This window comes from Magnolia sinica, chromosome 12 (genome assembly GCF_029962835.1).
Source record: "Magnolia sinica isolate HGM2019 chromosome 12, MsV1, whole genome shotgun sequence".
In the NCBI taxonomy this organism is placed as follows: Eukaryota; Viridiplantae; Streptophyta; class Magnoliopsida; order Magnoliales; family Magnoliaceae; genus Magnolia; species Magnolia sinica.
This window is the reverse complement of record NC_080584.1, coordinates 1,488,992-1,633,170: the sequence shown is the minus strand read 5'-3', so window position 1 is coordinate 1,633,170 and position 144,179 is coordinate 1,488,992. Positions and strand designations below refer to the sequence as shown.

Sequence of the window (144,179 nt, the reverse complement as noted above, 5' to 3'; positions counted from 1 at the left end):
TCTTGTGGGCTCCAGCACATGATGGATGTGTTTTATCCACACCGTCCATCCATTTTTCAATATCATTTTAGGGCTTGGTGCCTAAAATGAGACATATATAACCTACAGGTGGACCACACCACAGTAAAACAGTAGTGATTGAATGTCACCATAAAAATCTCATCGGGCCTACTGTAATGTTTATTTGACATACAAGGTCCTACGGATCAGATGAAGGAAAATAAAAAGTATAAGCTAGATCCAAAACATTTGTTGCCACCGAGAAGTTTTTAGCGGTGATTGGGAGTTCAGTAAACACTGTTTCCTGCGATGTGGCCCACTTGAGATTTTGGTCTACTTCAAATTTAGGGTCGTTCCACAAAATGATCTGAAAAAATGGATGGACGGCGTGGATGAAACACATACATCATTGTGGGGCCCACATAGCACTGACCAGTCGCCAGTGGCGGCTTCACCAACCATCCGCGTCCTCGGTTCGCACCCTTCCCGACCATTGACTTGATTCGATGCGTAGCGGTGAACCATTCCCCAGTGCGGCTTCGGTGGATCCCTGTGGACCCACCCTGATTTATTTTGCCTTACATCCATGCCGTCCATCCGTTTTGACATCTCATTTTAAGGAACGATCTAAAAAATGAAGCAGATCCAAATCATGAGTAGACCACACCACAGGAAACAGTGCTGATTGAATACCATCTTAAAAAACTTCTTAGGGCTTCTGGAATGTTTATTTGCCATCAATCAGCTTGCGCCAAAACTTCAGTTGCCTACCATAAATTTTTAATGGTCAATCACTCCTCTTACCTGTGGTATGGTTCACCTAGGGCCTGTTTGGCCGGGATTGGAAGCTAGATCCCGGGACTGGCCAGGCGTGCCAAACAGACACGTGATCCTTATCCCGGGATATAGCAATCCCAAACAATCCACTGACATTACGATCATTACCTTTAAATCCCATCCAATGGGCGTGTTTCGACAAGCAAAATTGCCTGGGGCGTGTTTGGTTTGAAGGATTGAAAGGGATTAGAAGGTTTAATACCGGGATTGACTGGGCGTACCAAACAGACCGGAAATAGCAATCTCGGGATACAGCAATCCCGTAGATCTTGCACCAATCCACTAACACAACTATTATTACCTTGAAATCCGTACAATCCACTCTAATACCATCCAATCTGCCCCGCCAAACAGGCTTATCATTTAGATCTACTTCATTTTTCCATCACGCCCTAAAATTAGCAGGAAAAAACCAATGGACGGGGTGGATGTACAGAAAATACATTACAATGGGTAGATCTACTCACCTGGGTGGATAGGATATGTAGGAACTGCGATCCTATTTAATCAAGACACAGATTTCCTACGGAAGCCTTTTGCACGATGATTGTGAGAAATTTACCTCGTTCATTTATTTTTTAAGCATATTTTTGCACCTGAGTTAAAAAGTGAGTAGACTGCAGACCCAAGTAGTCAGAAAAATGTCACAATTGAGCATTCACAATTGTTACTAGGCCACATAAGTTTTGAATCATTCTAATATTCGTTTTCGGTTCATCCCAATTTACAATAGTAATGACGTTGTGAATGGTCTATACGCAATGTCAGTATCAATGTGACCCAAGGAAACTTCAACTCTAGGAATCTTCCTACCTGCCCACCTTTTATTTCTTTTGCACGGCTCACATTAGTCTTGGATTTGCTCAATTTTAGTATAGTATTTGAAAATGCCCGGCTCACTTTAATCTTCAATCCTGCTAATTTTTGGTCTTTCAGGTGAGGGTTTGATTTTCTCCTTAACTTTATCAAACCTACATGGATGTAGGTGATTGCGTATATCCACATGGACTAGTCTCATTTTTTGTCTTTTAGGTGAGGGTTTGATTTCTCCTTAACTTTATCAGATATACATGGATGTAGGTGATTGCGTATATCCGCACGGACTAGTCTCAATTTTGGTCTTTTAGGCGAGGGTTTGATTTTCTCCTTAACTTTATCAGATAGACGCGGCTGTGGATGATTGCGTGTACCGCATAAACTAGTCTCACGTAAGGCATGGGCTGTGAAGCTCCTTCTTGGCTGCTGCAGTCCTACTTTGGTTTCGTATAGCTATGGGTCGGTGCCATATGGACCCCACCACAATGCATGTGTTTTATCTATGCCGTGTATGCATTTTGAAATATAATTTTAGACCTTGATCCCAAAAAGAAGGTAGATAAAAATCTCAGGTGGACCACACCATGAGAAAACAATAGTGCTTGAATTACACCATTAAAAACTTCCTAGGGTCAACTGTGCGCTCCACTTGAGATTTGGATCAAACTCAATTTTGGGCTCATACCGTAAAATGACATGAAAGAATGAATGAACGGCATGGATGAAACAAATACATCATGGTGGGCCCACAGAGCAGTGATGGCAAAATGAGTAGCCGATCCATTTCCAGACAGAAGTGGGATGCCTCCAAACCATGGGATATGAGATTAGACGACGATACCTGACATAGTATAACTATTACATTGTTTTTTAATTACATCCCACTTAAATCCATCTAATCCCATGCTCCAAACACCGCCATAGAAACAGATGGACGGCGTGGATAAATAACAAAGGCACGAAGGTGGGCCCCACGGGCACCTGACTGAATGATGCGATGCTTAGATCGGTCACGTGCAAATAGCTGGGTGTATACGGAAGACAGTTCCTGCGGCGGCCAGTGGAAAGCAATCAGCATCCGCACTTATGGGAACGCAGACGGGGATTTGGTACTCCCTCCGGACCATTCCAAACTCAGCACGTGCAGGGTCTCTGAGGGACAACTATGATGTACGGATTCTATCCTCACCGTCCATAAATTTTTAAACATCATTTTAGATTCAATATAAAAAATAAGATAAATATAATTCTCAAGTGGACCAATAGAGAGTATTAAACACAAACCGTTGAAGATTTCTTAAGTAACACAGAAATTTTGAATGAATCTTATATTTATTTTTTAACATAAATCCGGAACCATGTGATCTTGTGAACAGGTTTGATCGAAAATAAAAGTAACGGTGGGACGTGGGAGGGTTTTGATCTGTTGGTGTTATTATAACAGCCGCTTTCTGTGGTGTGAGCACTACGCTATAGTGACGCCCTCGGTGGAGGAAGCGGATTGGATGGTGTACCTCACACCAGCTTTATAGCTGCTGTATCGACGCCTGCAAGTTACGTGGGTCTGATGATGGTGCATGTATTATATCAGACCGCCCATCCACTTGGAGAGCTTCTCTTAAGACTTTGGACGAAAAGTAGGATACATCTAACTATCAAGTGGGCTACACTGCAAAAAGCAGCGGGCGATAAAACGTCTACCATTGAAATCCTTTTTAGGGTCACAGGAGTTCTGGATAAATATGGTTTTTTAGAAAAATTTATTCCTCTTCATTTAGGTCTTTTTGACCTAATGAGCAGATTAGATGGAAAATAACGGTTATGGTGGGCCCTACGAATTTTTTAACAGTGAGAATCATTATCTCCGCTGCAATTTGTGGTGTGGCCCATATAATCTTTGGATATGATTCATTTTTGATATAATGCCCTAAAATGATCTCTAAGAATAGATGAACAGTGTAGATATAATAAATACATCACTGTGGGGGGACATGTAACTTTTATTTCCATTGAACGGAATTAGATTGGCTAGTGTACCTGGCACCAACTACATATCTAGTGTATTGACATTAGCAAGTTCCGTGGGGGACATGAAACTTTTATTTCCATTGAACGAAATCGGATTGGCTAGTGCACCTGGCATCAGCCACATAACTAGTGTATTGACATTAACAAGTTCTGTGGGTCTTATCATGAGGTATGTGTTATCCAAACTGCTCATTCATTTGGTGAGCTTGTGTTAAGTGTTGTCACGAAAAATAAGACAAATATAACTATCAAGTGAACCACACTGCAGAAAGAAGTGGGGTATTGAACTGTCTACCATTGAAACCCTTTTTGGGGTCATAGAAGTTTTAGATCAATATGAAATTTGTTTTTGCTCTTCGTTCAGGTCTTTGTGACCTTATGAGTAGATTAAATGGAAAATAAATGTTATGGTGAGCCCTATGAATTGTTTAACGAGTAAAATAATTATCTCCTATGCTGTTTGTGGTGTGGTCCATATGATATTTGAATATAATTAATTTTTCGTATCTTTAAAAAGATCTCTAAAAATAGATGAACGAGGTAGATATAATAAATATATCACTGTGGGGCTCACGTAACTTTGATCTCCTTTGAACCATTCCTACAACTCGGACCTGGAGGAGCGTCAGTGCTCGTTTTCGCAAGACACGTACCTACAACAGCTATATAGGTGGTGTGTGGTGCACCAGCCAATCCGCTTCTCCTTTAAAACGAGTCATCATGAGTTTATGACCTTTTCGCTGGTTCAACAGATAGTGCAGACAACGTGTGGCTGAAAGATGTGAAAACACGTTACGCAGCTGAGATTTTTCAGAAAAATCTCGGGCGATCCGGATAAACTCCTGATGATGCCTTCTGATGTTACAAAGCATTTAGGGAGAAAGTATTTACCGGAGAAATGTAACAATACATAAGCCTCATATGAACTAAAAACACGGATGGAAGGGAGATTTTTCAGAAAATCATGGAAGCGGATTGGCTACTCCCCATGAAACCAGCCCTGTGGCTAGTGGTCGGTGCTCTTTGGGCCCCACCATGATGTATGTGTTTCATCCATTCTATTCATCCATTTTTACAGATCATTTTAGGAATTTATAGGTATATAAATCTCATGTGGACCACACAGTGGGAAAACAATAGTGATTGTATATCCATCATTAAAATCCACCTAAGGCCCACTATACTATTTATTTGACATCCAATCTATTGATTAGGTCATAAATGTCCAGATGAAGGGTAAAAACAAAGATCGGCTTGATCCAAAACTTTTATGGCTCCCAAAAGGTTTTTAATGGTCCACACCCATTCAACACAGTTTCCTGTAATGAGGTCCACTTAAGATTGATATATATATATATATATATATATATCTCATTTTTAGTCTCATATCATAAAATGATCTGGAAAAATAGATGGACGGCATGGATGAAACACTTACGTCATGATAGGGTCTACAGAGCACCGACCACCAGCCATTCTGTTTCCGAAAATCATAACGAGTGACAGAGTAAGTACAAGAACTTGAGTCGGGATCCTCTGTTATCTAGTCAACATGGATTTCCTGTCACCCAAATCTTCATTGCCAAACCATTAGGGTAACATGAGATCCCAATTGACCAGATAACAGAGGATCCGGACTCATGGTTTTAATATCGTTGATGCAATGTCCCGGTGGAGCTCACATAAGGTATGGGTATTGAAGCCCCTTCTTGGAATCAGCTCTGGAGTAAGGGTATATACGATTCTACTTTGGATTTTATGTGATTAGTAGTCAGTGCTATGTATTTTATCCAAGTCGTATGTGTTTTATCCATGCCATTCATCAATTTTAAAATTAGAACTTGATCCCAAAAATGAGGTAGATATAAATCTCAGGTAGACCACACCATGAGAAAACAATAGTGATTGAATTACACCATTAAAAACCTCCTAGGGCCAATTGTGCAGTCCACTTGAGATTTGGATCAAACTCATTTTTGGGATAATACCATAAAATGATATGGAAGAATGGGTGGACGACATAGATGAAACAAATACATCATGGTGGGGCCCACAAAGCATCGACTAGTAGTGGCAAGATGAGTAGCCAATCTGTTTCCCAAACATGAAGTGGGATGGCCTCAGAGAGCATTAGATGACAATCCCAATCCCTAACATAGTGTAATCATTACATTTTGGTAATTCCATGGAAAATCCACACCCTCAAACATGTTCCGTATTTCTTTCACATGGGCAAACCCACTTTGATGCATGTGAGTGTAGATACCCATTTCAAGATGATAAAATAATTGAGTTTGAACTAATGAATGGTTAATCAAAACTCTAATATTAAAAACTTAAACCCTAAGAATCTTAATCCTAACTCCTAAATTTAGTTAACCTAATCAACTAAAATTCTAATTTTAAATTCTAGGAATCCTAATGCTAAATGTGTCAACTTAATCTTAAGCCTTAGGAACTTAAAATATTAGAGCCTTAAGTCAATTTGACAAATCAACTGACTCAACCAACTCGTAAAGTCAACTCATCTAATCAACCAAGTGAACTCGCTGAGTTAACTTATCTGCTCATCTCAATCAACTCTCCTAGTTAAGTCCAAATCAAAGCCCAAAAGCAAGCTCAATCAGACTACAGTGCACGTCATTAATGCGGTGTCTTTTACAACAGAGCCTCCACACGAGTGAGAGAGGCTGCCTGCAAAAGTCGAGAGTCCAAGTGGGGATTGACGGCAACTAGCTTATCGCCAACCATGTGGCAGGGGTGACGTCCCTCAAGCATGTGAAGCCCATCTCTTACAACTTTAAGTATGCGATTAGTGTTGATTTACTTTGGTGCCCATCCCTTTACCTAATTTTATCCTTTTACCACCTCATCTAACTCGTGAAATAACGCTATGTTGCAACCTCCAATCTTAGCCATTCAACTACCTTTTTCTTCTTAACTTTACAGTAATTATAAGAAAACTCGGTTTGTTGGCTATAAATAACCTACTACTCTTCTTATTTCAAGCATACAGGAATTACCAAGTAGTATAGGAAAGCAATCACTACATCTAGCCATCCCTTCACCAAGGACAGTGAGACTGAGAATAAGAAAGTGAGTCCAGCCATGGCCTAGCTTAGCTTAGCCAGAGTCTAAGTCTCTTGAGCTACCTAAGACCTAATTATTCAAGTCACTCAATCTAGCCTTTGCGATACTACCGTCCATCTAATCATTGAAGCATACATAAGTTTTATCTAAGTATGAGCATTAGTATTATGCAACACTAATTCCCTTCTCAACCCCCTACTCCTTAAACACATCATCACTGCATTACATTTCATCATTTTCTCGTATTTGATTGGTGGGGCGTATGCTCTGTGGCGTGCTGATATAATTGAAACTTACCCACCAGAAACCTAGCATGTTAACCGTCGTTTTGGGATAAGCATCAACATAGCATGGAGCATTCCACACATCACATTCTACATACTTTGCACCTTACACTCGGTTGGTTCGAATGTATACTCTGCTACTTGCAAATATATACAAATTCTGCTCATTAGAAATTTGGATTGATTAGCCACCATCATCATTACATATACTACATCTCTTATGTGTGAGAATTAATCTTATTCCTCAAAAGTTAGTCAAATCTTGTGAAGTGAAGACTATACATCTGTACAGGTAAAACAGTTGCCTAATACCTTTCATCTTTGTAACTGTGATCCCTTACTCAGAATATCTGAAACGCAAACTCAAGAATCATCTTAGCGCTAACGATATTCAGATTCCCAATACTATGCGTTCCTACAGGGTCTAATCAACTGAAGATTCGAATTAGTTAATGGTGACTTTAGTCAAATATATATAACATTCTCTTACCCCCCATAAAAGCCCCCGAGTGAGGCAACTCGCGGAAAGCAAGCTAATCCCCCCACCTAGGGTCCAACGCTACAGTGAGTTATATTTACACCGCCCATCTATTTTGACATATCATTTTAGGGCATGATCTAAAAAATGAAGCATATCCAAATCTTATTTAAGTGGACCACACCATAGGAAAGAGTGGTGACGGAATACCCACCATTAAAAATTTCTTGGGTCAACTGGAATGTTTACTTTCCATCCAACCAGTTGATAAGTCAAGAAAAAAACATGGATGAAGAGATCATCCAAATATTTAGCTTGATCCAAAACTTTTGCCATCCATAAGAAATTTTCAATGGTCAATTACCATTGTTTCCTATGGTGCGGTCCCCTTGAGATTTGGATTGGTTCATTTTGAGCATCATGAGCTATCAAAACAGATGAGCAGCATGGATTTAAGGTACATACATCATAGTGGCCCCACAATCATGGATACACCCAAGCCGTGCCCATTTGTGTTTCCCTTCATTGGGTCCACCACTTGTGAACAAACTCGGATTCGGTAGTGACCCTTCCACTATGAGTAATGGTTAGTGCTATATGGGCCCCACCATGAAGCATCTCTTTTATAATCTATTTTGCCAACTAATTTTAGAGAGTGAGCTAAAAATTGAGAAAAATCCAATTTCAGATTGCCTACACCACAGAAAATAGTGATGATCCAATTCCTACTATTGAAAATTTCATATGGCCCACTGTAATGTTTATTTACAATCCAATCGTTGATTAGGCCATGCAAACCTGAATGAAGGGAAAACATAAATATCACCTTGATCCAAAACTTCTGTAGCCCTCAAGAGGTTTTCAATGGTGGGCATTCAATCACTATTTCCTGTGGTGTGGTCGTTCTGAGATTTAGACCTGACTCATTTTTTGTCTCACGCCCTAAAATGAGGAGGTAAAATGGATAGACAGTGTGGTGTGGTCGTCCAGAGATTTAGATCTGCCTCATTTTTGTCTTATGCCATAAAGTGAGGAGGTAAAATGGATGGATGGCATGAATAAAACACATGGATCATAGTGGGGCCCACAAGGCACTGACTACAAAATATTAACTTGATAAAATCATTTGCTGATCTCAAGAAATTTTTAATCGTGAGCGTTCAATCCCTACTTTGTGGTTCACTTGCGCCTTGGATCTACCTCATTTTTAAGCTCTATACTTAAAATGAATTGAAAAAAATGGATGGACGGCATGGGTAAAACCCATATATCATGATGAACCCCACCGAGGCCCTTCCTGTTAGGGAAGCTGATTGCGTGGTGTCCCATTCACCACCCACCTCCTTGACATCACCAAGTTCTGTGGTTCATTTCATGATTTATGTGTTATATCCGAACTAGTCATCCATTTTCCAAGATTATTATAAGGCATGAGCCCAAAATGAAATAGATTCAAAGCTTAAGTGGACCATACCACAACAAGCAGTGGAGATTGAATGGTTACCTTTGAAAACTTCTTGGGGCGAAGGAAGCTTTGGAAATTTCAAAAGATTAACGATCGATATTGAAAAATGACGATAGAACATTGCTAGCATGCTTTTGGGATATCGAACGGTATCTGAATCAGGCGATTCTTGTCCCATTTGAAAGCTTGTCAAGTTACCTTTCCAATGACACCCTCATCCATATTTCTAGTGGTAGATTGAGTGAAAGATACCTTGTTTCAATACTAAGGTCTTGGTATCGATTCCCTAGTGGGGGTGGCTACCAGTGAAGTATGAACTGTCAATGGGTGTATTAACAAGCAAACAAAAAAATAATAAAAAAATACATTTCCAATTAGTTAAAAATCGTCTAAATCTGACCCCTGAAGAGAGAGTTATGAAAGTTTCTATCGGACTAAGATAAGTAGGAAAAATTCAAAACCGACGGTTATGATCCTACTTTTGGATCCCCAAATGGTCTTGAAATATGACGATTTTAATCAGGATTAACAAAACACTAAAGTACCATTCATATGACCCTAAAATCGACTGAATATGACATCAAACGAGGGAGTTATGAGCATTGTTGTTGGATGACACAATTTCAAAATATTAATGATCGAGATTCAAAAATGACAATGGAAGACTTTTATTGTGCTTTTGGGATATCGAACAGTCTCCAAATAAGGTGATTCTTGTCCCATTTGAAAGCTTGTCAAGTTACCTTTCTAATGAACTAAAAATCATATAAATCTGACCTCTAAAGAGAGAGTTATGAGGGTTTCTATTGGACTAAGAGAAGTAGGAAAAATTCAAGATTGACAATTGTGATTCTACTTTTGGATGCCCAAATGGTCTTGGAATTCGACGATTTCAGTTAAAATTTAAAGAGCACTAAAGTACCTTTCACATGACCCTAAAATCGACCCAATCTGTATTCAAACGAGAGAGTTATTTAAATTTGCCTTTTTTTTAGCCATATCCTAACATAATTAGCCAAAATGGATGAATATGATGAATTTCTCACAAACATTATAGTGGGCCCCACCTAACTTTCCACATTAGGAAGGTTTTAAGAAAGGCTTTCCCATCTCATACCAAAAGAGAAGGAAGACATATATACTTAGCAACCATCGAAAGCAATCTCCATGCTTAATATATTTTCTACCATGGGGTAAACGAAATTCTTATGGTAAGAAGCTAGATGGGGCCCACAATAATGTTTTCTAGAAATCCATCTTGTCCATCCATTTTGTCAGCTCATATTAAGACATGAGTAAAAAAAATAAAGCTGATATTAAACTCAAGCGGACCACATCACTAGATGATTGAATGCCCACCATTGAAACATTCATGAGGCTAGAAAAGTTTTACATGATGCTAATATTTTGTGTTTTTCATCCCAGTGAAAATAACCTTACGAGCGGTTTGGATGGCACATAAACATCAGTGTGGACCTCGAAGAAGTTTTAACGGTAGGCATTTCCCTCTCCATTGTTTCTGTCATGTGGCCCACTCGAGTTTTAGATTAGCTTCATTTTTGGTCTCATGTTCTAACATAAGCTGGAAAAATATATGGATGGGGTGGATTTGTCGAAAAACATCATGATGGGTCTCACCTAGCTTCAGATCTCTGGCTCAACTGTCAACCATCCAGGTAGAAAAGCAAGATATTGGATGGCCATGATGTCACTCCCAGTGTGGAATGCCCTGAGATATGGCCTATGAATGATGAGGCCCATCAGATCAATGGTCATGATCGTCAGACCATGGTCCCACTTCTACACACTCAGAACCAGCAATGTGGGTGGGACCCTGACCATAGGGCCCACCTCGATGTATGCATTATACATGCACACCATCTATCTATTTTTCCAGCTTTTTATTTTTATCTCATCGTCCCAAAAATAAATCAGATACAAATTTCATGTGGACCACACCACACCTGGATGTATGCATTATATATCCACGCTGTCTATCTGTTTTTCCATCTTATTTTTATCTCATGATCCCAAAAATAAAGCAGATATAAATTTCATGTGGACGACACCACAAGAAACAGTGGTCATTGAATACCCACCATTAAAAACTTCCTAAGGTCTATCCTAATGTTTATTGACCGTTATAAGCTTGATCCAAAACTTTTGTGGCCCACAAAAGGCTTTTAACGGTCAATAACTACTGTTTCCTATGGTTTGGTGTACATGAAATTCACGTGCATCTGGACTATGCCCTGAAATAATCTGGCAAAATAGATGGACGGCATGGATATACAATGCACACATCAAGGTGGGCCCTACGGTCTGGATCCCACCTACTTTGCTGGTTCATGGGTGGCAGCCACGGTTTAAATGATTTTTTTTATAGCTGTCCATTTGTTTTTATATATAGGCTCAGAAATCTAAGCGGTTCAGCCCAGCTGATGGAAAGCTCAAATCTCACGTACGTGTTTTATATAGGCACGTGTGAGCACTTGCTTTGGAACGTACCTGGCTTCCCATACAGTTCAGATTTGTGGGCCCACCATGATGTATCTGTACCATCCAGTCACTCATCAGATGAGGCCCTCCATTGGGGGGCCCACCTAGATTCAGATTGGCCACATTAATAGGAAAAATGTAAAATTACTCCTATAACTCTAATTTCATGCAGTGTGGCCCATCTGAGTTTTGATCCAGGCTTTCTTCTGTATTTTCACTTCATCCTATAGAGTTACACCTAATTAACGGCTTTGATGAAAGATACACAGGACACCATGGTTGTCCACAGACATGCTATGGTAGGCATCACATCCCCATCCTTCCCTGTGGTGGAGCCCACTTGAGTTCTGGATCTAGGGCTTTAAATCTGATTAAAAGAATGGCACTGTAGCCCCCACAAAAATCAGGTGTCTGACATGCATGTCTTGTAAAGGATTCTGGTCCATGAAATTTCCAGGGATAGAATCCTCTGCTACTTGTTTTATGTAGCCTAAAACGCCTAGGACCTGTTTGGATTTGCATAATCCAATTGAATTTTTTTGCAAAATCTCTCAACAAGGGTCTCACGCGGCTTTTAGTACCGATCTGATGTGTGTATTTTTATTTATTTTTTAACACACGTGCATGCACTTACACTATAGTAGGATTTCACCATTATATGAACATGCATTGATAAAAAGTTTATAAACTTCCTTCACAGTAAGATATACAAATGTTTGTAAGATGACGAATAACCATTTGTATTACACCCTTAAACCCTAGCTTTCTTCTTACAGAATAGAACTCAGATTAGAATACAGAGAAACCAGACAAAGAGAGCCCTAGACATCCCTCTTCTGCGTTACTCATGATGAGAGAGAGAGAGAACAATGAGAGAGAATTCCTCTCTCTATATCACATGTGGGCCCCAACTTATGGATAATATAGGTCAGCTATTGGTCCGTACTAGAGGATCTTATTATAGCATTCAACTCTTCTTCATCGGAAATAGATTGGGGATTGACTTCCCAGCTTGAAGGATCTACATTGACAAATTAGGAACTTCTTCATCACGCTGAGGTAGATTTGAACCATTCTCCAAGAACTTAGAAGTATAGAAGAATGATGTTATCAAAGATGAAAGATCTTAGGATTCATTAAGAATTGAATTTTTTTTAAAAAATTGTTTTTCCCTTACAAAGCTAGTGCACATATAGGTTGATCTGAATTAAGAATAATGGATCTCTTAATCTATACGGCTCATGTAAACACTCACATATCCCAACTCATTAATGACTCTATATATATAGAATGACTTAAGAATAACTAAAAATTCATCTTAAAATCTACTAAGTAATCATGGAATAAGATGGCCTTAAAATTCATAGAACACGGCTCGCCCTTGACCAATGGCCATTATACCTAAACTATGTTCCCAACTACAATGGAGGAAACTCTCTTTTAATTCAAATACATGTATTTATAGGTCATACCTATATGTTAGTCACAACATTAATAACATGTCCACGTAGAGCCTATCATCATGATCTACTGTCTAAATCATCAATTCAATAGATAAGATGAAATAATGATTATAAAATTTATTTATTTTTCTGTAAATTATCCCTATCTTTTTTCTTTTTTCTTTTCCTTTTTCTTTTTTGAAAAGTTAGCTTATTATTACACACCCGGCGGAATAGATGCCAAGACTTCTGTTGAAACGAGGTATCACTCAGTCTACCACTTGAGCCATGGATCAATCATGCCATAGGTGAGTATATATTGTGGTCCTGCTCTAAAAATAAAAACTGACCCACTAACCACAGAAGTGGATTATGTGGGTGTGACACACATTGCTGACATGGGTGGTGTGTTAGCTTGACCAAGTTATGTGGGCCCACCATGATGGATGTGTTATATCTAGAATGTCCATTCATTTTGTCAGATCATTTTAAGACATGATCCAAAGAATAGGTAGATGGAAAACTCAAGTGGACCATACTACAAAAAGCAGTGGGGGTAGTGATGTTGAGCCCACCATGATGTGTTTTTTTTTTTTCCCATCCATCGCGTTCTTAATATCACATAGACTCAGCTGAAAAGAAAACACAATTATCAGCTTGATCCAAAACTTTTGTGGCCCAGGAAGTCTTTAATAGTTGGCATTCATTGAAGCGATCCTCCAAAGTACCCACCGTAGCAACAACAGCTCATATAAACACTCACATAGGGTAGGTATATACATTGAGTCATATTTGTGCGCTTGATGAAGACTTTCTATCCAACTCATTAATGACTCCATATATATATATATATATATATATATATATATATATATATATATATATATATATATATATATATATATATATATATTTATATTTATATAGAATTGCATGAGAATAATGAAAAGTTTGTCTAACTTGGAAAATAATTATCATAAAATTTATTTATTTTTCTATAAATTACCCCTATCTTTCTTTTCTTATTTTATTATATTATATTATATTTAATGTTACCTTATTAGTACACACTCTCACTAGGGAATCAATACCAAGACCTCGTGTTGAAATGAGGTATCTTGGCTCAATCTACCACTTGAGCTCGGATCAATCATGTCATAGGTGAATATATATTGTAGTCCTCTATAAAAATCAAAACTTACCCACTCACTAGGGAAGTGGATTGTGTGGTGTGACACACATCTTACCCACTCACCATGGAAGTGGATCGCGTGGTGTGACACACATCGATGGGCGATGTGTTGACTTGACCAAGTTATGAGGGCCCACCATGATGGATGTGTTATACCTACAATTGTCCATCCATTTTGCTAAATCATTTTAGGGAATGATCCAAAAAATAGTCAATGTAAAGCTCAAGTGGACCACACTACAAAAAGTAGTGGAGGCAGTGACATCGAGTTCACTATGATGTGTATTTTCCATCCAACGCATTCTGTTGGAAAATAATATTTGGATATACCGAAAATGAAAAAAAAATTAAAAAAATTAAAATTTGTTTCACCAGGCTGAATCATGTAAAATGATACACTGTCTTTAAAGCGTGATTCGCCCTCTTATCAATTGCTAATGGGTTACAGGCGAATTGTTTTTAGGATAAGACAAGTCTGCCTGGATCCAATTACGATGGATTCACTATAGAACGTAATAGATTTGTTCTGGCAGAATCAAATAGTAGAAATGTTTACAATATTCTAAAGTGGAGATTTTGAATGTATTTGATGGGAGAGATGATGTTGAGATGATGAGATTTTGGACTGGAATGGTCCAGTTTATATAGGCACTAGATAGTAGATCGTTGGTAGGTGGCTATCAATGGTTCAGAACGTTTGGAAAACATTTCTAACCTTAACCATTAATTCTAAACGTTTCTGGTTGTCGGATCACAAGATTTGACCATTGGATCATCATGGCCCGTCTGTTTTCGGACCGCTATGGCTTTCAAGGTAGCTAACCATTTTAAGAAATTGTTAAACGTTTAATCCGACCGTTCTCAGTCACCTATAAAGCCTTGGCCATTTCAGACCTACTGTACCTAGGCTTTTACCAGACTTATTGCACCGTCTTGCGACGGTTCGCATAAGGTCGCGAGGGAGTGCATGTGCGAAGTTTGCCAACTAGTGCTACTACAGCCACACTGCCCGTGCCTGTGCTCGAGCTCAAGCGCGCGTGCATGCGTGTGTTCCAGTGCACCAGAGCATCTCTATCTCCAAAACATCCAAGTAAGAACACTCCTCACAAATCCACATATAAACCCCAAAAAGTTTTCTACCATTTCTAATATAGGACTAAAAGCACACCAATACCTTTGGATTTGAAATTTCCGAAAAATGTTTTGGCGGCAAAATCTCGAAATTTTGAAAATATGAATTTTTTAAAAAAACCATAAATTTCAACACGTACTTAATATCACACGCACTCGGAAGAAAAGAAAACACAAATATTAGCTTGATCGAAAACTTCTGTGTCCTGATGAAGTCTTCAACGGTTGCTATTCAATCTCTACTGCTTTATACTGTGTAATCCACTTGAGCTTTTCATCAGCTCCATTTTTTTTGCTAAATGAATGATCGGTGTGAACATAACAAATAAATCATGGTGGGGCTCACGTAACTTGGTGACGCCAACCATGACTTATGAGATTTGGATGTACCATATTCTCGGTACTTATGTGGAGATGGTCGGGGGAATATGCAACATCTAAATCTCCACAGTACAGGTGGCAAGCTAATGACTCAATCAGGACCGTCCATCGTTTTACCCCTGATTTGTATAGATAGAATTTCCAAATACAAGAACATTCCATCATACTATCCATATGAAAGGTTTGAGATGAAAATAGTTAATGGCCAAACATTCATCAAGGGAAATTGGAGAAATTTAATGAACATGATTTTATAATCGATGTAATTTTTTAAATATTATCCATCTATAAAGGGGTCCACTAGATGGACAGTCCAGATCTATATATATCCCTGCCACGTGTACTGTGGAGAGATGGCTCTACCATATTGCCATTCTTCCAGCTCTACCGTATCATCTCCCACAAACCGTCCTTTTCGTTTATTCATTTCTACTCGGTTCCACGGTCAGATAATACCGGCATTGTATTCATAAAAGGCCTACGGCTCTTTGGAAAAACGCGGTTTTCAACTTCCTGGGAAGTGGGCCCCACAGGACTACTTTCTCCATGACCACATCTTGGGTGGACCATGCCAAAACCTTTCAGATAGAAAGATCCTACCCACCCAATATTTCAACTTTTTAAAGTGGGATTTGAACCGTCAGCATACTTCTCTTCCTGACCGTCCATTGATACACCACAAAATGAAAGGTTGAGATTTTTATATCATGAAGAATTTTTACATATGGTCCATCCATGGACGTCTGTAAAAGAATAACGGTCTTGATCACCAATAAATGTGGGCCCATTTCAAGAATCAAAGTCCATGTTGTAGTACTGTACAAATACTCGGCCGAGTAGTGTAATTCCTAACGTGTTTTGGGTGAGTGGTAGCCGAGGAAAATCGATCTTGGTAGTTGGTGGGATATGGTGGACCATCTTTTTCATAATTACGTAAATCAGATTATGCAGATTGCCACATACAGATGGATGTCCACCTACTTAAAATACACTGGATTTTACCTGGGAAAATATCAAATGCAACTAGTTGTACCGTATGCTTACCATACAACTAGTTGCTTTGTGCTTGGAGGGCGATCCGCTCATAGATCTGAACGGTCCATTTACTATAGGGGTCTACACGAACTGAGTTAGCTCGGCTAGCTCACTGGTCTCGGCTCAAAAAAGCTCGATTCAACTCCATTCGAAGCTGAGTTTGAGCTGATTTTTTTAGCTTGGAAAAATTTTGAACTGACTTCAAGCTTGCCCCGAGGTCGACCCGGCTCGAATTGAACCCTAACTCGATTCGAACTCGGATTGATCTATTTCAATGACTTAGTTACTTTGATATTAATGTTGCTCACTAAGTGTTTGATAAAATGACCTAAGGAAGTATTGGCTAATACCAAGAAAGTATGTACATGAAATAAATACCATTTTTACTTGATTTTCATGCTGCCTTAAGGCATTCGAAGAATTACTTATAAAGAGCTGTTGTTGTTTTACATATATTTATAAATAAAAAATGGATTGCATGTGTCCATTAAAATGCCACGGATGCTCAATTTTGGCCCGAACTCAGGTTGAATTGGCCCGAGTTGAGCCAAGATGGCCAAGCAAGCTCAACGACCGAGCCGAGTCCAGCTAAGGCCAACTCAACTCAGATCAACTGGGTGTACACCCTAATTTTCTAGGTACCACGGTCTCCCCATGATGATGCCGAATTGGGGCTAATTGAACGGTGTGGACCCATCGGATGTCAATCATTTTTGTTATAGCCGTCCTTTTTACAAGCTGAAGATCGGACGGTTAAGATCATCCAATGAAAGCGTTTTTTGAAATAATAAACATGAAGATCAGACGATTAAGATCATCTGTCGAATTTTTTTTTTATTTTTTTTAATTTTTTTAAATGTAAGCATGAAGATCAGACGGTTAAGATCATCTAACAAAAGCTTTTTTTTTTAAAAAAAAGATAAGCATGGTCCACCGTGGGAGGGCCGTGTGGAGTACATTTTCAAGTTGATGATTGGACTTGTTTTTATCTAATCGATCTTGGCCGTTTTTCCTGGGTACTAGTGATTGGATGGTTGAGATTAAGTCAGCTGAAATAATTAGATAGACACTTCCAGCTAGACGCGTCAATTTCCAAGTATGAAAGGCATCACACCCGTCCAAGAGGTGGACCCCACCATGAAGATCGATTGAGACGTCAAAGCTGGCACAACGATTAGGCAGGCCAGCCTGTGCAAAAACAATGGGTAATAAGTGTACTCGGCTGACGTTTTGCTCGGGCTATCATCATGGTCGGGCCCACCTTTTGAACGGCTCAAGTATCATACACGTGTGGAAATTTGAATTTGGCTTTATATGATCAAAGTTCATTGATTTATGTATCTAGACTTCATATGATCAATGTTCATTGATTTATGTATCTAGACAACAAATAAAGTCTTTAAGAATGATTATTTTAGCCATCTGAAAGGAGAGATCTCTGTTTTGAAAATGGACGGTCAGCGTACCCTTTATATAATCCCAGCTTTGAAATCAGAGATATTTTTAGCCGTGGTACATAAACGGCTGTCCATCAGTTTTTTCACCTCAATTTAGGGTATGGTCCTAAAAATGGAGCAGATTCAAATTTCAAGTGGACCACACTACAGGAAACAATGGTCATTGAACACCCACCGTTCAAAAATTTCTTAGGGTCCATCATAATATTTATTTGTCATCTAACCTGTTGATAACGTCACACAGACATGGATTAAGGGAGGACACAAATATCAGAGTGATCTAAAAACTTTTCTGACCCACAAGAAGCTTTTAATGGTTAATTACCATTGTTTTCCTGTGGTGTGGTCCACTTGAGCTTTAGATCTGCTTCATTTTTAGGACCATGTATTAAAATGACCTGGAAATATTGATGGACGGAGCGGATATACACCTCATACATCAAGATGGGCTGAACTCTCAGGGACTCATCCACTTAGATTATACAAAGGTTACAGGACCGTCCATTTTCAAAGCAAAAGATCCAAATTCCAGACCGTTGAAATAATCCAATATGAGATATTTTACTCGTTTCCTCTCCACCATAGAAGGTGAGGGACATTGTATAAACGGTTCGCATCATCGGATGACGACCAAGATTCAAAGGCTAAAATCCTAACGTATCACATTTGAATACGTCGCGGTGTATTCGAGGAAACCTCTCTCAAATAAATACACCTTCTGGCGATCCGAGTCGTTTATAAGACGTGTTACACGTGGGAAAAATGTGGGGTCCACCGTCGGTTGTTTTGAGGAAGTTTATCGAAGATAATGAAATAAGAGTGGGTAGGTGGAGTCGTGTAGGGCCAAGATTGCTCAGATAACCTAACGGGTTACCTTTCATTTTCTTCGGTCGCGGCCTTTCGGGCTCGAGAAAGGGTCAATTGTTATGATGCTCAGGAAGCGTATGACGCATGATACTCAGGCACTAAGATATTGTACACGTGGTGCATTTTAACTTAAACTAAACCGATGAAAATATGAAAATCACTATCAATAAGTGAAAGCCCAAAAATTAGATTGATTGATAAATTCTAACCTCTGATTCGTGGACACTTTTTGTTGAAATAGGACCGTTGAATAATTTTCATTTTTAACCGTCTAATAAATGTCCAATCTGATAGATTATGAAATAATCTTTATATTTGGTACTTGATGCATCTAAACGTGAAATCATAGATTGACCAGTTTAACTTTTCTTACGTTTATGCCACGTATGCAATATCTAAGTGCATGCATATCATCTATCACAGTCTCGCAGTGTATCAAACTTTTCTTCTAGAAGGTCAACTCACGTCTTGTATGGTAGAGATGATAAACCGGAGTTTGGAGAGGCATCTCTTTACCGTACACGTGGCAGTTATATGCGTCAATCTGCACCGTTCAACTAGTGGGCCTCATTATCAATGGCCTATTTATCACAAATAATACTTATTAGATGATCATACCCATAATTTCCCACAGTTAATGTTGACAATTAACTGTTATTCTTTACTACCGTTGCTTTTTAAAGCCACTGTTCAGACGGCTAGGATCATCTGATCTACCTCTATCTTGAACCAATAAAAATCCATTGTACGTCCCACTAGATGAACAATCCAGATTGACAAGTGACGGTCCCAAATGTAAGACGGCAAGATGGATCTATAACATCATCTAGCTTTAGGAGGTGGATTGGGTGGATCGGTGACTGTGAGGCCCAAATTTATGTAGTTTTCTTTCAATCCGCACCGTCCATCTGTTTTTTCAGATCATTTTAGGACACGAACCCAAAAATGAAGCAGATCAAAGTCTTAGGCGGACCACGCAACAGGAAAACAGTGTTGATTTAAAGCCCATCATAAAAACTTGGTAGAGCCCACCGTAGTTCTTATTTGCCATCCAACTCGTCCTTACCTTCTTTTTTTTTTTGGTTAGCTTGATGGTACACACCCATTCAGTACACACACTCCATGTTAGCCACCCCCACTCGGGGATTGATACCAAGACCTAAGTGTTGGAACGAGGTATCTGCACTCAGTCTGCCAGTTGTTCTATGGACCTGGTTGTAACTCGTCCCTAACCTACCACCCACGATGGAAACCTTGTTCACGTGCCAAAATAGCATTCACACGTGTACTGGCTCTACCACCCACGGTGAAAACAATGTCTGCGTGCTAAAATTAGCATCAGCACGTGTTAGCCATCAAAATCCACTCATCACTCAATCATTAGAACAACTGTAGATTTTTTATTTTTTATTTTAAAAAAAAAACAGATTATACGGAGAATCCATCGTTTACTAATAGATTATGTCTCTCGTGAGATCAGCACCGCTGATTTAGCCTATGATAGAAAACGTTTTTGTTGGTATCATCTGTTGCTCATCATTTTTGTTATTTTAGTAACATGGTTAGTGTCGAAATGGACAGATGCACAATATATAACTATTATTGGAAGACTTCGGCCACTTATTTAGTCATATGTTGAATATGTGAATTGAATCGGGCCATATTAAAAAAGTAGAGTTCGTCTTCAAATGATGTGTTATACCCTGGACTTTTGTAAACAAGCATTTTTCAGTACAAATAAAAAAGAAATGGAAAAAAAATAAATTTCTTATCATCAATCACAGAAAACAGCTGTAAAACACATTTTTTGGATGAGAAACTACATTTAGTGTATGAGCATGAACCCAAAATGAAGCTAAGATTATCAGCTGCCTAATTAATGCTACGGATTAATGAAAAATAAAAACCTTATACTAGAAAATATAGTTTACTTGATAGAAAAGTATATTGGTTATACTAAGGAATGTAATTAATTGATACTTGAAAGGACAATTAACTGATAATGTTTGTATTTGATTGGATTAGTATAAAACGGTATTTCCTTACTGATTACTTTATTATTTATTGTTTTACCAAACTATACAGATCCTTCCCACATTTTGAAGGTTACCTTTACCACTTCGCCTTCTTGGCTCATACTTTTGTCATTGTCCCGAGACTACTTGGACATAATTACTTACCGACTGCTATTATAGTTTGCTTCGCTTGATATGCTCTATTTATGCTATTATATAATCTTTTTCGTATGTTTCCGTAAGTCTTTGATTATACTATGCAAATCTTTTCAGATTACACATAACTCAGTCTGATTGGCGGTCAGAATGACCATCATCAACAATTTTTAATATTTAATATTACTAATCAGTTGTTTGCCATATGATCATGACATCTCGCCTAATCCGACCGTTTATATTCATGGTAGCCCACCTAATCTGTTTTGTTAATTCACTGTAATGATTTTGATATAGTGTCATCAATGAGAACAAAATATCATGGCCCGGTGCCCACTTTCTTTTCTTTTTTCTTATTGTTTATGTATGAGCTTCAAGAATCAAAACCATGATCAAAGATCTGAACCGTTCATTCATGATAGTTTCCGATAAAGCAATCTTAGACAGTAAATGGAAATGATGGGACAATCCAAACCATGTAAATGAATATCATACAAAGCCATTGACATGATTAATGATTTTCATACTCAAGCGCACCGTGATGATCGATACACATGCAATCATGACTTGTACACGTGGCATACACAGGAGCCAGTTAACCCCTCCAAATGGTGGGCCCCACTTTAGATGGGTCATAACCCAAAAATCGACTGAACTGATGTTCTAAATGGGTCAATGTAGAGATCAAATGGAATCAACGGTTGAAGTGCAATTAACAAATGTTGCCTGATCATAGGTTAAGATCATCCAATTAATAAGCTTGTCCGGTCTATGACCCACCTTCCATCAATCAAACTGAGGCTGACGCGACTAATGATTCTACGCGTAGCTTGCATTGCCTATTCTTTCCTCAATCAGCCAGCTATCAATCATGACCGTCCATCCGTCTATCCATAATTTGCACGTTTTAGATTAAGTTAAACATGTACCACGTGTTAATTTTCTAAGCTTCCATGCATGAACCATCACATTCTATCAAAGCTTCAATAACACATAACAAATGGTGGAGAAATGTGAAGGATAGAAATGCTCGCGTCCATCCCAATGGACCAAAAAAGTCTCCATGCCCCAACAACCAACAATGACATAATTCAGGTGGCCCCATCTCAGTCCTCAGATGGGCCACACACATTAATGAGGATTACCTTCGCAACCGGCTACATGATATAGACACTGACCAGATCTAAATCTCAAGTGGACCCCACCACATGAAAACAATGGTAATTAAATGTCTACTGTTAAAAAAGTCTTAGGGCCTATTGTAATGTTTATTTGACCCATTGAATAGGTCATCCAAAGGGGCATGAAGGAAAAAAAGAAAAAGAAAAAGAAATTCAGCTTGATCCAATTAGGTCATCAGATGGGCTTCTCTCAAGAATGGATTGCATGCTATACAACCCAACTTTTAACGTGTGAAATTTTTTTGCCCCACCATAAAATATGTTAGATCAACACTGCCAATCATTTTTTTTCCATATTATTCTAAAGCATGAGCCCGAAAATGAGGCACATACAAGGCTCAAATGGACCACACCACATAAAGCACTGGGGATTGAATGACTAACATTGAAACCTTCATAGGGTCCACTATGAGGTTTATTTGTCATCTAACCTCTTTGTAAGGTTACAAAGACCTATATGAAGGTAAAAAAGAAATATCATCTTGATTTGAGCCTTCAATGGGCATCCTATTCCCACTGTTTCCTTATTGTTGCCCCCACTTGAGCCTAAGTTCTGCTTCTCTTTTTGTCTCATGCCTTAAAATGTATGGAAAAATGGATGGACGGTGTGGATCTAACACATATGTTATGATGGGGCCTACAAAAGTTCCACATGTTAACACTTCTAGTTTTCTTCTCGAAATTTCTTGATGTGCAAAATTTAAATGGGCCTCATGATGACATATTTCTAAGATCTACAAGTTTGAAAAATTTTTAGGGTTGTAAAGGACTCTAATTAAGCCGATATTTGTGTTTTATATTCATCCATGTATGGGTGACCTTATTAACAAGTTAGATGGCAAATAAGCCTTGGGGTTGGCCTTAGTAAGGTTTCAATGGCAGTTTGTTCAATCCCCACTGCTTTCTATGGTGTGGTCTACTTGAGCTTTTGATGTTCCTCGGGTTTTGACTCATTCTTTATAATTATCCAGAAATATTGATGGATGGTGTGGATCTAATACAAAAATCATGGTGGATCCACAAAAGCTCTCCACATTAAAAGTTATGTTGTGCAGCAAGCAATCCCTTGGGAGAGAGAAATTCGGCTTATCAAATATGTTGGCAGTAAAAAAGAAAAGCATAAGAGGCCATTAATGTAATCCCTCCTCTTACAAAGCATTGCCCGAGAATATTAGAGTTTGCAGTAAGAATCCTCTTTTCTTACTTTCAAAAGACTTTTAAGAGTATGGGTTTTTGTCACGCAAACCTGAGTGTTTTTTTTTGTTAGCTTGTTAGTACACCCCACCGTCAGTTGACACTTCAGTACCGTTGGCCACCCCTACTAGGGATCGATACCAAGACCTTTTTGTTGAAACCAGGTATCTTTTTTAGGCTTTTTTTAGGCTGAATCAGCCAGATTGAGCGCTTTTCGAGGCTTTATTATGTACAACTTGCGCATGCTTCCTCCCAAAAACCCTAAAGAGTAACATTTTTATACTTAGATCAGAAGCATCATCTGAAACATGATATGTTTAGGGGGTGCATGAGGGTTTTGAGGGTGAAGTTTAACCCATTGTTATTTAAAGTTTTAGCTATAATGTTTCGATTAAATGCGCTTGATACATGGTTGTACACGTGACATTGGTATTACATGTCATACACATGATAATTGTATTTCTTAGAATTACGATTGGGATTACATGTACAACCATACTGCAAAAATTTCCAAATGTTGTTTAAATGTCTCCGTCTAACAGAGATAGATATAATTGCCGCAAGAAAGGACATGTCTATTCATGAAAAATATAACTATATTGAATGTGAACAGGTATATAAATGTACTAAAGATATATAAGAAGTGTTTATTAGAATGACACAATGTTTCTAATTTTAAGTTTTATGTCTTCAATGTGATAGTCCCAAGAAGATAAAAAAGCTCCCAAATGAAGCTATTCATATAGCTTCATCATTTCATCCCTGCCCTCTTTCACTTGTCCTCTCGATATCAATTGTAAATCATATCAATGTCAACTTTTAAATATTTGTTCAACCTTTGAATTTGGATTTATGAGTTAATTCTATTACGAAGATAATTTGTCATCTCATATCTTTCATATTTGTTAGAATATCTTGAAAATGACATAAGAAAATTGTGTGAGTGTAAACTCTGTGGGGTCCACCATGATTTATGTATTTTATCTGCTTCATCCATCTATTTAACCAGATAATTTTAGGGCATGCACCAAAAATGAAGCATATCCAAGTAGACGACATCAGAGGAAACCATGTGAATTAATTAAGTGTCGACCATTGAAAATTTCTTGGGGACCACAAAAGTTTTAGATCAAGTTGATATTTGTGTATGTATCTGTGATCTTATTAACAGTTTGGATGGCAAACAATGCTTACTTAGTAAGATATGCTTCAATTTTGAGCTCAAATCCTAAAATGAGCTGGAAAAAGGAATGGAATGCGTGAATAAACCACATACATTCATGGTGGGTCCAACAATGTTTACTAACTACCATCAAATCATTCACTCAATACGGAATCCAAATTAAAAAATGACAATACATCTATTTTAAAATATTGACCATTCAAGTTAAGACTAACCCACAAATATAATACTTCCTCACGGATTTCTTCATTTCCTCCTTTGCATATTTCTTATTTTTTCAAGACCACATTGGATTTATGTGCTCTTTCGATCTAAATTTTGGAATACATTGGTATAAATCTAAACACTCATCTCCAAATAAAAGTTTACTAATTCCAAAGCTATATGACGTGTGTATCTGAGCCTTCCATAAAATCAAGCTAATTCTTACATCGTTGTCGCCCGCATGTGGATGTGAAGGGCTCCCAAATACGTGTGGAATTCACAAACCTTGGTGAATTAAGATGGTAGGTGGGAGAAAGATTTCAGTAGTTTAAAGTATCCAAGAAAAGGGAGTAAGAAATCATGTCTGCCAACTTACTAAGATTTTAATCCACCAAGTGTTTTTGGGCCCACTTGGTTTCAAACCATTATGATCATACATGTTTTTTGTGTACCAAAGGTGTTCTTCATGCTTGGAGAAATCCAACGGCTAGATATTGATCTCAGGTATTTGGACCTCAAGGGTCAGATATCGCTTTTGCCTGATAACCATCATGTGGGGCCGCGTAAATTTCACACGTCAAAAAATTCCCTTGCTTGTTGGAGAAAAGAAAATCGTAAGTGTTGACATGTGGAACTTTTATGGGCCTATCATGATGTATGCATTAGATCCACACCGTCCATTCATTTTTTTCATTCCTTGCAAGGCATGAAACAAAAAACAATGAGGATCCAAGGCTCAAGTGGGCCACACTACAGGAAAGAGTGGGAATTGGGATTGTCTTTTCCAATGCATGTTATGTCTTAACCGTGCGTCCAAGTTCTACTTACAACCCTCAACTCTCCAATGATTGTTCTCTACAGGGATGGGACACTCCAACAACTGTATCAACAGCTAAAACTACTACTACTTAAGTCAGACTTAGGTGAATCTAACTATCAGGTGGGCCACAGTTTGGGGAACAATATCCACCACTCAAAAAAACCTTTAGATTTATTTGTGGAGTGCACGATCGTTAGATCATCCTGATTAGTGGTTTACATGAGCATCATGCTGAGATGAACCTATTGGACGGGTTGGATTTCATAAACACACCATGCCCGCCCCACAATGCTCAGCTTTGTTACTGTTTTTTTCAAAAATAAAAAAACAAAAAAACAGGCCAGTAGGCAAAAAGCACTCTGCCATGCGGATAGATTGTTTGGTAAAATAAGAAGTGAGGAATTCGGCAGTAAAAGACAAGTTGAAGATAAGAGAGGACCCACTATAATGTATGCGTTTTATCCAGGCCGTTCATCTATTTTTCCATCACATTTTAGGGCACGAGCTAAAAATTGAAGCATATCCAGAGCCCAAGTGTACCACTCTCAAGGAAATTGAGGATAACTACGTCCACCGTTGAAAACTTCCCATGGCCCACCTTGATATGTACTTTCCATCCAACTTGTTCATAAGGTAACGCAGAAGTAGATAAAGGAAAAAAGACAAATATCAGTTTAATCCAAAACGTGTATGTCTCCGAATTGTTTTTGGTCTCAAACAAACCAGGGGGTAAAGGGAATTCCCTCTTGATTTTTGGATCATGCTAACTTGTGGAGGGGCGAGTTTTGGCTAGTCACGTTGCTAGTTGCTGTGGGCTCCACCATGATGTATCCGTTTTATCCGCACTGTTCATCTTTTCTCTCGGATTATTTTAGGGCTTGATCCAAAAATTGAGGTAGATCTAAATCTCAAGTGGACCACACCACAAGAAAAGAGTAGAGACTGAATGTCCATCATTAAAAACTTTCTAAGGGCCATTGTATTGTTTATTTAGCATCCAACCTGTTGATTAGGTCATACATACCCAAATGAAGGGAAAATAAATAAATACCAACTTGATCCAAAACTTTTTTGGCCTATAAGAAATTTTTAACAGTGGGCTTTCAATCAACATTATTTCCTATGAAGTGGTCCACTTGAGATTTTGATCAACCTCATTTTTAGCCTAATGTCATAAAATGATATGAAAAAATAGATAGACGGCATGGATGAAAACCATATATCATAGTGGGCCCACAGAGCACCGACCAGTAGCCAATAGTAGCCATTGACTATTGGCAACATCAATAGCCAAACTGCATCCGCTTGTGGGCCCAAGGGTTTCATGAGGTGACTATTCCAGTGGACCATTCAAATAATTTACCCCACGTGAATCACGTGTCAAGAGGTACTCACAAGTTTCCATGAAATCTTATCCTCATTTGTTTTTTTGGGTTAGCTTGTTAGTACACACCCATGTCAGTACACACACTCCATGTTAGCCACCCCCGCTAGGGATGGATGCCAAGACCTCAAGTGTTGAAATCTTATCCTCATGTGTGGTTGTTGAAATTTAACGGTATTACGTGATGTGATCAAGAGCACATGTCAGAGAGTCAGGTGGGCCATTCTTGTATGGCAAAAACAGATGGTTCAAAAAAAAAAAAAAAAAAAAGGCTTACCACGAGGATACATGCGAATTGTTTTTATGATAAGACAAGTCATTTTCTTAAGGTCCTGCGAGCAGTAAGTTCTAAAATAAATGTAAAAGGAAAAATTGTTCAGAGAGGTCATATTGGATTCTGATTGAATCTATTGGACTAGTATGATTCTAGACATGGAGGGTCCAATTTATATTGCATTTGGGTCATAGGTCGATGATTTTGGATTCATTGATCTTACCGTTTCCAGCAACATATATAGCCCGATCCACATCTTGCATACGGTCGTGATGGGGTGACCACTCTGCGATATGATACACACATGCGAAGTGAAAAGTGTGTAACTAGCGCCCCTACAACTACATTACCTTTGTCCACGCCTACGCTTGAGCACGAGCATGCATATTTGTGTTCCAGAAAAAATACTCTACACTCAGAGACTAATAAACTACAAGTTTTCTCCCACTTTAATGTGAGACTAAACAAAAAAGTAATATTTCCTTTATTTTTTCAAATTCATTTTATTGGGAAATAAAAAATAATAATTTAAATTAATTGTTTTAAAACCAAAATTTCAACATGGCTCATCTTTCCAATTCATTGACGTTGCATGCACTTGAGATATGAACACTAGGGTAGGGTAGCCGGAGAATGAGCCACCATCTAACTAGTTGCATTTTGGTGGTGCAACTTTCAACTAGGACACGGGCTCAGTAGGGAGTGGATTAGCTGCAGCCATGACCTCACCCAAGTCAGTGCAGCCCTTGCTGTGGGACCCACCTTGGTGCATGTGTCATATATCCTTACCCTCCATCTATTCTTATAAATTATTTTAGGAGTTGAGCCCAAAAATTAAGCAGGTCCAAATCTCAGGTAGACCGTTCCATAGGAAAGAATGGTGACTGACCATTAACAACTTATAATTGCAAAGTGGATTGTGGACAATTCCATGGCCAAGATGGACCAGAAAAGATCCAGTCGGCGACATAAGTGATCCAGACCATCAGAACCTTAAAACGGGCATATCTCGCAAACCGGAATGAGATAAGTCGGGTCGCCCATGCCGAATTTGCGAGATTCCATCATATCAATGGTCGAAAATCGATTTAATTTCGGTTTTACTATTTATAGTAAGTTTTAGTTTGATTGTAACTCTTCATCCATTGGGCTTTAGGAGTTGTGTCCAACATGAAAAGTGCTTAGATAAATTGTGAGAATAGCATAGTCGAGCCAAATAGGATGCTTACTATTTTTGGCCGAAAACCATAAGGTCTAATGGAAATCATGACCGTCTATAAATAGTAAGTTTATTATTTACAAAAAGTCACAATTTATGAGAGTTTTAATTGTAGTTTGATTCCAAAACTTCTCCCTAGGGTTTATGTCTTTATTTAAGAGGTTATAAACTTGTTTTTGATCACCAAGCAATTTATTCTGAATTTTCTTAAATTATTTCAAGTTTCATATTTTCCTCATGGATTCAAGATCTCTCTGTGAGGAGTCCAGAGAAGTTCCGTAGATTTGGTGTAGTTATCCCCCTAATGAAGATGGTGCTCGACATCAAAATGGCATTCCCTGCATCAATAATGATCCACAAAAGTTTTGAATTCAAGCATGTGTTTATTTATTCCCTTCATTCATATTTATATGACTTTATCGATAGGTTGGATGGCAAATTAACACTATATGGTCAAACATATGAATGTCGTGGATATACAGTACACATATCAAGGTATACCCAATAGTAAGAGTTGTGAGGCCAAGGCCGCACCTATTCCGCCCTTCATTAAGTGTGCCCTCACAGCACGACCAGGATCCCTCAGCATGATTTGATTTGACATTACCTTATCACGCATTTGAAAGTACAGGCCATCAAATCAAATCCTACAACATCATAGTGAAAGGAGTTCCATCCATCCAAGTGAGGCCCGCTCTATCTATTTTCATGCAACAAGTAATTAATTGCCCTTTCATCATTAGAGGTAGTTAGGCACTCAAGGCATTGAAATAATTCATTGATTGGTAGGCTGCTGTTATACATAGCCATATCAAGTACATCAGCATAAAGCTTTCATACATGTTTTACATATAGTCAATTAAATATAGAGCTAATTCAAAAACCCGATAAAAATTGAAGTAGTTGGAAGAAGGTAGGCCACATATACTCCTTGGTATTTCCGAAAAGGTAACTTATTCTCTCTTTCCCCATCTCAAGTTGTGTGAAGTCGACTATGTTGTTGGTACATTTAATTTATCTCGAAAGGTAGCCCCATCATGAAAACAGGATTCCCAAACCATCGGATTATCGTGTGGGACACACCATAGAAAATAATGAACAATCACCCAAAAGCATTCATGTCCTTATGAGTATCATCTAATGGTTAGATTAACCTGACTTTTGGACCATCCCATTTTTGTTGTGATGGTACCATGGTGTAAGGGTGGGATGGCATACAAACACTATGATAGGGGCCCATTGGTGCACCAATTAGTTGGACGTGTAACAAGTACGTGAGCATCTCTCAATGTATACACATAAGTGCTCCATGCATGGAACCTGCTCTCATGGGAGCTTGTGATGACTTTTTGACAAGTGTTGTGGGCACAAAACTCAAATGACACGGGTCCCCTCGTATCACCCCAAAGGCCCAAAACTCAAATTTTGGTGGACAGAATAAAGAGAGAGGCAAATCAAGGGAGGAAATCCTACGTAGATTTTTGGGTCATGCTAACTTGTGGGGGACACAGTTTGGTCAGTGACGCTCGAGTTATTAGCCTGGGCTATGTTAGCCCCACCATAATATGTGTTTTATCCATGCCATCTAACCATTTCTCCATATCAGTTTTGGCCTTGATCCAAAAAATGAGTTAGATCTAATTCTTAGGTGGACAACATCACAAAAAACAGTAGTGATTGAATGTCTACCATTAAAAACCTCCCAAGGCCCACTATAATGTTTTTATGACATCCAACCTGTTGATTAGGTCATACAAACCTAGATGAAAGGAAAAACAAAAGCAAATATCAGCTTGATCCAAAACTTTCTTAGCTCTCCAAAATTTGTTAATGGTGGGTGTTCAATCAACATTGTTGCCTATGATGTGGTCCACTTGAGATTTGGATTACTTCATTTTGGGGCAAATGCCACGAAATGATATGAAAAATGGATGAGCAGGTGGGATGAAATGCATAAATCATGTTGGGACTTATGGAGTAGCGTACTCACAACTTTTGATATTTGTTTTATTCTTTTTTCTTTTTTTAGGTTAGCTTGTTAGTACACACCCATGTCATTACACACTCCTTGTTTTGTTTTCCGGTTAATCAATCACATAGGCACTCGATCTCATGATCTCATGAACTCCATGTTGAAACTTAAACGGTACTATATGAGGCAAAAGGCATACGTCAGAGACTTAGATGGGCCATCCTTGTATAACAAAAACAGATGATTAAAGAATAAGAAAGAAGGAAAAGCTTGCCAATGGCTAAAAGGTTAGGACTGTCCAATTACTGTGATTTGTCCCACTCGATGATGGTTTCCACATGTGTGCTGCAATCACATGAAGGCATGGGAGGCGTATATGTATATACCATGTGCACCACTTTTGTACTTTGGATCAAATCACTGCCGTCCATGACTTTTATTTATGGTTCACATAATGAATAGAATGGCGTGATTTTTGCATCAGGTATGCTACGGAAGGGCCCATCTTTCCAACGGATTGGATTTTCTATGCACTTGAGATATGAACACATTAGGCTAGCTGGACAATAAGCCACCTTCCACCTAGTTGCATTTTGGTGGTGCAAGTTTCAACTAGGACACGGGATAGGTAGGGAGCAGGTTAGGTGCAGCCTCTGCCCGACGCAAGACGGTGCATCCCTTACTGTGAGGCCCACCTTAATGAATATATCATACATCCATGCCGTCCATTCGTTTATACATAACATTTTAGAATAGTATCCTAAAAACGAAGCAGATCCAAATTCAGGTAGACCATATCACAGGAAACAGTGGTGACTGACCGTTAACTACTTGTAATGTGCCACGAAAGTTTTGGATCAAGCTGGTGTTTATTTTTTCCCCTTCATCTAAGTTTACGTGCACTTTTCACCATATTAGGTGGCAAATAAACAATATAGTGGGCTTTAAGAATTTTCTAAATGGTGGGACGGTAAATCGTCGCTGTTTCTTATAGCACGGTCCATGTGATGCTTGGATGTTGTTATTTTTTAGCACATTTTATAAAATAATCTAATAAAATAGATGAATGACATGAATATAAAATATACATGACAAGGTGAGCCATATAGTAATAGCTACACCATCTTAGATGAGGCTAGGGCTGCACCTAATCCACTCTTGGCCATCCTGGCCGAGATCCCTCCCCATGATTTGATTGAAAAGCACCACATATATATATATATATATAGCATGTTTGAAAGTTCCATGGAGTCGTTGAGTCAAATCCTGCAACATGGCAATGGAAGGAGTTCCATCCGAGTGAGGATGCACCCATGTATCTATTTACGTGCCAAAAAATATATGCTGCTCGATTTGTTTTTAATTATGTGGTCATGTGAGAATCGATATAGCGGCTTGATCCAAATCGATCAACTTTGACCCCGAGTTTTAAAATAAGCAGATACATCTAATATGAACATATATGATCAGATTCTAAGCACATCGGTCGCTTACTTAGCCAATTGCAAAAGTTTATAACGAATAGTCGATAATAGGAGGGTGGGATTCTTCCTCTAAAAATAAGTTACTTTATACCTTACACAAAAAAAAACTTTCAGAATACTAGTGCAAATAAAACAAAAGGAAAAACTCACAATCAATCACTAGGAGTGACTACAAGAATGTGTCTATATAAAGAATTGCTTGATATTTGATAAAGAACAAATCTAGTGTATGAGCATAAACTTAAATTACAACTAAATATTATAATTAAAAATTATTGTTGTTGGATTATCGTTACTCCTAGCATTAGCTAAGATAAAAGAATTTGATAAATAAGTTTGACTGTTGATTTATTAGTTTTAAGGTTTGATGATGTTTTTCCACCATATTTGTCTGTTATTTATAGAGCTCTTTTGCAGCTTGGTCTTTCAGATCATTCCTCCATTACAGCAACGGTTACAATAGTTGAAAGGCCTCTTTCTATATACTTCTCCTGTTACACAACCATTCATCTTCCAAACACTTCTTGTCACTTAAGGTTTTGTTTTGGTTGTCATCAGTCGCCCTTCATATCCTTAAACAACTTAATTGCACATCTTGTACATCGATCATAACATTTTATCGATCATCTTTTGACATTTAAAGTAAACTTATGCCAGCTGTAATCTTACGAAAAGTCCTCCAAATCTTTAAAGATCTTTTTTATCCACTTCCTATTAAATGCCACATGTCGTTTCCCTATTGGTTTTCTTAGAATTGCCAAAATTAGGGTACAACATTGCCCCTACATTGCTTCGCCTTTTGTGAGAAGGTGATAGCGACGTTGTTCTATTGTTCGATACCATAAATGCATTCGACCGTTTATCCACTTGTTACTTCCCCATTGATTCTACTCGACTAATGTTGTATCAGGGGATTTCTTTGTCTCATACCTCTAAGTTGTCCATACGTCACGTCACATAAAAGTGTATCTTATGAGGAGTCATGATTTCATCTTCATTAATATATACATACCCTAGTCGGTATATAAGCAATTCTGAAGTTGGTGCATGAGCTTTCTCATCTCCTCCTTTTACTGTTATAATCACTTCCTAATCTTCCTTCTTCAAATTATCACCATGGCTGCATCTTTTGCTTCTTCTACTCCAAATTTTCATTTTGAATCTTTCATCAAGGACCTTGACATCTTATCATCTAGTGTGATGAATGATTTCCTCTTTAACACCCCAACTGATCCAGACACATCAGTGTTAACACTCGGTCTTGCTTTCCATCCTATGGTCATTTATGAACACCTTCGCAAAATTGAGCATAGCTTCCCAAAGTGTTTCGATGAAGTTTTGATTGTTCAATCGGATGGCTTTTCAAATACCCCTAATGCATTCAAATCTCAACACACAGGGCCGAAACCAATGAATGATTGGGCTGAGTGTTTTGCTCATGTGGAAGCACAACATGGCAATACATGAAAATAATTAGAAATTTATTAATACATTAAACTCTTTTTGGACAACTTTTCAGTCAATCATTTCCTCCTTAAAGCAACGCAGACCTTCTGGAGGCAAAGGACCAACACATTTCATTTCGGGTATGACCACATGGGTCCATTGATCATGGATATATATTCATCCACTCACATTTTCCCTTTTGTCAAGCCTGTCTACCCAGACTTCGCTCTAAAAAATCAACATTCCATTGTTCTCCCAAGCAAGACCAGTAGGATGTACTCCACTTTAATGGCACTTTAGTGGAAGTCTCCGGATGAAGCAAATGAAGAAACACACACAGCAATTTTGTTGATGTAGATCTGCTATTTTCCGTTATGTTGGAGCTCTCAACAAATTACTAAATAGTACATTCACCTGGCAGAGGCCTATCTATCTAGCTTACTAAATAGTCATCAACTTGCTATTGCCCCTTTTCTAGTTAGTTATCTTTACCGCAACATGTATGAAGCTACTACTAAAGAATTCTATTAACCTGTTAGGCCTATCTATCTTGTCTAGATGTGATTTTATGAATATTTTGGAGCAAAGCTAATCAAATCTACCCCAACGAACCAGCTCAACTTAAGCTGAACTGATAAAAGACCACTACAATAGGTCCAATCAAAATGACTCGGACTACTGTTTCAATTTCAATGCTCATAATTCCTTCAACCATTTCAAAGATTGCGGAACTTGTTCGCCTCAGGATACCTAAATCTGCTTTACCTGCGGCATCTTGCCAAACTGCTTCAGGTGTCCTTCTTTGGTTAAAATAAATGCAGATCTTGAGGAATATTAAAAAACTAAATTTTAGTACACTCAATCGAAGTATCCAACCTACCTAAAGAGTGGATATTCTGAGACGCCATGCAGCAAGATGTAGGGTACGCTAGGCTAATGACCAAAATGTCCCTTCTCTACGTAACAAACGGATATCTGGATTCCGAGGGCAGTTTAGGTTTGGCCCAGCCTCACCAAAGACGGTGCGGCCTTCTTCGTGGATATCACTTTGATGTATTTGTCCCATATCCACACCGTCCATCCGTTTTACATATAATTTTAAGGCGTGAGAAAAAAAATGCAGCAGATCCAAAACCCAGGTGGACCATATTATAGGAAAGAGTGGTGATTGAATGCTCTAGCATTAAAAACTTCCTAGTGCCCACAATAATTTTTCTATAATATTTATTTTCCATCTAACCTATTGATAATGTCACATGAAATTAGATAAAGGTGTAGAGAAAATATCAGCTTGATCCAAGATTCTTGTGGCCCACAAAAAACTTTTAATGGTCAGTCACCACTGTTTCCTAAGTTATGGTCCACCTGAGATTTTAATCTGTTTAATTTTTGGGCTCATATTTTAAAATGATCTGGAAAAACGGATTGACGGTGTGGATATGGAATACATGCATCAAGATGGGTCCTACAGTAAGGGCTGCGCCGTCTTGGGTGGAGCCGTGGCCGCACCTAATCCGCTCCCCAGGTTGCATGGCCACCCCAGCAATGTCACACGTGAAGCACGTGATGCACGTGGTAAGGTCGCTCATGTTGGGCAGCTTGAGGAAGTGCATTTCCTCATCAGAAAGGACGGTAGCATCAGGACAGGGTTATACGCCTGGGTTAGTTTTGCACCGTTGAAAAATGGAGGGGACTCATCCACCTCACGTAGCACTGTTGCAAGGCTATCCGAACCATCCAAATTCCGGGTCCCGTTGTGGATTGCGCATATTTCTAAAATCACACTGGTCAAGCCATCCTTACCATCTAATTAATAACCATCAAATGGTTAATATCTGGACAGTTAATATCATCTGTCAGTGTTATTTTTAGGTTGTGCTAGCTCCTATTTGGACGGTCTGAATTACATATGATTATGCCATGACCCATGAGTCTCTTTAAAGAGCACATTAAAAAAATAAAAATAAAAATAATGGTAGTTAGTTAGTTGGTACTCGGTCTCTGTATGACACCTGATACACAGCCGCTCGGAAATTTTTTTGATAGATTGACTTAACTCATATTAAACCAAGTAAATTGTGTAAATCATAATCTCCAAATCACAGTTCCAAAAGAGATTCGTCCAAGCATCCTGCATCTGAATTGTAGACACCTGTTTGTTGAAATAGGATCTTTGGAAACACTTCATTTTTAACCATCCAAATAACTGTCCACAATCTGATCGTCTGAAAATCAAATAAGCAGGGTGATGGTATATCTAAACTGGGTCCCATAATTAATTTGGACAATTTATTTATATTCCAAGTTTGCAATTTCTAAGTTATTTGTAAGTGGTTGTATATCATCCGTCATACTCTGACCGAGTATATATCTAAGTCTTTTTTTTTTTTCAAACGAGACAAAACTGTCGTAGGAATAGCCCATCGCGACAGACATGAATAAAATAAAATGAAATTGTCTGCGACACCAATCAAACAAGCTCTATGGACCCCACCATGTTTAGTATATAAATCCACTCCGTCCATCAGCTGAGAAGCATCGTTTCAACTGTACATACAAAATAACAGCCTGCCAGACCTTGAACTTTTAATTTCACACGGTGTGGCCCACGGAATATCTGAATCAGGCTGATTTTTGCCTTTTCACTTCATCCTGGTGAGGGACACCTGATTAATGGGTTTGATGAAATATACACACCATAGTGGCCCCACACACAAATAAGATTAATGGGTATTATTCAGTTTCAGCCGTCCACTAAATGTCCAGAGATGTAATGGGTAAATGATCCAACAAAAGTAATTTTTGGTTCATAATATATTTTAAAATGTACAGATAATTTGGACGGTTTAGTTTGAATTACTTGTGTGCCACGTATGCAATTTCCCAAGTAATTTCTAACTGCCTGCATATTAACCATTACACTCAGCCAGAGTATCAAAGCATTTCTCTAAAATATTCGCATTTATGAATATTCCATCTGAACCAATTATTCTTCGTACCCATAACACATCAAGATCCATGATCTGAGGCAGGCCCAAGTGGGCCCACATATCCAATTCTCTCTTTAATATACTGGGGCCCACGTAGATATTTTGCACGAGGAGGTTTTGAGTTGAGCAGGACCAGATGGAAATTGGATTGAGTAATAACTCAGTATGGTAATGAGTCAACTTCGGTGGGCCCACCATGAATGTATATGGTTTATCCACGCCGTCCATCCATTTTTCCAGCTCATTTTAGTGGTTGAGCCCAAAATTGAAGCATATCCAAAGATCAAGTGGACCATACCACAGGAAAAGGTGGGAATAGTGATTTCCACCGTTGAAACCTTGCTAGGGCCCATAGTGATTTTTGTTTTTCATCCAACTTGTTCATAAGATCACAGACATGGATGAAAGGAAAACAGAAATATCGGCTTGATCCAAAACTTCTGTGGCCCCCATTAAATTTTCAATGGTAGACGTTCAATTCATACTGTTTCCTGTGGTGTGGTCCACAAGAGCTTCGTATATGCTTCGATTTTTGGCCCAATTCCTAATATTATCTTGTAAAATTGATGGACGGAGTGGATTAAATACATAGATTACGGTGGTTAGTCGGCACGCAATCCTCTTCCGACCAGATGCAAGTTTCAGTATGAAATGTTGCAGCACGTGCCCTCTCTCTCAGGTGCTTTTCTATCTTACCATTGCATCCCCCACATGAGAGAGAGCATGAGTCGCGTGTATGGCTCACGTGCCATCCCTTCTCTCTCACGTGCCATCTCCCTCTCTCTCTCTCACCACTGCATTCCCACGTGAGAGAGAGAATGAGCGTGACTCGCGTGTATAGCTCACGTGGGTCGACGTGACTCTTTTCTTCTGAACTAGGATGATAGTCACAACACTATTTATGAAACAGTGGTGACTCATTCATCATACACTTCCCACAATGTACATAAATCCGGACCATCCAATTCTCAGAACACATCTTCACAGCCCAAAAATTTGGACTTATCGGACGGTCTTAATGATCTGATTTCAGCATCATAACATTTGGACCACCAATCATCATAATTCAAATGGTCTCTTTTGTAGCCATTAATTCAATGGTTAAGATCATCTTAACGGTAGGATTTTTGGATTATAGTCCATTCATGGTGGGCCCCATAATCTGATAAGATACAGAGATGCTAATTGTATCATAGATGGGCCACAACCATTTTGAATTATATGGGTGAACTAACAGTCTAGCCATGATTATGGTGTGAACGTGCCCCACGTGGGCTGTGTATATATCCACCCAACATATAAGATTCGAAAATCTGGCAGTCCACGAGCTGCCATTGAGAAATTGTCGACGTCGCATACTTCTAACCATAACTAAACCGTGCAAATCATGGCCCATTATTTGGATGGGTACAAAACCAATAATTGCACTGACGACGTGTTGAAAATGGCTGGGCGGAGGAATGGACCGTTGAAATTGAAAACAATCGAAGGTCTTCCACACGTTGAGAATGGATGATTGGAGGAATGAGCGGTCGAAATTGAAACAACCGAAGGTCAGAAGTCAACATCTACGTCCATGTGATGCAGCGATCGGGTCGATCATACTAGCTTACAATTATTACATATCTATGGCGGTTCCCATGACCTGGACAGATTACATGAGATAAATACATGCTTCGAAAATCGGCACCTGAATATGAGATTTTGACGACGAATTACTGGATATTAATCTAACAAAATATATATATATATATATATATATATATATATATATATATATATAGAGAGAGAGAGAGAGAGAGAGAGAGAGAGAGAGAGAGAGAGATGCTCCCCTGCGCACCTTCGCACGTGCGCACCTTTGCACATGTGCCATGGGTGTCTAATCTGAACGGTCCATGTGATGCGGAATCTCATAAAACCGCATGTGACAAATTTTCACCCCGATCTAATATTCTGGTGGGCCATAGCAAAGAGAAATGCAAATCAAGGGAGGAAACTGTTTTCATTTTTCATGGCCCATCAAAGTTTTAGATCAAAATAAAACTTGGGCCTGAGGGGGTTTCAGGAGGTGCTGCTTCACATGAACGGTTCAGATTTTGGATCCACGTCATGTATGATGGGTTCTCAAAAAAGTTCGTACATAGTATGTACGAACGGGTTCGGAGGTGAACGTTTCCGTGTGTGTGTGTGTGTGGGGGAAATGGTACTGTATGGTCGAGCGCATGAAATCCTAACATACGGTTGAGTCGTGTCCCGTTTTCCATCGTTGGATGATAAATTTGAAAAATATACTGCCGGGATAACAGCTTTTAATGAAAAGGAAACCGGTGAAACTAGTGGAAGCATTTTACTCACCCGCGGGGAAAGAGATCAAGCATTGGATTGCATGGTGCAACCTTAGTGGTGTGTTGCCATTAGACCCACGATGATGAATGTGTTATATCCAGACCGTCCATCCATTTGCCAAGTTTATTTTAGGGCACATTCATGAAAATGAGATAGATCGAAAGCTCAAGTGGAACACATCACAGGAAGCATTGGGGATTGAATGCTTATCATTGAAAACTGCTAAGCCCATAGAAGTTTTGGATCACGTTGATATTTGTTTTTTTCTCTTCATCTACGTTTGGGTGACCCTATAGACAGGTAGTATTGCAAATAAACATCATGGTAGGACTTAGGAAGGTTTTAAAGGTGGGTGTCACGGTGCCCCACTGCTTTCTGTGGTGAGATCCACTTGAGCTTTAGATCTTCATAATTTTCAGGCTCATGATCTAAATTGACCACGCTAAATAAATGGACGATGTGGAGATAGCACATACATTATGGTGGAGCCCACATAATTGGTGACGTCGTCGCAGCAACTAAGTTGGTGGTGCGTTGCACACCACGCAAGCTGCTTACAGAAAGTAAGGGAGCGGATTAGGTGTTGTCGGGTAACACCTTTGTTACACTTGCTGTGTGGGGCCTACTTTGATGTTTTTTTTATATATCTATTCCCTCCATCCTCTTTATTATAAATTCTTAGGACGTAATCCTAAAACTTAAGCAGATTCAAATGTCAGGTGGACGACACCACTAGAAACAGTGATGAATAACTATTAAAAGCTTTTTATGGGCAACAAAAGTTTTGGATTAATCTTATCTTTACATTTTCCCTTCATCCATGTCTGGTTGACCTTATTAATGGGTTTGATGGAAACAAAACGTTACAATGGACATTACTATGGACCTTAGGAAGTTTTAATGGTAGGCGTTCAATCACCACTGTTTCTGATAATGTGGTCCATCTGAGATTTAAGTCTTCTTCATTTTTGGACTCATGCCATAAAATGATCGTGAAAAACAAATGTACGTCATTGATATAAAATAAATGGATTAAGTTAGCCCAAGAGCTAGGGCCGCACTGTCTATGGTGAGGCCAGGGTTGCATATAATATGCTCCCACCATGTCGAAGCAGAAAACCTCATGTGCCAGGGGTGAATTTCCCGCGAAAGGGCAGGAAGTTCTTGTGAACTTAGGTGGGGCCATCGTGATGCTTGTGAGAAATCCACCCATTCATCCGTTTTATGAGCCCGCTCCAAGACATAAAACAAAATTGATCCTGATCCAACACTCAAGTAGACCATGCGAGAGGGAATACCTGGGGAAAAATACCTACCGTTGAAACCTTCTTGGGTTCGAACTTGATGTTTACATGACATCCAAACCGTTTATGAGGTCATTTCCATTGGGATGAACTGAAAACACAAAGAACTGAGCCTGATACAATTTGTTTGTGTACATATGAATATGTCAACTGTGACTGTTCAATCCCCGTTGTTTCCTATTGTATGGCCCACTGTAGACTTGGATCCGGCTCATTTTTTGTTACAAAAACTAAAGCAAGGTTGCAAAAAGGATGGATAGGGTGGATTTATCACAAACATCATGATGGTCCCACCTACTTACCAACACAGGAACTTAAGGCCAAAAGCTTTTCAGGATATCTACGCTCGTCTACCACGTCCAATGACCTCTATGTTATTGTGTTGCCGTCGTGGCCCAACCATGATGTAAGTGTTATATTCACACCGTCCATTCATTTGGTGAGATTATTTTATGGCATTAGCCCAAACATAAGGCAGATTCAAATCTCAAGTGGACAACAACACAGAAAACAATGGAGATTGAGTGTCTACCATTGAAAATATTGAAAACTTCTTAGGGGCATAAAAGTTTTGGATCAAGCTGGTATTTGTTCTGTCCTTTCATCCAGGTCTGTGTGACAGTATGAATAGGTTGGATAACAAATAAACATCATGGTGCGTCCTAGGAAGTTTTCAACGGTGGTCATCATTGTCCCCACTACCCTCTATGGTGTGATTCATTTGAGAGCTGGATCTGCCTAATTTTTGATTTCATGATTTAAAATGATATCTCTAAAATGATAAACGGTGTGGATATCACACTAACTCGAGAACTTTCCCAATAGGTAGTACATGGGTAATGTCGGTTCCGCCAGTTTTACCTTTGTTTGTGTAGCTGGCATGCATATGGTATACTTTCCAAATTTATCATCCAACGAGAGAAAACAGGACATGACTCAACCGTATGTTAGGGTTTCATATGCTCAACCATATAGTACCATTTCCCTATATATATATATATATATATATATATATATATATATATATATATATATATATATATATATATATATATATATATATATATATATTCTCGATAATACTTTGAGAATAACTTCAAAATAAATCTTCCGATAAATTCATTTTAGTGAAATCAAAGCGAAGTAAAAATAACCAAATTAAAAAAATATAAGGATACAACCCAAATATTACAGTTCAAAAAGTGGTGATCACCCATATGAGAATTATAAGAATTACAATAATTGCAAAATGAACAAAAGAATAACTACCCCGAGGAAAAAGTAAGATATCTATTAGGTGATCCAAGCATATCATCGACTAGTACTATTCTTGATCTATTTACATATGTCAAATAGGATGTGTTAAACGCCAACATAGTGAAAAAAATATTTGCATGATTGTCACTTTGAATATTTTAGTGAATAGCAGGTTCACAACGAATATATATACATGTAGTACACTTAAGCATGTTACATTTAATGCATAGATACTAAGTTACACATGTTATCAACTTAATTACCATGTGCAAGTAATAATGACATAACAAACAAACAGTTTCCTAATCTATTTGATAAGTATATTAATGTCATGATGAAATGATGCATGCTCCTTACAATTCAACACTCTCTAACAAGCGACTTCCATGCCTATTCGCAAATGCTAACACTCTCCTACAAGCGACTTCAATACCAAATCAAAACGTATCATAGGATATGCGTGATTAGCCAAGTGATTATTACTCAGTTCATACAGCAGGTTAGCGAATCTAGGATATCATTGTTATATCATGAGTCGTTATCCGAATCATGTATCTCGTTGTAGCATGCGAAGGCTCCTCACCAGCGTCCCTGGATCCAAATTAAGGGATCAATATAGTACAGGTCGTCACCCAATACCAAGTATGAACCATCAATTCAAAGGTGTGGGCTTGCCACTAAAAATTAAATCAATACAGAGGAAATGACTCATGCATCACTCAATTTCATTCACGCATGTTCGTTCGAATGGTACCTTGGAACGGAACTATCGGCCAGATAATTTCACGGGGGTTGTTTGAACAACATTCTATCACCTCTATCAGTGCTCGTTGATCACTACAGGGAGGCTCGTTACCCCAACATAAGCCAGCAGTTCGAACACGGTGTCCCATACCACCATGCTCGGCTCGTGAGTGATAAGGGTCGAATATTGCATATCAGACCCCGATTATTGCCTGATTTTACGTAGATGATAATGCTTAACGGAGTATTTTAAATGTGTTTTTATTGCAGAATGTAATCAGGAGCGTGGACTGAAAAAGAGTACTAAGAGCGTGGATTTGACACTCCAAAGTCACCAGAGCAAGGGACGCACTCTAGAGGACCAATATTGAATAATTTACATACCAGGGATCTGAGGAAATCAAGCCATTCACATTAAAATGACCTGAAATTAATCCAGAATGCAAGATCACGGGGGTTCCGCCATCCGATTGACCCGAAACTTCATACATGGCCTGGGAGCCATAAATTAACCATACATATTAAATTTTGGCCATTGGATAGCTCGAAAAGTGGGCCAAAGGTCAGATCAACCCCTTAATTCGTTAAGTGAGGCCCACCTGGTCTCTGGATATGATTAAAATTTGGTCTCAACCCCTGATATAAGGATACAAACTGAATAGATGGATTGGATTTCTCAGAAACATTATAATGGACCCCACACCGTGGTGCGTGTACACCATGTACATGCAATCGCGACGTGCACCACACCGACTAAGTCGGTCTGCAAGCGCTGACCCGCGACTCATTTCAAAAACGGAAACTTCCGTTTTTCGTTCCTGCGTAACCTACGGGCGGTCCGTTTTGTGGAAGCTAGTGGGCCACCATCATGGCCCACGGGAACGATCCAAACCGTCTGTAATGTAGAGGGGGAAAAACCCATTGAACTCATGCTGACCGTTTGTGCCCATGCATACACACGTGCTTGCTATAGAGGCCACAAACAGGTGTCTTGCAACATTCAAAATGGTTGCAGCGTGATTGCTTCTCTGGGCCACGTCAATGGACGTTCAAAACCATCCATATTTGAACGAAATTTCGTCCTGAATCCAATGTACGGGGTGAATTTTCCCGAAAACACTTCTGTGGGGCTCACCGATCATCGCAGCGTCATACGTGCGTAGGCTTACGCACGTCCGTGAAAGACGGACTTCCAGGCGGTTGTGGCCCACCATATTTGATCGGATGGAAGATCTGATCCATCCATCGTATAGACCAGCCAAAAACGTCTCAGGAGACGTTGATTTTACGGATAAAGTACAAAGAACAAAGGACTTATAAAGCCCCAAAGTTGGCTGCGAAAAGGGTATGCGGCTGTTGCTGCGACAGCCTCTCCACCGATTCCAGCCTTTCCACCGCCCTTCCAGCACCTATAAGAGGAGTTTTGGACGTGGTAAGGGGAGGGAGAGCTTGAGGATATCCAGGGAGAGCTTGGTTGGACATATAGCAAAGCAAAAGAGAAGAAAGGGGAGCCAAGGAAGAGATCAAGAGAAGAGAAAGAGAAGAAAAGAAGAGAGAAGGATGTTTTTATTTCATCAATGTTATTTTTCTTACTTTCTAATTGATCACATGGATAGCTAAATTCCTTAGCTAGGGCTGAGATGAAGCCTCCAACTTGAATGATCCTTGTTTGTTAATTTAATCTTAACTTGATTGATTTGTTTCTTTCTTTAGTGTACTTGACTGGAATTTCCGTACTTCTCTATGCTATGAGCTTAACCAAAGTCTAGTTATGGATGTTATTTGGAATATTATTTTAAGTGCTTGTGTCTGACCATGAACAGGTTTCCTATAGGGGAAGAAATAGGAATCTACATCTCTTCATGCCTGACCATGGATGGAAAGATGTGATCCATATGCTTTAAGGGACTATAAATTCTGTGTGCCTGACTAAGGACATAGTTTGTGATTTATTTAATTTATATCAATCTGAATAGGGTGAATCAACAGGTAGAACAAGGTTTATGATAATTAGGGGTGGATTCGAAAGTGTGGATTCGAAAGTCCTAGCCTTCTCCTTGATTAAATTTTCCTTATTGCTCTCAGTTATTTTTCCATTGATTTTTGTTTAATTAGTTTACTCAATTACTAGCTCAAATATTTGTTGGATTAGTTAAGAAGAGTCTTTAATTTTGAATTGTGACAACTAGTCCTTGTGGGAACGATCTCGTAATACGTACCATATTTACATCTGATTCGTATACTTGCGAGTTTAAAATCATTTAAATCAGATTGATTTAAAAATAAAACATCAAGTTTTTGGCGCCGTTACTGGGGACTGTTTCGGTCCAATTGGATTTAGGATTCTCTCTTATCATAATTCATAGTCTTAGGATTTTACTAACTGTAAGTTAAAGTTTTTTTTTTAGAAACTAACCTATTTCCTGTTTTGTAGGGTCCTGACATAAACTTCTAATTTGGTAATCCCTTTCTAAATTCTCTACTTTTTCTAATTTCTACTTTTAGAATTAGGGTTTTATTTTTTAGAAATTTTCTAATTTTAAGCTTGCTTTTTTAGAAATTTTCTATTTTCTAATTTTAGATTTAGATTCTTCTTTCAAGTAACTTTCTATTTTCTAGTTTTAGAAATTTTTTCCTTTTTTAGAAACTAACTTAGCTTTTTATTTTTAAGATTAGAAACTTTCTTTTTTAGAAATTAACCGTTGCTTAGGATTTTTCTAGCATTATTTTAGAAAATTTAATTTATTTTTGTTTTTATTATGTTTACAGGAATTAAGGAAGGAAGCTGCTAAATAAGATTGTCTTCAAAATGAGGAGCTCCCAAATCTTCAAACATCCATCATCTCCTTTTCCGGGTTCTTCCTTCCAATTCTTGTTTACATAGCTTTCTCTTGTTTTTAGGAATTCATAATTTTTATTTTTATTTCTCTTAGGTTACATCTTAGTTTAGTTTTCTTTCTTACATTACAATAACATAGTTTATGCTAGGATGTAGATCTCTGAACATAGAACTAGCACCTTTCGATCCTGAAATAGAAAGAACCTTTCGTAGAAGATTTAGAAACATCCTATTTGAAATGGCGGAAGAGAATGGAACTAAAGCTCTTAGAGATTATTCAGCTCCTGTCCAATTCAATGCGCCTTCATGTATAGTGTTGCCTGCCACTACGGCAGCACACTTTGAACTTAAACCTGAGGTCATACAATTGTTACCCTCCTTTTATGGTTTAGATAAGGAGGATCCATATCATCATGTGAAAGAATTCTTAGACATTTGCTCCACCTTTAAGTTCCAAAACTTTTCAGACAATTCGATCCGTTTGCACCTTTTTCCTTTTTCTTTGAAGGATAAGGCAAAAGTATGGTTGAATTCTTTAGGAGTTGGGTCTATCACTACATGGGACCAACTGTCTAAGAAGTTCTTAAACAAGTTCTTCCCCGTTCACAAAACTAATGCTCTCCGTAGAGAAATTACGAATTTCACACAAAAAGAAAGTGAACACTTTCATGAATGTTGGGAAAGATGGAAGGACTTACTTCTTAAATGTCCACACCATGGTTTTGAAAAGTGGCAACAGGTTCAATACTTCTATGACGGTCTGACACCCCAAAATCGTCGCATGGTTGACGCCACCAGTGGAGGGTCATTCATGACCAAAAGTGATGTCGAAGCGTGGAATTTCTTTGAAACCTTGTGTGAAAATTCCCAGCAATGGGACTACTCAAATAGAGGTGAAAGAAGTCCCCAACCACAGAAGAAAGGTGGTATATATGAGGTAGGAGTCACGCCAGATCTTTATGCTAAGATTGATAGCCTGACAAAGAAAGTGGATGCTTTGATGATGAATAATGAACCTCCACAAACAACTCAAATTGAGTCATGTGCCATATGTTCAGTCCCGCCCATCCTACATAGTCTTGTCCATCTAGTGCAGCATTTTCAAAATTTCTCTCTGAACAAGTACATGTCATAAACACCTTTCGGAGACCTGGGAATGATCCTTACTCAGACACCTACAATCTAGGGTGGGCTCGGCATCCAAATTTTTCTTGGGCAAAAGGACCACAACAAGGAGGACCATCTGAAATTTCTCCAAGGCAACCATACCCCCAAGTTGGTAGTCAACAACCTCAGCAGTTTCTGCAGTATCAACAAGTACCTCCACAATCTAGAAAACCATCTCTCGAGGATACACTCAATCTTTTTATGCAGAGTTCACTTCAATTTCAAAAAGACACCCAACAAACTTTACTAGCTAACTAGCAAAGCGTACATGCAAATGATCCATTGCCAAGCTGGAGGTACAGTTGGGTCAACTTGCTACCACATTGAGTGAGAGAGAGAAGGGCAAGTTCCCTAGTTAACCTGTGGCAAATCCAAAAGGACAGTATGAGATTGGCTCTAATTCAAACCAAGAACAATACTATGAGCAAGCCAAATCAATCATTACCCTTAGGTCCGGTAAACAGATCGAGAACAAAGTAGAGATACCTAGGGAAGAATCAAATTCCAAATCAGAAGATCAAAATGAAGCGGAGAGACATACTAATGCATCGAACTGACTCTCCGGGAACTATTCATGTGCCATCTTGTGTGCCTAAAGCACATTTTCCTCAATGTCTGGCACCAGTTAAGAAAGGAAACAACTTTAATGAGATATTGGATATGTTTAAGTAAGTGCAAATCAACATTCCATTGCTTGATGCTATCAAGCAAGTTCCTGCTTATGCTAAGTTTCTCAAAGATTTATGCACTCAAAAGCGTAAGATGAATGTTCATAAGAAGGTCTTCCTTGCAAAGCAACTCAGCTCCATGATTCAACACAACACCCCTCTTAAATTTAGGGATCCAGGAGCTCCTACCATTTCTTGCGTTATAGGAGATCATAAGATTGAGAAGGCATTGCTTGATTTAGGGGCGAGCGTCAATTTGTTACCATATTCTGTGTATGAGCAGCTAGGACTTGGTGAGCTAAAATCAACCAAAATAACACTCCAACTAGCTGATAGATCTATCAAGGTGCCCCGTGATGTTATTGAGGATGTGCTAATCCAGGTTGATAAGTTTTATTTTCAGTGGATTTCATCGTTCTAGATACTCAGCCTGTCCAGAATCCTACAAGTCAAATCCCGGTTATCTTAGGACGTCCATTATTAGCTACATCCAATGCAATCATAAATTGCAGGAACGGAGTTATGAAGCTATCCTTTGGTAACATGAAGATTAAACTCAATGTTTTCAATGCTGGACAACAAATGTCAGACTCGGATGATATATTTGAAGTGAACATGATTGAGAGTCTAGTGCATGACTCTTTCCTTGAATCTTCCGAAGACGCTCTTGAGACTTGTTTAGCACATTTTGGCATAGATTTTGACATAGAAAGTTTCATCCAAGAAGTCAATGCATTGCTTGACTCTAATCTGGAAATAGATACAACAAAATGAAAAGCTATAGTGGAACCTCTTCCATCTTCTGAGTCTAAACTGGTCCCGTCTATTGAGAAACCACCCGAAGTCAACCTTAAACTCTTAAGTATGCATTTTTAGGACCTTCTGAAACCCTGCCTGTCATCATAGCTGCTGACCTTGATAAAGAACAGGAGGGTAAGTTGCTTAATGTTCTTAGAGAACATAAGGCAGCTATTGGGTGGACAATAGCGGACATAAAGGGAATAAGCCCCATGGTGTGTATGCATCGTATTCATCTTGAAGAAAATGCAAAAACATCGCGTGAAATGCAAAGAGGCTTAACCCTAACATGAAAGAGGTCGTTCGAGCTAAGGTGCTAAAATTGTTAGATGTTGGTATCATTTACCCCATTTCGGATAGCACATGGGTCAGTCCAGTTCAAGTTGTTCCTAAAAAGTCTGGGATAACGGTGAAAAAGAATGAGGATAATGAGTTAGTACCAACTCGCATGACTACGGGTTGGTGAGTTTGTATTGATTACCGTAAACTGAACCTGGTCACAAGGAAGGATCACTTTCCTCTTCCTTTCATAGATCAGATGCTTGAGAGATTGGCAGGGCACGGCTATTATTGTTTCCTGGATGGTTATTACGGGTATAATCAGATTCCCATTGCTCTCGAGGATCAAGAGAAAACCACATTTACATGTCCTTTTGGTACATATGCCTATCGGCGTATGCCATTTGGGTTGTGTAATGCGCCTGCGACCTTCCAATGATGCATGATGAGTATTTTTTCAGACATGGTTAAGCGTTTCCTTGAGATTTTCATGGACGATTTTTCAATTTTTGGCTCTTCATTTGATGAATGTTTATACCATCTATCTCTTGTCTTGGAAAGATGTGAAAAAATGAACCTGGTATTGAATTGGGAAAAGTGTCATTTTATGGTTCAAAAAAGGATTGTACTCAGGCATGCTATTTCAAGTAAAGGCATTGAAGTTGATAAAGCTAAGATTGATTTAATTTCTAGTCTTCCTCCACCCAAAACGGTTAAGGAGATTAGATCATTCTTAGGGCATGCGGGATTCTACAGGAGATTCATTAAGGATTTTAGCAAAATTTCTCGACCCTTATGCAATTTACTAACTAAAGATGTTGCTTTTGTCCTTAATGATGATTGTCGGCAAGCTTTTGATAAGTTGAAGCATTTACTGACTTCTACTCCAATCATCCAACCACCTGATTGGAGTTTACCCTTTGAGCTTATGTGTGATGCTTCGGATTATGCTGTTGGAGCCGTCCTAGGACAAAGATTGAACAAAATGTCTCATGTCATTTATTATGCTAGTAGGACTCTAAATGATGCACAGCTCAACTACTCCACCACTGAAAAAGAATTGTTGGCAATAGTATTTGCTCTAGACAAATTCAGGTCGTATCTCGTAGGGTCAAAGGTTATAGTGTTCTCAGATCATGCAGCATTGAAATATCTTCTTTCTAAAAAAGACGTTAAACCTCGATTGATTCGGTGGATTCTCTTGCTACAAGAATTTGATATTGAAATTCGGAATAAAAAGGGTTCCGAAAATGTGGTAGCCAACCATTTGTCTAGACTTGTCTTAGAGTCCACAATGGATCCTTTGCCAATGAACGAGTCTTTCCCTGATGAACAACTTCTAACTATTTCTCACTTACCTTGGTATGCGGACATTGTAAACTATCTTGTTACAGGTCAACTTCCTTCTCATTGGACTAAACAAGATAAATCCAAATTTCTTGCTGAGTTTAAACATTTCTTTTGGGACGACCCATACTAATTCAAAATTTGTCATGATCAGATTATTAGGAGATGTATGCCTGAGAGTGAGTTTCATAGTATAATCTCTTTTTGTCATGACCATGCATGTAGTGGTCATTTTGGTTCAAAGAAAACATCTGCGAAAGTCTTACAAAGTGGATTTTATTGGCCTACACTATTTCGAGACACCCATGCCTTTTGCTCAACATGTGATAGATGCCAACGTACGGGTAATATTTTCCACAGGAACATGATGCCACTTACCAATATTCTCATTGTTGAAATATTTGATGTTTGGGGTATTGACTTCATGGGTCCATTTTCCCCGTCATTCGGTTATGTGTATATCCTTGTGGCCGTCGACTATGTTTCTAAGTGGATTGAAGCAGTGCCATGTAAAACGAATGATCATAAAGTTGTGTCCGTTTCTTAAAAGAGAATATCTTTTCTCGTTTTGGCACTCCTCGAGCAATTATAAGTGACGGGGGTACTCATTTTTGCAATAAACCGTTTGAATCTTTAATGAAGAAATATTCCATCACTCATAAAGTTGCAACGCCATATCATCCACAAACAAGTGGTCAAGTTGAGGTGTCAAATCGTGAGATTAAACAAATTTTAGAGAAAACGGTTCGCCCCGATCGTAAGGATTGGATTGGTCACAATGTTTGAATGATGCTCTTTGGGCATATCGTACGACTTTCAAAACCCCGATTGGAATATCTCCGTACAGGCTTGTCTTTGGGAAAGCCTGTCACTTACGTGTGGAATTAGAACATCATGCTTATTGGGCCATCAAAACTTTTAATTTTGATTTAAGCAAGACTGGATCACACTGTAAACTTCAACTCAATGAGTTAGAAGAAATTCGAAATGAGGCATATGAGAATGCAAAAATTTATAAAGAGCAGACAAAAATCTTCCAAGACAAATCAATTCTTCGCAAGACATTTGAACCAAACCAGAAAGTATTATTGTACAATTCCAAGCTACGCTTCTTTCCTGGAAAACTACGTTCGCGATGGAATGGCCCTTATCGAGTAATACAAGTATTTTCTCATGGAGCAGTTGAGATTCAAAATCTAACAGACGAGAATATCTTCAAAGTAAATGGTCAATGGCTGAAACTATATTTAGATGATTTGGTGAACAAAGATGTTGAGGAAATTTATTTGGCGGACCCAGGTTATCAAGATTGATTAATTCATATATAGTTCATTCTTATCTGGCTGAAGACGTTAAACTTAGCGCTCCTGGGAGGCAACCCAGTTTTTCATTCCATTTCACTTTTCTCATTCATTAGTTCAATGTTTGTGGGTAGCATTGCTGCAAACCCTCACGAGACTACAACTCGTCCACTAAGGGTAACCTAGGGGTTTAAAGGCTTGTTGCATACGCTAAATGCAATCGAGAGCACCTGCGAAAGTGGTATAGGTAGAATTTTCTTTTTACGTTTTTATCATTTTGCTTTTGTTGATTTCTCTCTTATGTTGACTCGCTCTTACATGGATATTTTTTTGGAAAGCCTCTAGATTCTTTCATACAGGTACTATTTGTCCATCACTCCTCTTTTACTTTTGTTGTCTCATGAGCATTGCATGTTTATTTCTTTTACATTGAGGACAATGCAGATTTTAGGTTGGGGGTGGGCGATTAGGTCACCTCATCAGTATTTTCTTGGTCTTGAGTACAAATTGTGAAAATTTTTAAATTTTTCTGGAATTTCTTGTGCATTTGAAGTGATTTTGAAGGATAAATGTGATTTTAACATTACAAGGTACAGAATGTCGGTAATTTATAACTCTTGGATTCAGCCATCTGTTAGATTTCACAGTTAAGTTTGAATTGTTAACCCATGATTAGAACTTTTAAACATTAATTGAGTTATGATCTCACATATCACATCTCGGTTGCACATTAAGGTTCCGTTTCAACATTGAATGATTAACTTGATAATCACTAAGCATGAAAGGAATCAGCCTGAAATTTTTTTTAACTTTGGTCTATAAATAAGAATTGAAAGAAAGGGTGAGTCACATAATCTTCACCATAGGTTTGCTCCCTATAGGTGTATATTCAATCCCCCATGATTGACATTTAGAAAAAGTTAGGGGACAAGTTTTCACCATAGATTTGCTCTCTATAGGTGAGGATTTGATTCCCCTCCTTGGCGTTACTATTCATAAAGAAAAGCAAAGGCTAGTAGAATGAAAAGTTAACCTATCAGGCAAGTGTTGGTTTCAGTTGTCATGCATTCCGTTATTAATTACTAATTATATCATGAAATTGACAATTGGATCTCTTAATGATAGTAAGCCGAGATTACACTATACACTCATGGAACTCAATGTTTAGAATATTCTAATTAATGGATTAATATTTTGAAATTGATTATGAAGTTTACCGTGAGCTTGATTCCAGAAAGGAAAAAATTCTATGCACCGTTCATGAATCTTAGAATTCTCGCACCTAAACGATATGTTCACAAGTCACTCAGGTTTACAGAAATTGTCGTGAATTTCTGAAATTATTTTTTGTATGTTTTGCTCGGGACTAGCAAAATGCTGGTTGGGGGTTGTGATAAGGGTCGAATATTGCATATCAGACCCCGATTATTGCCTGATTTTACGTAGATGATAATGCTTAACGGAGTATTTTAATTGTGTTTTTATTGCAGGATGTAATCAGGAGCGTGGACTGAAAAAGAGTACTAAGAGCATGGATTTGACACTTCAAAGTCACCAGAGCAAGGGACGCACTCTAGAGGACCAATATTGAATAATTTACATGCCAGGGATCCGAGGAAATCAAGTCATTCACATTAAAATGACCCGAAATTAGTCCAGAATGCAAGATCACGGGGGTTCCGCCATCCGATTGACCCGAAACTTCATACATGGCCTGGGAGCCATAAATTAACCGTACATATTAAATTTTGGCCATTGGATATCTAGGAAAGTGGGCCAAAGGTCAGATCAGCCCCTTAATTCATTAAGTGGGGCCCACCTGGTCTCTGGATATGATTAAAATTTGGTCTCAACCCCTGATATAAGGATACAAACTGAATAGATGGATTGGATTTCTCAGAAACATTATAGTGGACCCCACACCGTGGTGCGTGTACACCATGTACATGCAATCACGACGTGCACCACACCGACTAAGTCGGTCCGCAAGCGCTAACCCGCTACTCGTTTCAAAAACGGAAACTTCCGTTTTCGTTCCTGCGTAACCGACGGGCGGTCCATTTTGTGGAAGCTAGTGGGCCACCATCATGGCCCATGGGAACGATCTAAACCGTCCGTAATGTAGAGGGGGAAAAACCCATTGAACTCATGCTGACCGTTTGTCCCCATGCATACACACGTGCTCGCTACAGAGGCCACAAACAGGTGTCATGCAACGTTCAAAATGGTTGCAGCGTGATTGCTTCTCTGGGCCGCTTCAATGGACGTTCAAAACCATCCATATTTGAACGAAATTTCATCCTGAATCCAATATACGGGGTGGATTTTCCCGAAAACACTTCTGTGGGGCTCACCGATCATCATAGCGTCATACGTGCGTAGGTTTACGCACGTCCTTGAAAGACGGACTTCCGGGCGGTTGTGGCCCACCATATTTGATCAGATGGAAGATCTGATCCGTCTATCGTATAGACCAGCCAAAAACGTCCAAGGAGACGTTGATTTTACGGATAAAGTACAAAGAACAAAGGACTTATAAAGCCCCAAAGTTGGCTGTGAAAAGGGTACGTGGCTGTTGCTGCGACAGCCTCTCCACCGATTCCAGCCTTTCCACCGCCCTTCCAGCACCTATAAGAGGAGTTTTGGACGTGGTAAGGGGAGGGAGAGCTTGAGGAAATCCAGGGAGAGCTTGGTTGGACATATAGCAAAGCAAAAGAGAAGAAAGGGGAGCCAGGGAACAGATCCAGAGAAGAGAAAGAGAAGAAAAGAGGAGAGAAAGATGTTTTTTATTTCATCAATGTTATTTTTCTTACTTTCTAATTGATCACATGGATAGCTAAATTCCTTAGCTAGGGCTGAGATGAAGCCTCTAACTTGAATGATCCTTGTTTGTTGATTTAATCTTAACTTGATTGATTTGTTTCTTTCTCTAATGTACTTGACTGGAATTTTCATACTTCTCTATGCTATGAGCTTAACCAAAGTCTAGTTATGGATGTTGTTTGGAATATTATTCTAGGTGCTTGTGTCTGACCATGAACAAGTTTCCTATAGAGGAAGAAACAGGAATCTACATCTCTTCATGCCTGACCATGGATGGAAAGATGTGATCCATATGCTTTAAGGGATTATACATTCTGTGTGCCTGACCAAGGACATAGTTTGTGATTTATTTAATTTATATCAATCTGAATAGGGTGAATCAACAGGTAGAACAAGGTTTATGATAATTAGGGGTGGATTCGAAAGTCCTAGCCTTCTCCTTGATTGAATTTTCCTTATTGCTCTCGGTTATTTTTCCATTAATTTTTGTTTAGTTTACTCAATTACTAGCTCAAATATTTGTTGGATTAGTTAAGAAGAGTCTTTAATTTTGAATTGTGACAACTAGTCCTCGTGAGAACGATCTCATAATACGTACCATATTTACATCTGATTCGTATACTTGCGAGTTTAAAATCATTTAAATCAGATTGATTTAAAAATAAAACATCAGTGAGTCTTTGTAAGATCACAATGCACTAATGGTTATGAGTAGACTTAACCATTGATAATTTTGGTATCCCAGATTCTATTGGATATTATACAATTACTAAGCATAAGAATGATTTATCCTGCATTAGACTGATGTGATCAGATACGGAGGACCCCGAGCAAACCGGCATTGGGTGTAAAGTAAAGCATCTCATGTAGCTCTAACTACTGTCGATCGTTTGTCTTCAACTTTGGTCGGCCGTATAAGCCTGGGATAGCCTCCTTAAAGCGGGTTATCCGTATATTTAAATAATTTGTGAAGCGCGATCCACCACGACAACACGATTCAATCATATTGACATTTCTTAGTATTCGACATCGAATAATTCTAATATTAATAGTTTAATGTCATTCAAGCATTTCATCGAGCATGTTATCAACCAAATAACAAATAAATACGTTTAGTTATTCTAAAATGCCAGGTAAAAGCTTAAGAGTAGATCTTAGAATCGAAATCCTCGACTCGAATGCAACCTTAGTACTTGGAATTTAGGGAAAATGTTTCAAATCCTAATTCATTAGCAATTTTATCGTTAGTATCATGAATTCAACTCTACTTAAATTATAATTAAGGGTTAAGGGTTTTACTTAACATAGTTCGAGCAAACCCCAACTCGATTCAATGATCAGGGCCCTGAGTCCCAGCACGATCAAACCCTAGAGTTAGGGTTTCCGAGAAACGATGAAAATGAAAGGGGGTTTCTAACCCTAATGGCTCAAACGTGCAGAAATCAAAAGAATGAGATGGAAAGACAACTAAGGGAACTCTTACCTAGCAAGGGATGGAGTATCTAACTCGAAATCGTCGAATTTCGGCTAAGGAATGTGTGAAAATGAACATAGACACGAGATCTTTCAAGATTCAATGAGCACAGAGATCGGACAACGCGATTTGGTACCAGGCCCTACTATTTCTCCCATCCCTCTCTTCTTTTCTCTTCCTTCTCTCATTTTCTATGGTAAATTCGTATGGGGAGCCCAAATAAGGCCATTTTATATAGAAAGAAGTGGTGAAAATGGCCCTAATGGTAATGGTTTTGGTGTATTGACTCTATGGGAGCGGGTTTTTGCCTTTTGGAATCCACTGGGAGGTGTATGGGGTAATCTATGTCATAGGATAGTTGGTCTTACAGATGATCTACATATAAATACGATTAGTCTGCCATTTGGATACGTCAATCAACGGATATGATTAAAAGTTAATTTGACGGTCACCGATCATTGATCAGAGCTGCAGCTATATGTATATGTACAACGTATTGTCCTAAGTCAGTGTCTTAAGTTTGATCATAATCTAATGGTCCAAAAACCACAATTTAGGCTGAAAGTGAAAATGGACATTTAACTTAAGTTCCTAACAAACTCTAAAGGTATTTGTACATCTCATGCACTCGCCTTGTGAGCCCAAGTTGAGCGATTCGAGATGTGATCCCGACTCGATGTACTGTAATGGACGCCAAGCCCACTAAGACAAACATCTTCCTATAGTTTCAAGGCCAACAACCCACTAACGAGCGGCCTAAAGCTAGTTTGGTTAATCATGCCATTTCTGGAATAAACTGGGAGGCGAGATTTCTTGTGCACAACAATTAGATTTTGGATTATTTAAGTTCATAACGTAGCCTATTCTTAATTAGCAAAAATGATTATTCGACTATAATCACCCAAATCGAGAATCTTAATTAAATTATACTAGAAACTAGAGCTGGGAACAAACCGACCGAATTTGAACCGAATCGAATGCCTGGATCGGTGCGGTTCGAGTAGGATCAGTCAGATCCAACCATTCATCGGATCGAGTTTAGATCGTGGTCAATCCGAACCGATCCAAATTGAAATCCAAACCGAATGGATCTGATCCGATCCGATTCGAATCTATATATATATATATATAATATTCCAATCCGAACCGATCCAAATTTAAATTATAATATTTTTACTCTTTTTACCCTAAGTATATATATAGTTTTTATTTTTTTTCTCTTTTACTTTTTACCCTACCCAGCAGCACCCACACCCAAATGGTTGAACCTTAAATCTCTAAAATCCCTAAAATTCCTCCATAAAATTCTCAAAATCCCTCCCTCAAATCTCTCCCTCTCTCTTTCTCTACCCGAAAGAGTAGCCATCTCGATCCGGCCACTCCACTCAGCATCCCAGCCCACTTATCAGTCATCATCACCGTTCATCCCTAAAATCATTCCCTATTTCATCTATCTCTACCCGAACGAGCGCCGCACCCGGTCATCTTGTTCCGGCCCACTCATCATCACCATTCATCATCTTCATTCATCAAGTACGTAGGTTTCATTTATATATATATATAAATTTTAGCCAGTATTTTAGATTATTTTGGAGCGGTGGCCCACCATTTTTATTTAAAATTTTTTAAAAAATAAAATCAGGACCGATCCGAACCGTACCCAATCCGATCTAACTCGATTTCCCTTACCGAGTCGAACTTGGATCAGATCGGTCCAGTGGTGGTTCGGATCGGATCGAGTAAGATGACCTGGACTCGGTCCCGGATCAGATCGAGTTCAGGTCAAGCCATGTAAATTTCGGACCGAGTCGAGTTGGACCCAATCCGATCCGACTCGACTCGATGCCCAGCTTTACTAGAAACTACCTGAATTAGTAAATATACTAAAAATATAAAATTATAATTTAATCATATATTATGATTCCTAGCATGATTAGAAGAAATTCCTAAGAAAACACTGAGTGTAAAAACTTTAAAATGAAAAAAATATATGTAGTCCATCAGCAGCGTGCAATTGTAGAAATTTTCAATTTCAATAAGTTTATTACTTTTAGTGTTTCTGATATTTTTAGTTAGCGTATTATTTTTATAATTTTTATGATACTTCATCATCAAGTCTACTTTATCCTCAGAAAATTTTATTCCATTTTGAGTTCTATAAAAATTCCTAAATTTCTATAAATAGAAGTTGCCTGAAATTAATGATTTTCTATATAGTTTCTAAAGCATGCTAAAAATAACAAAATTTTAATTTTAATTTTATATTTTTATTTATTTTTATATAAAATTAGACTCATTGAGTTTGACTCTAAATTTTGAATCACTTCAATCGGAATTGTATCGAAGATGATATGCATCTTTTAAGTCAATATACTTAAACTATCTAAACGAGAGTTGACTCTCGATTTTGGAGGTCGACCCTCAACCTTTGTTTAAACGAGAGTCGATTGTTAACTTTTAGATCTCTTTTTTTCAGAAATTTATAATTTTGGGGACTCAAAATCACTTATTATGATTCTAAACATGTGCGAATACACCCCACGAATATGCACTCTAATTGAAAAATTAAAAGTAATACTCATAAACGTTCAATTCTCAAGTTGGTAAAAATTTAGGGCGTTACATATACTTTGTATTTAAAATATTTGAGCACATGAGTAGGCTGCCATTTAGCTGGTGACTCCAACACCAGCAAGATGGCTGATGTCAAAGATCTATGGGCCCCACCAATGATGTATATATTTTATACACGCCTTCCATCCATTTTTCTAGCTCATTTTAGAATATGAGCTAAAAATCAGGCAAGTCCAGAGCTCAAGTAGACTACATTCCAAGAAATAGAATAAACAGCGGGAGTTAAATAATTAGGCCGAAAACTTCGCAGGGGTCACAGAAGTTTCAGATCAAGTTGATATTCGTGTTTTCAAACTTTTCAACGATGGACATTCAATCCCCACTATTTCTCTTGGATTCATTTGAATTTTGGATTTGCCTCATTGTTAGTCTCATGCCATTAGATGAGCTGGAAAAATAAATGAATGGCAGGGATAAAATACATGAACATACATCATGGAGGCCCCCACAGAGCTTTGACGCCATCTAGCCAGCTGGTGGTCCATCCAAACCGCGTCCGCACGAGTATGGAACGTGACACCTATGTGCACAAAATCACACCGTACAAATCATGGCCCACTATTTAGAAGTGTACAAAATCAATAATTTCACCGATCGAACACGTTTAAAATATCTGGTCAGTGGAATGGACAGGTTGAAATTGAAAACAACTAACGGCCTGGAGTCATCAATTCAGTCTCTATTTTTCACATGCAACGATCGGTTCCATCATATAAATTTCCAGTTTGAACGATTTATAGTAGGTGGGTCCCATGATTTGGACGGTTTATTCCATTTGTGGCTATAGATGGTTTGTTTTTTATGCATGTGATATATATAGATGTGAACTGACGGCTGGTGCATGTGGCCGACCATTTGGCAGAAAAAATGAAGAGTAGCACATGCCTTGTGATTTGTGAACGGTCGAGCGCGACTTGGCTGCGACTCCAAAAAAGTTGGACGTGGATTTCCTGCGGGAGCCTTTAACAGGAAGTTCGTGCGCTAGAAACGTGGGTGGGGCCCACTGTGATGTTTTTGAGAAATCTAGTCCGTCCATCATTTTTTGAGATTATTTTAGTTTGGGGAAATAAAAATGACAAGGATCGAATACTCAAGTAGGCCGCATTAAAGGAAAAGGTGGTTAGAGAAATTCCTACCGTTGAAATATTCTTAGGTTTGTATGTGATGTTTACATTGCATCCATACCGTTCGTAACGTTATTCTTACTGAGATGAACTGAAAACATAAACATTCGTCCTGATTCAAAACTTCTGTGACCCGAATATTTCAACCGTGGAAAATTAATACTCTTGTTTTCGGCACACTTGACTAATGGATCCAGGTGATTTTTGGTTACATGTTGTAAAATGATCTTTAAAAAATGGATGGACTGGATGGATTTCTCACAAACATCAAGGTGGGTCCCACCTAGGTACTTCCTGGGAAAGGCTTTCGCGGAAATCCGCGTCCCAAAACGTTCCAGAGAAAATTATCACTGTAAATGCCACCTTTTACCCAGCATCTTTAATGAACAGTACGAAACTTAACTTTCTAAATTAGACCTTGTATGTACCGACAGGACCAAAAAACCCCTATCTGTACATGGAAGCAAGGGTATTTTCGCCCTGAAATACTCTGTCCGTACATGCAAGGTATAAGTTGGGAAGATAAGTTTTGGACTCTTTCGTAAAAGACGCTGTATAAAAGGTAACATTCACAGTGGTAATTTTTCCAAAGTTCTAATATCAACTTAATCCGAAACTTCCAGAACGTGGGGACGCGGGATCCGGATTTCCAGCAAACAACCGCGCAAGGATGCTGGGTGGGGCCCACTGAAAATTTTGTGATAAATCCACCCCATCCATCCATTTCGAGAGATCATTTTATTCCATATGACCAAAAATCAGATATACCTAACACTCAATTGGGCCACACAAGAGGAAACAGTGGGAATTCAATGAGCACCATTGAAGTATTTTGATGGCCATATAAGTTTTGTATCAGGATATTTTTTGGTGTTTTCACTTCATCCCATTTGGAATGTCCTTATAAACGGTTTGGATAGCATATAAACATCAACGTGGATCTCAGGAAAGTTTCAACGGTAGGAATTTGTCTTCCCAAATTTCCATCTCGTGTGACCCATATGAGTTTTGTATCCATTGAATTTTAACATTTACTCAATAAAATGAGCTAGTAAAACGGATGGACGGAAATGATTTCTCACATACATTTCAGTGGGCCCACTCCGCAACCTTGCGCCGTAACCGCCTGCTAAAGGCGTTCTCAGGAAACTCGCGTCCTCAGAATCTGGACACAGAGAAAAGTAGTCATGTGGGCCCCACTTCCCATAGGTTAACACAGGAAACGGATTGGCAACTCCCCCTACCCCCAGCCTGGTGGTCGGTGCTCTGTGGGCCCCACCATGATGTATGTGTTTCATCCATTCCGTTCATTCATTTTTATAGATTATTTTAGGGCTTTACACCAAAAATGAGAGGGATATAAATCTCAGGTGGACCACACCACAAGAAAACAGTAGTGATTGGATATCCACCATTAAAATCCTCCTAAGGCCCAATGTAGTGTTTATTTGACATCTAATCTTTTGATTAGGTCTTACAGGCCCAGAAGAAGGGAAAAAAACAAAGATCAGTTTGATCCAAAACTTTTATGGCCCCCAAAAGGTTTTTATTGGTCAACGCTCATTCAACACTGTTTCCTGTAATGTGGTCCACTTGAGATTGAAATATATCTCATTTTTGGTCTCATAGTATAAAATGATCTGGAAAAATAGATGGACGGCATGGATGAAATAATTACATCATGATGGACCCACAGGGCACCAACCACCAGCCATTGGCCGGTGGCAGGGGGAGCCGCCAATCCGTTCCATTAACAACCGCGTCATTCCAATGAGTCATAGACTCGTATGGCTTTTACAAATTCAACGCCGTTATTTGCCGACACGCTTGCAAGCATAACCTTATGAGAGGTAGAACTAGCGGTGTACATTGAACCGGTAGAACCGTGGAACCGGACCGGAACCGACCAAACGGTCCAATTTGGTCCGGTTCTAAAGTGCACCGGTTCCGGTTCCGGTTCCAAAAATCAAAGAACCAGTTATATCGATTCGGTTCTCGGTTTTAGGGTATGTAGAACCGAACCGATCCGTAGAACCAAACCGTGGATCCGATCCGTAGAACCGAACTTGGAACCGAATCAAGAACCCTTTGATTGTTTCCATATTTGACTCATGATTTATGGTTTATAATGCACCATTTAATTATTTTCATAAATGTATTTTTGCACACCTTATACAATATCTAAATCATTCATCAAATAGACCTCAACATGGATGGAGATGAGCTAGATAATAAAATTAAACATGCAATTAGGCTGGATTATAAAAAGTCCAAAACCGTGGAACCGATCCGGTTTTAACGGTTCGGTTCCGGTTCGGTTCTAAGGTGCCAATGGTCCGGTTCCAGTTCCGAATATCCTAGAACTGTTAGGAATGGTTCGGTTCCGGTTTCACCCCAGAACCGAACCAAACCGACCCGTGTGCACCCATAGGTAGAATCACCTATGTGGATGAGACACTGACGGTAGGGGCCCACCTCGATGTATGCATTTTATATCCACGCTGTTTATTCAAATTTTCAGATTATTTTAAAGATATGGTCCCAAAAATTAAGCAGATAAAAATTTAAAGTAGACCACACCATAAGAAACAGTGATTATTAACTATTATAAACCTTTTGTGGGCCACAGATGTTTGGGATCAAGCTGATATTTGTTTTTCCTTTCATCCAGGTCTATATGACGTTATCAACGGATTGGATTATCAATAAACATTACAATGGACCCTACGAAGTTTTTAATGGTGGGTTTTCAATGATAATTTTTAATTTTTGTGTGGTCCACCAGAAATCTGTATTGTTTCATTTTTGGGACCACGCCCTAAAATAAGCTGCAAAACAGATGAAGGGCTTGGATATATAATGCATACATCGAGGTGGGCCCTATGGTCAGGGTCACACCCACCTGGCTGGTTCCTGAGTCGCAGCCAAGTTGCGATCTGAACGGTGGCGAAAAAAAAAAAAAACGTTGATACTCTGGGTGAATGTGATGGATGATACGCAGGCACGTAGAAATTACTTAGAATTTGCATACGTGGCAGCTCCCACCTTAGATGAAGCATTAAGCAATGTTACGTTTATTTTATTATTGAACTATCAGGATTGGACGGTTAAAAATGAAATATCCAACGGTTGTATTGAGAGTAAAACGGGTCCAGAGAATCGAGGGTTAGGATTTCTCCAATAATGAAAGTGAAAGTAAGCAACGGTAGGATCACCAAATTTACCTGGTTTAATTTGAATTGATGCATGCAACAGGTACAATTTCTTAGTGCCTGTGTATCAAGTGTGATATGCTGACAGAGTATAAAAAACAGCTCAGTTTTTAATGAACCCAACTTGGCTGCGGCCCCGGAGGAAACGGATTGCGTCCTGTCCCACCTGGATGAAGTCGGTCAGGTAGGGCTCTGTGGGACCCACCGTGCGTATACTTCTTATCCACGCCGTTCATCCATTTTCCCGTGTCATTTTAAGATGTGAGTCCAAAAATAAGGTAGATCCAAGGCTTAAGTGGTCCATACGATTGGGATTGAATTCTCACCGTTAAAAACTCCATGGGGCATAGAAGTTTTAGATCAAATTAGAATTTGTGTTTTCCTTTCATCTAGGTTTGTGTGACCTTGTGAAAAGATTGGATGGAAAATAAACATCATGATTTAGAAGTTGAATTTCTCTGTCTTTCTCTCTCTCGGGATCTTCAAAACAGACAGTAAAATGCTCTCTCCCAGCTAAAAATAAAGTAATTTTTACATCTAACCGCCTAATGTTAAAATATTCAAAGTAAATCGCCCACCTTAACGTAAAAACGTTTAAATTTTTTGACTTTGATTACAATGCTATGCATGGTGGAAAAGTATTATTCACATGTGAAATAGCTGGAGTTGCCTCTCATGATTTCCTGTTTTTACTGTTATAACCCATTTCAACACGTGTTGACTTTGCCCCCAATCATTTCTTATTTTCAGTGTTATACCTCGTTTTACACATGCCCAGATCTTAGGTTTGCCCTTCATCATTTCCTATTTTTACTATTATACCTCGTTTTACATATGACCTGATCTTAGCCATGCGAGAAAGTATAGATGAGGCCCATCATGATGTATTTATGTAATCTTGTTGAAATCGAAAAATAACAGTACACAATGGATGATTGAGAAAAAAAACATAATAAGATTATTATTATTATTATTATTATAAAGCTTGACTTGAATAGTCAATTTACCAGGACAGATTTGTTGTTCTTTTTTTAATAGTTTCAACAAGTACAAATAAAGAAATTTTACAAATTGTTTCCAGGATACAATGAACTTTCAATCTAAATTTCAACACGAAAATTTATATATTTATGTATTGAATTGATTTTTAATTTTGACATTGATATGCATTTAAAATGTTTAGAAAAAACATTGTAAAAGGTTGGATGGTTTTATCGGATAAATGAAGCATATATGATTCTGAATTATAGTATATAGGATTTATAGCAATTGAATGGTCATGGAGTTTTTTATGAAGAGATGCCTTTATGTCCCTTTAAAACATCCATACCCATTCACTGCAAACATTTTTCTTCCATGAAATGACATGACCATTTGTCTTATGACAGTTATTTTTATACCCATTTAGACAGAAATGGTCATCCAATAATATAAAACTATAGTCATATGTCCTAATAATCCTAACTGTTGCTACATGAGCGACATGTTTCATAAGTGCCACATGTACAACCATATCATAGTCGCTCTCAATCAACATTAAGGTTAAAACACTTTCCTTAGTTCAATTCAAGTCGCACCATGGCTTTAAAAAGTTTCGTAATAATCCTAATTGTTGTCACATGAGCGACACATGGCATAAGTGTCACATGTATAACCATGTCACAAGCCCATGTGGTGCGCGAGTGAGGATAATGCTTAGCATCGTCCATGAGGAGATTTTGTAACGTCCCGAAAATCGGCACCCGAGTACATAGACTCCGATCCTGAATTTCCGGTGTCAACAAAATAAAAATACATGTGTGATCTCATTCAAATTCAAATTCATTTCAATTAGAGTAGCGCTATTCAAATTAGCGAACCAAATGCGAGGTGAAGATAACAGAAAATCAATGAATATAGTGCTAATAGTCATGGTACAATTAAAAGTGGTATTCGCCCAAATAAGGATTATACAAGCCACAATATACATACCCAAGACGATTAAAATGTAAAGTTTTCAGTTTTCATTCTGCCCCACAAAACATAACAACAGTGGCACAAGCTGATCTATGTCTACCCGTATGAGATCTTGCTAGTACTTGCATCAATAATATTGCTTAGTGTTTTAAAATACCATCTCTGGTGGAAGTGAGTAGCTATCTCAATAATTTCATTAGTTATAAGTTACGCATGTACTAACAACTCAATCAACACAGTTAATGATAAATAATGCATCAAGCATTTCGTAAATATTCTTGTTAAATGCACGAATAAGGTTATGGAATAATGCATGTGCCTTACAATCCAACACTTTCTTACAAGCAACTTTAACGCATATTTCGCAAATGTCAACACTCCCTCGCAAGCGACTCCAATGTCAAATCGGAACCTATCATAGGGTATGCATGATTAGCTAAGTGATTAGTAATTTAAATTCATACAGTCGATTAACAAAGCTAAGATACCAACGTTATATCACGAGTTCTTATCCGGATCATGTGGCTCATTGCGGCACGTAGCAAATCCTCACTAGTGTCCTTTAATCTAAATTTAGGTATCACCCGTTTATCTCAAAAATTAATAATTCCAAAGGTACAGCATGATACCCAAATATATGAGAATCAACTCGGTATAAGTCATCACCCAAACACTGAGTATGATTACTTAGTTCCAAGGTGCGGGCTTGTCATATAAAATCAAATTACCACAAAGAAAATGGCTCGTCGCCCAATTACATTCACGCACGGGTCGTTCGAACAGTACTCTGGCCGGGTAATTTGACGGGGGTCATTTGAACAATGATTTATCACATCCATTAGTGCTCATTGATCACTGCGGAGAAGCTCGTCACCCCAGCATAGGCCGATAGATCAGACATGGTATCCAATACCCCCATGTTCAAATTATGAGTCTTTATGGGATCGTATCGCACTAACGGTTATGAATGAACTCATTCGTTGGGAACGTGATATCTTAAAGTCTATTTGGTCGTGTCATAAATTATAAACATACATGATCAGTTGACTAGTGGACTAATTTAATTGACCTAGAGAACCCCCACACAATTGGCATTCGGTGCAAGTATCCGTTGTAGTACAGCTACTGTCGGCCGTCCATGTTCAACCCAAGTCAATAAAAAAAACCTAGGGTGGCGGGCCTAAATTGGTCCACCCATTGGTTCGGGCGATTTACCGACTAACCCAACATCATAAGCAATCATAAAACATCGCTAATGACTAATAATTCATCTAACAATCATAATAAGATTTCATATGAAGCCTAAATTTAATAACGTAATCACTTAAGCATTTCATCGAACACGTGAGCATTAATGTAATGCCCTGAAAATTGGGGTTCGGGCATACTCTCGACTCCCAAGTTTCCGGGTATCACTTATAACCAATTTTACTATTTTGTGTTTAATCCAGTTTAATGAGCAGTATGAAATTACTTGAAACATGAATCACAATCACATCTAGTCTACTGAAATGGAAGTGACTAAAAGTATACAAAACCATAAAATATATTAATGGGTCGCATAAGGCGTCGTCCAACAAAAATACAAAAAATGATATGTTCAAAAGAATAATGTGCGGAGTCCATCGCTCAGCGATCCAAAATCTGTCCGCTAAATCTATAGTGAACTGCCCATCAGCTGGAAGTAGGACAACTCATCCTCCTCATTAATGCTCGCGCCGTACGGCTCATCGAACTCTGCATCACCTGTGGCTACTGAAGAGTCTGGTTGGTGTTTTAAAACACCATCCCAGAGTGGGAGCGAGTGATCAACTCAGTGGGTGCTATTAGCCTTAAGTTACAACAAGAATCAATTATATGATGGATTTAATGAAAAGTAAACATTCATAAATTCTTAACTAATCTTGTTAATGCATATGCATGATATATAATATAATGCATGACCTCTCAACAACACTCCCTCGAGCGACTTCGTCTAACAAACGCGCATGACCAACACTCCCTCGTTGCGTCCTCAATTGCCGAGTCGTCAACCTAACTAGTGTGATGCGATCGTGATCGTGTTAGCCGAGTTTTTAATTAGTCCGGTTCAACCAGTAAATTGGAGAAACTAGTACACCCCATGGTATCAATGCCCTCAACTGGTTGCGAGGCCAAGGCCCCTCAATGTGCAAGGCCAGGACCCCGCAATCCTTGATCCCATCGGATTCCCCATCCCCGATTTCAAGCATATGGGGAGTGTTGGGAAGTGGGATCGCTCACGGTCACTACGAGGAGGCTCGTCACCCTACCATAGGCCGACAGCTAGGATACAGTGTCCCATTCCATCATGTCCGGCTCTCGAGACAGTGGATCAGTTTCAATTGGTTATCGATGGGCTTCAGTGGGCAAAGGGTGTTCTAGGTTCCATACAAGCGTGAGCAGGCATTGTTAACAAACATAGTTGGTCAGTATGGGCTAGATCATGCGAGTCCAGTCAAGTACATAACTGACGACATCGGGTACAAGCGACCCATGTAGTCCAGCTACTGTCGCCCATTCGCATCTGTCCAAATCCACCGATCTAGCCTCAGGATAGTCCTACCAACGGGACCACCTTCTCTCATCCCAGTTTCCTCACCAACTTAGGGATTTAATGGTATTCAATAACACTTCAACAAATCAGGATTTATCATCTAACACAATGCACTCATACATCAAACATATAAATTCAGATTTTTGTGTAATGCAATTACTAACAATATTACGAAATGAATGTATATGTATGTTGTGTGGGGTTAGCGAAGAGACCAAGAATTATATATATCTCATAGCACAAAAATACAACAAGTTTTAATGTATCATACATGCTACAAAGAAACATTGTACAAGAATCAAGTATGAGATGAACATGCAATCACCAAATTTATGCTTAATCATGTTGAGGAACAACAAACAATACATAATCATCCATGTCATTTGGGAGGATCTATCATGTAAGGTCTTGGCTAAGTTCTCTCTAGATTATTCAAATACATCACCTAAACATTCATAATCATTAAATTCATACTAAAATTGGTGTTAGGCCACCTAAGAACAATAGTCTGCACCTATGGATCATAGAAGACTTGGAAAAATGACCTGGAAGTGTCAAACTTACGGGTCGATTGGCCAGAATCCTGAATCAATGCATTTGCATGTTAGCATTTCATGCAAATCCTAGCTCAACACAAAGGATTACAAAAAGGAGGGGTGCTTACCTCCCCAATCAAATAGAAATCACTTGTAGTTGTGGATGTGGGGTTCCTTGAGGAAAGGGAAGAGAGGTTTCTAGATTTCATGTAACGCCCTGGAAATTGGAGGTCATGCGTATACTCGACTCTCAAGTTCCCGGGTATCACTTATGCTAATTTTTACTAATTTGCGTTTAATCAGATTTAAATGCGCAGCATGGAATTTCTTGGAACAGAGACATAATCACAACTAGTCTACTGAAATGGAAGAGGTCAAATATAAATATACAGGTCCAAAAGAAGATAAATGGATTGCACGAGGCGTTGCCTAACAAAATCACAAAAAGAATCATATGTCCAAAAAGAATAGAGTTAAGCCCACTGTTCAGCGATCCAAATCCTGCCTATCAAGTTGATGGAGAGCCGCCCATCAAGTGGAAGTAAGACAGCTCATCCTCCTCGTCAAGACTCGAGCCGTCAGGCTCCTCGTATCCTGCATCACCTGCATATATGGGAGAGTCTGGTTGGTGTTTTAAAATATCGTCCCAGAGTAAGAATGAGTGATCAACTCAGTGGGTGTTATTAGTCATAAGTTGTAACAAGCATCAGTTATATTATGAATTTAATAAAAAAATCATTCATAAACAACTAACTAATCTTATTAATGCGCATGTATGACAGATGATATGATGCATACCCTCACCACAACACTCCCTCGAGCGACTCCATCTAACGATCACGTATGACCAATACTCCCTCAGAGCGACCTCGACTGCCGAATCGCCACCCTAACTAGTGCGATGCAATGTGATCGTATTAGCCGAGTTCTTAGTTAAGTCCATTCATCGAGTAGGTTGGAAAATCTGATACACCCCACATATCAATGCCTCAACTAGTTGTAATGCTAAGACCCATCAACGCGCGAGGCTAGGGCACCGCGATTGTAACAATCCGTCTAGTCGGTACAGTATCCTGGGGCGTCCACGACGGACTTTTCGCAGGACCGAGCGTTTAAAAACATTCGTGGTGGGGGTGCCATGAACAAATTAGTCTGGGATTAGCCCATTCGAATATGCCGGAAAGGCCGTGGCAAGACCAAGTGTAGGGCCGCCAAGCCGGATGGCCATTTACACTGAGCTACAGCCCAGCAGGCACTCAGAAGTGGGATCTGGCACTGACTTAGTGTACCCCACCCTTGCCATGACCAGAATCTGACGCTTGCGAAAGAAATCGAGATTTCAGGCTATCCAACCATTAGATCTCTTCCATATTTATGGTGGAGGTCTGGTGAATTTTCCTACGCACGTCCGTCAACTCTGGGACCCGATCGTGGGCCGGTCACCGTCGATCACAAATCGGACCCGTGCGATCAAACCCCTGGTCCGATCATCCCCAAATTTTGCGTGACCTTTCATCGGGCCATGAATCACCCATCCTAGAAATTTCATAGCCTAAGGACCACCAGAAGTACTCAAATCACTAGAATGGACCCCACAGGGCCGTTTAAAAATCAAGACCTTTGACTCAAACCCCACTTTCGTCTACCCGTTTACTCCCGAATTTTACACGGGGCCCTAATCGGGCCATAAGGCACCTCCCCATCAAATTTGGTGACCAAAGAAGCATTAGGGCTACACTAACCCCAAAATGCCCCCTAGGAGGCTAATTTGGGGAATTGAGGGAACTTAAGGCCAAGAGGGCCAAGTTTAGGGAATAAACCCTATCCCTCATAAACCCCTCTCCCATTTGCTACAACCACCAAGAGAGGAGGAGAGTAAAGGGGAGAAAGAGGGAAGGAAGAGATTTGTGGGACCCTAGATCAAGGTGGGGCCCCAAGAAAAGCCAACCCTTCCAACTTGTTGCCTCTCTTGCAAGGAGAAACCCCTCTCCTTAGCTTCAACAACAGTCCGCGGGTTGGCTAGGTAAGGTTTTCACCCCTCATTCTTGAAATCCATGTAGCAAGGAGGGTTTGGCTTGAAATTCTAACATGCAATAACTTGGCTTAGGGATTCCGACCGATCGACCCGAAAGCCCTCTTTCCTAGGGCGTTTCCGATTCTCCAACGAACCATAGGTGCGGACTATTACTCCTAGGTGGTCTAGCACCAATTTCAATATGAGATTAATGATTTTGATTGCTTGGTGGTGTGTTTAGAGAATATAGAGAAAAACTTAGAATCTCATGCTTATTAGAGTGCTATGGAATTATATGTTTTAAATGATTTCCTCACATGATGTTTGTACTTGCTTCTTACATGACTCGGTGTAAATTTGTTGATTACTTGTTGATGTTTTGTTGGATTGCACTTATGATGTTGCCCTATAGCATGCATGCCTTAATCGTTTCCTATGCAAATTTATTTTCCCATGAGTGGTGGGAAGTGAGCAACTTCCTCACTAACACACACACTACACATGCACCATTACTCTTAAATCATGATGTTCTGCTTAGTAGATAAATTTGAATTGCATGTGGATGTATGAGATTGTGATGATGATTTTGCCAGTTGATAACTCTATCCGTTGATTTGTTGTGGACCACCATCCAAACCCTAGGGATTGGTCAAGAAAGCATGGAGAGTCGAGGTGGTCCCGTGGGTAGGACAGCCTTGAGGGTAAACCCGCAGAGTTGGGCGAGTGCGGGAGGGCGACAGTAATTAGACCACATGGGTTGCTTGCACCCGATGTCGTACCGCCATGTATTCGCCTGGACTCGTGCGATTTAGCCTACCGTTGACCAACCATGATTGTTAACCCTGTTTGCTCACATCTGTATGGAACCTGTGACACCCTACAACCGATGTAGCCCATCAATAATCCACCTAGAAATGGTCCACAGCCTCGTGAGCCGGGCATGGTGGAATGAGACACTGTTCGAGCTGTCGGACTACGCTGGGGTGACGCACCTCCCCGTAGTGACCGCGAGCGACCCCTTGTTCAGCACCCCCATGTGCTTGAAGTCGGGGATGGGGGAAACCTGACGGGGTCAAGGACCGCGGGGTCTCGGCCTCACGCATTGGGGGGCCTTGGCCTCGCAACCAATTCAGGGCATATGAAATGTGAGGTGTGACAGATTCTCAAACCTGCTGGATGAATTTACTTAACTAATAAGTCGGCTAACACGATCGCATCGCATCGCACTAGGTAGGATAGCGACTCGGCAGTCGAGGTCGCACTGAGGGAGTGTTGGCATTGGCGATCGTTAGACGTTGTCGCATGAGGGAGCGTTGTTGTGAGGGCATGCATCATATCATGCTGCATACATGCGCATTAATAAGACTACTTAGATGTTGGTGATTATATGCTTTTCATTAAGACCGTATTAAAATTGTTGCATATGATAACTTGAGATTAATAGCACCCACTGAGTTGATCACTCACTCCCACTCTGGGACGGTGTTTTAAAACACCAACCAGACTCTCTTATAGATGCAGGTGACCCGGTACTAGAGGAACCTGGCGAGGCGAGCCTGGACGAGGAGGACGAGCTATCGTACTTCCATCTGATGGAGGGTTCTCCGCCGGCTTGATTGGCGGGATTGGGATGGCCGGGCGTTGGGCTTGGCCTCATTCTTTTGGACCATAGTATTTTGTAGGGGTTTGGGCAACGCCTTGTGCGACCCATTTTATTTTGTTTGAACTTGTGTATGTATATACATATATATGACAGCCCTCTTTCATTTCAGCTGCTATGCGTGTTCATGCTTCATGTTCAGGGAGTTTCCGGCTGCGCTACTCTAACAGATATAATGCACATTAATGGAAATCTGACAGTAGTGACTCCCGGGAACTCGGGAGTTGAGCGGTTGCGCGACCCCCGATTTTCAGAGTGTTACAGCGATCCTTGATCCCGTCGGGTTCCCCATCTCCGAATTCAAGTACATGGGGAGTGCAGAGAATTGGGATCGCTCGCGGTCACTACGGGGAGGTTCGTCACCCCAGCATAGACCGGCAGCTTGAACACAGTGTCCCATTCCACCATGCCCGGCCACGAGACGATGGATCGGCTTCAGGTGGTTATTGATGGGCTACAACGGTGGTAAGGTATGCCAGGTTCCATACATGTATGAGCAAACATGGTTAAACAAACAAGGTTGGTCAGCCAGTAGACTAGACCGCATGAGTTCAGGCAAGTACATGGCGAAACGGCATCAGGTACGAGCGACCCATGTAGTCTAACTACTGTCACCCACACGCACTTGCCCAAATCCATGAGTTTAGCCTCAAGACGGTCCTACCAATGGGGCTGCCTTCGCTCTTCTCATATTCCTGACCAACCCAAGGATTTGAGTGGTGATTCATAACATGTCAACTAACAGGGTTATCAACTAGCATAAACAACATCATGTTCTCATACTCCTCAACATACAATTCAGAATCTCGTAGCAAGAGAGGCTAACAATATCATGAATAAAGGTGTATGTGTGTTGTGTGGGTTGGTGAGGAAGTTAAGCACTTTCTACATCTCATAGAGCTAATTTGCACAAGGATTAATAAGGCATACATGCTATAGGGCAACATCATGTGTAGAAAACCAAACAAGACATAAACATGAGATCATCAATTCGTACCAAATCATGTACGAGGCAAGAACAACATCCTATGAAAAAATCAACATGACATACAATTCCATACGATTCCAAACAACCCAACAATTCCTAAGTTTTTTTTTAGATTCTCCAAATGCATCATCCAAACATACAAAATCATTAGACTCATACTACAATTGGTGCTAAGCCACCTAAGATTAATAGTCTACACCTATGGATCGTTGAAGACTTTAGGAAGTGATCTAGGGTTGTCAAACTCGCGGGTCGATTCGCAGAGATCCTGAGCCAAAGGAACTTGCATGTTTGAATTACATGCATTTCCTAGCTCAACCCCAAAGATTACAAAAAGGATGGATGCTTACCTCCCCATTCGGATGGAAGTGGCTTGCAGTTGTGGATATGGGAAAGGGGAAGGTATTTCTCTAAGGCTCCAAGCTTCCTTAGGCCTCACCTTAACTATGACCCACTTTCTCTCCCTTCCTCTCTTCTTCCTTTCTTCTTTCTCTCTTTTCTCTCTTCTCTCTTTCCTTTCTTTAGGGCAAATTCGTACGGGGAGAGGGGTGTCCCAAAGGAGCCCCTTTTATAATGTCAGATTTGGTACAAATGGCCTTAAGTGTTGGGTTTTTACTATACTAACCCTATGGGAGGGTTTTTCTAGCCTCTAGGGCCCTCTATGGGGTATACAAGTCGATATACACCGTAAGATGGTTAGCCTTAATGATGATCTATGTATGGATATGATTGGCCCGTCATTTGGATGTGTCAATCAACAGATACAATTAGAAGTCTGTTTAATGGTCACTGATGGTCGATCGGGGCCGCAGCTATATGGATATGAGTAGAAAAATATCCTTACTCCATGTGTGAAGTTTGGTCGTAAACCGACAGTTCGAAATCCTCAACTTTGCCTAGGAGTGGACAACTCACTTCACTTAAGTTTCAGCTTCTTCCTTAAGGATATTTGCACTTCTCATGCACTCGTCCTTTAGCTCAAGTAAAGTGGTTCTGAAAAGTATCTAGGTCTGACTCCCGCGATGGACGTCAAGCCTAGTAAGACGGACATTATTCTATAGTTTTGAAATTAGTGGCCCACCAACGAGCGGTCTAAAGCTTGTTCGAAAAATCGGAGCATTTTTAGAATGAATTAGTATTAAAATTTTTCGAAGGTAATGATTAGGGTTTGGATTAACTATGTTTATAGTGTGGCCTATTTATAGCTAGTGAAAGTCAAGATTTGGTCATGTTTACTCTAAATCGTCGGTTTTAAGCTAAAAGAGTAACGGGGTTGATTTGGTCTATTAATCAAGATCCGGACCTTATCTGACTCAGCTTCTGTTAGATCTTTAATTTAGTTATGATTATCTTGATTAGTTAGCGATGGGTCGGTTAGATTTTGGGCCCTACGTGAGTAAATCATGGGGCTAAACTTGATGTTCAAGTGATCGGGCGAATTCGTTAGCTTCCTACGGTTGATTAATCGGACTTGTGCGGTTCTTTACTAGTTCCACCCGTTTATAAACTAATATTGAGTGCTAATGGTCGGTAAGTAATTATATAAGTTAATTACAAAAAAAAAATTCAAAAAATTTTGGAAATCCAAAACAGTGAAAATCCAGGATGTTACATTTCACCTCCCTTGGGCATCACTTTTCTCTCCCTTTTTCCTTCCACACTCTCCTTCTTTCTCTTCTTCCTCTCTATTTTCTCTATTCTCTCTCTTTTGTTGTTGGAGTAGTGGTGAGAGTGTGTGAGAGAGAGCTTTAGAGCTTTATTTCCTAGGTTTGGGACAAATGGCCTTAAGTTCTAACAATTTCCTTCAATGGCCTTGTGAGAGCCCTTTTTTACTTTAGGGCAACCCTGTCACCTCCCTGGCCATCAAAATTGGTGTATAGGTGTCTTATGGCCTGATGAGGATCTATGCAAAATTTGAAGACAAACAGACACGGGGTTTTGTCGTACGGTTCCGATCTTTAAAGTGGCCCTGTGAGGTCCATTCTGGCTGTTGGGACGGTTCTGATGCCCCCCTAGCCACCAAATTTATAGGATAAGTTCCCCATAGCCCGATGAAGGGCCGTGCAAAGTTTGAAGGCAAACAGATGTGGGGTTTTACCGCAAAGGTCTGATTTACGATCAACTATCACCGTTCTACGATCGGGTTTCAGATTTTGTGGATGGGCGTGGGGAAATGTTTTTGGCCTTCAACGTGAATGTAGAAGAGATCTGACAGCTGCAAGGCCTAATATCTCAGTTTCATTAAAAGGGCCAGAGATTTAATTTCTAGCCTTTGGGGTCAAGGCTAGGGTGAGTTGCGCTTGGCAAGTGAGATTAGGATGGCGTAGATCATTAGTTTCCAGGCGTCTACTGAGTCCGTGGTCCACGATGGACCACAAGCCCAGTGAGATCTGTGTTTTTCCCGACTTTTAGATTTTTTTGACCTTCCTTGGCGGATGCACGGCCCGTACAGGCTGTTGCCAAATAACGATAGGCTATCTAGCTTGACGGCCCGCACTTGGCCCAAACCCATCCAGACTGGTCCTCCTTAATGGGCTAACATGTGTTAATTTGTTGGTGGTATCCCACACATGAGCGATTTAAGCGAACGTCCTGCGGTAAATCCTATGTGGACTCCTCAGAACATTGTTCTAGTTGAACAGGGCGTTACAATTAATGACACAATACAATCGTATAAGCATTTTATCGAACATGTGAGCATCAACAACACAGTATAATCACATAGGCATTTCATCGAACATCTAAGCATCAATAGAACAATACATTCAATCATTCAACCATTTTATCAAACATGTGAGCATCCATAAACAAGAAATAACAAATGTTACGATCAAATTGAAATGTGAACGTGTAACGTTTCGAAAAAATCCGTACAAAAACCCGAGTACCACCTCAGGCAGATATCACCCAGGACCAAAACCTTTAGAAATTTGGTTAATGTTAGCAAGTACTAAACTAGAGTGCTTATGAAATTAGCACTAATTACTTTAAATATGATCTACAAGACCCAAACTATGCAGTACCATTGACGCTACATTACCCTGAAATCTAGAATCTATCCCTAAACCCGGTTGCTCTCGGGAGCACACCAAAACTCCGTATCGGACCTGGACCGCACGTCGAAAGTCCGATGATCGCAAAACTATACAGTTATGACTGCATTACTGGACTTGACAACCCCCTCAGAAATCAAGTCTTGATTGTGTCTAGAAATGCACAACTTGAGCCCGGAGCAAAGTATGTGAGAAACGTGAATATCTTTAGAAATGAAATCCAAATTTAAGTAATTTGAGTCGTGCCACTTGCGGGCCAAATATAAGGATTTAGACCATCAGAATCTGACCCAAATACACCCTCGGATCAGAAAAAAATTTTCATACATGGCAATGTACTTGTGGCCCTGATCGAGTGCCCGTGACCGTTGAACTGAAACTGGTCCGCCACGGTCGATCTGTAAACCCGATCGGAACGAAAACTCAGTCTGACCTAGATCCATGGTCAGGGAGCTTAAGTCAGACCGCACGTGAAAAAGGGGCCACTAGAAGTGCTCCGTTGGGCTAAAACAGACGCCCTTTGGATATAACCTGAGTATACCTTGGCCCTGGGGCCATTTCCATCAGTCCTGGGCCTATATAAGGACCTTAAACCCTCTCTCTCTCTCTCACCTCCTACGAATTTGAGAAACCCTAAGGGAGAGAGGAGAGAAAAGAGAAGGGAAAAGAGAGAAAGTGAGAGCGAGAGTTGGAGATTCTTCCTGGGATTCGATCCCACTATTCCACGCACTCAACCACCATTGTTGTATCGCTATACAGGCGATTCCAATTCCGTACTTGGGTAAGAAAACCTAACCCTAACTTATTTTAGGGTTTCAGATAGTGTAAGTTATGAAATAGCTAACCTAATTCATGCTATAGGTTGTCAATCCGTCGTTGACAAAGGCTAACTGTCTAAAACGAATCCGTTATGCATTTATCGATGTAAGGTGCGGACTATAAACGTATAGGTTATGGTTTTCAAGGCTTTCAATGTCAGTTAATGGTTTATTACTGATGTGGGTGCTATTTCACATGCCAAATACGATGTTTTTTTCGCGTTTTAGATATATATGAACTATATGGAGTTTAGTGTATTCCATGTATTTGTAGAAAGGGTCATATACGTATGGAATTTGAAAGTGTATTTGTCATGATTAATTGTCGTATATTTATGCTAGTTGTATATGTAACAACTCCTTGGCAAAAGGATTTGCCCAAAGACGTGCTATCACCAACATACGTCATGTATGTTGGAATATGTAGTCTAAGTGTTTGTAGAAATGTTTGAATGAACAAGTGTGTAGTAAATTGTACTTTATATGGGCGTTGAGAAGAGATTCTCAACTACCTTAATGATGTATATGATTTCCTCCATGTAACTTATATTCTTTGTCTGCTTTATTTAGGGACTGCATATATTTGAATTCATGTTTAAATTGAAATTCATCAAATGTTCACATGCTTGTATGAAATTGTTGATCCATTACTGCTCTGATTATCTTGTATGATTATCTGTTATAATTAAATGTGTTTGAGACTACGGAATAGTCCAGGCAATCGGTAACAGGCACTGCATAGGTGGCTGAGGTTGTTTCGCTACATAGGACGTGATCGATGAATTCGAGCCGTACTTGAGATGTCAGCAGTGGTTAGGTCATACGGAGTGCTTACGCACTTCATGTCGATCAACTCGTACTAGTCAAGCTCGTCAAGTAACCCGATTGACCCGATGTATATTCACCATGTATGGATGTTACTGCTTGAATCTAAGGTACCAAACTCACTAGTGAAAACCCTTTTAACCTTTGTACCTTGATCTGCTAAGACTCATGAGCCGGGCATGGTGGTATGGGATACCGTGGTCGAGCTGTCGGCCTACGCTAGGGTGACGAGCCTCCCCGTAGTGTCTAGTGAGCAACACAGCCTCGTGAGCTGAATACGGTGGTATGAGACACTGTATTCAAGCTGTCAGCCTACACTGATAAGGTGACGAGCCCTTTGTAGTGACCTCGAGCGTACTCTAAGACCGCATAGAGGCGACAAGCCCTTGGTAGCAACAAGAGTACATACTAGGCCTGCACTAATAAGGTGACGAGCCCTTTGCAGTGACCTAGAACCGTAACATCGTATGAGATTTATTAAGATTAACGACCCTAGAATGGATCATCGTTTGGGAATTGATATAAGGGAGGTATCTTAGCTTCTCAATTATGCTGTATGAAAAGGACTAATAAGAACTTGGTAATCACGATCATGCACCGCACTGCATGTGCCGTTTGGCATTAGGCAGAGCACTGAGGAAGTGACTGACATGCGCGACCGTTAGAAGAAGATCGCAGAGGGAGTGCAAGCGAGGGCATGCATCATTTATACATACCATTCTTACATTAATCAGAGTACTTAGGGATGTTTGATTGTATTACTTTATCATTACTACTTGATTGAATTGAGAACATGTTAACCTTTGCTTTATTGTTCCACTGAGTTGATCACTTGCTCCCACGTTACGGGACGATGTTTTAAACACCTACCAGACCCTGTCTTAGTTGTAGATGGAGACCCGACTGATGAGGCTGAGGCAGACTTCGCAAATGATGAGGATGCTTTCTCATATATGCAGTATTCAGGCAGATTCATATATGCCGTTCTGATCGACGGGGCTTCAGGGTTTCACTTGTAGAGGACTCACATTTTTGACATTTTGTAACTTAAAACAGTATTTGTAATATTTCACCTGGGAGATGTTTATACTCTAGAGATGTACCACGACTTATATGTTTTATATCCATCTATTCTAGTCTTCCGCTGGCGTAATTTAACTGTCTCTGGAATATAATATGTTATTTGGGTATGATCCCATTCATGCTTTATGCACTAATACAGACAATATTTAATCATCAACAAATATGTTGCATAAGTGATGCGTTGGAACTCGGGAGTTGGAATTTTACTCGACCCCCGATTTTCAGGGCATTACAGAACTTGTTAGCATACACCAACCTATCTACAACCAACAAAATCATTAATTAGGACCCTCAATGGTCGATAAATGGCAATGGTCCGCACATTTACAATGATTCGCCCAACTCAAAGCGCTCATAGGATTAAGGATTTGGGTAAAATGATTTATATACCAATTTAGCAGTAATGAGCTAAGATTCATGCAATTTAATATAGAAAAAATCTATGTTAAAAAGTATGATTCGTTTCTTACCTCTTGATCGTAAATAGAATGGATTCGGCGGTGGAGAACGATTGAGGCTAAGGCTTGATCGAAGGGAACTCATCAATAATACTCCAAGATCTCCTTCCTCTTTCTCTCTTTCTCTTCTCTCTCTTTTTCGAGGGTAAATTCGTATGGGGAGAGGGAGTGTGAAATGAAATGGTATTTATAGTGTCAGATGTTGCACAAATGGCCCTAATGGCCATTTATTCATTATACTAACTTTTGAAGGGGTTATTTCCAACAAACGGGACCCGCTAGAGGTGTATAGGTCAATCTAACCCATGGGATAAATGTCCCAACACATGATCTATATTTGGACACAACCATCTAATGATCGGACGTGCCGATTAACCGAGAAGGCCCTAACTTAGATCGACGATCAGCGATGATTAATCAGGGCCGTGGCTATATAGATATTTGTGGGGAGATGTCTTTAGTCGACACGCTGACTTTGGTCGTGAATTGACGGTCCGAAACTTATAACTTTGCGAAAGAACAAATGGACTAATTTCATTTAAGTTCCAGATTTTTATATAAGGTATTCGCACAACCCAAGCACTCGTCTTGTAAGTCCAAGTTGAACGATTCGAGACGTGATCTCGATTCGATGTCTCACAATAGATATCAAGCCCACTAAGATGAACGTATTTCTATAGCCTCGAATTTAGTGGCCCACTAATCAGTGGTTTAGAGCTCGTTCAGAAAATAAAGACATTTCTGAAATAAATTGGGTAGCAAAATTTTTTGTGCGCAATTATTAAAGTTTTAATTAGCTAAGTTCATAGTCTGGCTTATTCGCAACTAGCAGAAATGATAATTCAATTATAATCACCCTAAGCCGTTGGTTTTTATGCCAAAAGGATAAGTAAGTCAATTTAGTTTGTTAACTAAGATCTAACCCTTAAGGTCTTTATTTAGTTGCGGTTATCTTGATTAGTTAGTGATAGGTCAGCTAGATTTGGGCTATATGTGAATAAATCACGTGGTTAAACTCGATGTTTAAATGATCGGATAGATTCGTTGGCTTCCTATGGTTGATTAATCGGATTTGTGTAGTTCTTTACTACTACTACCCTCGTATAGGCTAACATCGAGGTGTTAATGGTCAGTAAATTACAACATAAGTTGATTATAATGAAAAATTTTAAGAATTTTTTTAAAAATCCAAAATTAGTGAAAATCTAGGACGTTACATATTTAAACCCTACTTGTAGAAGCAAAAACCACTTTTCTTACCAACTGGTTATATATTCTTTTTTATGAAAAATTTTCATAATCAATATATTTATTTACTTACAAAAAATAAAATTTTATTTTTATTATAAAAATACAATAATTATAACTTATATTTGTTTTGCCATGTCAATTTATATGATGTAAACAAAATAAAATAACTCCAAAGTACAGGTAGATAATACCACTAAAAAAAGTGGTGGTTTTTTTTTTAACACACACACCCCCACACACTCACACTGTAGTGGGATTTCACCACCCATGGATACTCAAACCCTTGATCGGGTGTTGAAACTCCTGAGAGAGTCTACCACTGTAGCAAGAGTACTAAGGATCCAAAATTAGATTGTGGTGGTTGAATGCTTACTATCCTATGTTTAACCAGAGTTATATGGGGCCGATAAAGATGCATGTGGAACCATAAAGCCCCTGGTATAGAGATATCTGTGTGCCCCAAGTCATCATTAACCAACTCCTCGTCTTTATTTATTTATGTGTTAAAATTCGCATACAATGGCTATTCGTCATTTTTCCTTATTACGTGTGGGACAAACAATGATTATAAAATATTATATATGAAGATGCATAAAATAATAAATACAATAAAGACAAAGTTACCTATCTTGTTATATATAATTTTTATTTAAAAATTACTTTTTTTACTAACGTGCGCACGATCCAATACACTCTTTAAGGTTGGTGAAACCTATTAGTTTCCTTAGCCCAAAAATAAGGGCTGTGGCTTCTTTGGATTGAGGTGGGTGGATCCCGATCTTGATTTATATCCCTTACATCAAGTTCGTCCATCCATTTGGACAGTTTATTTTTGAGCATGCTGTTAAAAAATGAAGTGGATCCAAATATTCAGTGTATCACATTATCAGAAACAGTGGAGATTGTCCATTAAAAACTTCTTCCACCCACAAATTTTTTTGATCAAGTTGATATTTGTATGGTCCCTTCATCCATATCATTTTTACCTCATAAACAGAGTTGGATGGAAAATACAGATTCCTAGAAGTTTTTTACGGTGGGTATTCAATCACCATTGTTTCCTATGATGTGGTCCACCGAAGAATGAGATCTGCTTCATTTTTGTAATTTTTCTTAAAATGAGCTATCAAAACAGATGGACGGAATGGATGTAAGGTACATACATCACAGTGGGCCCCATTCAGGGATCCACCCACCTCGGTGGATCCTGGGATCCAAAGCCACGCCCAAAAACAAGGGAGATCATGTTATCACATGGACAGAGAATCTGAATAAAATAAATGAACGGATGAAAGGAATCCACGAGGACAAAGAATCTGTACGAAATAAATTAACGGGTGAAACGAATCAACGACGAAATTCAATATAAATATCGCCCTCCAGGTAAGAGGAACCACCCATTTCTATCCAGAAGCCATCTCTATAGTGGGGACCACCTGATGAGTGTTTGGACCTGGCCCACTTGTTGTAAATTGGCACGTGTGAGCCCATGTGAAAAAATGTCCATCCATGCATGCGAGTGCACTTGCACGATTTTATTTCTCCATGCAAAATGAGCGGGAATCGTGACGAGCATATTCAATTACAGTTTGGCTAGTGACCCCAACAACGGGCAGCCAGCTGCTGTCAAAGTTCTGTGGGGCCCACCATGATGCATGTGTTTTATCCACGCCGTTGATCCATTTTTTCAGCTCATTTTAAGTCATTACCCAAAAATAAGGAAAATGCAAATCTTAGGTGGACCACACAACAGGAAATAGTGGAGATTGAACGGTCACCATTGAAAACCTTTTGGGTGGGCCACTGAAGTTTTGGTGACCTTGTCAATGGCATTGAAGGTGGCAAATAAACATTACAGTGAGCCTTAAGGAGTTTTTAATAGTAGATGTTCAAACAATATTGTTTTCCTGTGTTGTGGTCCACTTGAAATTTGGATGTGCCTCATTTTTGGGCTCGTATCCTAAAATGAGTGGGAAAAAAAGATGAATGGCATGGATAAAACACATACATCATGATGAGGTCCACAGAACTTTAACACTACTAGTTGGCTGGTGTTGGATGCGGCCCTAGCCGTGGCTCTTGATATATGTTTTGTATATCCACACCGTCCAATCATTTTTTCCGGCTCGTTTTTGGCTGGCCACCAGCCGCATTATCCAAATATCAGGTGGACCATAATATAGGAAACGATAGTGATTGAATGCCCACCATTAAGAACTTAGGCTCCTAATGTTTATTTACCATCCAACCTGTTGATAAGATCACACAGACCTAGATGTTGGGAAAAAATCTCAGCTTAATCCAAAACTTTTGTGGCCCACAATAAGTTTTTAATGGTCAATCACCACTGTTTCCTTGGATCTACTTCATTCTTTTTTGGAATCATGCCCTGAAACGAGGTAGCAAAACGGATGAACAGCATGGATATACAGTACATACATCAAGGTGGGTTCCACGGTCAGGCCCACAACTAATCCGATCCCAAAACTAGGGAGAGAGTGTGACCGTTCGTAAACATGCGATCTGAGATTCTACTCGTAGCATGCATGTAACTTAAATAAAAAGTCCAAATGGTCCTAATTAATTATTTGAGTCAATGACCCACAATTACAGACGTCCTATAATGGCCATTGGTGAGATCTGATCGAATAATGGATGGTTCAACTAACTCCGGCTTCTTCACGTGAATTCCCATGATGCGCGGGTATCAAATAATTCTCCAATATATATATATATATATATATAGAGAGAGAGAGAGAGAGAGAGAGGTGGGCATGTTGGACCCGATCCGGTGGGTCCGAGCCGATCCGACCCGACTCGGTATCGTTCCGAATAGAACCGACGGCCTAGATCAGCCTGATCGAGTCTGTAAATATATATCCGATCTTTTTTCGGGTCGGGTTTGGATAGTAGTGTATCCGGACAGAACCGATCCGAAAATCCAGACCGAAATGGTCCGAACTGACTCGACCCAACTCGACTCGGGATGTAAACATCTCTTTATTTTCACAAAATTCTCTTTCGTCTGTTAAGATTTACCGCCCACGCATATTTTCAAAAAATAAAAGTTTTACCGCCTCGCCTTTTCATTCGGCGCCAAAAAACCTAACTCTCTCTTAATATCTGTTTATTTGTTTATATATACGTTTCTCCCTTTCTGTTGAAGAAGAAGGCTTGCTGGATGTCTTCTGGTAGATTAAATCCCTCATTTTCTGCCGTTGGGTTCAGAAGCTTCATGTGATTTATTGTTGGAGGGAGGTATATATATTGAGAAATGGTGTATAGCTGTGTACGGATGAGAGAGTCGTAGCAGCGTTGATTGAAGAAGGGAAGCGGATAGTGTACTGCATAACTCAGTACCCGTAGTGTAGTAAATTCTGTGGGGTCCATTGTGATTTATGTATTTTATCCACACCACTCATCTATTTTACCGGATAATTTTAAGGCTTGAGCAAAACAATGAAGTATATATAAACCTCAAATGGACCACACCACAGGAAACAGTTTGAATTGAATATATACCGTTGAAAATTTCTTGGTGGCCACGGAAGTGTTGGATCAATCTTGTATTTGTTTTTTCCCCTTCATCCGTGTCTGTGTGATTGTATGAACAGGTTTGACGAGAAATAAACATCATTGTGGGCCTTAAAAAGGTTTCAACGGTGGAAATCATTATTCCAACCTTTTCCTTTGGTATGGTCCATTTGATCTTTGGGTATGATTAAATTTTGGTCTCAACCGTTAAAATAAGATGGAAAAACGGATGGACTGCGTGGATAGATCATATACATTCACAGTGAGCCCAACAGAGTTTACTCAGTACGCAATCCGTAACGTTGAAGGATGGTTGGCAGAAGCAGGTGAGGCTCTTGTCTTGTCAGTCAGAGCCAAACTGACGGAAGCGGATTGGGTGGTGTACGAAGCAGATTAGCTGGTGCAACGTCAGTGAGATTTGTGGGTCTGATCACGAGGTATGTGTTATATCCAAACCGTCCATCCATTTGCCAATATCTTATTAAGGCTTGAGGAAAAAAAGAAAGACAGATCTAATATTAAGTGGACCACACTACGAACGGCAGTGGGGATTGAACGTCCACCATTGAAACTCTTTTTGGGCTCACAGAAGTTTTGGATCAATATGAAATTTGTTTTTCCTCTTCATTCAGGTCTTTGCGACCTTATGAAGAGATTGAATGGAACAGTTTGGATGAAAAAGAAACATTACGTGGATCTATAAATTGTTTAATGGTGAAAATCATTATCTCCGTTGCTATGTAATGGTGTGGTCCAGATGATCTTTGGACATAATTCTGTTTTTGGATAATACTCTAAAATGATCTCTAAAAATAGATGAACGATGTAGATATAAAAAATACATCACTGTGGGGCCCATAAAACTTTGATCTCCTTTGAACGTTCGTACAACTCGGAGCTCGAAGAGCGTCAGTGCTCATCTTCGAACGACACGTACCTAGAGTAGGTAGGTATAGTTGGGGTTAGCTATATAGCCTATATTAGGCAGTAGTTCTTGATTGCGCACTGCGTTACTAAGCTCTCATCGTACTGAGTAAACTCAGTTGGGCCCACTGCGAATGCATGTAGTTCATCCACGCCATCCATTCATTTTGCCAGATCATTTTATGGGTTCAACCCAAAATTGATGCATATACAAAACTTACGTGGACTATACCACTGAAAAAGGTGGAAGTATTGATTTCAACTGTTAAAAATTTTCTAAGGCCCTCAATGATATTTATTTGTCATCCAACCTGTTCATAAGATCAGAAAGACATGGATGAAGGGAAAACACAAATATCAGCTTGATCTAAACCCTCTGTTGTCACCAAGAATTTTTCAACGGTAGATGTTCAAATCACACTATTTCCGGTGGTGTGGTCCATCTGAGGTTTGGATATACTCCATTTTTGGGATAATGCCCTAAAATTATGTTTCGAAAGAGATGGACGGAGTGGATAAAATGCATGAATGCCACTAGGGACCACGGAGTTTACTCAGTACGCTTACTGTACTGAGTTACTCAGTATCCAATCTGCTACCCTTCGTACGAAGCTTCTTCGAGAAGCTGATTTCGCGGTGAGATATTTTATCCATCGCATAAACTATGTTGGGCCATCTTAATTTATTTATTTTTTATCCACACCGTCCATCAGTTTTTTCAAATCATTTGAGGGATTGATGCTAAATTTTAAGTATTTCTAATAATCAAGTAGATCTCATCATAAGAAACAGTGAGAATAATGATTTCCACACCGTTGGCAAAAATGGACGGTCCGAACCTTGCCCAACCCGATCCGACTAGGTTTTCCTGACCGAGTCGAACTCGGATCGGTCCAGGTCAGCGGGGTTTAGGATCGGATTGGGTCAGAGGACCTAGACTGAGTCTCGGATCTGACTGAGTTCGGGTCAAGCCATGCAGAATTCGAACCTGGTCGAGTTGGGCCCAATCCGATTCGACTCGGTCCGATGCCCAGCTCTATATATATATATATATATATATATATATATTGGGCCCGCTGTGATGCGTGTCAAAGATCAACACCGTTCATTTGATGGTTCCCTTTAAATCATGGGATATCCCAAAAATCAGCCGTATACAGAACTCAGGTGGGCCATAGCATTTAAAATCAGTGAATACATGCATAAAACATATAAAAGCACTTGGTGGGGCCCACCTGAAATTTGGATGCATCTGAAACTTGGTCTGACACCTCATCCAAGTGGGACACACATAACGGATGGGCTTGATTTGTGAACCACATCTCAATGTGCCCAACAAATGATTATGAATGTTTTAATGGAGGGTAACCCCTCTCAACTTTTGTATGTGGTGTGGCCCACACAAGTAATGGATTGACTTTATTTTTAAGCCCTAGGCCCACCATGGAATGGTGCATCTGACTGATGGGGTAGATGTTCGACACGCATCACGGTGGGACCACACAACTCGACCTCATTGGAAGTTCCCATGAGCTCGACCATATATATGTGTGTGTGTGTGTGTGTGCGCGTGTGTGTGTGTGTGTGTGTGTGTGTGTGTGTGTTTCATCCACTCCGCCCATCCATTTCTCCAGCTTATTTTAGGGCATCAGCCCAAAATTAAAGAATACCCAAAGCTCAAGTGGACCACACCACAAGAACCAGTGGGAATTGAATGCCTACCATTGAAAACTTCTTTTGGGCCACATAAGTTTTGGATCAAGCTGATAGGTACGTGAATTGCACATCAAGTTGGTTTTGCCTACTTCGGATCCACCATGCGTAGCCACTTACTGGGGCCCAAATCCTAAGATGGTTCGTTGATTTTAACCGTCCATGTTCTCTTAACTACCATAATTAAAACATCTTCCTATAATCATACATTAATGAAGATCATCACCTAGGATCTTAGAATTATTCTAGTCCCATTAGGGTTGTCAATGGCCCAGGTTGGGATTGCACCAAAGTGGGTCCAAGCCCAGCCAATTTTAACCGTCCATGTTCTCTTAACTACCATAATTATTCTAGAATTATTCTAGTCCCATTTGTAGAATTCAAGCCTAAGCCCAGCATTGGCCCAGATGGGCTAAAATGTATAAACCCAAGTCTAGCCTTGTAAGTAAAGAAATAGCCTAGTCCTAGCCCAAGCTCAAACTTATTTATCATGAATTGGAATAGTCATATGAGATAATATTAATTACTATTGAAATTAGAATAATTATTTTAAAAATTATTAATAAATTGTCTAATATAAATTAGTTATTAAATATTTTAAATGATATACTGAGAGAGAGAGATTGTCTAATATAAATTAGTTATTAAATATTTTAAATGATATACTGAGAGAGAGAGAGAAAGAGAGAGAGAGAGAGAGAGATCCGTTGACCCTCCTTGGAAACAATAAAGGGCCAGAAAGGGTGAAGTTGAGGTAGGCTGAGACACCTTAATAGTTAATACACAACCCTTACCTGACCCACTTAGTAAATGGGCTTCACTTTTAGGCTTCAACTTGGCTCTCGGGCCACATATGCCAACCCAAGTTATTAAATATTTTAAATAATATACTGGAAAAAAAAAAAAAAAAAAGGAGGAGGTAGATCTATGGACCCTTTTCGAAAACAATAAAGGGCCCGCCTGGGATGAATTTGAGATAGGCTGACACGCCTTTATACACAACCCCAGTCTGACCCACTTAGTAAATGGGCTTTACCCTTAGGCTTCAACAGTAGCCTTCGGGCCACATATGCCAACCCGAGTTATTAAATATTTTAAATAATATAGTGAGAAAAAGAAAAGAGAGAGATCTGTTGACCCTCCTTGGAAACAATAAAGGACCAGCTAGGGTGAAGTTGAGGTAGGCTGACATGCCTTTATACACAACCCCAGCATGACTCACTTAGTAAATGAGCTTCACTTTTAGGCTTCAACCCTGCCCTCGGGCCACATATGCTAACCCGAGTTATTAAATATTTTAAATAATATATTGGAAAAAGAAAAAAAAAAAACAAAAAGAGAGAGATAGATCTGTTGACCCTCTTCGGAAACAATAAAGGGCCCGCCTGGGATGAATTTGAAGTAGGCTGACACACCTTTATACACAACCCCAGCCTGAAACGCTTAGTAAATGGGCTGGGCTTCAACCCGGCCATCGGGCCACATATGCCAACCCTAGTCCAGCATGAAGCAGGCCAAGCCGGAGAACCCAATGGGCTAACCGGGCCCATTGACAGCTCTAAGTGCCATTGAAAATTTTCTTCTTATGATATACTCCCAACAGGTGACCAACTTCCGACAACTGAGCAAGTGTCAATATTCATAGTACCAAAAATACATGTAACATAGAGTCAGGTTCAGGTTGCCCGAGGCCTCGGCCCAAGCCCACCTCGATCACATCCCAACTCAACCAGACCCAACCCAAATTTAGGCTGGGCAAGTTGGGATCATGTTGGCTAAAAACCCAATTTTAAATTATCACGTTTTATCACAAACATATTTATCGTACCAAACATTTTAATTTTAATTTTTTTCTTAATTTATAATAATTATTTTCATTTTTAGGCGAGATTTTCCCAATAGAGTGGCTGTGCCTAGGTTGATCGTTTTAAAAGTTGTCATTGTCAGGTCCGTGCAGACTCGGAGCCTAGTGGACACAAGTATTCGAGTTGGGTCTTTGGGCCTTGGTTTGAAGTCAGGTTTCAGGTCAAATAAGGGTGCATTTATATGGCCGGGACAACTTGATGAATGGATTAAAATTGCAAATGCATGTACACCTTTGAAACATGCGTGGTGCGTAAATGAGCTCTCCTACCGTTGTAGCTTAGCAAAACCTCATATTCCATTGCTAGATTATGCAACTACACATCATATCTGACCCAATTTTTAGCTGGATCCACAATGGTGGTGCACCCACACCCACCTTGATTCCTAAATGGTTCCAAAGTTTGAACCCCAACCTACAAAATTCAAGTTGGGTCCATCAGGAATCTGTTAACAGCTCTAATCTAGACATGCTGCTTCAATATTGTATGTAATGCTCACTCAAAGCATGCCCACATAAATATTAGTTCTGACGTTGAATCCTTTCTCATAACACAAAAGCATGAGCTCAAATCACACTTTCAATTTAGGAATTTGAACGTAATGAAACAGAGACCATACTGAAATCAAATTCAAATGAAGAGAAACCACTTCCAATGCATAAGTTCGACCTGAGAAATGGGAATGCAGTGATCTTTTTCTTCTTCTTTTTTCATTTTTAAACAAGTGGGGTTAGACACCCAAATCATCTGATACACCCTTCTCTATAATAGCTCAGAGCTGCAAAAATTCACACACAAGAAACCTTCTCCATGACTGGGCTTTATCCAATACACCATTTTCCCCTCTGAAGAGGCTACAAAATTTTCTTTTTTTTCTGTAGATGATTCTCATGCATTTACAAAATCATTTTCACATGAAAGGAAAGCACTTCGGATCTCACATGATTTGGATGCTTAAGACACCCAACTCATCTAATACACCATTTCCTTCCCTGTATAGCTCAAAGCAGCGAATCCAAATTCACATTTAAAAAGAAAAGAAAAGAAAAAGAAAGAAAGAAAGAAAAAGGAGGGGGCTAGGCTTGGACCTGAGAAGTGGGAGCGTGCCATGATAATTTACAAGTGCTTTTGACACCCAACTCATCTAATACAGCCCTTGTTTTCCCTATTACACTATAAAACCCAAAAGCTACAAAAGTCAATCCGCCATGAATGAATCATTTCTAAAAGACCCGAAAGAGGGATGCTTAGACACCCGACTCGTCTAATACACCGTTCTTCCCACTATCTATATTATCTCAAAAGCTGAGATTGAAATTCAATCACTTTTTTGGTGGTGGGTGGGGGCGGCTTTGGACCTGAAAAAAAGGGAAATGTTATGATAATGTACAGAAAGAGTGTGCTTAGACACTGACAATATCCCATGAAAAATGAGAAAGTTAGCTGTGCATTACTGCCAGTTCTGTAAAACCCTTATTGTAATACAAAAGACTGCCACTTTCACCAATCCGTAAAACTGTTAGCGTAATGATACACCCCCCGACTGCAATTTCATCCTCCTTGGGTTTTTTTCTTCCCACCTGTTGTTCCATAGGCCTCTCCACTCGCGAATAACCTGCACCATAACACAACAGAAGAAAAAATATATAATACATATCAGGGATGGATGAAGAACAACACGATTAAGCACATGCATGAAGGTTTTGATCATTGAGAACATTGTCTTGCTAGCCCCACAAACAGAGGTGCATGCCAACATGGCATGTATACGTTGTACAAGCCACCAACCTGCGTATCAGGTGAGACCCAGCATTTAGATCTTTTTCTTTTTTCTTTTTTTTTTACACACGCACACACACCCCACACACTCACGCTAGTGGAATTTCACCACTTATGGATACTCGAACCCTTGACCGGGTGTTGAAACTCCTGAGAGTCTACCACCCGAGCAAGAGTAAGGATCCGCATTTAGATCATTTGCCCCAAAACTCAGGTGGTTTACTATAAGGTAGTCGACATGTGTGAAAAAACCAAAAAGTCCAAATAAACTTGCAAGTTTTTCTAGGCCATTCACTGTTTCCATACGTAAAAAAAGTGGGATGCTGTATTTCCAGGATTGAATTTTCAGATTCGAATGAACCTCGTAATCATAAGTAGGTTTATTAGTTGTGGGTCTAGGAAAAGAAAATTTGGAATAGGTTTTGATAGGATCCCCCTTAAAAATCGGACATGAAAGTTTCCTCTCTGACAGCCTGATTTTTAGCTGGACCATCTACACGCCAGGTATCGCCACATACACAGCATGGAAGTCCTATACAACCCAGGTTGAAACATGTCTACACATAGAGGTGCGTGTGTGTAGAGCTATAGCAGATCTCTGAGAATATTTGTTTTTATCATTTAAAAAAATGTCCATTGAAACAAGATGGGTCAAGTGGATCCCACCATGTGTTATCCTGATTCCTGTGAATATGATACCTATGCATACATGGTAAATGTGAATAGTGATACCGATAAGACAATTCCAACAAGATGAGTGGGGCTTGCAAATGAATGGCTATAGTAGATAAAGCTGTCATTGTTTTTAATAAACATACATATGCAGCCCACCGGTTGGAGTGGGGCCTGCAAATGAATGGCTATGGTAGATAAAGCTGTTGTTGTTTTTTAATGAACATGCATTTGCAGCCCACCAGTTGGATGGTTAGGATCAGAAAATCAAAACGAATTCTTCGTGATGAGCAATACAAACTGGAGCTCACCACATGGATGGTCCAGATCAATGAATCACTCATGCAAGTATTCAACAAGGAGCTAATGAGTTGAATCAGAGCATTTCCAATATGTGCATGCGCACGTGTAGAGCAACAGGAGTCCCTTCACAAGTTCGATAAAGATTAAAAGAAATGCATATATACAAGCAGCATGGAGATGAAATAGGCAGGTATGGGAGAACATACCTCGAGAATGTTGAGACCAAAACCAGAAAATCCATTCCTCCAATCATCAAATGCACAAAAAAATATGAGATACTAAAATTCAAGAGACCATTGCAACTATCAGCCAGCAACCTTTATCGCTCCCATTTCATCCACCTTAGAGCTCTTATGCTGAAAATATGCACAGAAAGATCACACAGATCACTAAGCAAAAACAAGAAAGCAAACAGAAAAAAGACCCAAATGGAATAATGTGGCAAGATTATTAGCCGTTCTGTTACCTTACTTTTCTTGTGCTTATGAACATCAGAAAGCTCTTCACTCCCATCATGCTTCCTTTTCTGAAATAAGGAAAACACACAAATCAACCACCTGAAGACTTGGAAGGGATAAGGATTTCAGTAAAGAGAAGCAAGTATCATCTTAGGCTAGAGGACATGCAGCATAATCTTCAGGTGTGCAAATGGGGCCCATGGTTAGGCAGTCCAGAATGTTGACCTGATGGGTGTCAGTGGATGGGCATTGGCCCACAGGCACATTGAAAACCCAACAATATTGGATATCCCTGGTTTGAATCACTTCTTGTTAAGCGTGCGCGCGCGCGCGCACACACACAGGCCCCAAGGCCAAGAAAATACAAAATCTATCAGCTAAGACTCATTTAGTGAGGGTTGAATCACATAGCTCAACTTCAGAAAATGAAAGCATGCACACCTTGTCATGATGCTTCTTTGTGTGATCAGCACCAGCATCGTGGTGCCCGCTCTTGTCCTTCTTCTTCTCCTTATCTTTATCTTTACTCCGATCCTTGTGACGATGTTTGCGCTTCTTGTGCTCCTTGTCCTTGTCCTTGTCCTTATCCCTGTCCTTGTGCTTCTTATGCTTCCTCTCCTTATCTTTGGACTCGCTTTTCACTTTCCCACCAATGGTTGGAACCCCCTTTTCTGCCTGTCATATAACATAACAAATGGGCTGGTACTAGTAATTGGAAAATGAATGCTACTTGCAGCCACACATCTGCAGTCCCAAAAACCAGTTACCCCCATCTGTCTACATGGCATGTCCACAAGATCCGAACTGCTCATCTGTGGGCCCCACTTCAATGTAAAAAATCAGGCCAGCGCTCATTAGGTGGGTGTGCGTGTTGAATCTGGTAGGTTGATCAACCTTTTTCATCTTTCCATTTTTTTAATGTGAATTTACTACCGACCCGACAGACCTGATTTGGGCCAGTGCTATGAAATGCAGTGCCCCCTAATGAACACATTGTATCTCTCACGAATGTGTCATGTTGACAACATGTGGGAAATATGGATTTTGAAGACTGCAGATGTGTGGCTGCAATTAGCATTCCGCATGAGAAAGACCAAGAGAATCCACTGCAACATGAAACCACTTACAGAAGGTAGATCAATGGGGGCTGTCTCTCTCAGCTGGAACGCTTGTCTGAGAGTGTCCAGGTCAAAGGGCTGTATGTGTGCATTTGTCTCTCTCACGTACGAGGTGTTCTGAAAGAGCTGATCCAGTTCCATCCCTTCACCTTTCCTGATTTCAGTGTCTCCCACCACATTGTGAAGATAGTGCGTATCAGAAATCGCCAAAGGTAGTGCTCGCTTGCAAAAGAAATCATGGTGTGCCCACAACTTGTAGTGATTTATAAGATCAACAGCACCAGTAAGCTCCCTTGGCCCTGAAGATTTAACAAATGGGAGGAGAGATCTCAGTCAAACCCATTTTAAAGACATGAAAATATTAACTAATTGAAGCCTCCAATAAAATGAGTATACTTGAAAAAATCACTTGTTAAACCAAGGTTTTAAATCTCACGTAATCAACTCAATTCAATCAATACCGCAGTCAAGTTGGGAGTGTAATTTGCTTTTTTATTATAGGGGGAAAAACTAGAACAGGACCTCGAACTTTTAACACAAGCTTTAAAAGGAAAAAATAAATATAAATAAAAAAATAAACAAAAACATTTTTGTACTCAAAATTTTGTTCAGTGTCTCAAGCACTCGACTAGTTTCTAATCAGCTCAATCTTTGGACCTAAGCAAGTGCCAGTAAAGCTTTCCAGCCTTTAAACCAAATCTTACTAGTGCTGCTCATGATATGTTGCCTTCCCATTGTTGGTCATTCCTTGTGCCTCACACCATATGGTGACCCAGATGTCCATACCAAGTTGGTAAAATGCAGACCCTTTTTTCTAACCAAACAATGTATGGGTGGAGAAGATCTCTGACCCGTGGGATTCTGCCACATGACTATTCACAGAAAGATTTGATTGGTGACAGCCTGGATCACCACATGGCCAGGCACTAGAGATAAGCAACGTTGCAGACCTCTTTTCAACCAAGCAAACCAATAAAAGGGCATGACACAACCTTCGATTGAGACAGATCAGAGAATGATACGATCCAGAAAAATGTTTCTTTTGATTGGCAGAAAATTAATAATATTGATTGACATTTATTGTTCAGATAAGGAAGAGTTTGTTATTGATGAATTCTGAAAATATTACTGCCTGTTAATACCATCAAAGTTTCCAAACCAACAGAGTAATGATATAACTGTTGGGTGAGATTGACACAGCCATGAGCTCTCAAGAACAGTCCAATAGTTTCAGTGATGTTTCCTAGTCTTACTTGCACCACCCTGCTCTCACACCTTACTCTTGGCTCAAGGGGCACATGTGTGAGATCCAAGCCGTTCATCAGGGTGGCCCCAAAACCATGGTATTAAAAAATAGTTACGTGACAGCTGTAATGGTAACAGTGGGGGCTGTTACGCAATACAGGGCTGTCACAGCCATTCTAAAAAAAAATGGCCCATAACAGCCATTATGGTAAGCTGTTAGGTTTCAAGAATAAGATGTGCTGGTGAGCTAAATTTTAAAAATCAGAACAAAAACTACATACAGGAAACCTAAAGCATGGGCAAGAAAAGAAAGGAAGAGAGAAAAGGAAAGGAGAAAATCACATGAGCTGAGCTAACTTTGCTAGAAATCTAATCTGGCTGTGACCATCCAAACATTTGGTGAGTTTAAAAAGGAATGCAGCACCGTTTTAGTTATAACGGAGTAAACCAGATAATGTGCAATGAAATAGACAGACCAAACAAATAAAATCAAATCTAATAAAAAATCTCAAATGTACTTTGCAGAACAAGATATCTATGAAAATTCGCACAAGATTAATGGCCAATAAGCATCCTGTTACATCTTACCTCTTCCAAACTTTTTGCCTTCAGGATCCATCGTACCAAAGTTACAGGAAGGGGCGGGCCTTCATCTGAAATAAGAAAAGAAACAGGTTGACAAAGATCAAACTTCCACTTAATAGAATATATGAATACTTCTGTACATCCCAGGAATCCTCTACAAAAATGGTACAAACAATTTGAGCATATGGAAAGCCCAACACTAACAGTTTACATAGGATGCTACTGAAAGGTTCATACAAAATGACATGGGAAAAAATGTACTCCGAGAATCATTGTGACAAATCTCTTTATCAGCAATTTCTCAGCATGGGAATTTCTCAGGAGATTTTCAGATTTTGACATTTTTCTCACAATATTATTTGGAAAATTCTTGCTCAAAATATAATTAAATTATTTCTTCATCATCATCTAAGCCGCCTTATAATTAGGGTTGGCTACATGAATCCTGTTCTGCCATTCACTCTATCAAGGACCATTACCTTCAGTTAGACCATTGGTCATCAAGTCTTTTCTCACTACCTCCATCCACATCCTTTTAGGCCTTTCCCTTGCCCGTTTAGAGCCTTCAACTTCTACCAACTCACTCCTAACCGGCACAGTTCCTGGTCTCCATGGCACATGACCAAACCATCTAGTCTATTTTCCCTCATCTTAACACCTATTGGTGCTGCTCCTAAGCTCCTCCAATGAATTCATTCTAATTCTATCTTCCCTCATCTTGCCACTCATCCATCTCAACATCCTTATTTCAACTACACTCATCCTATGAACATGTTCCTTAACTGCCCAACATTCTATTCAATAAAGCATGGCTTGTCTTTGTTTTTTGAGAAGTAATGAAATTTTATTAAAGTACCAAAAAGGCAGCAAAGATACAACAATGACCTCAGCCCAACTCAAGAAATAAAAACACACTCATCAATGACTTCTAAACTAGAAGCCCATCCCAAAACCTCTGACTTCACCCTTTTAAAGACCTTCAAAGCCGCTAAATGCTTTGATTTTGAAAGCACTGATTGTTTCTTTCCCCCCAAATAGCACATAAGCAAGCCAACAAAGCTAGCCTCCACAAGACCTTCCCTTTTTTGCCAATACCGCCACCATCCGATGCCAAGAACAAGTTGTCAATGGTTTCCTGGCATCACCCATGACACATTAACGAGGCCGAAAACCTCTCCCACACCAATCCTCTTTTTTTAGGGAGGTTCTCCCACACTAATCTTGCAAAGGTGCAGTGGATAAACAAGTGACATAGTGACTTCACATCTAGCAAACACATGGGACACATTAGGAATGCCCATCGACCTGTTTTTAAGATTGTCAATTGTAAGCACCATGTTCCTTCACAACAACCAAGCACAGACTGCGACTTAGGAGGGCCACCATAGCGCCACACAAAAGGAGTATACACAAACGCCAGCCCATTGATGGTTGGGAAGCGTGGTTGGTCTTATAGCTATCCTATAAATTTTCCCTTTCAGTTTGAGGGGTAAACCTCGATCACATAAGACTTCTGAGGCACATCTCCATTTCTTCCACCAACTTGAATTCTATGGGCAACATCCTTCTCAATCTCTCTACTCATGAAATAGACCCAAGGTATCAAAAGCGGTCATTTTGGGAACTTCTTGGCCAGCGATCTTAACTAATTCTCATTTTCACTTGTTTGGTTAGTAAAATTGCACCCATATACTCTGTTTTAGTTCGACAAATTATAATCCTTTAGATTCTGAAGGACCCCTCCATAAATCTAGTTGTGTTTATGCCCTCCCTTGTCTCATCCATCATAACTACGCCAAGCAAACAACATACACCATGGGATCACTTCCTACAAATGCCTCGTCAAGTAACTTGACCATAACCAATACCAAAAGGTATTGTCACGCCCTGAAATTCGGATACAAAGTATGCACCCTCAGACCTAAGTTACGGTCCATGACTCGTACACCAAGTGTACTTAAACCAACTCATCATACAGTTACTTGGAGGCATCGTTTAATGTATTCTAGTTCTTACCAACATTTAACATCAAACATCCACACAAGCCATACGATCTCACACTTCTCCATCATCACAACCATCACATTCTCAAATCATATCACAAATTTTGAAATTCAACTACGTCCACCCATTTGGGACTTTATTCATTCATAAATAACCAACATCATTCAGCAAAAATGTCTATTAACAACCATCCAAAGCAATGTCTAACTAGGAGTAAGTAAAATAATGAAATTCTAAAATTCATAATCAGCAATTTTTTGTGAGCAATCCATTTATTCAGCCCATCACAGCAGATTCATTCTTAGATAAGTATGGCCATTGATCCTGCGTTTCATCTGCCAATCCGGCCTCATTGCCCAGAATTCTGGTTTCCTGTTTCGTTCGTCTCTGTATGGTTGTCAATCCACAACATTAGCTAGCAAGGCTAGTGAGTCAACCTAGCATGGTTCATACAAAGCACAATATGAGATAAGGCAATCAACAATCAAATATATGTATGCAGAGTATGTATGCTGAGATGTCATGAATCTAGTCAAGTGAGATTCATTCTCAGATAAGTATGGCCGTTGATCCTGCGTTTCATCTGCCAATCCGGCCTCATTGCCCAGAATTTAGGTTTCCTGTTTCTTTCGTCTTTGTATGGTTGTCAATCCACAACGTTAGCTGGCCAGGCTAGTGAGTGAACCTAGCATGGTTCATACAAAGCACAATATGAGACAGGGCAATCAACAATCAAATATATGTATGCATGCATGAGTATGTATGCTGAGATGTCATGAATCTAGTCAAGTGGGATGATCATCCACTTGCTTGGGTCGAATATCCGTCAACCCGTATTTACCCCTGGCAGGCTTCTACCGTAAGTAGGCATAGGCAAGGCCCGCATCTACTCCATGAGTAGGCTTCCTCTAACGAGGGCATCTAGTAACGAATCTACCAAGTAAACCATCCAGGGAGATCCCCCATGAACTCAGGCACAAGGTGTGCATGCAGTCATCTAGAGTGTCTTTAGGAATCAGCGCATGAACGCTATGGATGTATGTAATGCATGCTTAATGTCTATGCATCAACATACTCAGTCGGTATATACATCTCTCGGTACGAGAGGAAACAATGGATTCCTCATCATAAGGCTCACATGTTCATGTATCCAATTCTCATTAATAAACATCAAAGTATGAATCAATACAAGAATCATCTTAGCATGTTATCACAGCAACACAATAATCATGACAATCATAACAATCATAACAAGCATATCATCTATCCTAACCGTACAAGTATGAGACACGTTGGGATTTACTCACCTATTCTTGGTAGAGTCAAATCTGTCGAACAGTTGTACGCTTGGAAATCTAGACTCTAAATCCCTATTAAGATGATTTAACATATAACAATTCAATTAAACTATTTCATCAAGTAGGGTCCACCTTTGATCAAACACAATGACCAATTATTAATCCATTATGAACTTGTTACTCCATTAACTTAGTTTTGAAAATCAAATAGGGAACTGTCGATCAATGTAGTCGATCGATTGAGCCACATTGATGGTCGTCAATCGATCCTCCGATCATCGACCCAAGATCGGAAAAGTTTGAATTTATAAGATAAGTCTCTGGACACTTTTGGATCTCCTTCGATCAATCGAACCGTCTAATTGATCGATCGAGAAAAGTTGAAAATAAAACAATTTGGTCGTTGGACAGATTTCACCATGCTCAATCGGTACCTTCAATTGATCGAGATCACTCGAGGAACCCTCGATCGATCAAACCTAGACTCAGATCATCGAACCATAATATGAATTTCTAACTTAGGTCTGTCTGGACAAGAATCGACTTATTCGATCAATCGAATATTAGTTTCGATTGATCAACCAAAGTCGGTTCGGTTCTAATACACAATCCGATTTATGAAAATCTTAGGGTTTCTTCTCCATCTCTTAGCCTTTTATGGACTCAATCAATTCAAGGGTTTGAGGTCCAAAATCATCCATTGATTTCTCCATCAACAACTGGAAAACAATGGATCGCTCGGATCCGAATTATCAGGGATCTACAATCATTGGTTGAAACTATTTTATTTCATCGTCTATCATTATCCATACCATCCGTATATCGCCGTGGGAAATTCACCTGTCAGATCGCTCCAGGATTCAAGGCCCTAACACGATTCGGCCTTAAGATCCTTCGGTTTGAATTGTCCTGAACGAATACCACTGGATTTCTCAAAGTCGATCCCTTCTATACAAGATCTCGCGCAAAACCATTTTCTTATCTTCAAAACCTCTCCATAGGTCATAACAATGGGCGTAGGGTTGATCCACCTCATTCATTATTTAGATGTAGGGTTTTTAGATGAAAATACATATTAAAAAAAAAAAAAAAAAAAAAAAAAAAAAAAAAAAATAAAAAAGGAAAACGATAGAAAACTTACCGGTGAGGTTTCTCCTTTACAGGCTCTCTCTCTCTCTCTCTCTCTCTCTCTCTCTCTCTCTCTCTCTCTCTGTTGCTCAAGTCTTAGGGTTTTCTGCAGGAATTTCCTGCGGTTCTCCCTTTAAATAGAGAAAGAGCCCTGGATCTGGAAGACTCCACCAAGGTTTCTCCTTCTAACAACATGCTAAGTGTTTGGTTTTTGTTATAAATTATAAAATTAAAATTTTAATTTACTTAATCTGGGCGTAACGGGTATGGGCTCAATATCGACCCTAGAGAAAGCCTATAGTAGTTGTGAGCTCACTTGTCTCCTCACTAGTGGTCCTCACATTTGATACTAGTCCCTCATACATATCATCAATCATGTCAATAGATCTTCTTGAAACTCATTTCTTTCCCAACACCACCATTTTAACTCTCTAGAGACCCCATCATATGCTCTAAGTCAATAACGACCATGTGGACATCCTTCCCCCTCCTTATATTCTCCATTGATTGTATAAGTAGGCAAATTACATCAATGGTAGACCTCTAGGCATGAAACCAAACTATTATTTTATACATTTGTCTCATGCCCTAGTCTTTGCTTAATCACTCTCCCAAAGTTTCTTAGTATGGCTCATAAGTTTAATTCTATGATGGTTAGTGCAATTTGTATCTTTTTTATTCTTAGAAATAGATACCACAGTAGTTTCCTTCCATTCATCCGATACTTTCTTTCAATCTTACAATCTTGTTGAACAACTTTGTCAACCAAAATAACCCAATATCCCTCATACACCTCCAAATAGGGAATTAAGCATTTGGTTATGACAACTTTCAAAAGAATGTTAATGTCCAATCTCACACATGAGAGCCTCTACACGTCTAATTGGTACAAGCGTTGATGATGTTGCACCTCTAAAGGGTCATGTACTAATGAAATTGCTTCAAGATTGTAGAACCTCGAGCTAGCGATAGGAGTGGTGAAAGATGTAGGCATACCACCTTGAGATCTTTTGGAGGGGCACATTGTACTATCCTAAGGGTCCAAATTCAAGGAAGAAGTAGGCTTCAAATAAGACTCTTCATGTAATGCCCTCAAGAGTGAGGGTGTAATTGACCACAAGTAGTATATGCCTCCCTTAGTCATACATGCTGGAGAAACCACATGGCTTTCCTCACTATAAGTTGAAGCCATTTCACATTATCTCACCATGTCACGATAGTGTAAGTCATGTGATCTCCACCTTAGCAAGCCCCTAAATCTTGACAGCTCATTTGCACCACCAATAAAGGGCTGCCATGTTTCCCAAGCCCATTTGGTGCCCCACAAACTTTGGGACTTCCATGCACCATCATTCTTTTTTACAACTTTTGACCACCTGCATTCCTGCTCAAATCACAATCTCCATTAGGTGATTCATGAGCCCTTCCACCATATTCTTGACTTCTCATCGAAGTGAAATTGATCCCGTTGTTGCCTCATGTCGGCACAAAGGTCTCAGCATGTGACATATGAGCCTGTTGGGATATGGAAAGGAAGGGAAACATTGTTCCCATGAAACTCACTTTCCATTGTTTATCAAGTCTTTCCCACTTTCTATCTTCATTGGAAAATAAACAAATTTATTTTCCCACCTTCACCCTAAGAAAGGTATTTTCCCATGATTGAAGGAAAATGGATTGTTCTCAAGGGTTAAGCCCAAATGTCCCACCATCCATCTTCCATCGCCTCACGTGTGCCACGTGTCAAATGAGTCATTGTCCATCTTCGGTTATGCCCCATGTGCCAATGTGACACATGTCCCACCATCCATCTTCTCCAAGGCCCATTGTTTAGAGTATCCTCGATATTACAATATACCTGATATTATCCATATATCCAGCTTAGTGATACCGATAACACTGGTAGTATCAAAAATTCCAAGTATCGACAATATATCGTTGAGTATCGTTGATGTATCGATATCGCCAATATTTTTTACTGTTAAATTCCAAGTGTCACTTGTATTGCCACTGTATTGATGTCACCAATGTATTGCCAATGCTTTCGATTGCATAAATTTCATATGCTGCTTGTATTGCTAGTGTATCGGCTATATTTCGATATTATCATCAATGTATTGATATCACCAAAAATCTATTTATTAAAAACTGTTTGGATGGTTGGATGGATAGATGAGATGGATGTTTGGATGATCATATGGGATGGATGGATGGATGGTTTGGTTGGATCGATGGATAGATGGATGGTTGGATCATCATGCATGTGTATTGTGTTTATATGCTTATTTATGTATGGATGCATAATGTATGAATGCATTTGCAAATTTGTTTGCTTGTTAATTAGTTTAATGAGATTTAAGTAATTGTTGTGTTATTTATTGAACTGATTTCTTATGACAGCACACACTTTTAGGCCCCATTTAATGGAAACTTATTATGCATGCATTCTTTTTGCGATTTTTTTATTCTTAAATATGCAAATCTGTGTATTTTAGCATCTCTTGAAGCTTCACTAAAAAATTCCATCATTTCCCCATATTTTCCCACATTTTTGGAAATCAATGATATTGATAGTGTTTCCATATCCCCGACTAACAAAACTTGGAGCGATATCGATATTTCAAACATTGTCTGTGCCCCACACGTGTAAAGTGTCCCACATGTGCTAATGTGCCACTTGTGACACCATCCATCTTCTTGTGTGCCCCACATGTGCTAATGTGCTACATGTACCACCATTCATCTTCCCTTGTGCCCCACCTGTGCAAAGACTCCACATGTGTCAATTTGCCAAATGTGCCATCGTCCAGCTTAAATTACTCCAAATATGCCACATGTAACAATGGTGTCAATGTGCACAAGTGTTGCCATCTAACTTCAAGTGCCCCTGTGTCAAATGTGCCAATCTGTGTCTTGTGCCACATGCCCACATGTGCCACCATACAACTTCAAGCACATCATGTGCCACAATTCAGCTTCGAGCACCCACACATGCCACGTATGCCACATGTGTCACTATCCATCTTCAAGCATCCCTTATAGGGCTGTCAATGGGCTAGATGGGGGGTTGGTCTCAAGCCCAGATTTTGAACTATTTTGGGCCCGGCTGTCGGGCCAAGCCTAGTCAAAATTGTGCTTTTGGCAAGCCCAAGCCCCCATTAACACCCCTAATCCCATATATACTAATATGGCATATGCTAGTAACTACCTAGATTTTTTTTCTTGAGATTTTTTATTTTTTTTGCCAAACAACAAAATGGAAAATAGATCCTATATTTATAGGAAAATCTTTGCTGAGAAGTAAACAAGGAAATTAATGTTTCCTTTCCCACAATTTCATGGAACTATAGCCATTTCCTTGGCAAAAGCAGGCGTTGTCAATCGACACCTGATGTTGAGAACTCATTCACGCTTCTCTGATTCTCCCTTTCAATAAGATGTGCTTAGCCATAAAAATAAAAAATAAAATACAATCATCATGGATAAGGAAAATATTCTAGACATGTTTTAAACAGCCTACTCAAACATGATTATTATGGCTAGTCTTCAAGCCTTGGCTACATGAGCCAATAACACTCAATGTTGTCAAACAGCATAAGCAATCTCGTGCGACCCAAGGGGCCTTTGCGCCTGTGGTTCCGTGGTAAATATGGAACGAAATCAATTCAACAACCATCAATAACCAATCGGGACCACTAGCCCATGCCAAACTAAAAAATTTTGAAATTGTCTTAATTTTGAGCTAGAAATTTAAAGGAGCTTGCGGGGTGTTGTAGTGATGAAATTTGGGGGGCCTTTGGTAATGGGCTTTTTTTAAAAGGTAGCAAAAGTATATTATAAACACGCATCAAAAGGCAAAGGACTATCCAAAGAGAAGGTGAGAACCATCCCAACTATTTACATGAAGAAAGAATAATTAATTCTCCATCCCTCCCCAAAACCCGAGGCCCATTCAATAACTAGACTTTTGACTTTCAGCACGACCCAACCTGACGAGTGGCTCAAGTTTCTAAAACACCTCCCATTTCTTTCTTCCCAAATAGCTCAAAGCCCCGCCAACAAGCATAAACATCATGGGATTTGGAACTCCTTTTTGAGATTCATACAATGCCAAGACAAAATGAATAGATCAATAGACATCGGATAGGCCCAAAACACTTGAAACGAGGTTAGGATACTATTCCACAAAAAGGATGTTGTCAGGCAGTGCAAAAAGAGGTGATCAATTGATCCCACATTCGCCATGCACATCAAACAAACATTTGGGATAGCCATTCCCCACTTTTGAAGGTTAACAACTATCAAAACTTTGCCCTGACCAACCAACCTGAAGGAGCTCCATAGTGCCAAATAAACTTGGCAGCGACTGCACCACTTGTGTAGTCCTTGAGACCATGGCCTAGAGCATGCTATTGAAGGATCGGACCAAGAATCATCCAGATTTATCTAACTGCCAACACATCTTATCCTTATCACCAAGGGATGGATAGCAAAAATTGATATGATCCAATGGTGATGCAAATCCCCCCAAACGTCGGCGAGGAGTCCACATTATACAATCCCTGAATCGGGAGAAGCACTGACTCACCAACATCTCTTGGTCCGTCGATGAGCTTGCTAGCCACGGGAATCCTGGCTCCAAAGTCTCATCCCCAATCCAAATATCTTTCCAAAAGCGAATGTTCTCACCATTCCCAAGCACAAAACACACTCCATTATCAAAGCTCACATTCACCAAAGCAATCCCTTTCCACAAGTGCAACGCCCTGTACAAGGAAGAGTCTTCTGTAAACCACCCTCCAACATCGAATCCATATTTAGTTACAATTATATCCTTCCAGAACGCCTCTTCTTCCATAACAAACCTCCATAGAGCCTGATTCATTACGCCCAAATATTTAATGCCCACCCCACCTTCCCTATAGGGCTTACAAACTTCATCCCACCTAAGTAAATGGAATTTTCTTTTGTCTTCCTCCACTTCTTGCCACAAAGAGTCTCTCCTTAACCTATCAATCTTCTCCAAGACTGATTGCAGGCAACGGTAAAACGACATAAAAGACACTAGGAGGTTAGATAACACCACTTTAATCATTGTTATACGGCCCCCCAAAGATAAGTATTTACCTCTTCACTTGGCAAGGATTCTTTCCACCCTTTCTATAACCACATCCCATAAATGTTTAGTCGGTTTGCCCACACAATGAAGTAAACCAAGGTATGTAGTTGGGAATTCACCCTCTTTGCAACCAAACACCTCAACTAGAGAAGCAAGCTCCTCCTTAGCCACACGAACCCCAAGCATAACACTCTTCGATACATTCACCTTTAACACTGAGACCACTTCAAAACACGTAATGATCATTCTCAAGTTCTCCACCATTCCAGCATGTGTTGTAAAACAGTAGAGTGTCATCCACGAATTGAAGATGAGACACCAGGGGACTAGACTTGCTAACAGAGAAGCCTTTCAAAAGGCCAATTTGTTACCCACACTCAAAAATTTTGCTCAAAGCCACATCACCTTGTCTCAATCCACGCGAACTAGTAAAAAACTTTGGGCGAGCCATTTACTAGGATCGAGAGCTTGGATGACCTCGTGCATTCATGGATCCACACCTCCCATGTCATCCCACAGCCATTTCTCCCAAACATGTAATCCAAAAAGTCTCGTTGAACATGATTATACGCCTTTTCTAAGTCCAAATTACAAACCACTCCCACTTTCTGCTTGAATCTGGCGTCGATACACTCATGGGCAATGGGTGCACTGTCAAGGATCTGTCTTTCTTCTATAAATGCTCCTTGGTTCTTAGATATGATCCCTTGAAACATTCCTTTGCACGTTGTGGCTAGCACCTTAGCAAGAATCTTATGGATGCTTCGAATCAGACTTACAGAACAATAGACTTTTGACACTAGAAATCTTCAAGATTACAGCAATAAATGAGACCCTTAATTCTTTGGATAATCTTCCCCTGGAGTAGAATTCATTCATAAAATCCAGCACATCCCTTTTAACTGTCTCCCAAAATGTTTGGAAAAAGGCTAAAGGGAACCCATCCGGCCCGAGCACCTTGTCTCCCCCCAAATCATCCACAACTTTCTTGACTTCCTCTTCAGAGAAGGACTTTTCTAGGGAGTCTATGACCTCCTGAGACATCACATTGAAATGTAGGCTATCAAATGAAGGTCTTAACCAACTCTCATCTGACAGCAACTCTTCATAAAATCCAATAATTGCAGACCTTATCCTTTTCCTCGAATCTTTCCCCACCCACCACTACAGTAGAGATTTTGTTGCATCTAGCACGGGCACTTGCAAAACTATGGAAAAACTTTGTATTCATATCCCCCCTATTTGAGCCAAGTGGTTCGGGGCCGTTGTCCCCACTTGATTTCCTCCTTAAGATGATTCGCATAGGCAAGCCCAAGCTTTTCATGAAGGCATTTATCCTCCTCCGACAGCTCAAGAGTCTCCGGCTTTAATGTCCATATCATGAAGCTGACCCAACATAGCTTCTATTTCAATAAGTCTGCTTTGTAGCACTTCTTTTTTCCAATCAACAATTTTCCCTTGAGGCAATGCAGAATAGGGGAAGTTTCTAAGTAGAGGTCTACTCTACCCTCTTTGGGTTCACATTCCCAACATTTACTTCCCTCATTTTGGTGACAACTATAACTAATATTGCCAAATGCTTCTCACATCAATTTCCCAATTCGAAAACTATATGGATGACCATGATATGTTCCAAGTGGGTATGCATCTGCAATAAGAGAATGTGTGTCATCCCACATGATTTTCCCATTCTTGGGCTTAGCATTCGCATTTTCATCTATTATGTAATCTTTAGATCTTTGGACTGAGCTTATGTTACAAGCAAAAAAAAAAATTTGCAGTTTCCATCATCATAGTCGTAATTAGAAAAGTAAAGAACTTCTTCAAAAAATGCATACGAACTCAAAATCCATACAACTTTTACATATCAAACTGCATTATTGAATGCCAGTAGAATCAATCAGCACCTAACGAAAGACGACACCACAAGCCACATGGCAATCATTTGCGAGAACCAGTTCGTTCCTCAGGCGGGTCTCGCTAATGATCCAACCAGAAAATCAAGCCAGTCCGGCTCATCAGACAGACCAAAAGTATATGAAGAATGCGGACCACTGGCCATCTTTTCAACAGTCCATTTCTCTCATACAGACGTGGGGCACCCGATGACTGGACCGGCCTAGATCTTTGGTCAGGACATCTACACCATGAGGCCCGCCCACCGAACGGCCAGGATCTCCAATTTGAGTTCAATGACTCGACACATTTCCACACTTAAAAAAAGAGCAATCAAGCTCCACTCAGATAATTTCTTCAATGAAAAACAAAGAATCCACGAAAACGAAACCCGCAAAATCGATAAACCTCAACGAATTCCAAACCCTAGAAATCAAGATTCTTTACAGAATACAGATAAAAAAGCAAGTCCCGAAGAAACGAAAGGATCCTCAGAAATCGAAACCGTAAGACCGAACCCACCAAAAACCCTAATTAGGGTTTCTTCAAATTACATGCCCGATTCCAAGAATTCATGAAAACTGACAGAAGAGATGAAATTTCCGACCTAAATCTTCGAGTGCGGAAGCTTGCAGGATGGAGAGGAAGCCGCGGCGGCGCACGATAAGCTTCGAATGGGGGATCCCGATAGCCTGCGCAGCTGGATCTCGGGCGCACGTTAAGCAGAGAGAGAGAGAGAGAGAGAGAGAATGCAGCAGGCATTGCGGGTTCGAGCTCCTTTTCTAAGTGCCCATGTGCGTAATCCAAATGACGAGAATGCCCTTGCTCGGAAGCAATATGCAAAGCTACTCGCGAGTCCTTACACTCCTGACACGTGGCAGTTTAGAATGTGTATAAGAGATCCCTGACGTTCATTGAATGGGTCCTACTATTTTTTCTTGTCTTGAAGAACTTCAGATCATATCACTAGCTATATACAAGGATAATCTGAAGCTGTGATCGATCATTTTCAATCGTCCATTTTCTTCATGTGTGTGGTCCATATATCAACATAATACTATATTTTTCTTCCATAGAACTTTTATGGTAGTTTTTCATCTCATGAACGGAACGGATTTCTACTTCATTGCCATGTTGAAGAGATTTACCCGCGATTAGAACTGTCATTTCTCCTGGTGAAAGAACCTTCTGGGCTAAATCGAGACTGCATGAAAAATGTGAGTCCATAGAGACTCGCCCAAGCTCAGATTTTTACGCGGGTCTATGCTGTAGCAAGCACGCACCTCCATTTACCAAGGTTCGCCCTTTCTGCCCCACCAATTGATAATCTGGACCGTCCATTTGAAACGCCACGCCTTAGATAGAATAAATATAAAACCTTGATCATGGAAGTTTACGTTATCCATATATACACCAAGCTTAAAAAAACGACGGTCCAGAAGGTCAGTTTTTAATCTATCTCTAAATGGATGGCATTGATCACTGATCAGTGAGATTTTTCCCATGGGGCCAAAATCCCATAGTATTTCTAGATGAATGGTGTGGATCACCATGTTATGAGGTAGGAGGTGTGAGTAGCTTGAGTGAGCCTGGCTGGCAAAGTCAACTATAGTGTGAGCCCGCTGCAATATAATCACGCAAGCATGGCCCATTGCTGAGGGACCCACATCGTTCGTGACGTGGGCCCCACCTAGGGCTGTCAGTAGAGCTGGGCATCGGACTGAGTCGACTTGGATTAGGTCCAACTGGACTCGGTCCGATCCGGGACCGAGTCAGGGTCACCTGGCTTGATCCGATCCTAACTCATGTTGGCCTTAACCGATCCGAGTCCGACTCGATCAGAAAAATCGAGTCAGATCGGACTTGGCCAAGTTCGAATCGGTTGTGCTCCACAACTTTTGTAACTCTTCTCCAGAGTGCATCCTTCTTCAACCCAAGCCACCGCCAAGAAAATCCACCTCCATGGAGTTAGAAGCCACTTTCTCATGAAATGGGATACAAAATCTATGAAGGGTTTTTTCTTTCAAGTGTACCATAAAGATTCAGGATGATCTCCCCAGGACACCTCCTTGTTGGCAAATGAGTAGTTGATATACGAAAACACTCCAGCTTTACATCTACTCAATCTTATCTTGGTAGGTGGGGATGAGCTGATTGGTACTGCTACTTCACCGCACAAGCTGCCCCATGTGGGATCTGTCAGACCTCGAACAACTATTCCAAACCTGCTGATTGGACCAAGTAGACCCAAGTCATCTTCTTCTCAGATCAGCTGCTACCATTTCCGGCAGTCAGCCTACAAGCTCTTCCTCATCTTGATCTAACTCTTCTACAGCCTAAGCCTCGAAAGGTGAATCTCCTACTTTAACTGAGATCTTCTCCTCCAATTCCGCCTTAGCATTGGGGAATGTTTAGGAAAATGGTGGATTTTTTCAGTAAATGTAACCCAAAACTAGGGCTAGCTTTCACCCATTTAAAACTAGCTAATAAGCAGGAATGCTCTAGGTTGGGTCTGGTCAGATCGGGTCGGACCCTTTCGGTTCGGGTTTCTAGTTATGATTAGTCCAGATACACCACTATCCGGACCCGACTTGAAAATCGAACGAATCTGGATAGCCAGACTCGATCAAGCCCGATCTAGGTCGTCGATTCTGTTTGGAACGGGTCGGATCTGATCGGGAGTAACGTCCTAGATTTTCACTGTTTTGGATTTCCAAAAATCCTTAAATTTTTTTAATGTAATTAACTTATATTATCACTTACTGACCATTAGCACTCCATATTAGTTTATACATGGGTGGTACCAGCAAAGAACCACACAAGTCCGATTAATCAACCGTAGGAAGCCAACGAATTCGCTCGATTACTTGAACATCAAGTTTAGCCCCATGATTTACTCACATAGGGCCCAAATCTAACCGACCCGTCGCTAAATAATCAAGACAGTTATAGCTAAATTAAATATCTAACCAAAGCCACGTCAGATAAGGCCTGGATCTTGACTAATAGACTAAATCAATCCTATTACTCTTTTAACCTAAAACCGGCGATTTGGAGTAATCATGACCAAATCTCCATTTCACTAGTTATAAATAGGTCACACTATGAACATAGTTAATCCAAACCCTATTTATTGCCCATGAGAAATCTCAATACCTAATTCATTTCAGAAATGCTCCGATTTTCCGAACAAGCTCTAGACCGCTCGTTAGTGAGCCACTAGTTCCGAAATTATAGAATAAGGTCCATCTCACTGGGCTTGACGTCTATCGCGGGTAGTGAATCAAGAAAGTGTCTAGAACAGCTCAACTTGGGCCGAAAGCTAAGTGCTTGCAACGCGCGAATCCACTAGGCCAAAATCTGAAACTTAAGTAAAATAGACATTCCGTTCTTTCATGGAGTTGTGGCTTTCGGACCGTCAATTCACAACCAAAATTAGAATACCGATTAATGATATTTTTCTGCTCATATCCGTATAGACGCGGCCCCGATCAACCATCGGTGACCGTTAAACAGACTTCTAATCATATCCGTTGATTGACACATCTAAATGGCAGGCTGATCATATCCATATGTAGATCATCATTAGGGCTAACTTTCCTACAATGTATATTGACTTGTACACCCCATAATGGGCCTTAAAGGTTAGAAAAACCATCCCATAAGGCTAGTATAGTAAAAACCTAACCATTGGGGCCATTTACACCAAATCTGGCACTATATAAGGGCTTGATTTGGGCACCCCTTCTTCCCATACGAATTTGTATTTTTAAATGAGAGAAAGAGAGAAAGAGGAAGAGAAAGAGAGAGACAGGAAGAGAAAGTAGGGTGGAGGAGGCTTTAGTGCCTCCCTTCATCGGTTTCCTTCAATCAAAGCCCTAGCATCGATCATTTTCCTTCGCCGAATCCACCTCATTCGTGATTGAAAGGTAACAAACAAAACCTACTTCCCAACCTATGTTTTTCTAAAATGAATTGCATGAATCTTACCTAATTACTTCTAAATTGGTACAGGAATCATTTTTCTCAATTTTCTAACCCAGGGAGCGTCATGAGTTGGGCGAAACGTCACAAGGTGCGGACCATTATCCCTAAATGGCCAAGTACCAATTTTAGGATAAATTTAATAATTTTGACTACTAGAGTGATGTGCATGAGTGATTTGGGAAAAACCTAGCTAGAAACCTACATATTAGGTCCACTAACATCCATACAACGATAAATTGCTATTTGTTTGGTTTTTAACATGTTTAAGCATGAAATTGGTGTTGCATGATCAGCTCATATTTGATTCTTGCATGATTTTCCCTATAACATGTATGATTATACTATTTCTTATTGTATTATTATACTATGAGTGGTGTGTTGTCCTTGGTCTCTTCGGTAATCCAGCACCACACACACAAATGTTTAACTCATGCTATTAAGAATAGTTGCATTTATATTAATAACCTCAAACTCCATGCTCGATGTATTGTGCGCATGATTTCACTTGTGTTAGAAGATGAACTCTTAATTGTTGAAGTGATATTGAATACAACTCATTATCTGGGTTGGTCAGGAACTGAGAATTGTGAGGGTGGACCCATTGGTTGGACCACCCTGTGACTAGACTGACTGATTTGGGCGGACACGAATGGGCGATAGTAGTGGGACTACATGGGTTGCTTGCACCCAATGTCGTGCGTTACGTGCTCGCTGAACTTGAGCAATCTGGTCCACTGACTGACCAACCATGCTTGTTAACCATGTTTGCTCACGCCTGTTTGGAACCTGGAACACCCCTCGCCCACTGACAATAGTTAGAAACTGATTCACAGTCTCATGAGCCGGGCATGGTGGAATGGGACACTGTGTCCGAGATGATGGCCTACGCTGAGGTGACGAGCCTCCCCATAGTGACCGCGATCGATCCCGCTTTCCAGCACTCCCCACGTGCTTGTAATCAGGGGTGAGAACCCCAATGAGATCAAGGATCGTGGGGTCCTGGCCTCGTGCGTTGAGGGGTCCGGGCCTCGCAAATGGATTGGGGCATTAATATCGTCGGGGTGTATCAGTTTTCCCAACCTATTGGATGAACAGAATTAACTAAATACTCAGCTAACATTATTCATGCAGCGCATTAAATAAGATCTGGTGACTCGGCAGTTGAGGTCGCAATGAGGGAGTTTTGGTCATGCGTGACCGTGAGACGAAGTCGCTGGAGGGAGTGTTGTGGGTGAGTCATGCATCATACACAACTCATGCATATGCATTAACAAAGACTAGTTAGTGATTTATGAATGTGTGTTTTTTATTAAATTCATCATGAAATTGTTATTTGATGTAACTTGTGGCTGATGACACCCATTGAGTTAGCTACTCACTCCCACTTTGAGACGGTGTTTTAAAACACCAACCAAACCATTTACTAAATGCAGGTGAGGCGAAGCTCAACGAGCCGAGCGAAGTGAGCATGGATAGGGAAGAGGAGCTTTCCTACTTCCAGCTTATGGGTGGATCACCGTAGATTGTGCGGGTTGTTTATAGGTTGTTGAACAGTGATTAGCGCACCATTTCTTTTGGACATTTCTTATATAAATTTTATCGAGCGACGCCTTGTGCGACTCGTTTGATATTCCTATAGACTTGTATTTCTTAGTCGCATTTATTTTAGTAGATTAGTTGTGGTTTATGTTCCAACCGATTCCTTTATTTCTCATTTAAACTAATTTATGTATAAATTACCATAATTAGGATATAAGCGACACCTAGAAATTTGAAGGCCGAGTTCTAACATGGCCCCCGAAAACCTGGGGTGTTACATCGGGTAGGGTCGGATCCACCGGATCAGGTCCAATATGCCCACCTCTAGCTGTAAGGAGTTGGGCCTATGGTGTAGACCTTGGCCTAGATTTTGAATTGCTTCAAGCCAGGCCAGACCTTTTCAAAAATGTAATTTTTCAAGCCCGGCCCATTGACACCAATAGCCCCACCTTCGATATCCCATGCACTGAAAAATCTACTATATTGGAAGATCGTAACCATTTGATATTTAGCTTATTTTTTGGTTGAATATGAAACATGTATCTGCTTTCTTAACAGCCGTCTATTTGCTGCCTATCAATTGTAGGGTTAAGATCTTTCCATTAGAGACATTTTGGTGCAAATGCTATCTAAAATAAGAACACATGATATTTTGTATAAATTGGAATGTAAATCACAATTATCATGAAATTGTTGTAGACTAAAAATTTTGGATATGTTTGGATGCTTGAAATTTAAATGCCTTATGATCCAAATACTATAATGAGATGCATGTAATTGGATACATTAAAATTCTATGTTATATTGACAAGATCTTATATTTGATTTTTTTTTTAATGTTTATAAGTGCCTTTCTTCTTCTTTTTTTTAAAGCATGTCATATAAATTCTATGGGCCCCACCATGATTTATGTGCTACATCCATGCCATTTACTTGTTTTGTCAAGATATTTTAGGGCATGAGCTAAAAAATGATACAGATCAAAAACTACATAAGGCTATAGAAGTTTTCAACAGTTACAGTTCAATCCTCATTGTTTTTTTAGTGCATTCTACTTAAGAATTGGATGTCTCATATTTGAGCTCGTGCCTTAAAATGAGATGAAAAATGAATGGATGTATAGATATAACACTTGTATTCTGGTGGAGCTCACTTGTTACAACATTGAGTTTTGTTTAATTTTCGAGTTGAATTTCCGCTAAGAATCTCTTTGGTTCACTCGATTAAATGGCAGGGAATTAATACTATTTATTGCATAATGATTAGATGTTCGGAAATATTATGGTATTTTAACCCTTCAATCCTATGTTTGGGATTAAATTCCAAACTGAAAAATGGGGTATTAAGCAAAACCTGTGTTTAGTAGATCATACAATTGTAATCAATAGACCAAATTCATAACTGATATCGGTCACTTCCGCATATATGCAACTCGAATATATGTAAAGGACGCATGTGGATGAACAACTTGGATAAAGTGCATGCATCCATGTGGGCTTACAAATGTATTGGATTTCAAAATGCTCCAAAATTCTGGTAAAATATACCGTTCAAAGTAGACAATACAATACATGGATTAATCAAATCATTCCCTTTATCATCAAATGCAAGATGAAATTATACGAGACCAAATGTAATCACATACTACATACAGAGCAATTGTCATAATTATTTGTTTATTATTGTTTACATGCATTCACATTTTACAGCAATCAATATTGCTCTCGAATTTATACTTTGGACAAAAAATGAAGAAAATTTAAGCGTAAGTAGCCATAAATGTAAGGATGGAATCCAAACAACATAACTGGCTAACATTTTTTTTTTTTCTAATTGATCATTACACGGCTGACATTTGGATCATTCAATTGGTATGATTTTAGTGATGCGGCTAATAATTAAACTATTTGCAAATTAGTAGCTCAACTATACATTTTGCTGCTTGATGAACTCTTCTGTCTTTAAGAGAAAAAGAATTGTCCAACGCTAACAAAATAGAGAGATTTCAAAGCAAAACAAAATTCAACTTTTCACTAACCACTAATTTCATCTCCCATCAATTTACACCAACCAAACAATCTTACTTTTTCAATTCATGGAATAGATGGATTAGTTATCTTCTATCCACTATGACTTGATGATGTCATCCAATAAATGATTTGCATCATTGAAAATGACCCCAATCCAACAACCACGACTGGTTATCATTGAAAGAGATAAATGTTATGAATCCTTTTTTGTGGAATTGTATTGTAATGACCAACAATCAACAGCGATCAGGAATTGGACAGTGGGAATCAAATTAAGGGTACCATTTACAGTGGACCCAGAGAAGTTTCAATGAAGAGTATCTTTCTCTAGTTTTTTTTTATTAGTCAAAGATGACTTAAATGATAAATGAATTGAATGTTAGACACATACCACGGTGGCTCACAGATCTTCTTATGCATTGGCCTAAAAAATGAATCATATCCAAAGTTCAAGTGGACCGCACTACAGAAAATAATGTGAATTGAATGTCTGTTGTTGGAAATTTTCTTAGGAGCCATAGAACTTTCGGATCAAGCTGATATTTGTGCTTTCCCTCCATCCAGGTCGGTGTGACCTTATGAACAGGTTGGATTACAAATGAATATCACTGTGGCCTTAGGGAGGGTTCAACAGTGGAAATCACTATTCCTGATATTTTCTTGTGGTATGGTACACTTGAGCTTTGAATATGATTCAATTTTAGTCTCAACCCTTAAAATGAGCTGGAAAAACGGATGAACGGTGTGGATAAATAACATACATTTGCATTGGGCCCAACAGAGTTTACTCAGTATGATAAAAGCATTATGAATAACTCATTAGGCTATTCGATTTCCACTCCACCCTACCCAGATATATGTCAAACGTAGAAGCAGCCTCTCTTAGAAGGCCCCATCCAATCAACGGTGATGATCTAATGCACTGAATGGGGGGAATGTGGGGTAGTGTTTTATGTATATTTAATCCAATCCAGTCATCAGGTGGGCCCCCACAGGATGAAGGGACAAACCAAAACTCGGCTGGGTCAACCCCACATGAATATACATGTTTTAGGAGTCGATCCCTGTTGTGTGTCCCACATGAGCTTTTTATCATGATGATTTTAGGGATAACAGTTAAAATGCAAGCCACATCAGATGCACAGTTTGGATTCAACATTCACAACATGGGTGGGCCCCACATAGCCGCAATGTATGGTAATTACAACATCATCCCCCATACCCATGACGCCCGTGGGCCTGCTGCCTGTGTGAAATCCACTCCGTACATCAGTGTCGCCAGCTCATCTTAGCCAATTATATAAAAAATCAACCAGATCGAACACTCAAGTTGGCCACACCATAAGAATCATTGAGGAATGAACACCCACCCCTGAGACCTTAATAGGCCCCAAGAAGTTTTGGATGATGCTAATGTCTATATTTTCTCTTCATCCTCATGGTAATCATGTTATAAACGGTTTAGATGACATATAAACATCACGGTGAGCCCCATGAAGGTTTCAATGGTAGACATTTCCATCCTCACTGTTTCCCGTGGTGTGTCCCACTTGGGTCTTTCATCTATTTCATTTTTTGTCTCTCGCCCTAACATGAGCTGAAGAAACTGATAGACGGAGTGGATTTCACATAAACATCTCGGTGGGCCTCATATGGATTAGTGTTACACGCACTCCTTATAACAGAAATCTCACATCCTACTCCCCATCCCAAAACCAACATTACATAAAAATAAACAACAAGAAGTGTTTCTCAAAAGGCCCATCCAATCAACTGTAATGATCTAAGGCTACATTTTGATACCTGTAAGTTTTTTAAGTTATAAGTAAGTTATAGGTAACTTACTTACATGTGAAAGAAGATTACAGGAAATCATGTTTGGGTGTAAGCTGTAATTAACCTACATGTAACTTAGTTTTTGTATTTGGATAACCTGTAAGTTAGTTATAGGTAAAATGTTTTATACTAACACCAACCGGAGTTTAGAGTATGGAATTGTTTAAAAATCAAATTGACACATAAAAAAGTTTGGATAAAAGTATGTAATTTTATTAAGCTCGTTTAAATGATTAGTTGGACTGATTCTTAAGTTAAACTAATCATTATGTGAGAAACATTATTTTTATTATAAAATATAAGTATGAATGAAAGTTTTTATACGCCATACCAATCAAAAATTTGTAAAATTTATTATAAAAACTTTATGTTCACATGGTATGGCCTACCCGAGCTTTTTATTAGGCTTTATTTTTTATGTATCCTATTCATCATAGAGATTTGCACTTAATTAATATGATCAATGAAAGATGCATACTATGGTAGCCCAAACACACACCTATAGTTAAGATCACATTCCTACTAATGAATGTGGTGCGGTCCATCTTGGTCACACACACACACATATATTTACGTTTCTGTGTATTTGTGTATATATATATATGTATATATGTATATTTATACATGTATATATATGTTTATGTATATGTATGTGTAGGTATATGTATATGTATGTATATGTGTGTGTGTGTGTGGTATGTATATGTATATATATTTATATATGTATGTATAGGTATCTATGTATATATATTTATGTATATGTATATGTATATATATGTATGCATACACCTGTACACACACACACACACACACACACACACACACGCACGCACGCATGCACGCACGCACATACACACACATATATGTACACAGACATACACAGACATGCATATGCACACACATATACATACACATATACATATATATACACATACATATACATATACATATATATATTCACACATACACACACACACATAAAATATATATATATATATATATATATATATATATACATGCATATACATATACATACACATACATATAATATGTACATGTATACCTATATACATTTGTTGATGCAAAAATCTGGACCACCCTCTGTCGAGTCCTGCGTGCTTGGAGCGAACCCTAGTCTTGCACAAAACAATAAACAAAGGGGACCCCGGCTCAAGTAGGGGATTCTCTGATGCCAAAGTCAGGCTAGGAAATCTGGAGTCTTAATAGTGTAAAGTAGAGTGTGGGTGCTAAATATTGCATACATGCATTTGTAGAAATGATCCGTATTTATACCTGAGGGTAGTGATTAACGTGTCCGATAATCTCGCCACGGTTATCGCAATCACGCGATGGCTACGCATGCGTGGTTGTTGACAGTTACCCGAAGATCGTGCGCTAGGCATTACTCTAGTCGTGCATTACTGGAGTTATGCACTGATTCCGTTGTTGACCAAGTCCCTGATCCGGCCGACCTCATGGATCGGATCCCACCCCATGGCTCAGATCTTACTGGATCCTACGAGCCCGTGTCTCGAATCTTACTGGATCCTCCGGGCCCACGGATAAGCGGGTTGATATTATACTAAATAAAGAGGTTCAAGTTGGAAGTAGGATGAACGAATGTGCGACGGCTACTGTCTTTCGGGCTTTCGCGCATCAGTGTCGCTAGCTCATCTTAGCCAATAATCTAAAAAATGAACCAGATCGAACACTCAAGTTAGCCGCACCACAAGAATCATTGAGGAATGAACACCCACCATTGAAACCTTAATGGGGCCCAAGAAGTTTTAGATCATCTTGATGTCTATATTTTCTCTTCATTCTCATGGTAATCGCATTATGAACCGTTTAGATGACATATAAACATCACGGCGAGCCCCATGAAGGTTTCAATGGTAGACATTTCCATCCCCACCGTTTCCCATGGTGTGGCCCACTTGGGTCTTTCATTTACTTCATTTTTTGTCTCTCACCCTAACATGAGTTGAAGAAATTGATAGACGGAGTGGATTTCACACAAACATCTCGATAAGCCCCACACAGCTTTGTGTTACATGCACTCCCTGCAACAGAAATCTCACATCCTACTCCCCATCCCAAAACCAACATTGCATAAAAGCAAACAACAAGAAGCGTTTCTCAAAAGGCTCATCCAATCAACTGTCATGCTAAGGCTGCGTTTGGATGCCTGTAAGTTTTTTAAGTTGTAAGTAAGTTACGGGTAATCTACTTACATGTGAAAAAAAGTTACAAGTAATTCTGTTTGGGTGTAAGTTGTAATTAACTTATAGGTAACTTAGTTTTTGTGTTTGGATAACCTGTAAGTTAGTTACAGGTAAGATGTTTTATATTAACACCAGTCAGAGTTTAGAGTATGGAATTTTTAAAATTTTAAATTGTCACATAAAAAGGTTTGGATAAAAGTATATAATTTTATTGAGCCCATTTAGATGATTGGTTGGACTGATTCTTAAGTTGAACTAATCATTATGTGAGAAACATTATTTTTATTATAAAATATAAGTCTCAATGAAAGCTTTCATACGTCATACCAATCAGAAATTTGTAAAATTTATTATAAAAGTTTTATGTTCACATGATATGGCCTACCCAAGCTTTTTATTAGGATTTATTTTGTATGTATCCTATTCATCATAGAGATTTGCACTTAATTAATATGATTAATGAAAGATGCATACTATGGTGGCCTAAACACACACCTATGGTTAAGATCACATCCCTACTATTGAATGTGGCACGGTCCATCTGGGTCACACACACACACATTTATGTATCTGTGTATCTGTATATGTATGTATGTATATATGTGTATTTATACATGCATATGTATGTTTATGTATATGTGTGCATAAATATGTATGTATATATATTTCTATATGTATGTATAGGTATATATGTATATATATTTATATATGTATGTATAGGTATATATGTATATATATTTATGTATATGTATTTATAAGTATATGTATCTGTGTATCTGTATATATATGTATGTATACACCTGTATACACACACACATGTACACACACGCACATACGCATACACATGCACATACACACACATATATACATAGACATACACAGACATATACATATACACACACACATATACATACATACACATACATATATATATATATATTCACACGTATACATATATATATACATAAATATACATATACATACACATACATATAATATGTACATGTATACATATATACATTTGTTAATGTAAAAATCTGGACTACCCTCCGTCGAGTCCTGCGTGCTCGGAGCAAACCCTAGTCCTACACAGAACAATAAACAAAGGAGACCCTGACTCAAGCAGGGGACCCTCCGATGCTAAAGTCAGGCTAGAAAATCTAGGTCATAGTATAGAGTAGAGTGGGGGTGTTAGATGTTGTGTACCTGTATATGTATAAATGATTCGTATTTATACCTGAGGGTAGTGATTAACGTGTCTGATAATCTCGACACGGTTATCGCAATCACGCGATGGCTATGCGTGCGCGGTCGTTGACAGTTACCCGGAGATCATGCGTTGGGCATTACTCTAGTCGTGCATTACTGGAGTTATGCACTGATTCCGTTGTTTACCAAGTCCTTGATCCGGGTCGACCTCATGGCTCAAATCCTACACCATGACTCGGATCTTACTGGATCCTATGAGCCAGTGGCTCGTATCTTATTGGATCCTTCAGGCCCATGGATAAGCGGGTTGATATCATACTAAGTAGAGAGGTTCAAGTTGGAAGCAGGATGAACGGATATGCGACGGCTACTGTCCTTCGGGCTTTCGCACATTGGTGTCGCCAGCTCATCTTAGCCAATAATCTATAAAATGAACCACATCGAACACTCAAGTTGGTCACACCACAAGAATCATTGAGGAATGAACACTCACCATTGAAATCTTAATGGGGCCCAAGAAGCTTTTGATCATACTGATGTCTATATTTTCTCTTCATTCTCATGGTAATCACATTATGAATGGTTTAGATGACATATAAACATCACGGCGAGCCCCATGAAGGTTTCAATGGTAAACATTTCCATCCTCACTGTTTCCCATGGTGTGGCCCACTTGGGTCTTTCATCTACTTCATTTTTTGTCTCTCACCCTAACATGAGCTGAAGAAACTGATAGACGGAGTGGATTTCACACAAACATCTCGATGGGCCCCACATGACTTTGTGTTGCATGCACTCCCTGCAACAGAAATCTCACATCCTACTCCCCATCCCAAAAACAACATTGCATAAAAACAAACAACAAGAAGCGTTTCTCAAAAGGCTCATCCAATCAACTGTCATGATCTAAGGCTGTGTTGGGATGCCCATAAGTTTTTTAAGCTATAAGTTATAAGTAACCTACTTACATGTGAAAGAAAATTACAGGTAATCCTGTTTGGGTGTAAGCTGTAATTAACTTACAGGTAACTTAGTTTCATTGTTTGGATAACCTGTAAGTTAATTAAATGTAAGATGTTTTGTATTAACACCAACTAGAGTTTAGAGTATGGAATTGTTTAAAAATCAAATTGTCACATAAAAAAGTTTAGATAAAAGTATGTAATTTTATTGAGCCCATTTAGATGATTAGTTGGATTAATTCTTAAGCTGAACTAATCATTATGTGAGAAACATTATTTTTATTATAAAATATAAGTCTGAATGAAAGCTTTCATACGCCATACCAATCAGAAATATATAAAATTTATTATAAAAGCTCTATGTTCACATGGTATGACCTACCCGAGCTTTTTATTAGGCTTTATTTTTTATGTATCCTATTCATTATAGAGATTTGCACTTAATTAATATGATTAATGAAATATGCATAATATGGTGGCCCAAACACACACCTATGGTTAAGATCACATCCCTACTATTGAATGTGGTGCGGTCCATTTGGGTCACACACACACATATGTATGTATGTATTTATGTATCTGTATATATGTGTATTTATACATGTATATGTATGTTTATTATATGTGTGCATAAATATGTATATGTATGTGTAGGTATATGTATGTATGTGTGTATATTTATATGTCTGTATATATGTGTGTGTATGTATATGTATATATATTTATATGTATGCATAGGTATATATATTTATATATTTATGTATATGTATTTATTAATATATGTATCTGTGTATCTGTATATATATGTATATATACACCTACACACACACACATACATATACACACACGCACATATACACACACACATGCACACACACACACATATATACATACACATACACAGACATATGCACACACACACACATATACATACACATATACATAAATATACACATACGTATGTATGTATATATATACACACACACACACAAATATACATACATATACATATACATACACATACATATAATATGTACATATATGCATATCTACATTTGTTGATGCAAAAATCTACACCACCCGCCGTCGAGTCCTGCGTGCTTAGAGCGAACCCTAGTCCTGCACAGAATAATAAACAAAGGAGACCCTGGCTCAAGCAGGGGACCCTCCGATGTCAAAGTCAGGCTAGGAAATCTGGGTCTTAATAGTGTAGAGTATAGTGGGGGTGTCAGATGTTGCATACCTGTATCTGTAGAAATGATCCATATTTATACCTGAGGGTATTGATGAACGTGCCCGATAATGGTCCATAAGACATGGCATCCCCATCACAGACCCATGCATGGGCAAGCATCTCATTTTCTCCCTAGTCTCTATCTCAGCCCCCATGCCATATACCCATGTCATCTTCACCTACATCCATGGGCCCACCATCTTCACATACAACACCATGATCAAGGGTCATGCTGAAAGTGACACCCCACATCATGCCATGCATCTTTACCACCATATGCATGCATCATCCATCCTCCCTGAAACCCATACATACCCCTTCCTCCTCAATGCCATAGCCAAGTTGATGGACACACTTGTGGGTGAGATGGTCCACTCCCAAACCATCAAACATGGGCTTGATGGATTGGTGTTTGTACAAAATTCAATGGTCCATATGTATGCCACGTGTGGGCTTGTGGAGAATGCCTACAAGGTGTTTGAGATGGTACCTGAAAAGGTCCTTGTGACATGGAATTCTCTCATCAATAGGTATGCTATCAATGGCAGACCCAATGAGGCACTGACCCTTTATAGGGAGATGGGCCATCATGGGGTGGGCCCAGATGGGTTTACCATGGTCAACTTGATGTGTGCTGGTGCTGAGCTGGGAGCCTTGGCATTGGGGAGGAGGGCTCATGTGCATGTTTTGAAGGTGGGGTTGATTGGGAACTTACATGTGGGCAATGCACTCATTGATTTGTATGCTAAGTGTTGGGCCATTAGGGATACCCACCGGGTGTTTGGTGAGATGGGGTCCCGGAGAGTTGTGTCATGGACGTCGTTGATCGTCGGGTGGGCCTTGAACGGGTATGGCAAGGATGCATTGAAGCTTTTTGAGTGCATGGAGAGAGAGGGGCTGGTGCCTACTGAGATCACCTCTGTGGGTGTGTTGTATGCCTGCAACCATTGTGGCTTGGTTAGTGAAGGGTTTAGACACTTCAATAGGATGAGGGACGTGTATGGACTGGTACCCAAAATAGAGCATTATGGTTGCATGGTTGATCTGTTGGGCAGGGCTGGGATGGTCAATGAGGCGTATGAATTTATTAGCAAAATGCCACTGGAGCCCAATGCTGTGGTGTGGAGGACCTTTTGGGTGTTTGCGCCATGCACGACCACGTTGCATTGGGTGAAATTGCACGGTCACGACTCATTGAACTAGACCCTGGCCACTGCGGTGACTATGTGCTCTTGTCTAATCTATATACTTCCGATGGAAGGTGGCTCGACGCACAAGGGGTCAGGAAGACCATGTTCAGGAAAGGGGTGTGGAAGGCCTCGGGCCATAGCTTAGTTGAGGTGGGGAATTGCGTCTATGAGTTCGTGATGGGAGACCGGTCCCACCCACGGACGGACGAGATATATGCAATGTTAGAGGAGATCACTAGGCTGTTAAAGTTGTGGGGCTACATGTCGCGCACTTCGAACATGCTGGCTTATATAGAGGAGGAGAAGAAGGAGAAGGCACTCTGCTACCATAGTGAGAAGTTGGCTATAACTTTCGCTCTCATTAGCACGCCCAATGGGACGCCCATCACAGTGATCAAGAACTTGAGGGTGTGCGTGGATTTCCATGTGGCGACCAAGATCATATCTAAGGTGTTTGATAGGGAGATCATCGTTAAGGACCGCAACCGATTCCATCATTTTAGAGATGGGTCTTGTTCTTGTAAGGATTACTGGTGAAGTGCCCACATTTATTATGGACTTAACTAACATTTCAGTTAGCTTTACATTACTGAAGAATACCATTTCATCTACGCGGTGTTTGGTTGTCCCCAATTCTCAATCTAGACAGAATGCGTTTTGTCTGAATCACAAAAGAGAGATGGTAACAAGACTGTTCTTGTGTCATTTGTGATTTGGAGTGGAGAAGGCAGGAAAATGCTAATAATGCAGTCCAAACACACCCTTAGGAAAAACCACTTGCATTTATAGAAATCCAATCCCATATAGTGACATGTTTGGACGTAACCATGGACGCGATCAGAAGCACTGATTCCCATCCAAGCATATCAGGAGACACTAGAGATTTAGATTCGAACTCAAATATCGAATTTTAGGGGCGCTCCAAACACGTTGCCGATGGAAATCTATTTGTTTCATTTGTAATACTAAAGTCTGTTCAGTGGCCAGGAACCCTCAAGCTGGTGTGATTTTCCACGTATACCCCATCCATAACAAGACCCAGCAGATGAAAGGTCTAGACCTTGTAGATGTATGCCACTTGTACTGATATCTAATGCTTGATAACTAATTCAGATGATGTTAGCAATATTGCATCAGGAAAAATGATACCATCGGTATGTATTTCATTTTTAAGGATGCGTGTGGATACACTGTGGAATTGAAATGCAATAATCAGTTCGACATGTAAATGATCCAAATTGCAAGTTCCTTCCTCGGCATTCATATTGATGGAGTAGGAACCGAATTGCATGTGTTACTTCCATGTCGGGCGAGAAAGAAAATGAAAATTCAAGTTGAGGGATATTTCTATACTATGAATAATAGAGAAGGCCATTACAATTAGATTATAATTATTGCAATCCATTTCGATAGCGCATCCAAACATGTTAGACTGTTCAATCAATGCACCCCTATTAATATAGGGTGTACATACATTATACTTGACTGCACATGGCCCCATTCAAATAAGGACCTGAAAATGGATGGTACTTGGAAGGAAATGGGAAGGACTAGAAGTGGTCAGTCTCAGGAAAATAGCCCTTATTGAGTTTCAGCTTTTGAAAGTGGTCAACAAAAGACCCCGACAGTCCCTAATAGTCGATCTTGGGTTAAAATAAGCCTCCTGAAAGGTAACAGAGGCATGCAAAGGTTTCCATAGGCCAAACAGAGATTGACCCTCAAGTGGAAAGGCAGAAAGGAGCTTGACTACAGGACCCACCCGTCAAGCAGGGACAACAGTAGGCCTTAGCAATCCGATGGTGCTAAGTGAAATGGTCATCTTATGTATCATGTGTAAGTGCTAAGGAGAAACCATTAACCACTTGTTGATCCAAACATCTCGGTGGGCCCCACATGGATTTGTGTTGCATGCACTCTCTGCAACACAAATCTCACATCCTACTCCCCATCCCAAAACCAACATTGCATAAAAACAAATGACAAGAAGCGTTTCTCAAAAGTCTTAGCCAATCAACTATCATGATCTAAGGTTGCATTTAGATGCATGTAAGTTTTTTAAGTTGTAAGTTACAGGTAATCTACTTACATGTGAAAGAAAGTTACAGGTAATCCTGTTTGGCTGTAAGCTGTAATTAATTTACAGATAACTTAGTTTTTGTGTTTGGATAGCCTGTAAGTTAATTACAGGTAAGATGTTTTATGTTAACACCAACCGGAGTTTAAAGTATGGAATTGTTTAAAAGTTGAATTGTCACATAAAAAGTTTGGATAAAAGTATGTAATTTCATTAAGTCCATTTAGATAACTAGTCGGACTGATTGTTAAACTGAACTAATCATTATGTGAGAAACATTATTTTTATTATAGAATATAAGTTTGAATGAAAGCTTTCATACACCATACCAATCAGAAATTTGTAAAATTTATTATAAAAGCTTTATGTTCACATGATATATCCTACTCAAACTTTTTATTAGGCTTTATTTTTTATGTATCCTATTCATCATAGAGATTTGCACTTAATTAATATGATTAATGAAAGATGCATACTATGGTGGCCCAAACACACACCTATGGTTAAGATCATGTCCCTACTATTGAATGTGGTGTGGTCCATCTGAGTCACATGTGTGTGTGTGTGTGTGTGTGTGTGTGTGTGTGTGTGTGTGTATGTATGTATGTATGTATGTACGTATGTGTATTTATACATATATATGTATGTGTATGTGTATGTATATGTGTGTATAAATTTGTATATGTTTGTGTAGGTATATGTATATGTATATATATTTATATATGTATGCATAGGTATATATGTATATGTATTTATAAGTATATTTATCTATGTATCTGTGTGTGTGTGTGTGTGTATATATATATACACGTATGTATACAGCTGTACACACACACACACATACATATACACAAACACGTACACTCGCACATACACACACATATATATACACAGACATACACAGACATGTGCATGTACATACACATATACACACATACATATACATATATATATATTCACACATATACATATACATATGCATATGCATACACACACACACATAAATATATATACATATACATATACATACACATACATATAATATGTACATGTATACATACATACATACATATACATATATATATATATGTATATGTATGTATGTATTTGTTGATGTAAAAATCTGGACCATCCTCCGTCAAGTCCTGCATGCTCGGAGCAAACCCTAGTCCTGCACAAAATAGTAAACAAAGGAGACCTTGGCTCAAGCAGGGGACCCTCTGATGCTAAAGTCAGGCTAGAAAATCTAGGTCTTAATAGTATAGAGTAGAGTGGGGGTGCCAGATGTTGCGTACCTGTATTTGTAGAAATGATCCGTATTTATACCTGAGGGTATGATGAACGTGTCCGATAATCTCGGCACGGTTATCGCCATCACACGATGGCTACGCGTGCGCGGTCGTTGACAGTTATCCTGAGATCGTGCACTGGGCATTACTCCAGTCGTGCATTACTGGGGTTATGCACTGATTCTGTTGTTGACCAGGTCTCTGATCGGGGCCGACCTCATGGCTCGGATATTATTGGATCCTACGAGCCCGTGGCTCGGATCTTATTGGATCCTATGAGCCCACGGATAAGCGGGTCGATATTATACTAAGTAAAAAGGTTCAGGTTGGAAGTAGGATGAGCAGAAATGTGATAGCTACTGTCCTTCAGGCTTTCGCAAGAGAATCGTCGCAAAGGACAGGTTGGCTCGGACGTGTTACCACCGCCCCGAGGCTCTGTTGGTCGACTTAGACGTGTTACCACCGCTCCAAGTTGGTATCGTAGTTCCACTATAATACTCGGGTTGGATATTCACCTCAGATCGGATTCATATCAGTCCGAGGCCTTGCTCATTGGTGCCAAAGTTAACCTCAATGCGACTCCGTTTGGATTTACTCATAACAACATGCATATATACATATACATTCATATATATAATCATGTATGTTAGTTCATCTTATATGAATCATGACCCTTAAGAAGATGCGTAGTGTTTGTGATTTAATACCTTCTGCAAGTACACTTCTCTCAGATAATTCTTTATTAATTTCTCATGTTCCCGAAAAATCTGGAACGACTCCTGACGAGTAAGATGAGAATGCAGTCAATAAAGTAGGGTAAGCTCCTCCACCACCACCGCCTCCGGTTAACATGAAAGATGCTGGATATAGCACGCAACTCCCATTATCCACTACCACTATTTGAGCTAACATCACAGGACCACATGTTCAGCTGTGGGACACTGCCTTTGGGTTGGTAACGCAGATAGCGGCAATGCTAAAAAACAACAGGATTAGTTTGCCATTCAGTGGGACATATTAGCCACCTTGAACCAGACATCCCAACATAAGCGGAACACGTCTCCACTAAGGTTTGATCAATCTCATGAAGTAGATTTACTTGAAAGATTTACGAAGTTGCAACCACCGGTATTCAATGGTACATCTGACCCATCAATAGCAGAAGATTGGTTAAAGCAGATTGAGTAAGTTGATGTACTAATTTAAATGTTTTGTTACAATATTTTATTATACGGTAAATTATATGCTAATCTGTGCCAAATTGTATAAAATTATAATTGTGCGTTAAATTTATTTATCAAGACAAGTATATATAACAGTTATGAAAATGATATGTTCATACATCATCCCTAATTCATTGATTTTGCATAATGCATGGTTGATCTTAGGAGTCCTCCCTGGAAGAAATGTCAATCTTGGTAGAGTGTTACCAGATGCGAGCTATGTTCAAGCCTAACGAAAGATGGAAGCCTACCCAACATGTGGATGCGGGTTGAAGACATTTAACCTTAAAATCAAATAAATATTTATTTTTCCCTTCATCTAGGTCTTTACGTCTTAATCATGAGGTAAGACATCAAATAAACATTATAGTCAACATTATGATCTTTTTAATTATGAACACCTAAGGTTGAGATCTGCCTATGTTTGCTCATTTTGGGTTTAAGCCCTAAAATGATATGAAAAAAATTGATGAATAACATGGATAAAACACATGCAACATGGCGAGGTCCACAAAGCACCAACTAGTAGTGATATAGTTATTGACTAACGTCGTTAGTCAAACTTGAGTAGATCCATCGATGTATATGGGATCCTAAATTATGGAGCCCATTGTGATGTATTTTTCTCACATCCACATCCTTCATCCGTGTTGAAAGCTCATTTTAAAACATGATACAAAAAAATAAGAAGATTTGAATCTCATGTGGATCATAGTATAGGAAACAATAGTAATTGACCATTAAAAACTTCTTATGGGCACAAAAGTTTTTGGATCAAGATGATATTTGTTTGGTATATTCGTCCAAGCCTTTGTTACCTTATTAACGAAAGCGGATTACGTATCGAGTAAACTCTTTAAGGCTCACCAAGATTTATATATTGTATCCAATCTGTCCATCCATTTTACCATATAGTTTTAAGTCTTGATTCCAAAAATGAAGAATATTCAAAGATCAAATGAACCACACCATTGGAAATAGTGTGAATTGAACTTCTATCGTTGAAAAATTCTGGGGGGCCACAAAAGTTTTGGATCAAGCTTATATTTGATTTTTCCCCTCATCCATGTTTGTTTATTATCTTATGAACATGTTGGATGACAAATAAAAATCATTGTGGGGCCTAACAAAGTTTCGATGGTGGAAATCATTATTTCCACTGTTTCCTATGGTATGATCAACTTGAGCACTCAATTTGCTTCAATTTTGGTCCGAACCCCTTAAATAAGTTGGAAAAAATGAATAGACGGCATGGATAAATCATATACATTAAATGTGGGCCCAATTGAGTTTATTGAGTATGATAAGAGATTCGACTTCCTTGTCAATAGGTTAGATTGAGTACTAAGTTACTCAATACGCTTTTATTGTACCAAGTAAACTCAATTAGGCCCACCTTGAATGTATGTAGTCTATCCACACCATCTATCCATTTTTCCATCTAATTTAAGGAGTTAAGCCCAAAATTGAAGCATATACAAAGATGAAGTGGATCATACCACATGACAGTTAGGATAATGATTTCCACTGATGAAATCTTTCTAGGCCCCACAATAATGTTTATTTGTCATCCAACCTGTTCATAAGATTATACATATGTAGATGAACTGAAAACAAAAATATAAGCTTCATCCAAACCTTCGGTGGCCCTAAGAAATATTCAGTGGTAGAAGTTCAAGTCAACTGTTTCGTGTGGCGTGGTCCATTTGAAAATTGTATATGATTCATTTTTGAGCTCAAGCCCTAAAATTATCTGGGAAAATGGATGGACGGAGCGGATAAAATATATGAATCATGGTGGACCTCGTAGAGTTTACTCAATACGCTAAGCCTAGTGAGTTACTCACCGGGCAAAAAATAAATATTTCAGTGGATCCGTGGTGTTTTTATTACTAGGAATTTAGTTAAGATTGTTTCTTGTGGTGTGGCCCACTTGAGATTTGGATCAGTTTCATTTTTTGGATCATATCCTAAAATGAGCTTTCAATAAGGATGTACGGCGTGGATGTAAGGAAAGTACATCACTATGGGCCCACAGTTAGGCATCCGAAACCGGAAACGGATTGGCTACTCTCGGTGATCTGTGGGCCCCACACATCCTTTCCGTTCACACATTTTTACAGATCATTTTATGGCTTTATGACAAAAATGAGAGGTATATAAATATCAGGTGGACCACACCACATGAAAACAATAGTGATTGAATATCCATCATTAAAATCCTCCTAAGACCATTTGACATCTAATAGGTTGATTAGGTCATACATTCCCAGATGAAGGGAAAAACAAAAATCAGCTTGATCCAAAACTTTTATGGCCCATAATGTTTTTTAATGGTCGACGCTCATTCAACACTGTTTCCTGTAATGTGCTCCACTTAAGATTGGTATATACCTCATTTTTGGTCTCATATCGTAAAATGATCTGTAAAAATAGATGGACGGCATGGATGAAACACATGCATCATGGTGAGGCCCACGGAGCACCGACCATCAGCCATTGGCTGGTGTCAGGGGGCGTAGGCAATCCGTTTCCTCCGAAACCGCCCCTGCCAAACAGCCCCTGCACTAACGCAAAAGAAAAAAAAAAAAATGAAGGAGAGAAAAATAAAAAAACAGAACAGTAAGGGTTAGGGCTTCCCTTGCCCGAGCAGAGGGACGGAAGGAGACGCTGAGAGAGAGAGAGAGAGAGAGAGAGAGAGAGAGAGAGAGAGGGAAGGGGACGCTGAGAGAGGGAGAAGGAGACGTTGGGTCAGAGCAGGTAGGTGCACTTTCAATGCAGCTGCGTTTCCACCACCCTCTCCCAATTTCCAAATGGATAGTCGTTGCCTGTAAGAAAGTAACCTGTGACTTGAAAAACACCTAATTCCTCTGTAACATTTCTTGCAATCTTACCTGATAGAAAGTTACATGTTGAGACTTTGTTACCTGTAACATTTCTCCCCAAACACAAACTGTAAGAAAGTCACCTGTAACTTTCTTACATTTTACACAAGTTATAGGCATCCAAACGGCCCCTTTAATGCACTCAAGATGGCCCACCTCTCTCCATCCAAACCTCTCCAATCTCCTCCCATTGTCAACCCTCCAAACCCCAACAAAGGGCCCCACCTTCAGAAAATGCATTGCCCTCCTCCAGACCCAAAAATCCTACCCCAAAATCATCCAAATCCATGCATGGTCCATAAGACATGGCATCCCCATCACAGACCCATGCATGGGCAAGCATCTCATCTTCTCCCTAGTCTCCATCTCAGCCCCCATGCCATATACCCACACCATCTTCACCCACATCCATGGGCCCACCATCTTCACATACAACACCATGATCAAGGGCTATGCTGAAAGTGACACCCCACATCATGCCATGCATCTGTACCACCATATGCATGCATTGTCCATCCTCCCTGACACCCATACATACCCCTTCCTCCTCAAGGCCATAGCCAAGCTGATGGACACACGTGTGGGTGAGATGGTCCACTCCCAAACCATCAAACATGGGCTTGATGGATTGGTGTTTGTACAAAATTCAATGGTCCATATGTATGCTACGTGTGGGCTTGTGGAGAATGCCTACAAGGTGTTTGAGATGGTACCTGAAAAGGGCCTTGTGACATGGAATTCTCTCATCAATGGGTATGCTATCAATGGCAGACCCAATGAGGCACTGACCCTTTATAGGGAGATGGGCCATCATGGGGTGGCCCCAGATGGGTTTACCATGGTCAGCTTGATGTGTGCTGGTGCTGAGCTGGGGGCCTTGGCATTGGGGAGGAGGGCTCATGTGTATGTTTTGAAGGTGGGGTTGATTGGGAACTTACATGTGGGCAATGCACTCATTGATTTGTATGCTAAGTGTGGGGCCATCAGGGAGGCCCATTGGGTGTTTGGTGAGATGGGGTCCCGGAGTGTCGTGTCATGGACGTCGTTGATCGTCGGGTGGGCCTTGAATGGGTATGGCGAGGATGCGCTGAAGCTGTTTGGGTGCATGGAGAGGGAGGAGCTGGTGCCTACTGAGATCACCTTTGTGGGTGTATTGTATGCCTGCAGCCATTGTGGCTTGGTCAGTGAAGGGTTTGAATACTTCAATAGGATGAGGGATGTGTATGGACTGGTACCCAAAATAGAGCATTATGGTTGCATGGTTGATTTGTTGGGCAGGGCTGGGATGGTCAATGAGGCTCATGAATTTATTAGCAAAATGCCACTGGAGCCCAATGCTGTGGTGTGGAGGACCTTGTTGGGCGCTTGCGCCATGCACGGCCACGTTGCATTGGGTGAAATTGCACGGTCACGGCTCGCTGAATTGGACCCTGGCCACTGCGGCGACTATGTGCTCTTGTCTAATCTATATGCTTCCGATGGAAGGTGGCTCGACGCGCAAGGGGTCAGGAAGACCATGTTCAGGAAAGGGGTGCGGAAGGCCCCTGGCCATAGTTTAGTTGAGGTGGGGAATTGCGTCCATGAGTTTGTGATGGGAGACCGGTCCCACCCACAGAAGGACGAGATATATGCAATGTTGGAGGAGATCACTAAGCTGTTGAAGCTGCAGGGCTACATGCCACGCACTTCGAACGTGCTGGTTGATATAGAGGAGGAGGAGAAGGAGAAGGCACTCTGCTACCATAGTGAGAAGTTGGCTATAGCTTTCGCTCTCATTAGCACGCCCAGTGGGACGGCCATCACAGTGATCAAGAACTTGAGGGTGTGCGTGGATTGCCATGTGGCGACCAAGATCATATCTAAGGTGTTTGATAGGGAGATCATCGTTAGAGACCGCAGCCGATTCCATCATTTTAGAGATGGGTCTTGTTCTTGTAAGGATTACTGGTGAAGTGCCCACATTTATTATGGGCTTAACTGACATTTCAGTTAGCTTTACATTACTGAAGAAATACCATTTCATTTACCTGCTGTTTGGTTGTCCCCAATTCCCAATCTGGACAGAATGCGTTTTGTTTGAATCACAAAAGAGAGATAGGAAGAAGAATGTTCTTGTGTCATTTGTGATTTGGAGTGGAGAAGGTAGGAAAATGCTAATAATGTAGTCCAAACACACCCTTAGGAGAAACCACTTGCATTTATAGAAATCCAATCCTATATAGTGGCATGTTTGGATGTAACCATAGACGCGAGCAGAAGCACTGATTCCCATCTAAGCATATCATGAGACACTAGAGATTCAGGTTCGAAATCAAATATCGGATTTTGGGGGCGCACCAAACACGTTGCTGATGGAAATCTATTTGTTTCATTTGTAATACTAAAGTCTGTTCAGTGGCCAAGAACACTCAAAATGGTGTGATTTTCCGCATATGCCCTATCCATGGCAAGACCCAGCAGATGAAAGGTCTGGGCCTTGTACATGTATACCACTTGTATTGATATCTAATGCTTGATAACTAATTCAGATGATGTTAGTAGCATTGTATTAGGAAAAATGATACCATTAGCATGTATTTCATTTTTAAGGATGCTTTTGGATACACGATGGAATTGAAACGCAATAATCAGTTCGATACGCAAATGATCCAAACTGCAAGTTCCTTCCTCGGCATTCATATTGACGGAGTAGGAACTGAATTGCATGTGTTACTTCCATGTCGGGCGAGAAAGAAAATGGAAATTCAAGTTGGGGGATATTTCTATACTATGAATAATAGAGAAGGCCATTACAATTGGATTATAATTATTTCAATCCATTTCGATAGCGCATCCAAACAGGTTAGATTGTTCAATCAGTGCACCTCTATTAATATAGGGTGTACATACATTATACTTGACTGCACATGGCCCCATTCAAATAAGGACCTCAAAATGGATGATACTTGGAAGGAGATGGGAAGGGCTAGAAGTGGTCAGTCTCAGGAAAATAGCCCTTATTGAGTTTCAGCTTTTGAAAGTGGTCAACCAGAAGACCCCGACAGTCCCTAACAGTCGATCTTGGGTTAAAATAAGCCTCCTGAAAGGTAACAGAGGCGTGCAAAGGTTTCCATAGCCTAAACGGAGATTGACCCTCGAGTGCAAACGCAGAAAGGAGCTTTACTGCAGGGACCCACCCGTCGAGCAGGGACAGCAGTAGGCCTTAGCAATCCGATGGTGCTGAGTGAAAGGGTCGTCCTATGTATCATGTGTAAGTGCTAGGGAGAAACCACTAACCACTTGTTGATCCATTGTTCCTTTGTGCACGGAATTCAGGCGGCAGTGATGGGATGGTTTGGAATGGAATAGCTGTTGAATGGCAGGGTTAGAGAGGGGTTGGGGTAGTAGCCCGTTTAAATACAGGGGAAAACTCATTTGGAATCTTCTCCCTAAGGCAATGTTTCGGGAGCTATGGCTAGAAACTAGAAAGGGATGGGAGAGTTTTTTTTTAAGGTTGTGGAGAGATCTCCCAAGTCCGATGGGTCTAATCAAGGAAAACCTGTTATTATGTGCTCTAGAATAGTAGGGGTGCAACTCTGGAGGGTTGGGTTAGGTTGGGTTGAGGGCCACCATAAGTGGAACTCGGGCAAGCAGACCCAACCAGACCCAAATCCCAATCCAACCTAACCCAATCCAAATTTGCTCAGCCTAAACATAACCCAAATTCAAATCAGGTTGCCATTTTTCAACCTGAACCCAACCCAAGGACCTGGGCCACCCGACCAAAACTCAGGTTGGGGTTGTCCTGAAGCCTAAGTTGCGGGCCTAGTTAGAAGGCCTTTGAAAATGTCTCAGCAGAAACGTTATTCAGCAGGCGGCATGATATTCTGCGGTCCAAAGCTGACCCAGCACAGGGTAAGGGCTCCACCAGAATATTAGGGAGGTGGGCCTTAAGTTCCACAGGTGCTGGTGCAGAGAGAACCGCAAGGCTCAAGTTGCTGCATTTTCAGGGATCGTCATAGCTATTTGTAGCTTCAAAGCCTCAGCCTTAGCGCTAAGAGAGACAACAGAGCCTATTCACTCCAACTTTCCACCACTCATCATTTCGGTGGAGGGAGCGACAGGCTCGAGTAAGACCATTTTGAATGCCCTTAGCTGCATGGTGTGATTATCCAACCATGGCTGTTTTTGTGCCATGTCCAATACAGTGCATTCCTGTCCAACTGTTTTTGCTGATCATATATGGGGCCCCACATGAATCCAAGCTGCGGTCAGGTCAGAAGAATTCATGTTTGATCGTAGCTTGCAACAACAAAGCTCATGGACACCATAGCATGCACATTAAAGCAATCCACAAATGAATCAAAACCCGTTTAAGACCCATATCATGTGGCTTGAATTGCAGTTAAGAAAAACAAATGATAATCCATGGCCATGTCTGATAATAAAAATGCAAGAGATCCTTACCATCTGTTGATAAAATCCCTTTTTGCCGATAAGCAATAAGGGAAAAAAGAAAAAAGAAAAAAAGAAATACCAATGAAAATGGAAAAAGAAACAACCATCCATTAATACGATGGATTAAGATGTTTCCATACAAATGGTGTATCTCAACAGGGTGTCGATGATCGCAATTGCTTGTCTTGAAATCTACATTCAAAGAAAATCTCGCTCATCACAATCTCCACTGTTCTTCATCAAGTGACAAAGCCCACCTCTTCCCATGCCACCTTAAATGATTTGATTACTGGGCAAGATAGGCATTCTGTGAAGAGCTTCAATGGCTTAGATGTCTTCTCTGTTCGGATTACCTAACTCCCCTCAGCCTGTCCAAAACTGCCAATTTATTGATTTATCATATCTAGTGGACCCACTTATGCTGCAGTCCCAACTCCTGATAGAATTCCCATTGGAGTTTTTAACTTCAAAAAACCTGTGGGAGGTTTTCAGGTTTTCGAAAACGATCCATTCAGGGTTTTTCTTTGAGCTTCCTTCAACCACAGCTCTCTAATCTCTTTCAATATCTGAAACCAAGAAACCGTTCAGCTTCTCCATGGAAACCCAACAACAAGGATCTTATCCTTCAAAGACATCTCATCTCTGATGATTCTCTCTTGTTTTCTCTTTCCATAATCCCCATTTTACAGCGAAAGGTAACAGTTGCCACAGGATCCCTCCCAACCCACCTCTAGCAACATGTCAAAACTGGCATTTGCTTGTTTCGATTGTATAGATATGATAATGATAGGAGAAAAAGGAAAAAGGGGCCGCATGATTGTTGGGAAGAATTTGATGTCATCTGAAGTTGCAGCAGTGCGCCTGGCCTTCCCCCAACTTACCCCACAAACAGATCATCTGCCTAGGAGACTGGTAGTGAGCGGTGAAGTAGTCCTCCATGCATCCATACTGGCAAAACTTCCAGTTGTGGGAGTATTGGACAGTGGTGGAGCTGTTGAACTGTTCAACCCACATGCCCATGCTTACATCCTCCATCTTGAAGAGCTGCATGAGTAGCCAAAACATTTTTTTTATTTAAAAAAGGCCAAATCGAAGCTTGCAATGTTCTAAATGTAAAAGGAAATGATACATACACCTTATATTTCCAATACTCACACCCCTTTCACTCTACTTCTGCTAAAGATATCAAAAGTTGAATGAAAGGCCGTTTGCAAAAGGGGGGCAGTGTAGATATAATTTCCCTTAGGGTGCGTTTGGTCGCACCAAATGAAATGGATTTGTTGTGTTATCTAACCCTTAGGCTTTGATTGGCATGTTGAGAGATGATGAATCTTGCAATGTCACTTGAAATTATGTATCCAGGTCCGTTGGCATAAGGCGGATATACTGCTTCTGGCCATTCCTGTTTCCATCATGAAATGATGTTTTAGAAGATCCATGATAACTTCTAAAAAAATCACCGAAGCATCAACCTCATGATATCAGATTTTCCAATAAAGATGCCACATCGTAGAAGTCCCATGAAGTATGGGCCACATCATGCCCATGGTGAAGATGCATGCCTATCAATATGGTTGATCTGGTGGGGACATCATGTGGATGAGCTATGGCCCGAAGGGAAGCAATGGGCTCCTTCCATCGAGCTATGGGCTCAAACTCTTTGATTAGGCAATCCTAGCCTTCCTAAGATGAATTTGGAATTTCATCTCTTTGCTCAAAATTGCCACAACCATACACTTCACCCCCTGATCAGACAGCTACCCTAGTCCCATCGACATGACTATTGGGTTATTTTCCAGCCAACCAATGACTCACCAGGTAAAGGATCCTGATTAGCATATACATGTGCCTTGTGATGCTAAAGATGTTTTGATTGGTATGTGAATCATGGTAGTTCATGGTTGGGGTGAGCAGTGTTCGAAATATCAGTATCGCATCCTTAGGATACGGATACATATCGGTGATCACACAGGATTATATTGTTTGTATCGGGTAATTTATCACTTTTTTTTGGAAAACATGGGGAAACATTGGGAAAATGGTTAAATTTTTCAATGAAACTTCAAGGATTGTTAAAAAGGGACCTTAACATACTTTTAAATCATAACAACTGAAAAAAGAGGCGTACGTAATAGGTTTCCTTTATATAGGGTCTGAAGCTGTGCGTTGTCTGATTGAACTAATGCAACTATATTGAAATTGAATGCACAACATTTAGAGTGGATGTGATGATCATTTCATCGAACACCCATATCTACTTTGAAATTAGTATCAATTTATAGCTAGTTGAAGGGAAATTTCAGTTTTTTTTTTTATATTTAAATTATTATTATTATTGATTTTTAATTAAAATGATTTTTTTTTTTTCAAAAATTGACAAAGACTTAACAAATCAGTAGATCAGCCCTCATGCATGCTTGATTTCATGTTTGGAGTGCAACATTGCAAGCAATTTGGGAGAAATTGGGAAATTTTTTGAATTTTTCCTAATTTTCCCCAAATTGGACCACTTACACTCAAATTTCTAACTTACACTGTATGTGATGATCATTTCATAAAATACTCCTCAATACTTAGAAATTGGTCTCAATTGACTGCTGGTTGAAGAAAATTTTGAGAAAAAATAAAATGGAGAACATGAAGAACCAAAGGGTATCGAAATCAAAGCTCCACCTCTATGATTTTTCATGCAAAATATGAAGAATCAATGGATTTTTAACCATTTGACACTCACTTAACATGATTTCAACAAAAAAGGGGATTGAAAATGCTCACCAAATTGAACATGCGCGATATATCGGCACTACCTGTGCGTTTCGTTTTGTCTAGGTGGGATACAAGATACATTGTGGGATATATCAGCCGATACCGTCGACATTTAAAACATTGGGAGTGAGTGTGTGTGGGTGGATTTGGACAATTCATCAGGTAGGCCCCACCATGCATGTGCCATGGCCTTAAAATCACATCAGAATAGTCAACAAATGGACGTGTGCAGAAAAACAAATGAGGGTTATGAAGAATGACCAGCAGTCCACATTCAACGTACATGTGCGAAGCACTAGATGACCCAACTGGTTTGGCATTCAGGCCCCAGCACATTCAGTGGGGCCCAACCTATGAATGACCATGATATCACACACATGCGGCGAGAGTAGGACTCAAAATTGAAAGCAGCCTTAGCTGGGGTTTTAAAGCAAATTTCCTGAAATCATCAATCAACAATATCATGCAAGCAACTTACCTCGTATGTGACTGCCCATTTTCCACTTCTGAGGGGCGTGTGCAGGAGGTTAAGGTTGCCCATATAAAGGGATTTCTTAGGAGAGGTGCCCTTAATTACTGTTAATATGGTATCCACCCTGACAAAGGTATCATCATCACATTTCATGATGTATGCAGCACTCATGTTGCGGATCTGCAGAACATAGGGTGAGGAAGCAGCACCAAAAAGTTCACGGAGGGAGGGAGATGAAAAGGAATTATATGATCTTTGGCCTGAGGATATGTATGGTATCCTTCTGCCCCGTGCTCCAATATCCGAGGCCCACCGATTGGTGATCCAGAGCATTGATTGGATTAGCATAGCCCTGAATGAACCATTACCCAAAACCCTCACTGATGGGATGATTGTAAGACTTCATTCAGTGGCCTGCAAACGGTGATTCAGGAAAAAATACAGCTATGAGACAAATTCAACAGAAAAATACCAAACATTGGATGGCTAGGATCTGACAACCTGGAGATTTTTGGGGCTTGGTCCATCCATGGTGGAACTCATCAGATTGACAGTCTGGATCGCCAAATCAAAGGTCCAATATGTTTGCACTTAGGGCCCAAGATACCATGCATACAGTAGGGCCATTGATCAATAATTCCCCGTGGACTGTACAACTTATCTGAATCAAATAAGCATTCCCACAAAAAAATAACACTTAGCAAAGGAAACATACTCACCCCATACTCACAGATGGCAACAGTTTTAAGAACCACAAGCTCATAACGGTCCATAAATGGCAAAATCACAATGTCGCCAAAGTAATCTGCTTCCTTCTTCAGCACAGCATTGATTTCCTTCCTCGGATTCTACAACATGTCAGTCTTCAGAATGAGTAGAAATTCAGTAGACGAGAAACCAATAAACATACAAGTACAGAACCCACACACCAATCCATTGCTCATGTGGTAGACTCAGTGAATATAACCTCGTTTCAACATTGAGGTCTTGGTATTGATTCCAAAGTGGGGTGTGTATACTAACATGCTAACTAATAATTAAAAAAAATACAGAACCCATGGGAATATAAGAAAACAGCATGATCCCTGCTAGCAGCAGTTGCACTGCTCCATGTGGACACGCCCTGGCCAAGGAATCAGGGCAGTCCTCTCATCAGGTTGGTCACACGTCCTCGAAAGAAATGGATGGTTAAAACAATATTGATCTCTAGTCCACATTCAATGTACATGATTGGCCCACACCGCTGAGGAGACCTGCCTGATTTTAGGGAATCTACACAATGGAGCCTGTCCAATCACTGGCTTGGACCTCGCACACATGTATCAAATGGCATGTGTCAGCGTGAGTGCCTGGAAACCACACCAATATGGATTCTTTCACATTTCTCAACTAGGAGCTCCAAGAACAGCAGCCCAATTCCACTGGTTCCTCAAAAACTTTATTCCAGAGTGTATTACAAAGTGAGAGGAGCACTGAGCCTCCCAACTGAGCCCATATAGAACTTAGTTTCACGACATCAGAACTGCAGAAATACAAAATGTGCAAATGCTTACTAGTGCAACAAAGAAGCGGGCCACAACTTGCAAAGATTTGATCGCGTCAAATTGCATCCAAGTTTTCCTAATAGCCATGCGTTCCGCGAAGTGGTTTGTAGCAGAGAGAATGCCAATAAATAGATAAGCTGGACTTCCTTGCAGTGGATGAGACTTCCACTGCTCTGACATTTCCAAGAGTTGCTGGAGTGAGAAACTTGGATGAGAGATGGGGAGTGAAGTAGCATATATTGAATGCACATCGACATCACCATTAACCACTAACCCTGTTGCATCTTCAAGAGTAAACCCCTGAAAAAAAATATACCATCATATATGATTAGAAAGCATGTTCCAAATCCTCTGTAATAAAAAGATTAAAAAAAAATCCTCTGCAATAGAAGAAAGCTAGTGAAGAAGTTATGCTAATGCCCAAATCCTGAAAAACCAACAGGGAAATATATAGCGCTTGATCAAATTTTTGGTCAGTTCAAGTTCAATTGAGACCAAGGTTGTAATGGTGGCTGAAACGGCCACCATAATTACCATCACGATATAGGCCGCAACTGCCTTTTACAACCAATTTTTATTTCTTACTTTCTAAAAACACTGTATCAGCCCCATCTCAGGCCATTTTTTCCGTTAGAGCCCATAACACATAACAGTTCCCAAAGTTACTGTTACATAACTGCTCCCACTGTTACAGTTACGTAATTATGTAATGGCCATTACGCAACCGTTTTTGAATAACTTGATTGAGACAACAAAAATTCTCCCCTACTGGATTGATCCTAACCAACAGAAGGGGCCCTTATTAAATGGGTACCGTCGGTTGTGTTTGACCACTGTCAATGATAGCTGGGGCATCCACATCACATGATGGTGCCCAACAGATCAAAAATTTAGGTTCCAGGTGTCTACCTTTCAAGGTATTCAATAATGGTAATGGTGGCCATAAAGGCCACTGCCGTTACCATTACGATACAGGCCGTAATGGCTGTTACGACATTTATTTTTTTGAAAAAACATGTTTCTGGACCATTATGGGTCCGTTACAGGACCGTTACAGGCAGTTTTTTCTATAACGGCCGTTACAGCCGTTTCGGCCCCATAACGCGTTATGGCCGTTACTGTTACATAGCGGCCATTACGTAACCGTTTTTGTATACATTGGTACCTTTGCTGGGTGAAACAAGAAAAAGAAGCTCATTTCTTTTGATTGAGCATCATATGGTATCTCAGAAGGAAACATACAAAAACTATTAACGAAAAACAGGCCTTGATGAAGTGCAATCAAATGCTTGAAAGGTAACACAAAATATATTATAAACAATGCCAAAACGGCAAAGCTGTACAAAGGTAGGGTGGGCACCACATCAAATGCTTGATATTGAACAGCTTGAAACGAAGACGTATTAAAAAAATATTATTGCAAGTTTAGCAGCATACCGTCCTATAAGGGAATGAAGTCACATGTCTGCCACCAGCATTAACATGGTATCCTTCTACACCAGCTCGTATAGTAAGGACAAATAGTCTACCCTCCACGAAAGGAAAAGGCCAGGTCACTTCCGGCTTCTTTGCACGCCCTATGAATCGTCTCAACCATGACGTACTCTTGGATTCTTGTGAATCTTCCACATCATCGTTTATCCATTTCTCACATTTGCTAAAACCATCAACTGTCCAATAAAATAAAAAATTTAATGCATGCAAAATATATCAGCTTGGTGATAGATGAAATGGTACCTAACTTCTACATCCTGTTATACCTGGCAATGAACTTAATTGCATAAAATGAGAAAGGAAAGATTAATAGATTCCTACAAAAATGAAAACAAAAGGTAGTACTTCTGCATACAGATGTTAAGAACTATAGTTTTGGAAGGGGCATGCTCCAGTGGTAATGGTACCACCGTAAGCTTACAGTGGTGTTGGGCATATGTGGAGCTCACTGTATGTACTCACACCATCCAACCCGTCTATTATATGAGTCACCTCAAAAAATCCCTATTAGCCAAAACTCAAGTCTGATAAAAAACTGAGGTGGGCCACAGAAAAGGGAATGAGCTGGGAGGGAACACCCACCGATGAATTTCAGTGTCCACATGAGTTGCAAAACAGCCTGAAGTTTGGCCTGGCTCTCATCTGGAATGGATGAAGGGTTTGAATGACCTTGATTTTATATACACACATGGTGGCCCCCATGCTTATCAACAGTGGGCATTCCTTCTCAATATGTTCCCTGTTCTGTGGCCCATATAAGTTTTGGATCAGACTGATTTTTGGGCTCTGAGGGTTTTCTGAGGCGACTCATCTTATGGAGAGGTTGAATTTCCTGAAAACATCACTAGGCCCCACATCTACCCAGTATTACCACTGGAGAGCGCCCCATTTTGGAAAACCACTTTATACACGCGCGCGCGCGCGCACACAGATGGTGATTGTTATTATGAAAACCAAAAAGGAATGATGCCTCAGACCAACTGCATGCAACCATACAGGAGGAAGAGGTCAAAAGTGGACCCCACTTGCTGGCCTAAGTCTATCCAATTGACCTGTAGATCCCACACGATCAATCAGGTGGGCCAAACAATGGTCCACTTGGGCAGTGGGATCCAAAGATCCAAACAGATGGTTCTATATATGAATCGATAGGATTATCGGGGAACCAAAAGTCCTATTGACGGTCCTTTATTGGGTTTTATAGAGGGTTTATACACACTGTAAGGTCTATAAAACCCATACAGTATATTCTAAGAAATGAAAGGCTAATAGAGAATAGCAAGCAAGATTTCTATTAGCCTATTGCAAGCGAGTAATTCCATGTAAAGTTTTATCTTACTTTATGCATATGAAACCAGTGATTTAATCCAATCAATCATCTGATGTCTTGAAAGGTTAGGTAACTAGTAGTCTGTAATTTAGTCTAGCCACGTTCTTGAAGTCATCACCAGCTGAATTGGTTTACAAACAAGCCACTCAAGTGGAATTTTAAAACAAAAGCAAAATAAGGCTTACCCATATCGGCATCATTCTCGGACGGTATTCCATTGCATCTTTGGGCCATCCCCCATTGCATCCTATAACATGTATTGTGCTCAATGACCTGCCTCTGACTCCAATCACCCTTCAGCCGGGGATTCAAATGCATAATCCTTGGTGGGTCCTCACCATCCACTGCCTTCAGCCCCTGCAACTCGACCTTAAACTGTGAAATCAAAACCCTCCCATCCCCATTCCGAATTCTCGCAAGCTGGGGTACATACTCCTCATGAGCCAGGTGGGGTGTTCCCACCACCGTCACCGATGACCCTGCTGCAAGCCCACACGGAAGAAGCATGATATAATCAGCCTTTGTGAACTCTTCTCCAGTCAATGACACAGAAGAAGGACACGACTCAACAAATGCTTTCTCATTACTCTCATGATATCCAGATCTCTCCAATTCTTTCCATGCCTTTAGCCCCAATGCCCATGCCTCATCTGCCATTTTCTCCAACTCTGTCAATCCATTCGTCCTATTCATCCGTCTCAAAATCTCACCCGTTATCCTACCATAATGGCTCTGGCGATGCATGACCAACTGGGACCCGCTCGTTTCCACCCGGAATGGCTCCTTCCATGGCATTTGTGGTGGGTTCTGGGTCAAGGCATCTTCTAATCTACTGTGGAAAGTGTCCTTATATACCGAACTAAAGAAGTGCCTGTTGCCATCCGGACCATCGCCATCTTCCGCCACCGACCGATCGAGGCCCACAAAACTATCATCCCCGCTTAGTATCATGGAGGTCTCAAGGAACCTTGGGAACTTCAATCCAATGAAAACCAGATATAACGCCGCTACGCCAATCAGAAAGTGCGACAATTTCAACCGCCTCCCACCTGGGGTGTCGCTCTTCAGCCTCTTCATTGTCCAATAATCTTCTAAAACCGAACGAAACCGTCTTCTCCAACTATCATTTTGATTCCAATGAAACCAACAGGAATTTAAACACAACAAACCATTTCTACAGAAAATAGACAAACTGACAATGGAATAAATATTCAGAAAGGAAAAATAAAAAATAAAAAATCTAACCATTCTTCATTGTCAATCCATCAAAACTGCTTTAAATTCAACGAAAATTTACAGGAAAAGACTATAATCTAAGGTATGAAAAAAATCAAAGTTTGGTCCATCAAAAACCCTTTCAAAATAGAATGAGATTTTACAAGAAAATGTTCTAATCTAATGAAGAAAAAAACCCAAATTCTATCCATTCTTCTCTACCAACCTATGAAAATAGCACCAAATTCACCGGCATTTTACAGGAACAGATCGGAGAAAAAAAAAACAGTAAATTCCAACTATTTCCTATAAAATTCCACCAAAACCATTCCAATCTCAACAACATTCAACTAACGAAAGCTCAATCAGAAAAAGAGAAAAACAGCCAGAAATTCTAACCATTTTACACCAAAATCATTCCATATTCATAACCAATTAACAGGAAAAAATTCTAATCCGATATTTACAAACAGAAAACAATAAATTCTAACAATTCCATCAAAATTGCATCAAATTCCACGAAATTTAACATAAAAAACCCTAATCTGAATCAAAACATCTGAAATTTACAATCAAAACACAAATTCAGCTGCATTATGCAGCGGAAACAGATAGGGAGCGAAATCGACGTACCAATTTCATAAAATTCTCTCCAAATTCACGCCTTGCATCTCAGATCCATCGGCATTTACGGTGGGGGTTGGATTTACAACCGGAATTTGGGATTCTTGGAAAACCCTAATTTCATTTCTGGGAATGTCTCCCCATTTTCGGAGCGAGAGAGAGAGAGCTCCGGACCTCCGGTTGTGCAAAATGAAATGCAGGGGAGGCACGTGCGAGTACAAACGACAGCACATGTGCCAAGTTTGGCACGTGTGGGAGATGCAAGCCACTCGTTTGCTTGCCCATCCTTGTAGATGGCATGCAATGAAAATCAGGCCGTTTGGCTCTTCCGGTGGGCCACCCAAGTATCCTGATTGGGGAACTTTGGTCACTCCGTTATAACCATTCATTTCTCAAATGAGAAATGATCACACACAGCGGCTGTATCATAAGTTACGATACATCCAAACTTTTTTGTGAGAACATGTTTCATTAGTAGAAAATCCGATCGGTGTAAAATATAGGATACACAATTTTTATTTTGAAAAAAAAAATTCAGCCGGAAAACCTATGCAGTGGGCCACACCAGTTTTCTGAGTCTTACCATCGTTTGTTTTTTTAGTTTGATTTTGTGTCCAGATATATGAGTTGATCGTCCTGATTTTCAATTGAGATAATAAATATAATGCGTTACGTATAATTCACGGATTGGATACTCATTTCATCGGACATGTTGCTGTAAAAAAAAAAATTAACTATTTCATTACTTAGGATATAGATGGTTTTATTCATCTGATATCATCAGCTGCATTTAATGGAGCGGAGCGACTCCAAGAACCAGCGATTTGGGTGAGAACCTGACCCTTGGGCCCAACTAGATATATGAATTTGTATATCCACGCCGTTCATCTGCTTTTTTAGATTATTTTAAACTGTGGTCCCAAAAATGAAGCAGATATAAACTTCAAGTGGACCGCACCACAGGAAACAATGGTTATTAACCATTAAAAACCTTTTGTGGATCATAAAGTTTTGGATCAAGCTGAAATAGTTTCTTTCTTTTTATCCAGTTTTTATTGACCTTATCAATAGGTTGGATATTCAATAAGCATTATGGTGGGCCCTTGGAAATTTCTAATGGTGAGCTCTCAATGAACACAATTTCCTTTAAATGTAATTCATATGAAATTTGTATCTACTTAATTTTTAGGACCATAGCTTAAAATAATCTCAAAAAACAGATGGACAGTGTGGATATGCGATGCAAACATGTAGGTGGGCCCTACAGGAGTCCCACCCACCTCTCCGGCTCCAAGGTCGCCGTCACACGATGATACTGAAAATTAAAAAACATAGCAGGATACAGGTTGGGTACTACGCCCACTTGTCTCGAGCTCGAAACAAGACAAGGCTTTGAAAGAGCACCATGATGTATGTGTTCATCCACTCCATCCGACCATTTTTCCATGTCATTTTATGATAGAAAGTTAAAATTGATGCATGTCCAAAGCTCAAATGGACCAAACGGTGGGGATTAAAAGTTCACCATTGGGAGCTTCATAAGTTTTGTATGCAGCCTGCATTTGTTTTTAGCCTTCGTTTGATTATATATGACCTTATGAATAGGTTGGATGGTAAATAAACATCATAGTAGGCATTAGGAAGTTTGCGAACATCATTATCATCGTTGTTTCTTGTAATGTTGTCCATCTGAACCTTGGGTTTGATTATTTTTTGGATTATATCCTAAAATAATATGATAAAAAATGGATGGATGGTATCAATAAACTCATAGATCATAGTGGGCCACATAGAGCTATAGGGGTAGTTTGGCATTGTGGATTGGAGGAGATTGGCAATCCCCTGACTGTTTGGCAGCATAAAGTAACTGGGGGTTTCAAATCTAGGGGGTTTCTAATCCCCTCTTTGAGGGGGT

At 39.8% G+C, this 144,179-nt stretch overlaps 3 protein-coding genes, 1 non-coding gene and 1 pseudogene across 11 annotated transcripts; 2 read left to right on the top strand and 3 right to left on the bottom strand.

Moving 5' to 3' along the window:
- Window positions 1-45,630: 45,630 nt before the first annotated feature.
- LOC131222234 (small nucleolar RNA R71) lies at window positions 45,631-45,737 on the bottom strand. The gene has a single exon (XR_009159941.1). It is a non-coding gene; the product is annotated as a small nucleolar RNA R71 (small nucleolar RNA).
- Window positions 45,738-88,176: 42,439 nt separating this feature from the next.
- On the bottom strand, window positions 88,177-105,460 carry LOC131220752 (mediator of RNA polymerase II transcription subunit 19a). Of its 5 annotated transcripts, XM_058215574.1 has the most exons (8): window positions 105,307-105,460; window positions 93,258-93,322; window positions 91,434-91,723; window positions 90,748-90,981; window positions 90,315-90,374; window positions 90,055-90,204; window positions 88,549-88,709; window positions 88,177-88,452 (listed from the first exon to the last, which is right to left on the bottom strand). In XM_058215574.1, the coding sequence occupies exons 2-6, from the start codon at window positions 93,286-93,288 to the stop codon at window positions 90,154-90,156; spliced, it is 666 nt and encodes a 221-aa protein (XP_058071557.1). In that variant the 5' UTR covers window positions 93,289-93,322; window positions 105,307-105,460; the 3' UTR covers window positions 88,177-88,452; window positions 88,549-88,709; window positions 90,055-90,153. The 5 variants fall into 5 exon arrangements, with proteins under 5 accessions (XP_058071557.1, XP_058071556.1, XP_058071559.1 ...); XM_058215573.1 differs by having other exon boundaries at window positions 88,177-88,709; XM_058215576.1 differs by lacking the exons at window positions 88,177-88,452; window positions 88,549-88,709 and having other exon boundaries at window positions 90,064-90,204; window positions 90,315-90,405.
- Window positions 105,461-119,796: 14,336 nt separating this feature from the next.
- LOC131219891 (pentatricopeptide repeat-containing protein At4g21065-like) lies at window positions 119,797-121,918 on the top strand (annotated as a pseudogene).
- Window positions 121,919-128,105: 6,187 nt separating this feature from the next.
- Window positions 128,106-130,925, top strand: LOC131220751 (pentatricopeptide repeat-containing protein At4g21065-like). Its single transcript, XM_058215571.1, has one exon. The coding sequence runs from the start codon at window positions 128,519-128,521 to the stop codon at window positions 130,331-130,333; it is 1,815 nt and encodes a 604-aa protein (XP_058071554.1). The 5' UTR covers window positions 128,106-128,518; the 3' UTR covers window positions 130,334-130,925.
- A 1,826-nt stretch (window positions 130,926-132,751) lies between these two features.
- Window positions 132,752-142,568, bottom strand: LOC131220750 (hydroxyproline O-galactosyltransferase GALT2-like). Of its 4 annotated transcripts, none has more exons than XM_058215568.1 (8): window positions 142,274-142,567; window positions 140,611-141,599; window positions 139,039-139,271; window positions 137,611-137,901; window positions 136,777-136,905; window positions 136,064-136,237; window positions 134,114-134,221; window positions 132,752-133,863 (listed from the first exon to the last, which is right to left on the bottom strand). In XM_058215568.1, exons 2-8 carry the CDS (start codon window positions 141,500-141,502, stop codon window positions 133,657-133,659), a joined length of 2,034 nt encoding a protein of 677 aa, XP_058071551.1. In that variant the 5' UTR covers window positions 141,503-141,599; window positions 142,274-142,567; the 3' UTR covers window positions 132,752-133,656. The 4 variants fall into 4 exon arrangements, with proteins under 4 accessions (XP_058071551.1, XP_058071550.1, XP_058071552.1 ...); XM_058215567.1 differs by having other exon boundaries at window positions 140,611-141,545; window positions 142,274-142,566; XM_058215569.1 differs by lacking the exon at window positions 134,114-134,221 and having other exon boundaries at window positions 140,611-141,545; window positions 142,274-142,568.
- Between the last annotated feature and the right edge of the window lie 1,611 nt (window positions 142,569-144,179).

What these genes read in the sequence shown, in the direction of transcription:
- LOC131220752 (XM_058215573.1), bottom strand. Translation starts at nt 93,288, where the DNA reads ATGGATCCTGAAGGCAAAAAGTTTGGAAGAG. An exon ending in CAAAGAAGCATCATGACAAG is followed by an intron (nt 90,375 to 90,747) that starts GTGTGCATGCTT and finishes TCCTTATTTCAG; the next exon opens with AAAAGGAAGCATGATGGGAG. An exon ending in ATAAGCACAAGAAAAGTAAG is followed by an intron (nt 90,205 to 90,314) that starts GTAACAGAACGG and finishes GCATATTTTCAG; the next exon opens with CATAAGAGCTCTAAGGTGGA.
- LOC131220751 (XM_058215571.1), top strand. Translation starts at nt 128,519, where the DNA reads ATGCACTCAAGATGGCCCACCTCTCTCCATCCAAACCTCTCCAATCTC.
- LOC131220750 (XM_058215568.1), bottom strand. Translation starts at nt 141,502, where the DNA reads ATGAAGAGGCTGAAGAGCGACACCCCAGGTGGGAGGCGGTTGAAATTG. An exon ending in CCCGCTTCTTTGTTGCACTA is followed by an intron (nt 136,906 to 137,610) that starts GTAAGCATTTGC and finishes GACATGTTGTAG; the next exon opens with AATCCGAGGAAGGAAATCAA. An exon ending in AATGGGCAGTCACATACGAG is followed by an intron (nt 134,222 to 136,063) that starts GTAAGTTGCTTG and finishes TGATGGAAACAG; the next exon opens with GAATGGCCAGAAGCAGTATA.